General features: G+C 32.3%; 1 protein-coding gene across 5 annotated transcripts; it reads left to right on the plus strand.

Annotated features, from left to right (window-relative positions):
• Positions 1-31567: 31567 nt before the first annotated feature.
• Positions 31568-111840, plus strand: Oxr1 (oxidation resistance 1). Of its 5 annotated transcripts, none has more exons than XM_076836359.2 (15): positions 31568-31779; positions 45464-45546; positions 50155-50262; positions 51225-51338; positions 55956-56108; positions 67622-67806; positions 70693-71459; positions 74495-74663; positions 77743-77905; positions 94439-94519; positions 96356-96481; positions 97229-97381; positions 104166-104261; positions 105294-105367; positions 109929-111840. In XM_076836359.2, the coding sequence occupies exons 2-15, from the start codon at positions 45508-45510 to the stop codon at positions 110062-110064; spliced, it is 2364 nt and encodes a 787-aa protein (XP_076692474.1). In that variant the 5' UTR covers positions 31568-31779; positions 45464-45507; the 3' UTR covers positions 110065-111840. The 5 variants fall into 5 exon arrangements, with proteins under 5 accessions (XP_076692474.1, XP_076692472.1, XP_076692473.1 ...); XM_076836357.2 differs by having other exon boundaries at positions 31598-31879; XM_076836358.2 differs by lacking the exon at positions 94439-94519 and having other exon boundaries at positions 31598-31879.
• The last annotated feature ends 5535 nt before the right edge of the window (positions 111841-117375 follow it).

Genomic DNA, 117375 nt, shown 5'->3' on the forward strand with positions numbered 1-117375 from the left:
TAATTCTAGACTTTTCTTTTGCTCTCTTATCCTGCATCAAGGATTCTATTCTGTTGATGCTATTCTCAGAATAAATCCAGAATCTGTCAGTTCTTCTCACCTGCACTGCTCCCTCCTAGGTCCAAACACCATCATCTTTCAACTGCACTGTAGCAATAATCTCCCAGCTGTTTTCTCTGCCCCTGCTCTTGTTCCATATGCCTGAGGCCAAAGAGTTTTCAGTAAGGCAGTTCCAGGAATATGGTTAAAACATGGTTCTCATTGTGTCACTCCTTTGCACCAAGTCTTTAAGGGCCCCTGTGTTTCTCAGAGTAAAAGCCAATTGAGAGTCCTAATTTATGGCCCACCATGTCCTAGCTGATCACCCTAGCATACCTACACACAAGTGCATGTGTGCACACACACAAGCACACACACATAAACACCTTATTTCCTATAATCTCCCCCTCATCACTCCACCTCTGCTGGCCTCAATGCTATTCCTTGAGACACCAGGCATGCTGCTTTCTCAAGGTCTTTGTACCCCCTGTTCCTTCTGTCTGAAAATTCCTCCCCTATAGTTGGCCGTGACATGGCTCCCTCTCTTCCTTCAGGTCTGTATTGAGAAGTTGTCTTTTCAGTTCATCTCCCTTGACCACCTTATCTAAAACTTCAAATGCCCCAGTTCTCTCAAGCAGCTTTTATCTGTTTTTCTTTTTTTCCTTCTTCTTATCACTCATCACTAGCACAGACGTGTGTATATTTTGATCTTGCTTACTGGAATGCCACTTTATGAAGAAGAAGTTTTTGTCTTTTTTTTTTTAAATATTTTAATCCCAGAGTAGGGCCAAGTACACAGTATGTCCTTATTACGTGTTTTGTTGAGTTATCCTCAGATCAACCCTATTCATTAGGTACAATCATTACCCCTATTTTATAGAAGAAGAAGGTAAGAAACATCAAGATTAAGAAATTTATTTAAGGTCAAACAAGCTAAGCAACTGTGAGATACAGGATTCAAACCCAAGACTTCAGAGTTTGTGCTCAAATTTTCTTATAGCATAGTTTACCTTTTTAGGTAACTGAATAAATTAATTGGAAGAAAAGAGCAACATCTAGATTCATTTATTTTCTGCAATATTCTTCCTTCCTGTTAAGTGGAAAACATGAATGTTGTCTGACTTAGCAGTCAGATGCAACACAGCTTTCTTACCTATGGCTTTTTATTTTTATTTTTTTCTCAAAAGAAGATATGATTTTTTATATATAAAATAATACATAGGTACATGGGTAAAATAGTTAACACTAAGGAAAATATAAAATGAAAATATTTATTCCATACCTACTCTGTTCTATAATAAGTAGTCACTAGGACTACATATTTGATAATACAAATAGAGTCTGATTGAGAGACAGCTATTCAATCAATTACCTGTCACAGAAGGGTTATAAAAAAAATTCTCAATTGGAATTGAGTAGAAACACCAAAGAGAGATTGGCTGATAGCCAAAAGCAGGACCTTAGAGAGTGAATTGGGGCAGATAAATAACATTCGTTAAAAGGAGTTAAAGGACTCAAAGAGTAAAGGAACAGTTTTTGAAAGAAGCGGTGGGAGAATGCTAAAGATAAATGTGACATACCTCACAATTTCGTTTTAGAGGATGGAACTAACTAAGGGAGAGGATTTTTTAAAATAACATTTCCTGTGCTATAGAGCAGAATTATAGGCAAATCAGTTATCAGAAGGATGTGTTGGATTTAACTCATAAAAGGATAGCATTACCCAAATGCATGATACAGAAAATTGTCAAGTTTATTTCTCTTAGACTACCTCAATCTGTTCTTTCCCAGGATTTAGGATACAGGAAATTCTGTTTTCCAAATTGTTACTTTTGCTAACATTATTAGGCCAACTTCCTACATGTGATAGAATAAAAAAAAATGTATGATTTTTATCCTCATGTGCATTTCCTTACCCTACCTAGTTCCACTGGAAAGTTAATTTTTTGACTGATAATTTCCCTGATTTGACAGGATCACTCTGCACTTTTGTCACCCAAACTCTTGTTGTTCTGATCTAAGTTAGGGACAGACTACTTGTTTTGAGATCCTGTGTTTTTTTTTGAGATCCTGTGAAATCAGCAGCTGTAACTAAAAGAAATATCAATTAAGAATTTAAGTGTAGAATTTGGAATTAGATTTTTTTTTAAAATATACTTAATGCCACTTAAAACCTCAGGAAGCAAAAGCAATGTGTTTATCAAACTTCATAGCTCTGATTTTGAAACTGTATCTGCTGTAGTTTGTAGTGCTCAGTTCTGTTCCCCCAATGATGAATTTGAGAGTATTGCTACTTCTGTTAATGTTAGCTTAGAGGAAACCTACTCAGGATCCTGTAAGTTTGTCTTGCTCTAGGGCCAATAGATGACAGAGAGCATGTTGGGAAAGCAAAGAGGGAAGTGTGTGAATAGAGAGGCAAATTTCTAGAGGCCCTTTGAGAAGGCTTATCCCCAATCCTTTGAGGCCTGATACTACCTTGGAGACATTCTGTTGAAATAATTGGACTGTATAAAAATTTAATAAATGTTTGGCAAATACTTAAAAAAAAAAAAAGAGATCCTGTGTTAAGAGGGCATTGATAGTCATTACATAAATAAGCAGGTGGAAATAAAATAGGATGTTTAGATAAGTGCTAAAAAAGAAAATAGTAGGGTACCCCAATCACCTGAGGGTGGAGTAGGTAGAGAGTGGTGCAATTTGCATGGATAATGATGGGGGCATCTCTTAGAAGGTATCATTTGAAACCCAAATGATGCAAAGAAGGAAGCCAAAGAAGAACCGCAGAAAAGTGCTCTCCAGTTAGGGAGAAAGGCCTGGAGGTAAAAAATGAATTTGCTTTGTTCAAGGAACAGAATGAATTCTAGTATGACCAGTCAGAGTGGTTGAATTACAGAATGAGATCTCACAAAGCTGAGGGCTGGGTATATATTCAAGCCTGACCTTCACTTAATGCCTACAAGCATTGAAATTGTTGTTCTTCAGGTGTGTCCAAATAATAAACCTACTATTACTTATAATATCTTGAATTTTCTATAAACTAAATAATTTATACAAACCTTTAACATACATTCTTATTTTGCTTAACATTTTCTAACATCCCTAAGAAGTGTGCAGGACTAACATTATTTCCTTTACAGAGTAGGGAACTACAGTACATAAATATTATGTGATTTCCTTAAAATGGCCTTAAAGAGGGGTGAAACCCCATTCGCCTTTCCACATCACTCATATGTTCTGACTGAGCCAGATGTTAACTCAGTTGACTTCTGAGACAAGGATAACTCCATGTCTCCTAGATCAACCACCTTAGTTACTAAAGGCTTTCTGCACTATTGGATCAATAATGTTTCCCTATTTTGTTGAAATAATATCACATGTGATAGCACTTAAAGATTCAAAGAAGTAAGCTATAGTTAATATTTTTTTCAGATGTTTATTTTATTAAAAAGGGATATCTTTAGATTATCTGTAAAATTTTGTAGGAATTCCAACTGTATTTAATGCATACTTTTTTATTGTAGATCCTTAAAATTTTTTCTTTAACTTATTATCTTTTCAAATACTAATCTATCCATAATTTTAAAAATTAATTTATTTTTATAAAGGAGTATTATGATGCTCTTTTTGGATTTCATTTTGTGTGTGCATGCATATGTTTGTTTAGTTGCATAAATTCTTATAAGAAAAAAAGGAACAATTTTAAAAGTTGAAAACAATCTAGACATGTTAGATATGTTGCAATGTTGATGCTACCAAACTACTTTTTAGAGGCAAGTCAGGATTACAGAGCTAATCACAAGTTCTTTTTTTATTTTAATTTCTTAAAATAAGATGTGTTCAACTATATTATTTAATGTCTTAAACCTAATGACTAAGAAAACCTTTTCATTTTTTTAAATGTTGAAATCAAGATATTTTTGGAATTTTTTAAAAACCTTTTCTTTTCTATTTCTTGTTATTTTTATAATTTCAGTTGTATTTCTACAAATGTCATCCTCTGTATAACAAGACCTTGGCTGAAGTTTTGTGGTTTTTCCCCTTTTAATTCAGTCCTTTTCATATTTTTACATTAATTGGCTTATTTTTCCTTTGATTTTCCTTTGATCTTCCTTTCTCAATCTGGATGATGAAATCTTTGTTGTAATTTTTAAAAATTTTAAGTAGCTTATTAGTTTGTTTTCTTACTTTCACATATTTATTAAGGTTGAAATAAATGTTTAAGAATGTCTTTTTAAAAAGTTCTCCACTTTTCTTACAAGTCTCAATGCTGGTTTCCTGGTTTAATACTGTTGATCCTTCTAACAATTTTTTTTTAAAAACCACCATCATCAGGTCTTAAACTTGAAGAAAAATATCTTGTGGTTATTATTCACTAGTGTTATGATGTTTTTTCTCAGTTTCAAACACATTGTACAAATTTAATATTGCATAAATTTCAAAAATTAAGTAAATTAAATTACAAGTTTAATATTGCATAAATTTCAAAAATTACTCAGTGTACTTACAGTAATTCTCATTATGAAAATATATAAATATATATGATAGTTAACATTTTAAATAAATCATGATTTTAAGTGCTCAAGTACTTTTCAAAGAGCTAACACAATTTTTGTTGTTATTTAAAAATTAAAAATTTTGAGAAGTATAAAATTCTTAAACTCCCTTTCTCTTCTATGTTTTGACACTTTTGTCCAAATACTTGCCTCTCATATCAGCAGAGACATGCATCTCAAAGTACATTTACATGTCATACAAACTGAAATCAAGGCAATAAAGCATGTATTATTAAGAAAAATTGGATTGGGATAAAAATGGTGGTTTTTCAAAGGAAATTTGGTTTTTCATTGATTTCTCATGGCATATATTCAGATGTTGTCACACAGCAATAGAGACCAGTTCTGAATTACCTAGTTGCTGGTTCTTGAGGAAAAAAAAAAAACGTGGCTTTCAATAATATGCTTTAAATTTCACTTGCATTTCTTCTCTTCTAAACTATACATTTTACTACTGAAACTCTCCAATAAAAGTAATGAAAAGGGTCTACTGACTCCTAAACATAGATTATGTGGTTTTGAAGCAATGGTGAGATGGTCTGTATTTGTATGTATTGACTGTACTATTACATGTGATTTACTGCTGTTGAAGAAGTGTGAAAGATCAATGATGATAACATTTTCAGTGCACAAAGCAGACAAAAATGATTAAGCCACCAAACTACTTATGTGCTTTTAGGGCATATATTTCTTTCTCCTTCTCCACTGCAACCTAGAAAAAAAATCATACTGACTCAGTTCTTCTGTTTCCAGATGATGAAAACTTCATACCACTTAGTAATAAGGAAAATCAATTTAAAAAGACCACCATTGCTGGTGGGATTCATGATTAAAAGAATTAAGCATTTTGGAGGAGAATCCTAAAGCTTTTGCTGTGACAAGATAAAATCATAGGAAGAGTGAATATTTGAGGCACAGAGGATGCTCTGGACATCTCTTCTAAAGGTCTGCATTATTGCCTTTAGGAGATTTCCTATACCTACAACTATACAATATTATTCACCATAAAGAATTCCTAACTGGACTTCAAATCTGTCATCTTTCTCCTTGCCTTCTAGTCTATTACCCACACTTCCATCTTAATGATCTTTTTAAAACATAGAATTTATTGGTTCTCTTCTAAAAAATCCTGCAAGATTTCCCAGTGTCTGCTTCATATACTCCAAACTCCATGTCATGGTGCACATAATCTTTCATGCTTTATGATCTATCTTGCTAGCATCTCTTTGCTATCTTCACATAGAGATGATGTTAGGGAATCCTGTCCATTGAATTGTCACAAGGGTTTGATGAGAAAATGCTTATAGAGCATTTGATAGTAACTAGCATCTTTTGAGCTCTTATCATCTTGCCAGGAGCCAAGGCCTGTTCTGGCTTCTTGTATGTATTCTCTCACTAATCTTCAACCAACCCCAGGAGAGTTGCTTTTATAAACTCCATTTTATAAATGAAAAGATAAAAAAATTTAAAAAAATTTTCGAGAAGTCAGGCAACTTGCCCAAGGTCACATCTATAGATAGAAATGGAGTTGTAATTTTATCTATCCAACTCCAAAGCTGAAGCTTTTATAGATTTTACTGCTGCCTGGCACATTGCCTGATATACAATTCCACTTGATTAAATATTCATTTATAAAAACCATTACTATAGTACCTGAAAAATGTCATTTTTTTTTCTTGCTTCTCTCACACTACAAGGTTAGGTGACATCCCACTTCTTTGACTCCTTCTAGAAACCAAGATCTTTAATCTGCTGTCTTCTTCCATGTTCTCACTCACCACACTGTAGTAGAATCATTTACTTAGATACCTACGGCCTCTAATCTGCTAGTAGTTCCTAGACTGCTGGCAGTACATGCCCTTTGCCTTTGTGTGCTCAGAGCCCAGCATCATGTGTTCCACTCCACAATTGTTGAACAATTTAACCTTTGACTCTAAGCAGAATTTTCAAGTATGTACGGGGCTTTCCACTTTCTCAAAAATGCTGAATTTATGCTTCCACTTAATGGGCACTAACCCTTCAACTAACATAAAGGAGGTCATTATGAAAGAGCACAGTCAGACTTAAAAAGGCAAGAGTAGATGAGAGAAGACAAATGTACCTCTTTTACTTCATTCCTCTTTTTTTTTCATTAAATTGAAGAATCTTCTTGCTGCATGAGAAACTGACAAGGTTGAAGGAGAAAAGAGACATTTAAAATTAGTGAAATAAGATTTGAATCCTTTCTCAAAAAAAAAAAATAGTAGTTATGCCTTGTGCTAAGTCTGTTAAGATTCAAGTGTGTTTTATTTATCCCTTGATCCTTTTTACAATATTTTGCAGACACAGTCATACCTACATTCACAGCATTTCTGAGGAAATTAATGAGGAAACACTACTAAATTCTACCATCTGAGAACTTGAGGGAGATCAACTGATAAGCACATGGGCACTCACTGACTCAGTGAGAATTCTAGAAATAGAGCTTGATCTTCTGACTGCTAGACCAGGGTCCTAGTCCTCCAACTTCTATCATATTCTCTGCACAGTTTGGTGAAAAATAGAAGCCCACACAATTGATAAGGAAATCCTTCCCATCGCAGTTCTTCATATTCTATTTTTCCATGTTTAACAGTGTAATTTTAAAACTCATGAATGCATCTGTGCTTTGGGTTGTTATGTAATATTATGTCAAAAATACTAGTATAGAAATACTTCTGTAGTTTACATTAGCCCCTAAAATATAAAGAGCCCACATGTATCCCTGCAAAGCATTTTATAGATTACATGAATATTCATACTTCATTGCTATTCTACTGAAGAACAAACATTATTTTTAATAAGCTGCTTTAAAAAAAAAAAACTTGCAGCAGGATCCTCCCATCCCTGAGTGAGCGTCAACAACTATAAGTTCTGAAGCTGATATAACCCTCTGGGGGCAAATAGTTACAGTGTGAAATAAAATAATAGTCAATGTGACCTAAATATCATATGGCATATATAAAAATTATAGTCCCATTCTTAAGAGAAATCACTGCTTCTGTGAACTCACAGATGAGCCTTAAAATCTCATCCATTTTGCCTTCTTTGTCTCTTCTTTATATAGAGAGATGGTGGCTTAGCTGAGATAAACAGTGTGCAAAACTAGCAAGTCATCAAACCTCCTTTAGCTTTCATCTCTTTATCTGCAACATGGGAAAAATGTTGCCCTCCTTCCCTACAAAGTTGTTGCAGACATTAATGACATGTGCAAATATGGGCTAAGTCATACAATCGTGAAAGTGAAAAAGACTTTGAAAATATGGACTCTAATGTCCCCATTTTCAGCTAAGAAAAATGAGGCACAATAACAATAAAATGCTATGCCCGTGGTCATTGGACTGCCAGTGAGTCACATATCTGAGACCAGAAAGCAAGTCTTGGCCCCGTGTGCTTTGCTATTATTTTGTTGGGCCCTTTGTGGGGTGTTAATTGTTTTTTCACTTGATAGCAACAACTTGATATAAAGAAAATAAAATGATCTGAAACAGGAAGTAACATGACAGCAGATGAGAACAGAGGAAGGTACAGGAAGATTATTTTTTAGAAGTTTTAGAGAATGCCAAATACAGACTTTAAAGTGAAGAACTTCAAATTAACTAAATTTGTATTACATTGTTAAATATCTACTATGATATCTATGTGATTATATATATTTTTGGGTGGGATACTGGGGATTGAACTCAGAGGCACTCAATCAATAAGCCACCTCCCAGCCATATTTTTAATTTTTTTTATTTAGAGACAGGGCCTCACCGAGTTGCTTAGCACCTTGCTTTTGCTGAGGTTGGCTTTGAACTTGCGATCCTACTGCCTCAGCCTCAGGAGCTGCTAAGATTACAGGCGAGTGCCACCATACCCTGCTCTTGTTATGAATACATTTTAATATACAGAATTACTTTAAAAAAACACATTCTTTGTTTTTCCTGTTTCTGACACTCTTCTAATTCCAGGACTCAGCAGATCTTAATGTTAAGAGCCAAAATTCTGCTTTATGCTGCATTGCTTCCTGTGCCGGTTGGGAGCAGAGGGTTCAGGATGCTCAAGGGACTGATTGGGTGGGGTTGGAAAGAGGTGGGGAATAATTACTTGGTGTGAAAATAATTGGAGGAGGAGAAAATATTTATTGAATATGTCAAAAAGCCGTTCAGTAATGAGAGGTAAGGAAGATCGATAGTGGTGAGAGATAAAGGCAGAATAAACTGGAAGATTGTGGAGGTGCCTAAAGATTTTAGATTTGAAATAACAGCTGACTTAACACTGTGTGTTTTGGAACTTGCCAAAACTTCTTATGTTCCAGTTCTTTTTATTCATTTCCTTAATTTCCACATCTACATAAATGAAATACAAATTAATATAAACATAAGCATATAAACATATAGTGATATGAATATCACAGGTGAAATTACAAATATAACCTGTGTTTTTTTGTTAAATCTCACAACTTTTTATAGTGACTCCATACCATTAGGTCATACAGGACAAAGAAACTCTTCCTGGGAGCCCTTGATAGCCATCTTGGGATCTAAGGGGGATGCACATGGATGGAACACCAAATTTAAGTCTACAGAAATATTCACCCTTGAACTGTTTATGCATTTCACTTTTCATTTATCAATTAGAGAAGGGGGGTTGGCAAGAAAATAAAAGTTTTCAAAATATTTTTGTATTTTTATATTTTAAATCATTATAAATGAGTTGTAAAGGTAAAAGAGTCCCTGAATGTCAAGTCTAGATTGAGAGCAGTCAGTGAATTTGTAATATATTTTCATTGCAGTGTCAGTGTTAATGATACAAACCATTCAATGTATGTATTGAATAGCTGCTGTGTGCCAGTAATGAGCTAAATCATGCCATAAGATAAGATATCATGATCACTCTACTAAGAAAGGTTTGATTCTAATAACATATAAATTTGATTCTAATATCATATAAATATTCAATACTTTACAACACAAATTTATTTGGGGCAAATGTTACTTACATAATCATTTAATTGCCAAATGAAAACTCCAATTAATGAAGCTTTAGTCTTATCTTCTGAAGAAACTGCTATGTTTGTTATTTATTGTAACATGTGCTATACTACTGTGACCCTCTTTAGGGTACAGTACCCAAAATATGCTGAATATTTAGTTTGGAAATTAAAATAAAATCATAGGTCCTGGGAACATTAGCTTATATCCTAGACAAGAATAGAAAAATGTATGACTTTATTATTGAGAAAAGGTTATTGATATGTTCCCTAAACTTAAATAAAATTAGGAAGATAGTTTTCCTAAAAATAAAACTTAGAATAGAGAAAGATACCACATGTTCCTATTAGATATATTCTTCAGATTTAATAAAAGATCTGGGGAGAAAAAATAGTATCCTTCATAGTGTAGAAGCAGACTTTTTACCTCCAAGTGGTAGTACATACCTAACTTTGGAATGTCATCCATCCTTTGGTTAGTTTTTAAATTTTTTTTTTTGTCTTTTGTCTTTATATGGATAAGGTTTGGAAAACTGTTTTGGCCCAAAATCTGAACATGTTTTTATAGTGCTATTTTGTGTGCTTTTGAGAAATAATATTCCCTCTAGTTCCTGTTTATGTTTGGCCTTTAATCAATAATTTCAGGCTAAATGCAACAAAATATCTATAAATAGAACAAGTTGCCAAATAAAATATTCTGTTATCTAATGACAGAAGGATTGTCTTTGTTGGCTACTGCTTATTCTGAATTGATCTTGATTCTGGATCAGGCACAACAGGTGGATGAATAGATGAATGGTTGGTAGACAGGTAGGTAGGTAGATAGAACATTTTAATATATCACTCTTGATTTCATTTAAAATTTTTCTGCCTTTTGTCAAGTTTAATGTAATTATGTAGTTTATCATACAATTTCTACTTATTCTTTTCCTCACAGCCTGTATAAATATTGTGATTCCATAAAAGAAAGACACCTAATATTGAACACTAAAATATTATGGTAACAGCACTCTTCTATTCTTCGGTTACATATGGCTGTTTTGCAAATAACTCTTCAAAAGTCATTGACTTCCAAACTGTTCTTTCAAGTATTTTGCCTTGGTCTTAGTACTCTGCTAACTTCACTTTCTTACATTTTTCTCCATATATCATTAAACTAAGACAATCATCTCTGGCGCACATAAATACATTGTAGTTCTATAAGAAAGACATCTGAGAAAATTGAACCCAATTGAAAAAAAAAAGAACAGTGTCGAACAATGTTGGACTCATCACCTAAATTATTTTGGGCACTGATCATCTGGGTCAGCACTTGCTTGTTATGAAAATTGACTCAAAGTTACTCTTGGCTGATGGAATTCATTATAAAGAAAGGAATCATTTACAAGTCATGCCTTCAATGTATAATTACAGTCTTCACATCTATGTAAATCACATGCTGTGTTCATAAGTCAGTCACAAGAAAATTCAGAATGTACTGTGCTGTTTTTGGTTGTCCTAGGCTTCCTACTCTAGTTTCTTAGATTTCCCAAAGTATCAAGTTTAAATTGGGGATTCTCTCCAAACTGCAGAGGCCTGTTATAGAAAGATTAGGAAAAAAACAGAGGCTGATAAACTCAATTTCAATAATCTCTTGGAGGTTTTCTTTCTGACTGTACCCCAGTCTTCATATCAAAAAGTGTTTGAAAAAAAAAACAACTATGGGAGCTTATTGTTCATTCATATAAATCATATTTAGATTGTATGATTTCTTTGTGTCATCCAAGTAAACAATCTATATATGATTTATATGAATGAACAATAAGCTCCCATAGTTGGTTTTTTTTTCAGGAAGCAGGGCTTTATTATGCAATATGGAGGAAACATGCTTTGCCCACCTGCCCCAGACATAAATCATTACCACTCAGGAACTAGCCAGCAATGCCCCTTGTGGACCCCTTGGAGTCTTATAAAGACAAACCAGAGCTGGAAAATTCTCTCTTCCCTTAAACACACCCATATCATTATTTACAGAATTTTTAACAACTATTCAATATGGTTAACTTTGAACCAATTAAATTTATACAATGTTATTATTTAAATTTCTATGATAAACTACCAAGATCTAATGCTCTTGGAAGTATTTAATTGGAATAGTCTTTATTTGTAGGCTTTAAAAACCATCATAACCTGAAAGAGAAGATAAAACATAAAAAAGAAATCCTCCAAAAACTTATAACATGCTTGCTGTTAGAGCCCTTCCTAATTCTGAGGTAGGACTGTATAAAAGAAGAGAAAAATTATACTTGATTTTGAGGAGAACCCAGAATGGACAGAGGGCTGAAAGGCTGAAAAGCTAGTTTTACAAAAAAGGTTTTAGCAACTAAAATATTTCAGTGTGGAACAACAACAACAAAAAACCTCACAGGAGGCTGACACAGGAGGATCATAAGTTCAAAGCCAGCCTCAGCATTTTAACGAGGGCTTAAGCACCTTAGTGAGAACCTTTCTCAAAATAAAAAATAAAAAGGGCTAGAGATGTGGCTCAGTGGTTAAGCACCCCTAGGTTCAATCCCTGATACAAAAAAAAAAAAAAAGAATCAACAATAAAAATATATGTATTACATATTTTCCATATGACAGTCTTCACAGCAACTATATAGATTAGGTATGATTATTAAACTTTTTTACATATGAGGAAACTGAGGCTTAAAGAAATATAGGTAACTAGTTTAAGATTGTATCAGTAGTAAGTGGTAGAGGTATAAGTTGAATCATAGAAATGTCACTCTTGAGCCCACCCTCAAACACCACAGTTACCATAAAAAGTGTAAGTATAATATTTATACAGATTGAATAGTTAATTGAATCACACAATCTCTTAAAATACTCACACAAAAGAAGGTGAGATTGTATCTGTTCTAGTCTTTAGAGGTAACATCATTGATAAAAGGGTAATGGAGGAGGAATAACTTTACTTGCACCTGGAAGTAAACATGCAAATCCAGCTCACAGAAAATAGCCCAGGAGAACTGATCTGTTTCTGCAACAAGTCAATGGCATGCCACAAACAAACAAGTAAACCAATGAGCCTTGCTAGGACCTTGCTGCTGAAAATGTGGTTCACTTAGGAGATTTAAAAAATGCATTCTTTTAGGTTGATGTTACTAAATCTTAGGATCCCAAAGTGATTCATTTGCATATTAAAGTTAATATTAAAGTTGATAAACCTTAGTCTCAAGAACTACAGACTTAACCAATTATATAGAGAAGCTGTTTGAATCCTGATTAAATAAACCGACTACAAAAGGATAGTTTGACCAATTGGAGAAATGTAGATTCTACCAAGGGATGAGTGCAGATTTCATTAAGCATGATAGTGGTCCCAAGTGATTATGGGTGAATTTCCAAATCCTTAAAATTTAGGCATGCATACAGATGCATAAATGTCTGGAATTTGCTTTCAAATGCTGCAGCAAAGAAAATAGCAATACGTGATGCAAATGTAACAAAGTTTTGAAAATTACTGAATATGTGTCATTGGCCATTCTGTTCTTCTACTTTGGAGGATGTTAGAATTTTTCATAAAATTCTTTTAAATGCAAAAAGAAATGGGCTTATGCCTAAGGAATTATAATGGTAGCAATAAGAAAGAAATTTCTTATACTAAGAGTGTTTAATCCTTTAATGATATGCCAGAAAATTCTTTCTTCAAAGGATTTTAAAAATAGGACAAATTCCTTGGTCTGGAGCAATTTTAGATGTAGTCCTGGGGAAAACTAGGAAACTTCAAAATCTGCCAGGCTCTCTCAAAAACAGCTTCTATTGTAGGTGTTGTACTTCGTGAATATTCTGAACCATCGATCTCAAATTTAATGCCTTCGTTATGGTTTAAACATAACTAATGTTATGTTTGATAATGCCTGTTTTAGTGCTCTATTTCCTTTCATGGCGTTCTTCACAGGCAGTTCACTGTAGTGGTTGACTGATGGAATGTTGAGATACCTACTCATCCGAATCAAGCATTTAATAGCGTCCTATACTAATCTCATTCTATTGGAGTTCTATGCTTCTAAGTGCAGACTTATGCCTTTTGATGTACATAATCAATAAGAAACCCTTTGAGCTGGTATGCTTGTCATATAGAAAGGCATTCCTTTCAACATTGTATAACCCCTTAATGTTCTCACCACTGTAAAGCATATTATTTTTTGTTTATAGGAAAGAGGGGACAAAATAGAACTATAAGCTATTAAAAACCAGCCCCTTTTACAAAGTATTCAGTGGCTGTGTTTGTGGTAATATGTTTTATAAATTTTCTGATTTCATTCTATAGGAAGCTGAGATTAGTTCTCAAAGACAAAAAGTAAATAAGTAAATTCAACCAACATCCCCAGAAGTAGACACCATTCTGTTTGTAGAACCACTGACGCCTGACTGGTTTAGTAGATGCCTCATGTTTATAGAATGAGTCAATTTTCCAGCATAAATTTGCTTCCACCAAACTTCCATTTCAAGTACAAGGAGTTTTCCCAATATTGAACTATATTTCGGTCTGCTTGTTTGGAATAATTCTAGAGGATCTAAGTTCTTCTTTAGACAATTGTAGATGAGGAGGAACAAATCAGTAAATTAATAGACTAGAGGAGGGAATGTTGGTTGCAGCTTCAGACAGAATTGATAACACTTTAGAACTGTCCCCTAAATCCATCTAATCTAGGCAAGCCTATATCAAGAGGCTCCACACTTAGACATGTATGATTTTCAAGTGTTTATACACTTCAATTGTATTGTACTGGACAACTTCTTATTCTCATAAATGCTCAGTCACCTAGTCTCTCTCTGATCTCTCCACAAGCGGATCCTCTGCATAAAATTCTCTCTGTTGCTCCATAACCTTCCCTCAGTCAGTGCAAACAAAACCTAGTAGTTTGAATTGTAATCATTCCTTTGGCATTCTGCAAACACATTCCACCCATCCCTCTGTCCCTGGGCTTGTACAATTTTATAATTGTACTTTGCTACAGTACAATTTCATAATTTTGACTACAGAATGATAAGTAGAAAAAATGTGTTACCTTTCCTAACCTTGTTCCTACTGTTAAAGTCATTACCAAATTATTATATTATTATTAAAATATAATAATGTTGCAAGAGATCTAAAATGCCTCTGCTACTGCAGGTGGATTTGAGAAGAAACAGAGTACAAAATTTCCCAGTTCAAAGAATTAATGAATACCATATAGCAACAATCATTTCTTTTTCCCATTTTAAAAGTATGTCATTAGGGTTAAAGAAAGAACTCTAATGTGGGTGTGTGCACTGTACATGCACATGTGTGAACCTGTATGTATATGACTGAATATACATACAGGTTCACACATGTGCATGTGTGAACAATTTTAAGAATGACAATTTTAAGAATCATTTCCTTCCCCTAAAAAGATAAGCTCATGATCAAGATAGATATAGAAATGAACATGTGTTAAGTATTTTATTTTCCTTTTTATTGAAGGAACCTATTAAGATCTTAATAGGCAGTTCGAAGGAGAATCTATATTTATAGGTAAAGATTATTTAAATGAATGTGTGAATGGAAGCACATTCTTCCACTATTGGAGAAAAAGTCAATTCAAAGTCTATTAGACATATTTTGGACACACAAGAATATCTTAGTTTATAGAATTATTTAAGATTGCTATCAGCTTTTACAACTTACAGAGCTGTAAATTACCTCCCCTAGATTGAGAATCATATAACCTAGAAAAGTATATTCTCTTCACTACATAGTTTTCCATTCAAGTTCACTTATTCAACCAACTATACTGCATCCCTGAGCACAATACACACTTAATGACTCTCTACTGCTAACAGAAAGTCTAGACTCCCTAGGCAGACATTCAGAAGTCAGCTGAACCTCTTCCCAAAATTTTCTGTTATCTACCCCAGTGCTTCTGCATTTTACTTAATTCGGCCAATCTAACTTTATATTCCCAAATCCTACTAATCTATCAAATCCCAACCACTTACCTTCTCTATGAAGCAATGTTGTGCTATATCCACTCTAAGTAGGAATTGCTATCCTATTAGAGAGTAATTCTTCTCTTGGATAGTCCTTAGCATTCCTTCTTGTTTACTATCTACCATTCTCTACAGTTTCCATACCGGAAATATATCTTAAGAATTAGAGAATTTGTTAAAATACAGATTGATGAGCCCCACCCACACAAATATCAGAGGTCATTATTAAATTAAATTTGTGATAAGTCAGAAGCTCCTGTATAGGAGGAGCTATATCAAAAAACAAAATTTCAACAAATTAAAAATCTAATCAGTTTTCTGTTTTTAGTGATTTGTGAATCAAGCAGCATCCCAGCTATAAAACAGAAAGATGCTCCAACGAGCTGAGTAGAGGAGGTGAGCTTTATAAACATAAAGGGGCTAAAAGAGAAACAGGGAACAAATAGGGGAATGGTCCATTTCAAAGTAACAATCCTTATAGAATTAAGATAGAGAGGCAGAGAGGGCGTGGTTATCATGCCAGGTCAGATTGACTGGGCCTCCTCTGATTGATGGTTGCAAATCAATCTCTCTCTCTCTCTCTCTCTCTCTCTCTCTCTCTAACTGATGCATTTAAAGTTCATTTGGATTATGTGGCCCAGATGACTCTGTTCTGGTTTGGTCTTACTAGGGCCTAGTACAGGAGCTTCTGACTTATCACAAATTTATTTTAATAATGACCTCTGATAAATTTAATTTAACATAGAGATACTCATGTGAAAAACTTCAGATAAGAAAATGATTGAAGTATAGACTCAACTTTTTAGGAGTTTAAAATCTAGTGGGAGTATTGAGAGCTGGCACCCCAAAATATCACCTTTTGGTAGAGCAAAGTTTTAGTTTATTAAGGTAAGGGAGGTATTACCTCTACAGAGAATCCCTTGTGCCTGGGAGGAAGGGGCAGAGGGGCATAGGTGTGATATTTAGGATTTTCAAGTGTGATTTAAGGAAGATCTTTAAATATGACTTGGTTAGTGCTGAGTAAGGATCATAATATGATAGTTCAGGATTGATCAAATAAGATGAGGATTTTGAAGCAAGGTGTTCAAAGACTTCTATTGTATACATTGATCAATGCTTTCTACAGAAGAGTTGACAACATCATTCAGGATGCTGGTTTCCATGCTCAGAGACAGGCTTGCCACAAAAACAACTAAGTTAGTATGAGAAGTATTGTTGAAGTAGTCACAGAGCTTTTTGGAAGTAAGCGTGTACTAGAACCTCCCTGCCATCTGCCACTGCCAGGAATTTCAAGATTGTGAATATCTTACTTTGGTTTATTTCTATATATCAAGGAAATGGAATTTTATTTTATTTTTTATTTGTTCTTTTTAGATATACATGATGGTAGAATGTATTTGACATATGTATATAACTTCCCATTCTTGTGGTTGTACATGATGTGAAGTTACATTGGTCATGTATTCATATACGAATGTAGGAAAGTTATGTCCAATTTATTCTACTGTCTTATTCCCATCCCTTTTTCCTTCCCTTCATTCCCCTTTGTCTAATCCAATGAACTTCTGTTCTCTCCCTGCCTTATTGTGTGTTAGCACCTGCATATCAGAAAGAACACTGAGCCTTTGGTTTTGGGGGATTGGCTTATTTCACTTAGCACGATAGTCTCCAGTTCCATCCATTTACTTGCATATGCCATAATTTCAGTCTTCTTTATGGCTAACTAATATTCCATTGTGTATATACACCACGTTTTATTTATCCTTTCCTCTGTTGAAGGACAGCTAGGTTGGTTCCATAGCTCAGCTATCATGAATTGAGCTGCTTTAAGCATTGATGTGCTGCATCACTACAGTATGTGATTTTAAGTCCTTTGGGTATACACCAAGGAGTGGGATAACTGGGCCAAATGTGGTTCCATTCTAAGTTTTCTGAGGAATCTCCATACTGCTTTCCAGAATGGTTGCACCAATTTGCAGTACCATCATCAATGTATGAGTGTACCTTTTCCCCACATCCTCACCAACCTTTACCATTACTAGAGAAGTTGAACATATTTTCATATATTTGTTCACCTTTGTATTCTTTTGAGAAGTGCTGATTCAGTTCCTTTGCCCATTTATTGATATGGTTATTTGTGGTTTTGCTGTTAACTTTTTCGAGTTATTTACATATCCTGGAGATGAATGCTCTACCTGAGGAGCAGGTGGAAAAGATTTTCTCCCATTCTGTAGGCCCTCTCGTCATATCCTTGATTGTTTCCTTTGCTGTAAAGAAGCTTTTTAGTTTAATTTATTGATTCTTGATTTTCTTCTTGTGCTTTAGGAGTCTTGTTGAGGAATTTGGTTCATACACTAAAATGAACTGATATGGGCCTACTTTTTTTTTCTAGTAGGTGCAGGGTCTCTGGTCTAATGCCTAGGTCCTTGATCCACTTTGAGTTGAGTTTTGTTCAAGGTGAGAGATACAGTTTCAATTTCATTCTGCTACATATGGATTTCCAGTGGAAAAGGCATTTAATTTAATTAGGTAACTGTTATGATTTAGATAAAAGGTTTTTCCCAAAACAATGCAAGATAGTTTAGAGGTGAAATGATTGGGTTATGAGTTTTAACCCAATCATTGTATTAATCCTTTGACAGGGATTAACTGGGTGGTAAACTATAGGCAGGTAGGGTGTGGCTGGAGGAGACAGGTCATTGAGGGCGTGCCTTTGGGGTTTATATTTTGTCCCTAGTAAACAGAACTCTCTCTGCTTCCTGATTGCCATGTCCTGATCTTCTTTCCTCCTTTATACTCTTCTGCCTTAATGTTCTGCCTCTTGTCTGAGCCAGTGAAATGGAGTTGGCTGTCTAAGGGCTGAGATCTCTTAAACCTTGATCACAAAATAAAATTTCCCTCCTTTAAAACTGTTCTTGTCAGTTCTTTTGGTCAATACAGTTAAAAAATAGACTAAAACAGTAACATTCCTCCTTACTTGTTTTATTTCTTTTTCTATGGTATTAACATCCCTGAAATTGACACATATGCTTTCACAATATATAGCTTATAAATGATCAATATTAAATGGGGGGGAGTAGAAATAATTCATACCATTATTGTATATGATACATATAATACATATATATTTCAAATTACTATATTTTGGGTTTTCACGATTGTTGTAATATTGCCCTTGCAAATTCATGTAATCCTCATTGGGATCTTAAGGACAATTGGACTTAGGTATAGAGATCCTTTTTATCCAAAATTCATGGCCTCTTGTTTGTGGGAGTAAGTAGTTAGTATAATAGTTTTGCAGTACAGTAATCCTCTATTTAAGAAATATACATATATATATATATGTAATATATATTTTACATATATAATTAAATATATATTTATATATAGGTGTGTGTATATATGTATGTGTTGTGTGTGTGTGTATGTGTGTATAAAAGGCTGAATAGTAAGTAATCATTACTTCAGGAAGTAATTCAAATTATAACATTTGATGGCATAAAATAATGCCTCTTGTTTTGCAAATTTACTTTTAAAAACACCCTAAAGTGAGTATATTATAAAGTATATCTGAGAGAAGAAGTCAGTTTTGAAATTCAAATTCTGCCAGTGATTCAATGCTTAAAACTCAAATTCTTGAATAGTTAAAATTGTGTTTACACAAATATACCCTATGTTTAATCATATTACTTAAAAGAATACCTAGCATGTTTTCTATAGGTTTCAAAATCAAAGCAGAAAGTTAAAAGTTTGTCATGACTTATTCATGACAAAATAATACACATTTTCTATAAAATCCTTGAGGTAAAATTCATTTAAATATTCATTCACTAAAATCTTAAGGAAACATCTGCATTGATGGTAGTATAATTTTAGAAGTTGTCAATTAAGCTGGATATGGTGTTGCACACCTGTAATCCCAAAAACTCTGAAGGCCGAGGGAAAAGGATTGCAAATGCAAGACCAGCCTTGGCAATTTAGTGAGATCCTCAGCAACTTATCAAGACACTGTCACAGAATAAAATATTTAAAAAGGAATGGGTATGTAGCTCAGGGGTAAAGTGCTCCATTCCCCAGGATCTATACACATATGTATTTGAGTGTGTGTGTGTGTGTTTGTGCGTGCACGCGCGCACACACATGCTATCATTAATGGCATTCACAATATACAATTTTTCTAGCTATAGAAGCATCATTCTGTTAGCAATAAACTATTTTGCATAGAGCTATCTTCTCCCTTTGCCATATGGACTATATCACACCTTTCTTTCAGTCCCAGATTTCTCTGTGCTAATTGCAGCTAAGTCAAATTGGTGCAAAGAGGACTTCAGAGAGAGGGTGTCTTAAATGGAACCACACAGCTTTTGAAGCTATTAAGTGAAAATTTGGGGCTGAAAGAGCAAGCCCAGGAAGACATGCTGGAAAGCAACAACAGCCTGCCCACATCTCTGTAAATGAGATGGAGGCGTATGGGGATCAATAGAAGCATAAGATCTCGACGCAGAACATACAAAGGTTCAAAAATAAAAGAATATTAAATATTTTAATCAGTTATGGAATTAAATAAGCCTTTATAAAAACAGACTATAAAAGTTTCCAGAGGCATGGTTTGGTTATGACATTTCTTAATCTTTCCCAATATCTGCATCTTTTACACCAAGGTTTTTCATTATTGGCACTATTGACATTTGAAGCTGTGTATCTTTGTTTGGGGGTTGTATATTCATTACAGGATCTTTGGCAGCATTCTTGGCCTCAGCCTACTAGACAGTACTAGCAAACTGTCAGCTGGAAAATCAAAATATCTCTAGACATTCACAAATAGTTCCTAAGAGTAGGGTTGTCAGATTTAGGAAAAAGAGAGACACCCACATAAATTAGAATTTCAGATAACAAAACAAATAACTTTTTGCTATAAATATATCCCATGCAACGTCTGGTATTAACTTATACTAAAAAAGTATTGTTTATCTGAAATTCAAATTTAATTAGGATCCCTGTTTATCTGTCTTCCCTACTAGGGTGGGGAGTGCAGATTAGCCCTGACTGAAAATCCCTGTGCTCTATATAATAGTAAGTTAAGAGCAAGACATCTAGGAGTCTCTTTACTGAGCTAGTAGATATCCTTCCTGAACCCCTCTAACTCCAGTAACCTGGTCTGCAAAAGGGAGGTCCTCAACTTCATTCAGAGGGCAGATATGAGATTTAAATGAAATAACATGAAAAACCCTTAGTCCAATATCTGGTACAGTAACCAATTGATATGTGATGTTTATATCTATCTAATGATCTTTCTTAGGATATAGTCATAATATATACTGGTCTCTGGACTTTATTTTCATTATTAAAATGGAACCATTATGGAAATAACAGGATCCTTGCTATAATTCTCAATCGTGGATGCACAATGAAGCCACCTGAGGAAGATCTGCCAGATATCTGTGTACTACACCAGAGAGATCTAAATTTCATGGTTTTAAGTGTGGCCTGAACATTAGGATTTACTGAAGCTCAACAGTTGTCCTAAAATATGTGGCCAAGGCAGAGAACCATTCTTGGAGAAAAACATATCAGATAATATCAGGTAATAATGAAAAGAGAGGGAGAAAATGCAACTAAACTCCATCTCCATCCTGGGTTGCAGAAAAGTGGGTTAATATAGAATTTAGAGAAAAACAGATGTGATTTCTTTCATTCACTCAACAAATGTAATACCTTTGTGCCTACTATGTGCCAGGACATGTTCTCAAAAGTGGTGAGACTCCTGTCCTTAATGGATGCTACTAGGGAGAAAAAGAAAATAACACATAAGTTGTTTTAATCTAATTCCAAGGACTAGACCTAAGGCCTATATATAAGAGAGGGTAGCACCCAAAATATCAAACTCTGGCAAAAAAAAAAAAAAAAGCCATGAATAATTTTAATGGGAAAGCAAAATAGGGAGAAGCCCAATGTGATTGAAAAGATATTTTCTGAGCTTATCTCTTAAAAAAATAACAGTAGGAAGGGCATGATACCAAAAACTAAAAGAGAAAAAGGGCACAAATGTATGAAAAGAGTGTCTTAAAAGTTGTGAACACCGTGACTCAGAGTGAGTTTTTAGGTACCTAGAAGAAACTTCGCTAACTAGAATTAGTCTATGAAAAGGGAAGTAGTCCTGGGATGAAGGAGAAACAGAAGTTTGAGTGAGGCTCTCTTTTGAGGAAGTTGTACACTGTTTAATATTATTAAAAGACACAGCAAGTTAATGCCTATTGCTTTATTTTTCTCAAGAAGAATGAACTCTTAAGAAGTACACAAGTACTATGAAATGGAAATTTGTAGTCTAGGGTAGATGAGGATATACTGAAAGAACACCCACCTCTACTTTACTTGAACTGAAACCTCTTGGTTCAGAGAAAATTGAGTTATCACCTATATTCATATGTGACTACAAAACCTTTAGTAGTAATCTTAGAGGAACTGTAGTGCATTTGTGAAAATATACTCTGCTCTGTGGTGAAAAACTCTAAAATATATGAAAGGGTCTGAATACAATTTTAAATGAGTTTATGTGTCTTGTTCGAATCTAAAATTAGAGTTCTAAATGGTGAGTGGTTCTCCTCCAAGGGTGGATTCAGGAATCCATGTCCTTTCCATCTTGTATCCCTGCCATCTTTAAATAAGTGGCTTTTCAGGTCACCATGCTCATTTGTAACAAGGCCATACGAAGGACAAAAGCATGGAGGGTCAGCAATTGGAGCTTTTTAGGATTGAGCTTAGAAATAACACATACCACTTTTGTCACCCTTCCATTGGGAAGAAATCAGTTTATTGAGCACCCCTGACCCAAAAGGAAGCTGAGAAAGTGTTGCTGTGTAATCAGGAAGAAGAAACAGGTTAAGTAATAACTGGCTATTCTCTAGTTGGAAAATGGAAGATCTTCCAGAAAATTGTTGAAAAATCCAAGTTTCAAAAATGGAGTTAAGAAATACAAAAGTATTGCAGGCTTGAAAACACTTGGGAAGGAAAAAATCATGGCCACTGGAGTTTGTACCTTATCTTCTTCTGCATACTAGAAAGACATTTAATGAATATGTGACAATGCTAATAAATAAGAGCTGAGTGATCATATCATTTGGTGAATTTCTACTTTTTAAAATCCTTAATGAATAAAAATCATTGTCAATCTTGAAGACAGTTTTGCACTGTGCCTTGCAACTTTCCTACCTATGTCACGAACATTTTTATAAGCATCTTGAATAAAGGCATCTTGAATAAATGTGTGGCTATCTTAATAAAAAAGGATATTGAATTATATGGATAGAAAATTCAAGAGTAGTTTCAAAATGCTCTCCATGGTCTAGAAAAGGTCAGCAGATTTTTCCTGAAATATTTCAGGAAGTAAATATTTTAGACTTTTCAGGCCATCAGGTCTCTGCTACAACTAGTCATCTCTGCTGCTGTAGCTCAAAAGCTGCCATAGATAGCATGTAATATACATGAATTAAATATGCAAAATCATTTGGAAGAAATATAAAGCCCCAGATCTCAAACTCGGCTCCTAAATGGAAAATGCAGGGGCCAGTGATGTAACTCAGTGGTAGAGAACTTGCCTGGAATGTGGGAGGCCCTGGGTTCGATCTTAGAACCACAAAAATATAAACAAACACACAAACATGCAGTTTCCTGAGTTTTTACCCTACAACCCTGGAATAAGGATCTCAGCATAGAGTTTAGGAATTTGCATTTTAAAAAAAGTTCCACAGCTGATTCTCATTGTCAACAGGAAGCAATGCTGTGAACACAATATATTTTTCAAGCAAAGGAAAACCAATAGATTTTTTTCAGTATTGGGGTTCAAACCCAGGGCCTTATGCATGCTAGGCAAGTGTTCTGTTACTGAGCTACATCCCCAGCCCAAGAGGCAATAATTAGGCCAGTGAATTTAAGCTTATCTGGTCTGCAGTGTTGGGATGGATTAAAGAGGAGAGAAACTAGATATGGGGATTTCACTTCATCTCATAATGTATAGCATTTAATGAGCAAACATAAATGCATGTCCTTAAAAATCTTGCAATGTGTTAGCAAGACCAACTCAGTATGAGGACCTGACAATGTTGTTATTAAGTTCTCTGAATATTTTAAGAATCTCATCCCCACCCCTTCCTTCCTGGCTCCTAGAAACTTAGAAGGATAGGTATGAAGTGGCTGCCAGATGGTCCTTATTCAGTTTTATTCAATAAAGGCTGTTGATTCTGTTGGTTGTACAGCCCACTCAGAACCCATATGAGTCCTAGGATAGGGCATAGGAAGGGGAGTGGGTGCACATGGCTGAGAGGTGATGGTTAGGGCCAAAAAGACTGTTAGGTCAGCACAGATTGGAGTTTAACATATGGTTATATTGCTGTGCCTGCTGCCTTCTGGGAAGACAAAATTAAAAGTATACATACCTACAACAGGAAAAAGTGAGTTATGAATGATTCTTTTTGAAAACCAAAGTTATCTAGTTAGTGCTAGATCATTTAAGGATTGCCTGTCCAGTTTCATTCTTCTATATGCTGATTGCCTTTTGGCTGATTCATCTGATATTGTTAGCATTTCTGACTAAATGGTGAAGAGACAGGGTATCAGGGAATCACCGAAAACGTTGGGGAAAGGAATGTGTTCTCATCCCTTCAGATATTAGGCTTAGCAACTTCTCAGTTTACTGCTCATGTACCACTAAAACAAGTTGAATACTGATAAAAAGCACTCAAAGAGAGATGGATGGACTTGTAGGCAGGCTTTCTTTTTTATTGCCAGACTTAATTTATTTAGTATTGATACAATCCAACAGTTCATATTTTCCCCCCACAGGAGAAAAAAAATCAAATAGCCCAATTAAGAGTTGCAGTCTGGAACTGGAAAATGGTATTTTGGCACAAAAGCATCTAAAAACTAGCAACAGAGTTAGGAGCTCCCCAAATTATTTTGTCCTTTCTTTTCTGTTTTCCCTTTCCATTTTGAATGGAATCAAATCCAATATGTATCAAAAAGGGGAAATCATTCTTTATAATTTTAACCTAAAAACTCTAAATTTTAAGTATATACTATATAACTTGCAAATACCTGAAATTAAGACCTGTTAATATCCAATATTAATTAATATATTATTTAAGTCATTTAATATAATATAAATGTTTATTTTACATCTTTTTAGATGGGAAAACAATAAATACTGGGCTGGAGTTGTGGCTCAGTGGTAGAATACTTGTCTAGCATGCATGACATCCAAGGCTACAAAAACAAGCCAACAAACAATCTAAATAATCAGTATCAAAATTCTATTAAATAAACACAAGAAGTTGAAGCAATATATTATAGAGTTAAGAGAGGAAAGAACAAGGATGGAAAGCAAGCCCAGAAAGAAGAGGAGGTCATGAGAGGGTATGACCACCCTATGGCTATGAATGTAGTCTCATCTGCAGACACTCTCCTCTATAACCCTACAGGAAACACAGGCAGAAAAGGAAACTGAGATAGAAAGAGAATGACACTGTTCATCTTCACCCTCTAACATTCCTCTTGGTGGTTCTGATTAGCTATTGTTCCTAGAGACTTCTAAAGCTTTGTGGAGTTTTCATGACTTAAGGCATACATGGTAATACCCCTTGGCACTTGCTCAATGAGCTGAGTGAAATTGATCCAAAAGCCCCAGAAGCTGCCACATTCCAGGTAGGGAGTACTTGGGCTATAATTATATAATTGTAATTACAATCTTCAATAGGATATAAAAATAGTACTGAAATAATTCTATGGTTAGTTGATGTGAGTTATTGTGAACTGAGTTTTAATTATAATTCTTAATGATGGTATTGCTGGGTCCCTGTTTGGCTTCACTGACATGCAATGTTTTCCTGACAAGTGTGGGAGTTAACACTTTTCAGACAATTTTCAGAATTGGGAAAAGGTTTCTTGGTGTTTAGTAGGGTTTGTAAATGATTAGATCCAGGATTGGTATCAACCAGCAGGGATTTTTTAAAAAATCAATATTAGGTTCTTTCCCATAATTGAAAGGCCATATTAAATATTTATCATATAGTGTTCAATACTGTAATCATGATTGTACCCAATGTCTCTTCTTCCTCTCTGGGCTAGTGCTGCACAAGCAAGAGTCTCATATTAGATAAGAAATTTGAATATAAGCCTTTTAGTAGAGAAAGAAGTCCTATGGCTTTAAGTAAAGTAAGTGTTAAAGTCAAGGGTAAAAAGTTTGGCTCTCTACCAAGAGAGGCTTTAAGTTTACTGACAGATCTAGATGTGCAGATTGTGTAAGAGCCATCCGTTGTTTCTTAACACTTACAAAACCCCTTTGCTCAGTATCTGCTCTATTGATTCTATCAATGTTTCCACTTAGCACACCAGGAATTTGAGTGCTCATATTTCTGTCCCATAGAATAGTTGCCAGGTAGATATAACATGATTACTTTGACTTGACAAAATCATCTTTTTCATTTCACTCTTCCACAATCCACTTGTTTTTCTGGGTTTATTACTATAGCTAGCCTTTTAATGAGATCATGGATGTTACTTTTACCATTTTGCTTAAAGATCTGAAGATGCTTGGTACTCAGATAGCTCATTGTCTCTGTATTAGAATATTATAGTTCTACTTCCAATTTGAATCTTATTTTCTCCCTATGATCCAATAATTTTATCTGCATTGAAAGGTATTTTCAAAAAGTACTGACTACAATGTTGCAGTTACTCTTAATAATTTCAGGGGCCAGGAAGTATGCCAGGAAATGGTTATTAAAAGCGAAGTCATTTGATGCCATCTTTACAAAAAAGAAAGAAGTGAGCTTAAATTTGGAGAACTTGGCATATAGTGTGACTGCTAGAGATAGGAGTTGAGGAATGAACAAAAAGTCAATATTAAGCTGTATTTCAGCGTTAGCCAGTGCAAATTAACAAATCAGAGAATAACTCTTTTAAAATATGAATAATTTAATTCATCTGTTTGGAAATCTAGTTCTGATTCTTTTTAGGTAGCTGTGTATATCATTCTTCTACTAGAAGAATGATATACACAGCTACCTAGTAGAAGAATAAAGTGAGAACCGTTTTGCTAGTTTCCGTGACATTGTTTATCTTCAGTTCAAATCTCTAGCAATGAATGTCTTGTTTGAAAGTGTCATATTTAAAAATAAGTTATTGATATTACTTTAAATAATAAGTACTAAAATTGTCATAATTTATTCCCACAAACAAAATAACAAGGTTTCCTTTAAGAAATGAAGTCAGAAAAGCAAGATGTCTTAAATCACGTTGGGGAGCTTTTTTGTAAGTAAATAAATAAATTCAGCATACTAGTGCACTAGATTCCAACTAAATAACAGGTGCTTTCCAGCGAATTATTACTTTCTACAATTTGAGGGTAGTAAATATGATGTAATTGAATTTAAAAGTTAAGTAATCTAGCAACTGACATTACAGCCTTGTTCAATAGATAACAATAAATTCAACTCTGAAACTACAAAAAGAATGAAGTGGATCTGATATGAATTCTATGGAAATGTGTCTGAAATAAAAAATTGGAGTTAAAAAAATTTTTACCAAATATTGTAAATATTATTGTAAATATATCTTGCTACATATTGTCCTTTTTACTAAAAAGTCTAGTAAAAATGAAATTAGAAATTTTTGAATTAATGAAACTAGAAATTTTTGAGCAAAAGAAAAAAGTCACTTCTACTTTTCTGAAATAAAAGGTGGTCATTGTATTTGAAACTTAAGGCAAGATGATAACATATATTGTCTGATTAATGAAGGTCTGTGCTAGCTTTTCACAAGGATTTTCCTGGACAGGGAATTCTTAATCTCTCTCAAAACTGTTTTAAACTTAGGTATATTAAATAATAGCACAATGAGTAATGTCTTCAATATCAGTTCATTTCACAATTATTTCTGGCATTGAGCTTCAATAAAAGTCAGAATATAACACTAAAGGCATAATTCAATAAGGTATTTTAATAGAAAGCATTACAGCTCACCTTATGAAGGACTTAATGCATTCTTTTAGGTACATTGATTGCACTTTCTTATTAAATCTTCTCAGCATCTCTCTTTGTAATTCACAAGTGAAGAGCCTGAGGAACAAGGACTAAGTTGTTTCCCATCACACTTCTAGTAAGATGGGTAGCCAGAACCTAAAGTTCAACTCAGCTCATGTGCTTAAAGATAAGGCAACACTGCATTCTAGGTCATGTAAACTACCTTCAAGTGAACTAACCTGATATGAGGATGACTCTCAGAGAAAAAGGCAAAATGGACTGCAAGTTTCCTACTGATGATTTCTTAATGCAGTCTATCTCAAAAAAAAAAAATTTTTTTTTTGTGATACTGGGTATTGAGCCCAGGGTTGCTTAACCACTGAGCAACACTCCAGGCCATTATATATTTTATTTAGAGACAGTGTCTCTCTAAGTTGATTAAGGCCTCCCTGAATTGCTGAGGCTAGTTTTGAACTCAGGATCCTCTTGCCTTGACCTCCTGAACCACTGGGATTATAGGCATGCTCCACTGTTCCCAGCCTCAAATGTTTTCTGATTGCTAAATAATAGTCAAATCAAAATTGGATAGTCTAGCAACTTTCTACAGATAGAATGGGCTCACTGAAATAAGGTCCCCTTATTTAACTAATAGAAGACCATTTGTGACTAGATGATTCATGCACATTATACACATGATGAAAACTAAGGCTCCTTATCCCTAAGTTACTTCTTCTCTCATAAAGCAACCATTGTAACTGGCTTCTGTTTTTGTTTGTTTATTTGCAGCACTAGGGATTGAATCCAGGAGCATTCTACCTCTGAGCTATATCCCCAGCCCTCTTTAATTTTTTTCTTTTTTCTTTTTCTTTTCTTTTCTTTTTTTTTTTTTTTTGAGACAGGATCTTTGCTAAATTCCTGAGTCTGACTGTGAACTAAGAATCCTTTTGTCTCAGCCTCCCGAGTTACTGAGATTACATGTGTGTGCCACAGTGCCCAGCCCTGGTTTTCTATGTGTGTGTGTGTTTGTGTGTGTATAAATATTCTTTTATATATGTGGATTTTTAAAATATATGTCTTACAAAATGGTAGCATACCACATGCAGTTCTGAATCTTACTTTCCCCCTGAAAATATTTTCTAGATTCTTCTCTAAGCAGTTACATCAAGGACCGATTATTTTTAATGATTGAATAATGTTCCATTATATAGACATGTCATATTTTAATCATTTCTTTGTTAGTTACCATTTAAAGCATTTTCAATATTTTGCCACTGTAAGTAGAAAAGGGGAGTAGATTCTGTCACTAACACTTTCACACAATGTGGGGGGGGGATGTAAAGAGAAGTACATCCTAGAGAGGGCTATTTGACAGAATCTAGTTGCTTTTTTGAAGTATGTAGTCTTTGACCCAGCTACCTCACTTCTTGTGGTATGTCCTACTGATATGAAATGATGCATTTTTCTACTTACAGTGACAAAATATTGAAAAAAAATCTCTCTCTCTCTCTCTCTCTCTCTCTCTCTCTCTCTATATATATATATATATATATATATATCCAAGTGAAATAAAACATATGCCAACATAAACTTAGACACATAGATGTTCATAACAATATTCTTCATAATATCCATAAATAGGAGCAATCCAAATGTCCAACAATTGATGAACAGATAAATGAAACATGATACATCCATATGGTGGGATATATTACTTGGCAATAAGAAGTAGTGAATTTCTAATACATGATACAACACAGATACTACTCAGAAACATTAAATGAAAAAAGGCAAACTTCAAAGATCTTATATGATTCTATTTATGTGAAATGTTCATAAAAAGGCAAATGCATAGACAGAAAACAGGATCAGTAGTTGCCTAGGGCAAATAGATAAGAGGTTTATTTTTAAGGTGATGGACATGTTCAGAGATTAGGTTTTTGATACTTAAGGTTAACTGTACACTTTCAACAGGTGAATTTTATGGTATGCAAATTATTTATCAATAAAACTTTTTAAAATGAGGCAAAGGGTAGTTTACCAAAGTAGGTATGATACATAAGGAATTTTTTATAGATGAAAGGAATTTATGTGGCTGATATAAGCTGCATAAAATAGAATCTACAGTGGAGGGAGAGAGAAATAATATAACAAAGGGGACTAATAAGGTTGGCAAATCACAGATGATGTAAACTAGACTAAGAGCAAAAGTAAATTTGGAAGAGAGACAGATGATGTAAACTAGACTAAGAGCAAAAGTAAATTTGGAAGAGAGACATGGATAGGAGTCTAGAAATGAGATCAGGGTGCCAGAAAAGTCAGGTTGTGGTGAAGAACCTCTCAGGATTATAGTCTGCTGTCTTTTCTTTGTATCTTCACATGGTGGAAAAGTGAGTGACTTTCCTGGGGACCTTTTATATATATATACTTATCATCGCATTCATGAAGTAATCACCTTCTTGACCTAATTACCTCTCAAAGACTCCACCTTCAAGTTGAGGTGTTAGGATATCAAATTACAAATTGCAGGGAGGGGCACAAACTTTCTATCCTTGGTGCCATCTAAAAGATAAGTCCTTAAGAGGAACAGAAGGAAGCTTGGAACAAGAATTCTTCCCCAAGTAACACTTCTGAACCTATGGGTGATTGCTAGATATGCAAATACCTGGGTCCCTTTCTCATAAGCACTGTGAATTAGTACTCTATGGCTGCAACCCAAACATTTTATATTTTTAACTAGTTATAATGCAGATGCTAATGTTAGAATGAGGAACTTTTCCAACCTAATAAGAATTTAAAGGGAAAATGGTGAGGGGTGGAAAAGATCAGAAAAAAATGATTTAAAAAATCTACCAGAGGGTAGAGGCCTCGGGTGGGTGTAAAGCTTCAATTCCAGAATTTCTGGACTTCATTTATTAGAATATTTAGCTCTTCAACTTCCTAAGTAATTCAAACATTTTCTTCAAATACTTTAATATATTGGTGATTCCAAGAAAGAGGGTTTATTTAATGCGTGGGAAAATTAAAAGGGCTATAAACAGACATGAGAGTAAGAAAATAACCAGATCTCACAGGAAATAATAAGAAAATCTTATAGTAAATATCTGTCAAATGTGATATATTCTCATTCTCTCCCTCCCTCCCTCCCTCCCCTCCCCTTCTTCTTCTTCTTCTTTCTCTCTCTCTCTCTCCCTCCCTCCCCCCCTCTCTCTCCTCTCCTCTTCTCTCTCTCTCTCTCTCTCTCTCTCTCTCTCTCTCTCTCTCTCTCTCGCCCTATAAGTCAGATGTGCTCACTACAGCACTCCATTACCTTGCCTTACAGGACTGCACTCACGGAAAGCAAATTCCAATGTCAGTTCGTTTGTTATGATGAAATTTAAATGTGATTATTAATGCTTTATTTTCATGACGACTTTACTCTTATTATTAAAGTATCTCTTCGCTCCTAAAACAAACAAAACTGTGAGCTGCATAAGTTTTATGTGGATTGTGCCCCTCCTCTCAACATACACATACAAACTTTTTGACACTATTTGCAAAACCCTTCTAGTCTCGCGAACTCTGTGTAACTCGTCTGGGTCATTTGTCTCCCCGTTCGTCCTCGGGCAGAAGGCCAGGCGTCCTTCCCTCTCCCTAGCAGTCCTGAAAGTCCGGTCCGGTCCGGGACAGGGCGGGGCGGGAAGGGTAGGCTTGCTCCACTGGAGCGGAAGGGTGGGGGAACAGCAGATGGGACCTGTCCAGCTTCCCTAAAAGCCACCAGATTTCTGACCTTAATATGTTCCATTAAGAATGTACTCAATTTGTAAGCTAGTTGTGTTTAGCTCGGCCTTTATAAACCTCAATAAGAACTTTCTAAAAACTTTTGTTTATCTCTGTTCCCCCGATTCGCAGTTTCCCGATGGTCCGCTCCCGGGCCCGAGGCGGGACGCCCCCTCCCCCGCCCCGCCCCGCCCCCTGAGAGGCGCGCGGAGTCGCCGCGCCCGGGTCGGGTCGGCAGGGCAGGCACGCCGGTGGTGGCTGCTACTGCTGCCGCAGGAGTCGTCCACCTCCGCGGTCCCTGCCCCGCGGCCTGCCCCGCGACGGCATGGACTACCTGACCACGTTCACGGGGAAGAGCGGGCGCCTTCTGCGGGGCACGGCCAACCGCCTGTGGGGGTTCGGGGGTGGCGGCGAAGCCCGGCAGGTGCGCTTCGAGGATTACCTGAGGGAGCCCGCCCAGGGGGACCCGGGTTGCGGGCCCCCGCCGCACCGGCCCCCGGCGCCGTCCAGCCCGGAGGGACCTGGTGAGCCCACCTTCCTTCGCCTCCCGCATGGCCGACGCGGGCTGAGGGCTGGGGGAGGCAGCGGTAGCGGCGGGGTACACGGCCTGGCGACCGCAGGTGTGCCGGGACCCGGGGCCGGCGACGCGGCGGGGCTAGCTGCGGGTGGGGTGAGGAAAGAAGGACTGGTTCAGTCTGGGGACTGAAGACTTTCGACTGCGTAGCTCTTCCTGCCCGGCTCTTCCTGCTTTCCTCACCTAGTCTGGACTGACTTTACCCCGCCAAGTATTTCAAGGGTCTGATCCATTTTACCTCCCAGTGGGACGTGAATATTGAACCAATTATGACCGTCGTGGTTTTAGAGACATAGAACGCCGGTTCTGCTTTTGTTTTGGCTTGGGTCTCTCCTTTTATTTGATATTTGCCAACTGTTAGCATTCACTTCCTGACATAAAATAAGAAGCAAATACTACTTCGTGATAGAAAATGCTTCACTTGCACTGGAGCCTGATTGATTTTTGCATCTCGTACTTTGAAAGACTGCGTGTTTTCTTGGGGTGGTAGAACTTTGAAACTTTTTCCCAGTTGAGCATTGTGTTAGTGTTCTTTCATCATAGTGGCCTTGTCCTATTCTTTAAAAATATCAATAGCATGATATTGACATCTTACAGAATTTTTTAAAGTGCTGCTAAAGGGGTATTAGGAAAATACTCATGATCATATCTTTTCACTGTCATTCGCTTCCTTTAAAGGTGTCAGACCTCCTAGTCATTTATATTTTATTTTTGTTACTTGTTTTAATATGTATTTAGGGGTTATGAGAGTAAATATATGAGCATTAGAGAGTTTAGAAAAAAAATACAGAAAAGCACAAAATATATAAAATCATCCCTTCTCCTGACAGTCATTTCAAAATAGTGAAACACTGAGAATATCCATTGATCTGTGTGTGTTGGTATGTAATTTAAGCTTTGGAGTTAGTGCAGTATTCAAATCTATTTTAGCATGGCTCCTTTAAATAATTTTCCTTCACTTTACATACAATATTTTCTTTATAGAATTCCTGCTTGTGGAATTAGAAAGCAAAAATAGGGGAAAATATTGTCTGCTTCTAAGGGCTTTGGACAGATGCAGAATCCTTTCAAAGGTGAGAACAGGGATGAGGTACAGAAATTTTTTTTTTTATCTTTAGTTTTTATTCTTTAGGTACTGGGCTTTGAGCCCAGGGGCCCTTTACCACTGAGTTACATCCCCAGCCTTTTTTATTTTTTATTTAGAGACAGGATTTCACTAAATTATTTAGGGCCTTGCTAAATAACTGAGACTGGCCTCAAACTTATGATCCTCCTGTCTCAGCCTCTCTAGTATCTGGAATTACAGGCTTGCAGCATCAGGCCCTGTGAAGTTACAGAAATTTCAAGTGTTCAAATAAAGAATATTTTTAAAAAGTTTTCAGTTGCCTAACAGTTGATGTATAAGCAGCTTCTAGGTGGATGGAGAATTCAGAAATATGTAAGGTAACTTAACTAGAAAGCAGTAAAATTAATATATTAATAAATATGCTCAAATATCTAATCTACATCCAGATCTTTTGTTCATAAACATGTATTGAGCATGTCTCTATGTCTGATATTTTTCTTGATTGCAACTTTAAAAGCCAAAATTATTCTATTGAAGCTGCTTTATGAATTCATTGTACATTTAAAAAAAACTCTTGGTGCCTCCAAATGTCTAATAGGTTAGAGAGGCCTTATGATGTCACAGAAGTATGACCACAGTCAACTGGGCAGGTAAGCTAGTATTAACTTCTTGAAAGAATTTGGCAAGTTACTTATTCCTTTTGGGTCTATATTTTCTTGTTTCCTGTAAACAGGTTGGATTGGATGATCTGAATTTCCAGTTCTAGAACTTTTTTATTTGGAGTGGAACTAGTGAAGATGATGGGTGATAAAGCTGGAAAATAGCATTTAGTGGTAAAAACTAAAATTAAGATACTGCCTTCTGAAGACAGTTCAAAGAATAAGTGTTCTAGCAATCACTTGACCATCCTTTGCAGTGTTTAGACTAAGTTTGGCTTCCCTAAGTTTCTCTGACTTTAGAGAAGCAGCATGAATATATACAAGTAAAAAATAAACGGTTCTTTTTAAATTTCTAGCCACCCTTTGCTTAAATGAGAATTCTATTCTTTGGAGCTGCATGCCAGATGGGTTGTGGCTCTTGGGTTGATTTTTGCATTTGTGTCCTTTTGAGTATGGGTCAGTTTATTTGAAGGATATCCTTTTGCCCTATATTTTATGGCTACCTTTATTTCTGTGTGTGTGTGTGTGTGTGTGTGTGTGTATAGATATATATTTAACAACTGCTTAAATTACCTGCTGTCATTCTTCCTTAAATTCTTGAAAAAGTTCTTAGTATTTCTTTTACAAAAACTTTCTCACTTGTAGTTTGGCTGCATTCCAAGGCCCCATTTTTGTTGCTCATGATCTTGTCCCTCACCATTTAATCTTCAGTAATGATGTTAATATAATAGTTTTCACATTGACAGACTAAGGGGAGAGCAGATAAAACTGGTTAGTGCTTCTGAAATTCTATAAGCAGCCTACATACTGGACTATTAGTATTATTGCCACCTTACTCCTGTCCATGATGGCTGCTTTTGCTTTTAGTGTTTGTTCACTCCAACATTATAGCCCCCTTAGGAAAACCATAACTGAGACTTGGACATATTAAGGAGATTGTCACACCATTGGTCTTATTAACAATTGCAAAGAAAACATTTAAAAATGCTTCTTCCTGCTTATATTAGTATTTGATTTAAAAAATTGTTTTAGTTCTGTAGTATTCTTGTTTGGGATGGGACCATAGCACACATTGTGTATTCTTTAAAGGTATTCACTTTACTAGATCATATTTTAATAAATAAATAAAGATCAATAGATTAATTTAGAATTTTATTATAATATGAACATGAAACAGCTTTTATCAAAACTGTTGTTATGTCAACCTATTTTCTCAGTTGGTGACAGAATCGTTTAAACATAGTTCAGCCCTGTTTAAATTTTCTTTTGATTTATATTTAGCAGTTTAAACAGCTCCTTTCAGTCATTTCTTAGTCACTTTATTTTAAAAATTAAGTCTCATGTTCAATTTAAAACCTATCTCCCTACTAATTTCCATTCCTGTTTAGGTCTGAAGTAGAGGAGAGGTGTGGTCTAACTCTTAAAAATTTCTGCCCACCCTGTCCTAATGAATAACTCCTTTGATGTTGGGATGTGAGAAGGGAAGGAGTCTGTTTTTCCATCCTAGTCTTCCTTTGCCCCTTGGTGGGAAAGTATAGTAGTGTGGGTAGCATCATGGAAGAAGTAATGAGACCAATTCTGCTAAGATTGCTATTCTGTGTACAAGTGCTGACCTTAGTAGTCAGCAGTTGTTTTAACTTTGAATGTAGGCCTTAAGCATTTTTATTACCAACCACAAGATTTTAGTTGCAAATTGTTGATTAAACTGGTCATCTAAACCTGCTGCTACATAACACATTGATTAGTGTTGTGTGTCTATGTGTATAAATAGAGTTTATGAAGAATGAAGTAAAATAGGGACATTAAAATTTTATCACTTGAATTATTTTACATCTCAGGGAAAAGCTTTAATACTTTTTCTTAAATCAGTTATCCCGGATGCTTCTATTTTGTGAGTTTGAATTTTAAGTAGGTTTCTTTTTACCTGGGTATTTTCCCTGCCTCTTACTTTGCTAAAATATATATTTTTTAAAATTATTTGGTATTTGTGACTGTAAAGGTATATAGAGCTGAATTTAAAAGGTAGCCTTCAAGAAGCTTAATCTAGGAACAAAACAAATTATATTTTATTGACTTTAAATTTCAAACTCATTAAGAAATTATGTAAATGGGTTCTTTTTTTCATATTATAGCACAAAAGTTCTATATACTGAATGTGTATATTCCTGAAGGAGAAGCCTGAGGTTGATATTCTTCTTAACAATTCACTTTTGATAATAATGGACAATAAGTAAACCAAGACATGGACTTCTGATAATAGTCAACATTCTCTTTGGCTGCTCTTGAACTTTGGAGCCTTTATTAAATAAAATAAAGGTTACTTAAACACAGAACTGCAGTACCATGACAATTGAGATGATGACTTAAGTGACTACTAAGTGATCAGTGGATGAGTAATGTATAGAGTAGATACATAGGATAAAGGGAATATATCTGTTGCAAAGGGAATATATCTGTTGCGGGATAGAACAGGATGACATGAGTTTTATCATGCTGCTTGGAACAAAGTGAAGTTTTAACACTTTTTATTTCTCAAATTTTTCATTTAATATTGTTTGAAATGTAATTAACTGGGGGAGTAGCTGAAGCTATGGAAAGTGAAACTGTCTATAAGGTAGAGAAGGGGCTACTCTGAAAGGTCCTTTCATAGTCACCTGTTAACTTATATTAAGAAAATCTTAATAAATTTTATTCAATGAGTGGTACTAGTACAAAAAAGGAATATGTTTTTAAGTGCAGATAAATGTTGGAGAAAGCCCCAAAATTTACTCTTGTTTTCTTGCAATCAGTAAAAGAGGGAAATGTGACTAGACATAAATAACATTGGCCCTAATATAAAGATAAACTTTTTACTTAGGCAGGCAGGAGAAACACAGCTATTCACAAACTAAGAATAAAGAGAAAAATTTTCTCATGGTACTCTATAATATAGCAAAAAACAAATATAAAATCTTATCACTTTAGTATGTGCAGATTGCAATTTCAGAAATCTATTTTTTAAACACTATTCTTAAATTTAGGTTAGTGGTATAACTCCAAAATAATAGTTAGTAATGGCAGTTTTGTATGGGGACAATATCATCCAAATGTGCATTAATTTCATAGTCTGAACTGAGGGATAGGGTTTTAATTTAAGTGTAAGTTTTCAATTATATAGTCAAGGCTCTGGAGTTTGTATTTTCTGAAATAGTACTAAAAATTTTCAATGATGGAAATGTTTTGTATCTGTGATATTTAGTAGTATATGACATCAAATGTGGCTAATGAGTACTTGAATGTGGCTAGTACAAATAAGGAACTGAATTGAGGAATTTGGATTCTGGATTCAAAGGAAAAGTTATTCAATAACATTTATTAAAGCTTGATAAGAGATTTTAGGACTGTTGCCATAGGTATATGGGCTGTGGTAGTAGAATTTCACAATGGGGGAGAGAAATTGGACCTAATTTCAAATATAGTATGGGCAAGAAGGAATTTATAACCAAGAGGTAAGGTGGGAGTAGATGGATGGAAAATTACGAAGAGGTAAGTAATAACAGGAGTAAAGGGAATTCTTGTTGAAAAAAAATCCAGGGTAATCAGACTTCACCTCTGGGGTACACCTCTGAGAAGGATGAGATTCCTGATCTTCTGTGGAAGGTGATCAGATATCTGGAGGTAGAGGGTATTCCAGTTAAGCTGATTTAGAAGGTTCTTGCTAAAATTGGATTTTACATGGAAGTGTACAGACAAAAAAGCCTTTTTCTTTTTTTTCTTTTGTGTAGTAAAATGGATGCATGCTATCTATAAAGGAATTCTTGTAAAGATTAAACTATAAATCACCTTAAATTTAGTCATCCAGAGAAATAATTGATATTAGGGTAGCTATTACTACTGGGATCCCCTCTATGTGTACATAACTACAGCATGGATGAATGAATACAAGGAGGAAGTAACAGAATGAAAGATCATACTTAATTATCATGAGAAATTAATTTCTCAAAGTACATCTATGAAGTTAGGTTGATTCTCAGAAAAAAAACATTAACAGGTTGGTAACCTGTTAAAAACATCAACAGATCTTTTTTTTTTTTTTTTTTTTTTTTTTTTTTAGTTTTAGGTGGGCTGTAGTAATCTCATATGTAATCTCATATCATGCTTTGATATGAGATTAGCAATTTCATCTCCCATTTTTTTCCTCACATCCTGATCATTATATTATGTTTACATTTTAATGTTTGTAAAAAATTTTTTCAACTTTATTTTTATAATTAAATTTTTCTGTTCAGTATTTCTTAATGGCACTTTTAGCATCTTGAGCCCATATTTTGATACAATTGACATACTTTAACTCTTGTGGTTTCAGTAAAGTGTTCTCATTCAAGAAAGACTGTTTTCTTTTTCCCTCTGGAAAGTAATTTGTTTTTTATATACGAATTATTGAAATAATTCTTATATATTCAAAGAACAATAATTTAACCAGGAACAGAAATGGGAATAGTCAGACTTGTGTGCCTACCACATATGTGTATATGGGCAATAATCTTTTAGGAATTACATCTTTCCTCTAGATTTCATGTTGATGGAGCAACCGCTTTGTAGAACATCTCTGGTCTTGAGATAAGAATGAAAAGAAAACAAATTTATTGTCAACTCTATACAGTTCTCCTTGGGACACTTATACCATTTCTGTTCTTATTCCATTGGCAAAGCAAGTCATACAGCTATGTGTAAAATCAGTGGAATGATTTTATATTTCTCCACAGTGAGAAATACAACATAACTATAAAATATAATCTATCACAATGACTAATTTAGAAAATTTGTTTAGAAACAATTATATTAGTTTGACAGAGATTTGAAAACTGTTAGTATTAGCTGTCATTAAGTAGGAAGTTATTAGTAAATAACATTTATTTTGTCAGTTATCTAATCAACAGTTTGATTCCTTCAAAATCTCTTTTACATTATTTCTCAAATTCATTGTGCATACAAATCAATCATGAATCAGCTGGTCTGATAAAGAACCTGAGATCCTGCATTCACAGCAGGCTCCTAGCTGATGCAATGCTGCTGGTTCCTGGAATATACTTTTAAGTAGTAAGGCTTTATATAGACTTTTATATCATGGCACTTTCACTTAGATTAAGGCTGCCAAAAAGCCCTTGGTGGCCCTTAAATGTTAATTTAAGAGTTAGATGGAGGAAAGGGATGCTGAAGGAGCGGGGACATTAGTAAGTAGGAGACAAAGAGGTATAATGTTTCCAAATAAAGGTGTAGAGATGCATGCAGAAGGAATTGGTTGGAAGCTTCACAGAGTTTAAGTAAAATGAAATTAGAAGAAGAAAATAAATCCATCAGGCGGGCCACAATGGTGCACACCTATAATTCCAGCCAATCAGGAGACTGAGGCAGGAGGATTACAAGTTCAAAGCTAGCCTCAACTACTTAGGGAGGCTCCAGGTGATTTAGTGAGACTCCCTCTCAAAATAAGAGAGATGTTGCTCCATTCAACCCCAGCATCCCCTTCTCCAAAAGAAAAAAAAAAAAAAATCAAATAACTTATTTGTTCCAAAGCACACGTAGTGAACTCTGGGGAACAGAGAAGTGATTTCAGCGCATTGTGGAATCAGTAAAAGATGGAGCAAGGACAGTGAAAGATTCATACTTTCAAAAGTTCAACTATTAAAAGAAACAGATGGGGTAACATTTTAGAGAGGATGGGTACAGATTTGAAAGAAAATTGAAGGCTTTTGTTTTGTTTCCTTTATGGATAAGGAGTCATTAGAGAGTGAAGAGTCCAAAATACAGACATTTTTCCTCCAGTACCTCATGATAGAGAGGATCAGTTAATCAGAAAATCTATAATCAGTATATCTTTTTTAGTTCATAATATAGTTTTAAAGTATTTTTATTATTTGAAATGATTCTATATTATAAAATATAGAATCCATATTTTTTAAAAAATCATCAAACTTTTTTTCAGTAGCTACTACCGAAATTATAATGTTCAGTTATAATAAGAATTTTTAAGTACATGGAAACTAGATCTCATATTAATTTAATTGTTGATTTCCAGGCTTGCTCTCATCCTCCAGTTTTACTTTCCCATTCTATTAACAAAATGATCTTTTTAAAGGTCAGATACTGCTTTGTTAATTTTCTGCTTTAAAATTTTTGAGTACTTCTAAGCTTGGTAATAGCACGCTAGATAATTCAGACAACCCCCCTGAGAACAAAACATTGGGCCAAAATAAAGCAAATTCTATGAAGGATATTATCAGAATGTTAACTGGTATGACTAGGTTAGGGTCGGAATGAAGACACAGCGGTCTAAAGAGAAGGCACCTATCTTTGAGGTTTTCTTTTTTCTTTCTTTCAAAAGCATTGATTCCAGAAAAGAGTTTTAGTGCAAGGCCCACTATAGGGAAGAGGGAAGAATCTCTTGTACTTTGAACCCCAAATCTTTTAGCATTTGGTGAAAGATTTTTAAATCAGAGTAAAGTCTGGAGATACACTGGTAGAATTATGTTCCTAGAACACAAAAGGCCCTTGGTTTGATCCCCAGCACCAAAAAAAAAAAAAAAAAAAAAAAAAAGATTGTAACCAAAGTAGATAGGCTCTTGTGGTGGGATAATATTTAGCTTCATCAAAATTTTTACAATTTCATTAACAAAATCTGGTATTGCTAATATCCTCGAGTACTTGACAGACACAAACATTAATACTCTGTAAAAATTTAGCTCTGTATATCAAATTATTTCTGTAGAAAGTTTTGCAGATTTAGTATTCAGCACACAAACTCTAATTAGGTACATGATGAAACAAGATATAAGAAACAGCAGAGACTAGAATCACACCTATAGGAACTTTAGATATAGTTATTGGATTTATTATGGCTCTGTTGAGAATTTTCAGCTAATTGAGAATATTATAAACTATAAAAAAAGAAAAATGCCTATTTTATAATTGAAAAATATAATTCCCCAAATTAGGACTTTTGTGGATGGATTTAAGAGCAATGTAGACAACACAGAAGAATTAATGAATTAGAAGATAAGTTGGAGGAAAATATCCAGAATAAACAGAGGACAAAAGAATGGAAAATAGAGGAGAGGGTAAGCTCAATAAAAGATTTAATGAGGACTTCTAACATAGGAGTTTTGAATCCCTGAAGGAGAAGAAAGAATGGTATAGAAACATTAACAAGAGAATGACTGAAAACTCCAACGGAAGAAGGACTTTATTTCACAGATTCAAAAATCCCTATGAGCCCCTGGTAGAAACCACACTAAAGACCAACAACAACAACAACAAAATCTTAAAGTCAATTCACATAAATAATCCCAAACCTTTAATGATTTAGTATTAAGATTGATATTGATTTTTCCACCAGAAATAGTCGCAACTGATTTTTATCTTTAAAGTCTTAAAAGTACTTGCCATCCTAGAATAATATGACCTATGAAATTACCGAGAGATGCAATAAAGGTGATAGCTATGAGGATAAAACTAAATGTTGAATGTTTAAAAATGTTATAATTTCTTATGATTTTTATATACACATGTAATAAAGGTACATAACAAAATATTGCATGTAAATCTTGGTAGTAACACAGTGAAAGGAAAACAAAATTACTACTTAATATTAAGCTCTAATTTATATGTTAGTAATTCAAGCTGTAATCTCTGGAATGACCACTAAAAGAATTATTTAATTGTTGATTTCCAGGCTTGGAAATATGTAACTTCCAGATTAATGGTAGGAAAATGAAAAATTAACAAATGCTAATCCAGTGAATACAAGAAAGGAGAAAAAATAGAACAAATAGAAATAAAAAGAACCCACTTAGAGATATATCAAAAGCATACAGATTCAGAAAGATTGAGATTGGAAAATAAAGGCAAAAGCTAATGAAAAGAAAGTTGTTATATTAACATTAGACAAATCCAGCCTTAAGTTAAAAATTCTGAGAAAATATTCAATTTTCCAGAAAGATATAATCTCATGAACCCAATAATATGGTCTCAAAATACACAAAGCAATGTAGAAGAGACATGAAGAATTAAAGAACTCATAGTCATAGTGGGAGATTTTAACAGTATCCATCAGAAAAAGCACACAAAAATAACTCAATGCAGATATTGAGGTTTTGAACAGCAGAGTAGCAAACTTGACCTTCTGCACAGGGACATTGACAAAAAAACACTATATCCAACAGGGTAGTATATGGTTTTTTGAAACTTTTGCTAAATTTACATATAGTCATAAAGCAAGTTACGTTTTTTCAAAAGTTTGAATTTCTTTTGAATATTTTATTTTGCCAAAAAGATAAAATTTTAAAATTATCATTGGCAAATTAATCAGTACTATCTAAATAGCACTTGGGTAAATGAAAATTAGAGTAGAAGTCAGAAAATATTTAGAGTTCACATGTTAGAAGACCATGTCAAAACTTGTAGTATTCATTGTAGAGGAGAACATATGCATAACATAATTAAGGTTTTGGCTTTTGGTAACACTGATAAAATCTAACTCCCTTTATCTTTCCACTATATCAAGATGATGATATCTCAGGGAAAGTCTTATTTATTCATTTTATCAAATATTTATTGAACACCAGTAGTATGCCATGCCTAATACTATGTGCTGGGTATGCAACAGGCTTTCTCAGCCTCTGTAGTATTTACATTTTGTGACTGATAAATCTTTGTTGTGGGAGATTGTCCTGTGCATTACAAAATTTTTAGCATAGCCATAACTTCTCTACATTAGGTAACAGTAATATGCCCACAATTTGAGTAAGCAGAAGTCTCCAAGCTTTGCCTGCTGTTTCTGGGGGTCAGGGAAGGCAAACATCTGTGGTTGAGAACCACTTGTCTGTATTGGTGTAACTAACAAGTGTGTCTTCTGCCCTCATGAAGCTGATAATCTAATGAGTATAGTTTTAAATAGAACAGTTATTTCAGACTGAATTGACTTGAGTTTGAATTCCATCACTATTTTTTGTTATTGCTGTTGTTGTATAGTTGCTGTTAATTTCTCTGTCTCAATTTCCCCAGTTATAAAATGGAGATAATAATGATACATATTTCATAGGGTCAATGAATTAGAGATAATATATGTGAAGTACTACAAAAGTGCTTGGCGTGTAGACAGTTGGTAGACATCATCTGCATTTTATTATTAAATAGACCACGGTGAGTATGTATTTCTAAACTGCAATAAATTTTGTGAGGAAGAATAGGGCTCCTCCTCTCCATGCTCCCAACCAGATTCATATTTGCTGACAGTTGTCTTTAAAGGATACTTTGAAGTTACTCAGGAAGAGACTGTACTTAACAATGGTGATCACTTTGAACTCTCAGATACTGTGATTCTGATTGTATTGTTTTTTGATAGACAAAGGTGAACAGTTAATTTTGTTCTGGCATTTATGTTTATTAAAAACCTAATATTAATAATTAATACTTGGAACTATTTTTATAATAGATAAAATTGTTACAAAATGTTTTATAGTTTTAAATTATGAAATATTTCAGTTTGTTTTCAAACTTTAAACTCTGAGATTATTATATTAATTAATTTTCTTTCCCTGAATGGCATTCCATGGTGAGATCTTGAAAATTAGAGTAATTGCAATTTTCTTGTGATTAAATGTATAATTAACCTTGGAGATTATGAAACACAGGTTCAAAAGCTTCTAAAGTTGGAGTGTTCCTGATCCAAAAAACCAAAGTCTGAATTGCTCCAAAATTTGAAACTTTTTAATCTTCTACATAAATATCCCTAAATCCAGTATAATTCAAAATCTGATTTTTGAATTAATTTCTGGTCTGAATAATTTCAAATAAGGGTTATTCAAAGTAAATGTAGACTATTGATAATTTCTAAAAATGAGATAAGGAGAGATACATTATTAGTGAAAAGTCATCTATAATTGTATTTTGCATTGCTAAGAGAAGCTTAAATTGCAAAATAAAATGGTTTTGACTCCTCTGCCATTTTTGAAAATACAGTAATAAATTACTGTTTAAACTTAATTTAAAATAGTTTTATTTTCCCAGAGAAGCAAATTTAAGTATAAGCTATTCAACATAGAAAAGATTTAAATATTCTGATGAGCAAAAGTAACATTCTCCTTCATTACAATTGTAGCATTTTGCATTAAAATTAGAAATATGGAAGAATTAATGTTTTTTTACAGCCAAGTAGTGTGTGGGCAAGTTTTTGAATTTTTACCATACTGATAGGGGAGAAATATCTTGCAATTTAAATTTGAATTTCTCAAATTATGAGTGAAATTAAATATCTTTTAAGTTTAAGGGCCATTTTTGTGACCTTTTGTGAATTCTCTGACTATATATTTGGCCCCATTTTTTTTTTCACCTAAGTTCTTATCTTTTTTTCTCTTCAAATTTTAAGAATACATTTATAGAATATAAAAATTGGATTTGTATATGTGTGTATATAAACACACTTTCACTGCAGTTGTGATATATGAACTGTAATTGTCTACTTTTATTTATGGGAAATGTAATCAATTTTTTTAAAACAATAATTCTTATAATTCTAGGTACAGATCAAGTTGTTGCTTCAGTTCATCCAAATTAGATGTTTGCCATGTTAGGCTCATTGTTAAGCACTGAGGAGGAAATGTAGAACAAAGGCAGTGTTTTGAAGGTTACAGTTTAGTGGAAGAGATTAAAAACAGATAATAATTTCAAAAACTGTTCCAGATGTTGTGTAGGGTGTAAATATACCGAGTAAATAATAATGAGACTTGGATTATCCTGAGTGATTTGGAAGGTTTTAGGACAGTATTCTTAAGCGTTAAAGAGCTAACTGGGTTTTGTGGGGTTCAGACTTTGTTGTTCTTATTAATATGCTTCATTAAAACTATTCACTCAGCAACTGGGCTACTTAGATACATGTAAATAAACTAGTATGGTTCAAATATCAGTCAAGTTTGGATAGAGGGAGAACTGTAAAACATATATTTCTCTAGATTAGAACTAGCTCAGGTGGAACTAATTTGTCTTTGAAAACTCTAGTTTTTAATCTTAGGTAAATGTAGCATTCTTTTCTGTTTACTATTTTGAGTTTTCAAATTAGCATTTTAGAAATTTCCATTTTATTCATTTTTCAATGTTTAGTTGAGAGTAGAATTTAATAAATCATTGTACTAATTGCATTGAAGTATAGATAAGGTTAAGCCTAGTGTAAAGTTTAAACTGAAACAAGTTAGTTTAATGTTAATGATAAGGAAATATTCAAATGAAATGTCATGATAAGCAAATGAAAAATAATTGATACATAAACTGAAATTAAATACGTGAAATGTTCATATATGAAAGCAAACCTTAATTTACTTCACTGTGTAAGTAAGGAAGATAACAATATTATTGTATTTTAGAGAGGATTCTATGAGACTTGTATATATACACATACACACACATACACAAATACATAAGCATATACATGTATATATCTTCAAATATATTTTTAAAATATCTTTCAAATTATCTTATTATAATGTAGAAATAATGACCCATAATCTAGTGTTTAATAACTTAATAAATTTTTCTGTTGACAGTTATTTATGTTTTGAATTGACTTCTAATTACTATAGTGGTTTGTATTGGTCAGTTCCTTTTTTTAAATTTTTTTTTGTCCAGGGCAGGGAGTCCCAGGGAGCAAGCTGTATTATTTGTGAATTAGATATCTGCCCAGTGAATTCTGTTCAGCACTTCTATACATTACTCTGAAAGGAAAATGAACTTAATAGGACTTTTGCCTCATTTTTTTTTTTTTTTTTTTTTTTTACAGACACTGGCCAAAAAAAGACCCTAGACAAGAAAGATGGGAGAAGGATGTCTTTTCAGAAACCTAAAGGGACTATTGAGTATACTGTAAGTTGTTTGCTTTTAAAAAAGGAACTTAACTTTGTAATTATGTTATTTAAGACAGTTTCTGTTCATACTACACATATGGCAAGGATTGTTAATTGCCTTATTTAAAAAAAAATCTGTACTTCCCTCTGGATAACTTTTATTAATAATAACAGTTAAGTTTTTTAGGATTATTTTTCCTTAATAAGGAATTTTACTATGAGCTATGAAATGTTTTTCCACCAAATTAAATTTAATATTAATGATAATTTAACTGTGAATCAAAGTTCTTATGCTTTAATAATTCTATTAGGTTAGACTTTTAGGAAAATATTTGCTTTTTCTAGAAATGTGACTATCATTATGTTTCCAGTAGTGCTAATGATAATGTTAATGACAGATAAAATGCTTTAAAAGACCTGAGTGGTGTGGTACATGCCTGTAATCCCAGCTGCTCAAGAGGCTGAGACAAGAATATCGAGAGTTCAAAGCCAGCCTCAGCAACATTGAGGCACTAAGAAACTCAGTGAGACGCTGTCTCTAAATAAATAAAATACAAAATAGGGCTGGAGATGTGGCTCAGTGGCCAAGTGCCCCTGAGTTCAATCCCTGTTTACTTACCCCACTAAAAAAAAAATACTTAAAAGATTAGTTGATAGATTTAGTTTGATTTTTTAGCTATGCAAGTGGAGGGTTTTTGTTGTTTTTTTCTGTTATTGAAGTGACAATCAAATCTTCCTGTTGTCATTTTTTTTTTCCATTTCTGATTCAATTATAGAAAACTGAAGTGAGAGATTGACTTTGGTGTTTGGTGTGCAGCTTATTTGGTGGAGTGTAAATAATTGTTTATTTAGATATCTTGACACATTATAAAGAAATTATTTTAGCTGAGTTTAATTTTTAATTTTTTTTTTTTTACTTCTTGATAGACCTTTATTTTGTTTATTTATATGTGGTGCTGAGAATCGAACCCAGTGCCTCACACATGCCGGACAAGTGTGCTTATGCTGAGCCCCAGCCCCAGCTCCCTGAGCTTAATTTTATTTTATGCTTTTCTAATACATTATGAAGAAAATAGTGATTTAAAATGTTAATATAGCATTTGTTTCTTCATGAAACTTGACAGTATGACTCTTGGTTATTTTCCATGAATCCATAAAGTTAAACAAATTGTCAAAATTTTGAGTTATATTCAATTTTCATGTAATATATAATTGACAATATCAAATATATTAGATTACTTTTTAAAGGTTACAAACCAGTTAATTTAAGGTAGAATTAATTACTACTTTCAAAAGGAATCTAGTAAAGCATTTTATAAAACTTAAAATTGTGTATGCTTGAACCTGCATGTTGGAAAAGAGAGTAAGTTTAAATAGTAAGAGTGAATAAAATAATTTGATGTATTCCTTATGTTAAGACATCAAATTATTTTTATACGGTATAAAAAATCTATACATGTAATCATGACTGTGAAGAATTGTAAAATTTTTGTTAATTTTGAACAAAATAAACAAATTACTTTGTAATCAAAGTAATTGAGTATCTGTGGTAAAATTAAAACTAAAATTAAGACCATTATTTAATTAGAGAAGGTTAATTGAAACCTAAAATTCTCTCCTCTAACATTATAAATTGCCTTTGGAAAATCAAGTATTTGCTGGAAATCATATTAAACAGCTAACAGGTGTATTTGTTTAGAGTTTTATTTTTTTTTCATTTTATGTGTTCCATATTCCAGATTCTAAAAGAATCATATATTTCTAACACTAAGAAAGAGATTATTGTTTTATACTCTCCTACTTTTATGATCTACCTTAAATATATTTACAAACCTTTTGTATATAGTGTAAATAAAATTAATCTGTACTTTATGTAACCTTAGAGTTAAAATCATGTATGTCTACATATATGTGTGTGTATATGTACATATATGTGTGTGTATATATACGTGCATACATATATATATATATATATATAATTTGTACACATATGCATGTCAGTTTAGTTATAAAATTAGAATAAAATCACTGTCAGTGGGAATTATAAGTAGAACTTAAAAATGATATACATATTTTTTCCTTTAATAACTTAATATTTCTATATTTTTCTACTGAAATACCTTTCCAATTATCAAACACAGTGACCTTTTTTTCTTGTTGCTTCCTGTTCATCATTCTTTCTACTTTCACTTTTCTTTCTGAGGGTCTATAAAAGTGCTTTCAGTGAGAACTTGAAGCTGTAAAATCAGTTTATATACCAAAAAATCTTTATTGTACTCTCATTCCTCATAGTTTAGCTGTCTGTAGATTTGTAAGTTGATAGTTATTTTTCTGCCAGTCTTTGGACAATGAGTATTAATTGATTGTCCTGTGTACTCTGTTGTTATTTTGTTTTTTAAGCAATCTTTTTGTTTATAGGTTACTTTTAAAGTTTTGTCTTTGTCTTTGTAGTTCTGTAATGGCATCAATAATTTTAGATATGGCATATTTTATTTGTCTTTTGTTTATTGTATCTCTTCAGTCTAAGGAATCATCATTCTTACATTCCAAAAAAATTGTCAGTCGTTAGTTATCTACAGCTATATCCGCTCCTTCTGTCTCTATTTTCTCTTCCTAGAACCCTACTTTATTCTTGAAACTAATTGTACTACATTTTACTATCATTATCCTTTATTGCCCTTGTATTTTTCCTATCTTTTGATTATATATTCCATCTACATCACTGACTGTTCGTCTCTTCTTGATTCCAAATATGAGTGGTCCCTTGTTTTTTCTCATTTTTTCTAATGTTTATTTTGTTACTTGCAGAGTTTAATAACTTTACTATATGAGCTACTTAGAGTAAGGTCAGAATTTTTCTATTCCTGATTTTTGGGGTGCTTACATTTCCTAGTATCATGTCATATTTAAAAAGTATAGCAAACCTTTTTTTCTTCCATCCTTGAATAATGTCAGATTTTCTTATTTCTGTTCAGTCTGTTATTTATCTAGTTTGGAATTTTTAGAGTCAATATTGGTTGCTTATTCACATTTGCTTTCTTGACCTACTATTACTATAAAAACTCCATTTAATCTATAAATTAAAAACTCGTTAATCTTAGTTGAAAATTATGTACCTTGATCTATTTCTTTACATTTTGTTACCTTAAACCTAATCTGCAATAGTGTTATATTGATTTTTCTGTATTCATTCTCTTGTCCCATTAATCCTAGGTTGTTGCCATAATATCATAAGGTGCCACATAAGCAAATTCCTTTGCTTTATAACCAAGAGTTATGATTATATGAGAGTCCTATGTAAACTTATAGATGTTACTACAAAATAACTTTGTTGCAGAGATCTTATATTATTTCAATAAAAGTAGTTCATTGTGTAGATGAGATGGAAGATGCAGAGATAGATCATTAGCTCAAGTATTTTGCATAAATTTCATTTAATAAATCAAGTAAAGAAAATATTATGTTTATTATTTAAAACACAGTCTTTTTTTTCTGACTTTCCAACTTTTCTTCAACCTAATTCTAAATGCCTTTTCAATCCTGTGCTTTTTAAGAGTTTTAATTCTAATTAATAACCTTTTTAAAAATCTGTGCTTCATGAAGATTCTCTGGATGGTTTAGGAGGAAGAGGAGATATCTCTCAAATGTGCTTTATATTTTTATACCTCCTAACCATGTCTGTTACCTTCACTTTAAAAATTTTTTTTCTCTTCTCTTATTCTTTCCCCTTCTTCAAGAATCAATTTACACATCTTCACTTTGAAAGTTCTATTACTTCTCTCAATTTCTCACAGTGTATCCCTTTCTTTAAGTGTTTGTTTTAAAACTTTCCTACACCCTTTCCTGGACAATTTTGGAGTACATGGTACACTGTCTGTACTCAAAACTTCAGTTGCATTTGCTGTTCTATTGTAAATTGTTCTCCATCTTTTAACATAACCATTTTTATCTATCTTGTTTTCCAACCAGATTATAAATCCCTTTTAGACTAAAACCACTTAGTTGCACTTAGTTGTGTTCTCTTCAAATGCCTTACACAAGGAGGACTTCAATAGAATATATTGACAGATCAGTTGAGTTTTTTAAGTCTGATTGGTAAAATTCCATTGTTTATAATTTCTCTAAATATGTTTATGAAATTATATTAATTCAAAAGAAGATGATCAAGTTTGATTTAAACATTGTACTTTTACATATAAATGGCAGAATATATACAGAAAAATCATTAGAAATGGCATTTTTATTTTAATATAGGTAGGTATACTTTGCTAAAATAAATGATTATATTTTTAGAAGTTCCATAGATTTTAGAAATTATGTAAATGAATAGTATAGTATTTTAATGACTTTGTAAAGTACATATTATGTTTTAAATTGTATTTGATATTTTGAAAAAGCTTGAATTAGAGACCCATATGTATTATGATAAGCATATACTCTATATTATAAGTTGAGATTATTTGTTAACAAAACATAATATTTCTTGACAGCTGTCTCCAAAGATAAAAATTCTTTTTATTAATCAAATTTAAGATTGCTTTATAGATATGTTAATACTCATTAAATATTATAATGTAGTTTTTGTTCTAACAGATTAAAATAATTCATTATATTTTTTCTTAAACAGGTTGAATCAAGGGATTCTTTGAATAGTATAGCCCTGAAATTTGATACAACGCCCAACGAGCTTGTTCAGTTAAATAAATTATTCTCCCGAGCAGTTGTTACTGGACAGGTATTACCTTCTTTTAAAAGTGTTGATATTTAGAATCATTAAGTAGAAAGTATTTATTGCTTGTAGTGTATAATGTAGAAAATGTAATAAGAATAATTTTATGAATGCTTTGAACAAATCATATATGATACTATGGATGGTTTATGATTGGAACAGATCTCATCAGATTTGTTCAATTTTCTATAAAATTGTCATTTATGTCTGAGTTTTTTTTAATATATACTAAAAATAATTCTAAATAATCTTTTCAAATATAATTTTAAAGAGCTTTCAAAAGTATTTAAGTAGTACATGGATTAGATTAAAAAATTTCAACATTTTTAAAGGTACTGTATGCTTCCTTCTCATTAATTTCCTTTTCAAAAGCAGCCAGTTCCAGTTACAGGTCACGTATACTTTTAGAAATATTCTTTTTTTTTTTTAATTTTTAGGGCTTTTGTTTTTCATTTTAAATTTAATTATTGTTGATTGGAAAATGTTCTATTTAAGCACAGCAGATTTTTTCATGTGTGCATACTGATGTATATCAGTTCAGTCACAGTATGCTTTATCTTGCTGATGTTAATATGGCTACAATGAATACTCTTATACATATTTAATTTTATTCATGTTTCTGTAGGGTAAATTCTGGAAGTAGAATGGCTATGTCAAAGAGATATGTGCAGTTTTAATTTTGATTTTGATTTTATACTATTGCCAGATTGCCTTTAAGATGAATACCTATAGTATTTGAAAATTATTGTTTCCCCACCATGTGTCAGTACTATGCTTATCAAATGTGTTTAAATTGATTTTTAAATATCTTTTACTTTTACTCCATAGACCTGTTATGGTAAAAAAATATTCTTATAATCTGAAAGTTTTATTTTTTCCCTATTTTGATAATTGTATTTACTTATACAACATCATCTGATTGTTAACTTTTCAGTTTGACTCATCTCTATGTGATTGCTTTCTTACAGGTTTTATATGTTCCTGATCCTGAATATGTGTCCAGTGTTGAGAGTTCGCCATCTCTAAGCCCCATAAGTCCTCTGTCACCAACATCATCTGAAGCCGAATTTGAAAAGACCACTGTAAGTATCTCTGCTTTTTCATGATGGTTATGAAGAAATATTACTGTGTATACATTTATCATGTTTTTTCATTCTACTTTGACTATGTTTAAAACAAGAGTGTACCTTTTGTTAATTAAAGTGGCAAGTTTTAATTTTTAAGTAAATATTCTTATTAAATTTGATTTACTTTTGGTGGTGATCATCCAAAGGTGCTCATCAACTCCATGTAATTTAATATAGAAAGGAATTTTACATAATACATGAGAGTATCACAATGAGAAGTCCATATCCAATTTGAATTTTATTTGTTTCTGTGAATATGCATATACTAGTACTTGGAAAACTTACATTTTTTGATAACACTCCCTTTTAAAAACAACTTATCAACTTAATCATTCTTTTGAGTATAACATTATGGATTAATTTATCTTGCATATCTAAGGAATGAGTGTTGTATGTAAGTTACATTTTCAAACAAATTTCCAGGAAGAGACTTTATGTAATAATTTTGATTAAACTCTCTGAAAGGAACTATATGTTTCTTTGCCTTTCCTATATAAGTTAATACCAATCATACTTTTTCATTTTCATAGTGACCTAGTATTTGCATATGATACTTTCTCCATTAAATAGCTAGATTGTTGTGTGGAAATCTTCCTTGCTGCTCTGTTATCTTTCTGTGGCTTATTTTTCTTCTCTGCTTCAATTTGCATGCAAATAAAGTTTAGGATACCAAGTACCAAACTGGTAACAAAGCACAAATTATTAATTTGCCTACATTTATTCATTTCTAAGTTTTTTGAGTTTTTTGATCCGTATTATTTCATCATATTCCTCTTTTTTTATAGAGTAAATTAAATGTTATTATTGATAACTATTTTATCAAGGACTTTTTCCCTTGTGCATGTATATAAGAGAGAAAGAGACAGATGTGAGGTCTTTTTCCAGTGCTTATCTGTTGTATCTTATTTGTGTCAGTATGGAAACCTTGTACTTTAGAATGCAGTCACCCAAAAGGAATGTATAGGTTGAGCCATCTCTGCTTTTGACCAGGTTTCTGATTTTGGAATATTTCCATATATGTATTGAGATATCTAAGTCTAAACAAAATTCACTTGTGTTTCATATACACCTTAGGACATGTAACCTGAGGGTAATTTTATACAGTATTTTCAGTGTGCCATAGTTTTTACTGCATCTAAGATCAGGTGCTGAATTTGCCATTTGTGGCCTCATGGAAGTACTCAGAAAAGTTTGGATTTTAAGAGCATTTCAGATTTCAGATTGGGAATATTTCCATATCAAGTCCCATTCTGAGAATTGCTCTCACATATGCCATACTTAAATAAGTTATAACCTCTCATCTTTCTCTTTGTATTTCTATGTATTTTTAAACTTATAATTTCTAAACAGTAATATCTACTATTTTAAGACTATATAAAAATGTGTTATACCTGTTTTTTTTACTATGTAAATTAGAATTTTAACTTTAATTTTAAATTTAAATCCTAATATCTAAATATCTGCAACTTATATGTACTTTATTAAGTGTAAAGCTTACATATTATAATAAAGTTATGTGAATATAAGTACCAAACAAATATATGATTAATAAATAAACTATATAATACTTATATGTTATATATAGTTTAACTTTGAAATTCTAGCTTATTTTAAATTCAACAACTTATTTGGGAATTATATTTTATTATGTGCTTTTAATATATTATGCCCAAATTATGGCTTGGTCTTAAATATTTAGAACAGAATTTTATGTTTAATATGTGATAAAATAGAACTTTAAAATATGGCTTTTTATTTATTTAGATTTTAAGAAATTAATTCTTTTATATACAAGAAATTTCTGTATTTTCAATATCATAAGAAATGGTTGAAGTACGGAGCAACAGTTTTTTTCTAGATTCTAAATGGATGTATCACTTCCATAATTAGAATAAAAAATTGATCTTGCTTTGCATTTAATCTGGTTGTTAGAAAACTGAAAGCCAGATCCAAAGCCCCTTGTATAGCACTAATGGTGTTGTTACAGTTACATTTATTTTTCTTTTTTTTTTTGTATTTTATTTTGGATTTTGATTTTTAGCATTCTCAACCTCTTGATTCTAAGAAATTGAATGTAATAAATTCTGAAAGGTATAGGAAGTAAATGGTACTCATTATATATCATATTAAACAAAGAAATTAACATACATTGCTTTAATATTAAACATTTTCTCTTAAGTTATTTACCATATATATGTTGTATGAAAACTGTTGGTATTTCTGCCTCTATGGCTTTTCCTCCACAAACTTCCTGTGTGTTACCTCTGTGTTACTAGATAACATTTCTACAAATTTTCAACCACAAAGGGGCAAAAACACAATAAAGCCAAGGCAAGAAGGCAAGTGAAGAATTTGGAGTTATTAGTTTATGGTAGTGACTTATGGTAATATTATATAAATTATATTTTTAGTAATGTGTAGTTATCGCATGAAAAATGACTCTGATTCAGCTTTTTCAACAATTTGTCCTGGTAATACTTCGCTTTTTCACACTTGAATATATGGGGCAATATTGGGGCTAGATAAATATTTATATGTCTGGATTTCTAAGGACCTTTCCTTCTCTGTTGGCTAAAACAAAATTACACAGAGAAATATAAGAAAGTCCTCAAATGAGCTTCAAACAATTGTATTAAGAATCACATCTCTAAGTATCAGTCAAAACTAGCTACTTTGAGATACTTATACACTGCATAATGTAAATTTATGTAAGTTGTAATACTGTCTGATAATAATTCCTCTGAACAACTTTGACCTTTCTGAAAGAAATTATCTCTTTTGTGCTATATTTTGAGCATTTGCAAGCTAACTCATGTAATAGGATTACACTGAAAAATCAGAATTGTTGTAGATACTGAGTTATAGAATTATATCCTTTTAGGGAACCTTGGAGATCATGTTGTTCAACGTGGTTTATTTTCATTTAAGGAAGCATTTGATAATGTACCTTCTTGTTAGTGGGGTTGCATATTACATAATGATATTATTGTTAATTTGGAAGTTATTGAGCAGTCATAAAATTTGTTGATAGCTTTTTGCCAGCTTGCATTGGTCCTTTCTGGTGGTTCAACATCAGCTATTTTTCTCTTGGCATATTTGCAGTCATTTGATGGAAGGGAAGGGAAGGTTTATAGTGTAACAGTTAAACTTACTGGCAACATGTGTTGGTAACATGGATTTGCATCTCAGCTTCATCTTACTCATTTGTCAATTTACAGAATTTAGCTGAGAGTAAATTTCCTTTAAAAAGTCTGCCCTATATGGGTTGAAGAAGTTACATTTCTTCATTAGGTTAGAAAAAGTTTTGTAAGGTTTGCAGTCTTTTCCAATATCTCAGTTATGAGACAGAAGAGAAGGCAGTCTTGTTTATTATTTCTAAAACCCAAATTAAAACTATTAGTTAGAAGTTACAAAGTGACAGATTTTAACTCAAATCTCAGAAGTATTTCTACTATGAAAACTGTTCATAAAGCAGTTACATTTATTCATAAAGTATGAAATAAATGCCTCTGTGGACATATTTTTTAAAAAGGTTAAAGAGAATCCATCTAGCCTTCTTAAAGTGTTCAAGTGAAAAATGAATTTCTGTGGGAAGATATTGTGTGTAGTAATTTAAAGGGTCTGAGAACTTGGATATAAAAATTTTAAGTGCAGTCAGATATTTTTAAAATTAAGATTATTAATAAATAAGAATTTAAATGGCAAATATATAATAATAGGCATACCTGTGGCATTCTCTTCAATATAATGCATAGATATTTTGAGATCACTTTATTCCTGTTGTAAACATCACAAAATGTGGTTTTCAGTAATTGAACAACAATTATATTCAACATTATAATTACACATTATATTATTTATAATTAGATCTTGTTAGTATATTAAGAAACGTATGCACTAATTTTCAGTTTGTTTTTAAAAATGTTTTGATAATTGTATATCAATAATGGTTTTTTCTTTTACTTTTTATTTGAACCATTCAATTACATTGTGAGAACACATTTATAGGCTGTTCTGCAAAAGGTTCATGGCACCAAAAGTTTTAAACTATAATCTAACTAAACTTTGTAGTTTGAAATTTAATGGTATTCCAATGAATGGGTTTTACGGTATATTTAGGCAACAAATACAAGCTTTTCACCTCTTCTCTACTCCCAAAACCTGATGGGTATTGTACAATCTTGTGAAGAACAGTATTTTAATAAACGCTTCACTGTGGGTGCTGGTGGGGATTAGAGTACAAGTAATGTAGTTTTTAATGTTTTCCTGATGATTATGCATGTTTTCATTTACATATTTTGTATGTGTGCCTGTGTGGGTATAGACATACACCCACACAAATATTTCCCTTTTAAGAAATCACTAGAAGTGTATGTTTAAGTTGTAATTTGAGATCTTTACTATTGTTTTCATAAACAACACTATTATTATATTTTTTTTTATATAAGAACATTTTGGGCTAATCTCCAGAATGTAGTAGGAAAGAATAGTACATTGGGAAGAACTTCGTTTGACTTTCATAATGTGTTTATTATTTAGTTTTCTAAAGTGCCTTTTTTTTCTTTTTTAAAGAATACTGATGTAATCCATCCAAAAGAAGCAACTCCTTCATCAAATTTTACTGGTATTCGACCTGCCCGAGTGGTATCTTCAACTTCTGAGGAAGAAGAAGCATTTACTGAGAAATTTCTTAAAATCAATTGCAAATATATCACCAGTGGCAAGGTAATGGATGACATTTTAGAGAAAACTTTTAATCATGCCTAATTTAATAACTAAAACATGACAGTTTGCCATTTACATTTTTTCTCACCAACATTAGCCTGAATATTTTTTTAAATATATTTTTAGTTTTAAGGTGGACACAATGTCTTTATTTTACTTTTACATTTTGCTGAGGATCAAACCCAGTGCCTCATGCATGCTAGGCAAGCACTCTACCACTGAGCCACAACCCCAGCCCCAAATACCTGAATATTTTAAAAAGCATTTGTGTGCGAGACCCTGGGTTAGATCCTCAGCACCACATAAAAATAAAATGAATAAAATAAAGGTATTGTGTCCAATTACAACTAAAAATAAATTTTTTTTTAAAGGCATTTGAGATAATTCCTAGCTTGAGTCAGCATGGTCCTTTCACATAACCTAAAGTCTGGTGGTCTGTTACAATTGTTAAAGGTAATGGAGTACAAATAAATTCACTATAAAATGCAGTTAATTACTATTTCTAGAATGTTTCAAGAAGCATGTAAGAAAAGAGAGATCATTAATAGGTACTATTTGAAATACTACTTTTGTAAAGTTATTATAACACATAAATGGGAAGAAAATTATTTATTGAGTACCTACTATATGTCAGAATGACTTGAGGTATACTAATTAATTTATCAATTCAGAATAATTTGTGAAATAGGAGGTCCTATTTCTTCTTCATAGGAAAAAAATCAGAAAAGATTAACATATCCAAGGTTTCTCCATTATGCAGAATTCATAGTTTGAATCTGTTTTATCTACCATACCTGGCTGCTTTTTCAAGGAAAAACTTCCAATTTTCAAAGGAATTATTGTAAATTAATACAGAATTGAAAAATAACTTCCAGGTTTTACTTGGAAAATGACTATAACTTGATACTGACTTTGCAGGCATACATGAGAACCATTACTTAGAGTCAGAATTCATGAACTGTTTGAAATAACAAACATTTAGTGCATAAATTCCTCCTGAGCAGTCTTTTAGCTGCATCCCAGAATCTGGATAATGTAGTATTTTCATTCATTTAAAAATATTTTATCTTGATTTCTTCTTTGCCCCATTGAATATTTCAGATTGTTTTAATTTCCAAATATTTGAGAACTTTCTAGATACTTTTTAAAAAATATTTTTTAATTATACATGAATATAATGTCTTCATTTTGTTTATTTATTTTTATGTGGTGCTGAGGATCAAACCGAGTGCCTCACATATGAGAGACAAGGTCTCTGCCACTGAGCTACAACCCCAGCCCTTCTAGTTATCTTCTTTTACTAATTTCCAACTTCATTCTATGCCATCGGAGAGTATACCACTGATAAGACCTGTTTTAAAGTCTAGAATACAGTATATCTTGAGAAATGTTCAATGTACACTTGAAAAAATGTGTATTCTGCTGTAGGTAGAATATTTTATAAATCATGTAAGTCAAGTTGGGTGATAGTGTTGTTCTTAAGGATTCCTGCTGATTTTCTATTTGTTCTATTTCTTCTTAACAGAAAGATGTAGAAATATATCACTGTAATTGTATAATTGTCTATTCTTCTTGCAGTTCAGTTTTCTTCTGGGGTGTGTGTGTGTTTTGAAACTCTGCTATTAGGTGCAAAAATGTTTAGGAATTTATATTGACTTGATGAATTGAATTGTTTGTCATTATGAAAGGCCTTCTTTATTCTTGGTAATATTCTTGGCTTTGAAACCCACTCTGCGAATAGTATTATATCTACTTCATCTTTCTTTCAATAAGTGTTAATGTGTTTTGTCTTTTTCCTTTTTTTTACATTGAGCCTAAATATGTATGTATGTATGTACGTATTTTAGTTTTTGGTACTAGGGACTGAACCCAGGGGCACTTAACTGTTAAGCCAAATCCCCAGCCCTTTTTTGGGTCTCCCCAAGTTGCTTAGTGCCTTACTTTTGCTGAGGCTGGCTTTGAACTCCTGATTCTCCTGCCTCAGCCTCCCCAGCTGCCAGAATCACAGGTGTGCACCACTGCACCCTGCTGCATTGAGTACTTTATAATTTCATGTTATCTCCTTTGCTGGCTTCTTACCTATAGCACTTTATTAGTGACTCATTTAGAATTTACAGTATATATTTTTAATATGTCATAATCTAATTTAAATAATATTAAATTAGTTAACATATTGTGTAAGAAAGTTATAAAAATATGCAGTTCACCTTTGAACAACATAGGGATTAGTTAAAACTGCCCCTCCCCATGCGGTTGAAAATCCACTATAACTTTTGACTCCTCAGAAACTTAACTAATAGCCTTTTATTGACTGGAAGCCTTACCAAAATAACACAAGCAGTTGATTAACACATATTTTGTGTGTTATATATATTATATATTGTGAGACAAGTGAAGGGAACTGCAAGAAATTACTTTTTAGTGGCACGTATAATTTATTGGAGAGACAACTACTCAAGTAGAGATGATTAATGTAACACAGCGTTTTTTTATTGGTTCTTTTTAGTTATACATAACAATAGAATCTATTTTGATATATTTATACAAGAATGGAATATATCTTATTGTAATAATGGATCTCAGTCTTGTGGATGTACACAATGGTAAAATTCACTTAGGTGTATTCATATATGTACATAGGAAAGTTACATGGATTAATTCTACTATCTTTCCTATTTTCATCCCCCTTTCCTTCCTTTCATTTCCCTTTGTCTAATCTAATGAACTTCTGTTCTTCCTCCCCCATTTATTGTGTGTTAGTATCCATCTATCAGAGAGAACATTAGACCTCTTATTTTTTTGGAGTTGACTTATTTTACTTAGCATGATAGTCTCCAGTTACATCCATTTACCAGAAAATGCCATAATTTTGTTCTTTTTATGGCTGAGTAATAGTCCATTGTGTATATAAACCACATTTCTTTACCCATTTATCTGTTGAAGTGTGCATCTAGGTTGGTTCTGTAGCTTAACTGTTGGAATTGTGCTGCTATATACATTGATGTGACTGTATCACTGTAGTATGCTGATTATAACTCTTTTGAATATATATATCAAGGAGTGGGATAACTGAGTCAAATGGTGGTTCCATTCCTATTTTTTTTGAGGAATCTCCATACTGCTTTCCATAGTGATTGCACCAATTTGTGGCCCCACCAACAATGTATGAGTGTTACCCTTTCCCCACATCTTGCCAACATGTTAACTTATGTTCTTGATAATTGCCATTATGGTTGGAGTGAGATGAAATCTCAGTGTAGTTTTAATTTGCATTTCTCTAATTGCTAGAGATGTTGAAGAGTTTTTTTATACATTTGTTGACCATTCATATTTCTTCTTTTGCAGAGTGTCTCTTTAGTTCCTTTGCTCATTTATTGATTGAGTTATTTGTGGGGGGCTTTTGTTTGTTTGTTTTGTTTTGGTGTTAAAGTTTTTTAATTCTTTGTGTATCCTAGAAACTAACACCCAACTGAGGGATGGATGGCAGAGATTTTCTCCATTCTGCAGGCTCTCTTTTCATGTTCTTGATTGTATCTTTTGCTGTGAAGAAGCTTTTTAGTTTGATACCATCCCATTTATTGATTTTTTTTCTTTTACTTCTTGTGCTTTAGAAGTTTTGTTAAGGAAGTCCATTACTAAGTCTACATGTTCAAGTGTTGGGCCTATACTTTTTATTCTAGTAGGAGCAGGGTTTCGGTCTAATACCTAGGTCTTTGATCCATTTCGAGTTGAATTATTGAATTTTGTGTAAGGTGAGAGATAGGAGTTAAATTTCATTCTACTACATGTGGATTTCAAGTTTTCCCAGCACCATATGTTGAAAAGTCTCTCTCCTCTGATGTATACTTTTTGTTTCTTTGTCTAGTATGAGATTAACTGTATTTATGTGGGTTTGTTCTGTGTCTTTTATTCTGTTGGTCTTATGCCTGTTTTGATGCTGGTTTTGTTACTATAGTTCTGTAATATAATTTAAGGTCTGGTATTTGATGCCTCCTGTTCTGCTTTTCTAGCTAAGGATTGCTTTGAGTATTCTAGGCCTCTTATTTTTCCAATGAATTTCATGATTGCTTTGTCTATTTCTATGAAAAATGTCATTGCACTTTTAATGGGAATTGCTTTAAATCCTCATAGTGCTTTTGGTAGTATGGTCAATTTGACAATATTAATTCTGCCTATTCAATAACATGGGAAATCTTTTCATCTTCTAAGGTCTTCAATTTTTTTCTTAAGTGTTTTGTAGTTTTATTTGTAGAACTCTTTTACCTCTTTTGTTAGATTTTCAGTGTTTGAAGCAGATAACCTCAACACTTAAGCCCACCATAATACCAATGGGAGAGATGGCTACAAAATTATTAGGGTAATACATATATACTGTAATTAGTTTTATATTCTATGACTTAATGCTGCATCTTTCCTTTTTTTTTTTTTACATTTTTCTTTAGTGCATATGGTGCTGTAATTGTCTATTAAGTGTTTATTTAAATTTTGGTAAAATTTTAACTTACAAGATTCCTATATATTGTGGTAATTAATAATAGACTATTATATACAAATATTTTATGCATTCATGGCACAGTTGTTAATTTTTTTAGTTCAGTTGCCAGTTTTTAAAAATTTTTATGAATCACATGCAAAAAAATTCTGCTCATAAGAGAATTCATGAAGTTCAAACTCTTTATGTCAAGGGTCAACTGTTTTGTCACACCTTCCCCCACAACATTTGTACTCTTATTGTTCTACCTTTTTATTTCTACATGTTTTAAACTCCAAATGCAATGTTATTTTTGCTTTTAAAAGTAAGGAAAAACTATTATATCTATCCACTTCTTTTTCATTCTCTCTGCTTTCCATTTTTTTAAAAAATAGATCCAGATTTCAGGCTTGTATCATTTTTCTTTCTACTTGAAGATTTTTAAAAATGTTTATAGTGCAATTCAACTGGTGATAAATTTTTTTGGTGTTTAAATATCTAAAAAAGTGTTTTCCCTTCTTTTTAAAATAATACTGTCATATTTATGTGTCTTTTTAAAATTGTGTATATATGAACTTTTTAAAAAAGAATCCTTAATCCCTTTATTTTCTGCCACTGTATCCTTTTTTATCCTCAGTTGATTTTTTAAAAAAATAATAGATTTTATTTTGTAGAGCAATTTTAAATTGATAGAAGAATTTTATAGAAAAAGTTCACATATACTTTTTCCTTCTTACCCCATTACTTCTATTAGTAACATCTTGTATTTGTGTGCTATATTTGTTATAAATGAGGAACTAGTATTTATTAAGTCCATGGTCTACAGAACTGAGTCTTGTGTTCTACTGAACATTCTATAGGTTTTGACAAATGTATAATGACATGTATCCATCCTTGCCTTATTATACAGAATAGTTTCATTGCCCTAAAAATCCCCTGTGTGTCACCTACTTATCCCTTCTCTATTCCTCATGAACTAATTATCTTTTTACCATCTCCATACTTTTATCTTTTCCAGGGTGCCATGTATTTGAAATCAGATAATATTTTTGTAGGATTTCAGATTGACTTCTTTCACTTAGCAATATGCATTTAAGATTCTTCCACGACTTTTCTGGCTTTACATTTCATTTCTTTTTATTGCTGAATAACATTCCATTGTGCTGTTATATTACAATTTATTTAACAATTTTCCCTATTAAAGAACATCCTAGTCTCTTCCAAATTTTATATTTATGAATAACGCCATGCTAATTGTCATGTGTGGATTGCTGTGGATGTAAAATTTGACCTGATTTGGGTTAATGCCAGGGAACATGACTGTAGGATGGTATGATAAGATTATGTTTAGCTTATTAGAAATTGCTGAACTGTCTCCCACTGGGCCTATAACATTCTGTGTCCTGTTGTTATACATCTTTTCCAATATCCAGTGAGTTATAATTCTGCTATTTTTCTGGCTTTTATTTTTCCAAAGAGAAGTCTTCTGTTGTTTCTATATTTGGTATTTTGTGATAGAAATTTTGTGATAGTTTTTCTTTTATTCTCTTTGTTACTAATTTTGAACAATTTGATTATGGTATGCCTTTTTCATATTTAATTTGCTTTGGCTTTATTTAACTTATAATATCTGTGGGTTTGTAGCTTATGTCAAATTTGGAAATATTTTTGGCTATATTTCTTCAGATATCTTTTCTCTTCCATCTTTTATCTTCTTTAAAAACTCCAATTAGGCACACAGGTTGTTTAACATTATCTCAGAGGTCCCTGAAACTCTTTTCACATATTTCCTGTCTTTTCATTTATATAATTTTAATTGCTATACTTTTTTTCCACATATAGTACTGGGGATTAAACTCAAGGGTGATGATTGGCTCACAGTGACCCCAGCAACATCTAGCTGATTGGCTCCTCTGCGGTGATGCTCATTGGGCTGTTTCCCTGTGGAAACACATAAACAGACCCCCAACTCCAGGCAATCACTGGGTCAGGACCTTAGTTAATCTCTCTGGAATCCAAATTGGCTGCTGTTCTCCCTGTGGAAACACACAGACAGACCCCCGACTCCAGACAATTACTGGGTCAGGACCTTTCCATTGTCCTGTTAGAATATCCTTCCAAAGTACCTTGGGCTTATGTACATTTTTTGGACACATATGCCTTTCCGCAGCACTAAGCCCTGATGAATCCAAATTTAAAAAGTTTAGAGTAAAAAGGGTTATTTTAAGTTTATCTTTGGGGCATTTCGCCTAGCCTTCTCCTTGCAAAATTCCTCATTGGCAACCTTCCATAACAGGAACGTTGATAACGCCAAGGTCGTGGGTTCGTTCCCTGTACGGGCCACCAAATGCCGCAGTCTGGCTGGGCACAATTCAGGAGCCACTTGTCAAAAGAAACTAACTTTATTTTTAGAACCACACACGCCAAACAAAACAGCTCCTCAGGAAAAACCCTCAGAGCCCACCTGCCACCACCGGCTTCCCACAAGCCACTCCCTCAACCACCAGCATCTCCACCTCCCACAATCCTCCTCCTCTTGAGGCCGATTGGCTGGGTCGCATGGGCGGAGCCAAAAAAGTCCCCCAATGCGCAGCTCCGTGGCCTGAAAGGGCAGGGAAACAGCCCAATGAGCATCACCGCAGAGGAGCCAATCAGCTAGATGTTGCTGGGGCCGCTGTGAGCCAATCATCAGCTGGTAGTCTGAAAGGGCGGGGAAACAGCTCAATGAGCATCTCCAATGAGCATCACCACAGAGGAGCCAATCAGCTAGATGTTGCTGGGGCCGCTGTGAGCCAATCATCAGCTGGCAGTCTGAAAGTTTGCTGGGGCCCCTTCTGCTGTGGCTCTCAACACAAGGGCACTTCATATCTCCCATCCTTTTATTTTATTTTGAGGCAGGATGTCAATAAATGGCTTGCTTCCAATTTGGGATCTGCCTCCTTAGCGTCCTCAGTTGCTGGTATTATAATCATATACCGCTCTCCCCAGCTTAATTATTATATATCTTAAAATTAACTATTGTTTTTCTTCCCATGTATGATCTATTGTTATTTCTTTCCAGAGTAATTTTCATCTCAATTTTGAAAGTCTCATCTTTGTAAGACTAAAGTAGGTCTCATATTTTTCATATCTCCACCTGTATGCACTATCATTTTTCACTATTTTAGAATATCATTATAATAATTATTTTAATAGTTTTTCTACTATTTTTTTTCTTTTGTCTCACTTCAGGATCTTTTGTTAATTGAATTTTTTCTTTGTTGTGGGTCATTTTTTTTCTGTTTCTTTCCATGACTAGTGTATGATTTTTGGATACAGTTGTATTCCTGTAAATATTTTTATAGTTTTTTCTTGGTTAAATTTCTTATAAACAATTTAATCCTGTTGTGTTCTGTTTTAAAGTTTTGTTGTTGTTAGTTTTTTTAGGCAAGACTACTGCAGTCTTTAATCTGTGACTAATTTACCCCTTTATTGAGAAAATACTCTTCAAAATATTCTGAGGCCCTCTACATACAAGGCTTTTCTCTCTGATTAATGAGCATATAAAATATTCCTGACTCTGTGGCCTCTGGGGGTTGCTTTTGTTTCTTTTGTGTGCTCCTTTCTCATCCTTGGATAGTTGTTCTATGCATAGTTAGTAATATGTACTTGTTCAAAATCTTGAAGGAAACCCTTTTTAGATGTCCAGAAATCTCATACTGAGAATTAGTTCTTGGCTTGAAGCAGAAATGTATTTGCAAATATACAAATAAAAATTTTGTTTAAGGATCAAAGTAAAGATAAAGTCATTGGCAGGATTAAGAATAGCCAGAATACTCTGCTCCCTGATGTTATTGCAATATAATCTCTTATGGAGTTTGGCTCTCTTTATTATAATGCACAGAAGAAAGTAAGCAGGATATTGTTATTTCTTTTGCAATTTGTCTTTTCTTCTTTCATCTTCCTACATATTGATTATAGTAAAGTTATTCACATAAAATAATAGAAATTTTTCAAAACTATAATGATTAAATTATTGTGGACTTAAAAAATAAAAATAAAAATCATTGTATACTTTTCTATTAACTGAGATGGGTTCCTAAATCATAGTCTTTTTTATCTTTTAGTATTTATTTAATTATTATAAATGATGACTTTTCTCTTGGAGATAGACTTTATATTAGAATATAAATAATTTCTCCTTAAAAGATTCCAGGAAATTATACATAAGAAAGCGAAAATGTTAATACTAAAGAATAATTTGTGTCTGAAGTTTCTAAAAGTCATGGATTAAGAAGATACTTAATTGGAAATCTTTTGCTCACAATAGTCTTAATATAATGATGATATGTCAATATTTTAGAATAATCAAAAAGGAATGCATTAGTGTGAGTTTATGATTTTAGATTGGATCTTGGTCAAATGAATTTTATGTTACTTTCTCAAGATATTTTCATGAATTGTATGCTGAAGAAACATTTCTCATGGTCAACTCTTGATTTATAGAGAATGCATGTGACCGATTGCCTCAAAAAGTGCCAAGTATGGAACCCTTGATTATGCTGCAGAGGAAAGAAAGCTTGAAGAATTCACCTTTTAGTAATAGCATATAAGCATAATTCCTGGAAATTAGCTTCAGCAGATCCATCTAGTAAGAAGGGGTTTCAAGTTTGCCGCAGTCTGGCTGGGCACAATTCAGGAGCCACTTGTCAAAAGAAACTAACTTTATTTTTAGAACCACACACGCCAAACAAAACAGCTCCTCAGGAAAAAACCCTCAGAGCCCAACTGCCACCACTGGCTTCCCACTAGCCACTCTCACACCCACCAGCCTCTTCACCTCCCACAATCCTCCTGCTCTTTAGGCCGAAAGAAAGCTTGAAGAATTCACCTTTTAGTAAATAGCATATAAGCATGGATTCCTGGAAATTAGCTTCAGCAGATTGATCCATCTAGTAAGAAGGGGTTTCAAGTCCCTTCTAATCTAAAAAGTAGTAGCACAGTTTTTGATAGAGTTTTCAATAGTATTAATGTGCATGGACAATTAAAAGTGTTATCATTACATTTGACCTTTTATTGCAGTGTAGCTAGTTAGCATTATCTTTGTAAAAGTACTCTTAAGATGAAAGATAAAATTTATGTTATGCTAGTGAACCAAATAATCTGGTTAAAATTAATGAACATAAAATTAAGAGTGATCTAAAGTTTTTGAGAGAACCTGAAATTTGCTCCTTTTTTAAAAAAATTTCTGGCTGATTGCTTGGTTTAATTTCTGAAATAATTTAATCTACAGGAAAGAGAAGATATGAGATACTGGAAACCTTTAAGGTTTTTTACATTTTACCGTAGTCTTGATTATATGTTTTTTGGATGTACCTTGCAATACAACCCTAACCCTAACCCTACAACATACTTTACTGTCTCATTGACTTGAGTCAGCATGTACTCCGGAAATACAAATTAATATATATTAATCTAATTAAAATATTAATCAAAATATAAATAAGCTGCTATTTTACATAGTTACTGATTACTTAGTTGTTTCATGGTCTGGACCAAAAGAAGTGCTGCTTAGTTTCAGATTGATTCCCTTTAATCCACCAAAATGTATCTGCACATTCTCTTCTCTCCAATTACATGCATTTACTATAAATAATAAATGAAAATATTTAACTATCTGTAACACATGTAGTCACTTTTTTCCCACTTGTTCTTGGTTGCCATATTCAGCATTAGATTTTTTTTTAATTTGGCATTGGTCATTCTTAATGATAGTGTTTTCCATAATTTAGTTGTTTATGTTCTTAAAGTTGAGCTAGGTAACTCACAGAACTGAATATGAACTTGGAAGAAGGGTATGATACTAAATCAAGCAAGATTTATGATTTTCTTTCCCTTAATAGCTTCAGGAAAAGGAAGACAACTTTGAAGTAACCGTAGGATTTTTAGAATTCTTTTTGCTCTTCATTTTTGCATATATAGAACACAGTGGAATAAGAGTTAAAAAATATACTAGTTAAAGAATATTCCATACTTGATTTGGAGTGATTGTAGTTTTTAACCCATATGCCAAAAGAATATAGTAAAGAATTCAGACTATCTGGATTTTTAATCCTGCTTGTTTAGGTCAACATGTCTTCTTTTTCTCAGTCTTAGGCTTCCCATCTACAAAACAGAAACAATTCTACCATCTCAGAGATACGATTATGAAGATCAAATGAACAAGTATATAAAAGTGTGATACAAATGAAGTAATCAATAAATATTAATTAACATTAATGGTATCAGCGGCCTGTGAAATTTAGTTTATAAAAATAGGTTAGAAAGCAAATTTGTATCAGATTTATATAAATGTGTTTAAAATTTTATATCTTTTCATGGTGAAATTAAAAATAATTGTTATATACTTTAGAGGTCATCTAATCTAATTTTGTGAATAAAAAATTAGACCCAAAGGCATTGCTTCCCAAAGTTACATAACTTGGAAGTAGCAGAATCAAGAGAAAAGCAGTCATTAAAAAAAAAAGTTATTTTAAAGAAATTTTGCTCTTTTCCTTTTATAATGGATTAAATTGTCACATGATTTGATAGCGTCTGCACTGTATACATTAAACTATATTTGGTACTTGCAGTGAGGGAATAGCACAGGAAGAAGGATGCAAATTAAGGTTAAACATAGCTTTGTGCTTTTGCAGTACTTTACAGTCCCTTCTACATTACTGAAATTATTTTTCTGATACATGATAATATAGTATTTTGCTGAGTTTGCAGAATTAATTCCTGGCTTGATTATTTTAGGTGGAGTATGATATTTTTTGTATTCTACCTCTCCTAAATGGCAGAATTCACTGGGAAAATGGATTGTCATTTGAAACATTTTCATGAGAATGTCCTAGTTATTGAGTCATATATATGATTTAGTGTGTGTGTGTGTGTGTGTGTATGTGTGTGTGTTTGTGTGTATGATAGCTGAATATCATAAGATCGTTAGTAAACCTTGCTAGAATTCTTTTTGAAATTTTAAACTTTGAAGATTAAATATTATTTTCTTTTTTCATCTTAGGGCACAGTCAGTGGTGTGCTGCTAGTTACTCCAAATAATATAATGTTTGATCCACATAAAAATGACCCGTTGGTTCAAGAGAATGGCTGTGAGGAATATGGCATCATGTGTCCAATGGAAGAGGTGATGTCAGCTGCAATGTACAAAGAAATTTTGGATAGCAAAATAAAGGAATCCTTACCCATGTAAGAGTGAAATTTTTGCTCCTTTGCAATTTGTTTACATCTAGAAAGTGAATTCTATTCTAATGCTCTTAAAAATATTTAATAGTTTTTATACGTACTTTTCACCTTATTAATAATGAAACAAAAATATGTGCAGTATTAAAACTATTATTCTTAACAGATACAAACATAAACCTAACATAATTGCTAACTACTTTTGGTTGTGTTAAGTAGTTAGCAATTATGTTAGGTTTATGTTTGTATCTTTGGTCAAGAACCAGATATTTGAGAAGTAACCTATAATACTGATTAATTCAATGTTTATCAGTTTTCTTTTTTTAATTTAGATACAGTATCTAGAATTCTGACTTACCTCTGTGAGTAATCATTGTCAGAGATAGTTTTTAAATTTTCCTCAAAAGGCCTAAAGAATGAGTGAGGTGCAGGATGTGGGACAGGCCACAAAAATAAATACTTGATACTGCTGTAACCAGAATAGTTTTATTTTTTAACTTATTGATTTTTACTTTTGCACTCTTCACAAAAGTACAGAATGTGAAGGAGAAAACTTAAAAGTTGTATTATTAGGAAGCGTTAACCTTGTAATACACTGTTCAGGGGATTTATATATTTCAATAACATAGGGATGTGTCATAGACTTTGAAAGCTGACTAAATTAGTGACCAGAGAGAAAAAGAGGAATGAGAAATAAAAGGAGAAAATGATAAAATATAGGTCTACAGACAATGAAAAATGGAAAGAAAGAAAACTAATATGTAGTAGAAAAGAACCTCCCTATCCTTCTGTGTTTTACTTTGGCAACAGTTTAAAAACTGGCTTCACTTTGACTAATACTGATATTTCCATCCCTTTATGAACTCATAGGTGTGATGATGGCTGTTTCAAAATTGGCTCTTGGGCAGAAAATTTATAAAGGAGAAAGGAGCAATTGTTTTGTCTCTGATTAAGAATAGATGAGTTGTTAGGATATGTGTAATAGAATAAAAAATCTCTTGGAAAATTCACCAGTATACCTTCCAAACCACACATATTATTTTGGCATGATAAATTAATCTTTATAGACACAGTTAATTAGAACGTGTCATCATCTTCTTCTGTTGGTTATGTTTGTAGATCATTATTCAGAGTCACATTCAGCAATTAAGTATTATTGAGGGTGGGTGGCGGGATGAGACAGGAGAAAACCTAAAGAATATGATTCAGATAGAAAGAGGAAGGTTATATTTGGGAATATATAATCATTGGTGAGATTTTTTTTGTTGTCCTACTTTTCTATTTGTTTTATGATACTTTGGGGTTATCTTATTCTGAACAATATGTCTGTTCTACTAGGATGTTCTCTTTTTTTCTTTCAGTTCACTGTTTTATCATTTAGAGTATCATGTGGAAAGACTATGCACTAAATTCAAACTTTAAAAAAAAAGAAAAATATCTTTAAATCTTGCCATATAGATTAATGAAAAAGAATATTCGGCACCAAATTAGATAAACAAAGCATGAAATTATTTGCAGAATAATGCCATATGTAGCAAAAAATGCGTTGAAAATTTTGATTTGTCTTTTTATACTTTCTAGAAAGTTGATTTCAGAGATACTGTCTGGAACTATATTGAAACAGTAGCAGCTTCATTGGCATAAATGTTTAGTCTTTAAACATATTAACTCTGAAGAGTTTAGCACTTACCTAAATATATTTCCTATTAGGCTCTTATTTTTATCTCTTATCCTAAGGGTCTTATAATTCTAATGTACAGGTAAGATTTTTCAAAATTAGTGTACAATTCCAAGAACTCATAGATGCAGTTTAAATGAAATACCAGTAGATGACACTATTGTATATTAAATAACACAAGTTAGATGCTTGTGTTAATTAAAAGATGAATCCAGTACATTAGAGGCAGAGATATAAATTGAACTTCAACTGAATAATATTTTAAAATTTTTACTTAGTCTAGTTATAAAAATTATGCATATTTATTACAGATAATTTGATAAATGCAAGAAAGAGAATGAGATAAAAAGATGTACAACTTTTCCATACAGAGAAGTAACTATTTTTATGTTACCTTACTTTCCATTTATAGTGTTTTTAGGTTGTCCTCCAACTGTATATGTATAAATATTAATACTGTATCTACTAAGAATTCATGTAGTTTCTATTTGCCACAAGATACTTATAACCATCACTGTAAATTGCTGACTTATATTTCATGAAAAAAGATGTGTACTTATTTTTTTCCAGAACTTAAACTATGGCCTTTGAACATGAGTGTTTGTCCAGACAAATGGCAATAAAGAAGTAAAGCTGAACCCAATTATGAATCATTCATTCCAATGTCTAAATTCTTTACCTGAATAAATTCTCTTACAACTTTTATTTAGGATTATTAGCTTAAAGATTTCCTGAAAATAGTTTTGCCTCAGTTCTGTTGATTGTTTTTAAGCCTTCTATTTAAACCTTATATTTTAATTCAACCTCTATTTGAATGTAAATGAATGCTGTGTGTGTATATAACAAATTGATGTATTCTTACTTTATTAAAAGATACAACATTTTAATTGAAATTTTCTTTAAGCTATTTTCTATATTCCATCAATGAGTAAATATTAGTTTAAAATTCTAGCTTCAGCTAGAATTATGTTATCAAACTTTCTTTGATTCCTTTCAAGGAAATCTTATATTGTTGTTTTCCAGATCTTAAGCAGTTACTGAAAAATTGAATGTGATTACTTTCTCCTTGTGAATAAATCAAAATTTTTATATTCTATTGAGACATATACTTTATCTTCTTTGAAAAACCTCTCCAGTGATATTAATTATTCAGTTGGTGGAATATAAAAGACAATTTTTAAAGTCTAATAATATTTAACTTTGTTTAATGACAGAGAACTAGATCAGTTATCAGGAAAGGACTTCTGCCATTCAAAGAAAATAACAGGAATTAATACTGAGGAAATGGACTCAAGAATCCGTGATGCAGGTAATGATAGTGCCAGCACTGCTCCTAGGAGTACTGAGGAGTCTCTTTCTGAAGATGTGTTCACAGAATCAGAACTCTCTCCAGTAGGAGAGGAGCTTATCTCTTCAGATCAGCTACGACAAGATAAGTCATCTGGTGCATCATCAGAATCTGTGCAAACTGTCAATCAGATTGAAGTAGAATGTTCAATGGCCAAATCAGAGTCTACTAGTACTCTTGATCATTCAAAATCCAATACTGAACATTCTACAAATGAAGTTGGGGCTTTATCTCATGCAGCTGATTTAAATAATCTGGAAATGTCCACTAAGGGAGGAGATACAGTTACAGATAACCTTCAAGAATTATCAGCCCCTAAAGAACAAAGCATAAGTATAAAAGGTCATGTAATCCAAGATGGTTTTCGTCATGAGGATTCATTGCACCAAGAAGAGAGTGGAAAAGAAAATATGCCTTATGGAGAAACGACAGAATTTAAACAAAAGCAAACTGTTGACAAAGGCAAACAAGGAAAGGAACAAAATCGGGACTCGGAGACAGAGGTAGAAGAGTTACGTAAACTCTGGAAAACTCATACCATGCAACAAACTAAAGAGCAAAGGGAAAATATTCAGCAAGTGTCACAGAAAGAAATCAAACATAAAATTATATCTGCTGATGGGCATGTAGAAGGTAAGCTTCAAGGAACTTATGAAGTTAGTTTATTTTATTGCATGTTGTCTCTTCTAACTGACTCAAAAACTGCTGTATCTTAGATCAGTCTGAAAGATAATCAAGTAGCCCTTGTTTGAAGTTACTCTGGGGACAACTCTTTGATACCTGCTGTCTTTCGTATCCCAAAGATACAGGTTCACAAAATGAGAATCTTTTGTATCATTTTTTAACATTCTTGACTGAATGCATTCTTTCTTAAATAGCAGTTTGTTTCTTGGAAATGCACAGAAGTTTTGTAATAACTTGTTTATTCCATTGTGTCTCTTAGTTCTTAATATGCCTTTATCATTGCACATACATTTTAGTTGAAATTTATACTTACCGAAGTTGTGATTTCATCTTTCTTTTAGAAAGTACAATTGGATATAAAAATCTATTCCTAAAATACTTCCAAATATCCAGAAGTTTCATCATCATCATATTATATGTTTTCCTTTAAAAAAAAAAACAGGATAAATTAAAATATCATATTCTCTTTTAGTTTTGTTTTTGGTAATATTATTTATGAAAATTATAAAACAGTTTCCTTCTAATATACTGTAATTATACTTAGTGCATTATGGGTTAAATGGGCTCATATAACAGCAAACACGTCTAGAATTAAGTAATTCCATAGAAATACTGATCCCAATTTACATATGAACTAAAAATTGTACTAAAATATACATGAAATAAATTTACCATTTTAACTGTTTTTTTAAATTGTGGTAAAATATACTTAAGATTTACTGTTTTAACCATTTTTTAGTCTGCAGTCTAGTGATATTAGGTACTGTGACATCCATGACCAACATCCATCTCCAGAACATTTCATCTTCCCAGACTGAAACTACATACTAATAGTAAATGGCCATTTTCCCTTTTTCATAGCTGTTGCTGTTGGCTACCATCATTCTACTTTCTTCTTCTTTTGACTACTTTAGGTACTTTGTTTAAGTGAAATCATGCAGGGTTTTTTTTTTTTTTTTGTGTGTGTGTGTGTGTGTGTGTGTTGGTGTGGATCATTTTACTTAACATAATGCCTTTAAGGTTCATGTATGTTATAGCATAGTTAGAACTCTCTACCTTTTTAAAGCTTAGTAATTAATATTCAATTGTATGTTTGTCACATTCTGTTTATTCACTCTGTTATATCTTTCTTTTTGCTATTGTGAATAATACTTCTGTGAACATTGGCATACAAATATCTGTTTGAGTCTCCTTTTGGTCTTTTAGAGCACATATGAAACTACTGGATCATATGATAACTCCATGTTTAATTCTTTGTGAAACCATCTATTTTTCATAGTGGCTGCACCATTTTACATTCCCATTAGCAATGCGTAATGATTTGTTTTAATTTTTAAAATACTAAATAGTCCTTGTATCATCCAATTGACATACCCTGAAGACCTAAGGATTATATTTATTAGAATATTAAAAAATACATTTAGTTGAAGCATGTTTTATAAAAGATTAATTAAAATCAAGGACTATTTCCTCTATAATATTTTTATTTAGAAGTAATATTTATTAAGGAATATATGAAAAATATAGGAGGCTATTAGACAATTTATAAAAATTACTTGGGATTTATCACCCAGAGGCAGTCATTATTAACATTTGGAATATTTGTTGTTATAGGGTCTATGTGTTTATATGCATGTGTGTGTGTGTGTGTGTGTGCGCGCATAACTTTGATATTTACATGTACTATACTTATAGATTTCTTTATCTGAAATCAGGTTTACACTATATATAATATTTTATCCTGCTTTTTTTCCACTTAACACTTTTGTCATGAATATTTCTATGTTATAATTCTTTGAAAACATGGTTTTAATAGCCATATGATTTATTCAATCATTTTCATATTGTTAAGACTCTCGGTTGTTATTAGCAATTTATATTATTAAGACATTTACTTTCTTTGGTATAAATCATACTTATGTGAATATCTTTATTTGAAGACCTTTACATCTGATTTTTGCCTTATATTTTGAAGCCTTTGAAAAAGATAAAATTATGGATTCTGTTGAATAACAATAATCTGTTAATGGGATTGTTGTGGGGGTTAGGTGAGATCCTTTTATAACCAGATAGATACTAAAAGGAGAAAAATTGGTAGGTATTCATAGAGTCTGTATTCATATAGTCTATAGATTGCTATTTGGTTTCTTTTTTTATATATCATGAAATTAATTTTAAGTATTTTTTAAGTAACCTGATACTCTACAACAGGGAAATATTAAAACTTTCTGATCTTTATGACTTTGTAATAAAACTGTATAATAAATATAAAGCTGAGAAATACAGCTATGGGAAGAATGCTTATAGTTCCTCCTTTTGACCAGATGTAAATACTGAGGCTAAAATAGATTATGTACTTCCCACAGTATTACACAGAAGAAAAGCCATGTGCTTTGTATAGTTTTACACAGAAAAAATGCCAAAAGGTACCCAGATCTCTGTAAGCACACTTCCTTTCATAATTAATATGCTGCTTTTGCAAGCTAATTAATGTCCGGATTTCATGAACTCAACTATATTATCAAACACTCAGTATACTTCATATCTGTATCTTTGGTAGGGAGAGTTAAAGATTATTCAGGCTTAATTAACTGTCCAAATAAGTGAATGAATCTAGATTTATCACACTTTGTGTGTATGTAAAAATTCAGAAACTTACTCAACTTTTGTCTATAATTACTATATTAAAGTAAGCCTTACAAAATCCTGCAAACTTACTTAGATGCCATTCTAAAGACTGATAGAGAATATGCAGAAAATTATAAATGTATATGTAATTACTTTTGCATAGTATTTGGTCTTGCTGTGTTTATGACTTCAGCTTTGTTGGGAGAAAAATACAGGTTACTTAAGATAATTCATCTGAGTAGCAGTGAAATGAGTTTTTATTCTGTAATTAGTCTGAAGTTGAAAGGTAAGATTACTTAATCTAAATTATGTGATGCATGAGGATTGTATAAATACTGTTTGGCTCTCACTTCTAGGTTCTGCACTTTTAAAGGAAAAGAGAAGAAATAGATTACATAAGTTTTTGTGTCTCAGAGTTGGAAAACCAATGAGGAAAACATTTGTATCCCAAGCAAGTGCTACAATGCAACAGTATGCACAAAGAGATAAGAAACATGAATATTGGTTTGCAGTGCCACAAGAAAGGTAAAGTAGAATAACATAAAAACAAAACCTTGAAAACATTAAGATTCCATGAATTAAATTTATTTTGTATACCTGCATACCAGTGACAAAGTACTGTAAAAAGTAGTTTCTAATTAAAATTGTACTTTAAATCTATTTAAAATCATTTAACTCCTGCTTTGTACACTTAACTTTATCCCATTTTTAATTATATCTTTGGAGTTTATTGTTAAAAAATGTGACTATGTATCCAGTTTTAGTGGCAAAAAATGTTCTTTAAGATATCTTAGCTATGAACGTTCATCAAAATATTAAATGAGGGGCTGAGGTTGTGACTCAGCTGTAGAGTGCTCGCCTAGCACATGTGAGGTGCTGGGTTCAATCCTCAGCACCACATAAAAATAAAAACAAATAAAAATAAAGGTATTATGTCCAACTACAACTAAAAAAAGTATTTAAAAGAAATATTAAATGATATGGCCTTTGCCTGAAGGCAGGTAATAAGCTAGAATTATAATCTCTTTATTTCAATTGCCGCAAATATATTGAATGCATTCTATATACATGACACTAAATTAGCTACTAAAAGGATGTAGTATTTTCAAGCTGTTTTTGTGTACATTAGAGCACAGTAAATTTCTTCATTATAAGTTTAATCAATTAAAAGTATGTCTATTGTTAATAAATTATAAATATTGATATTTTAAGTTAAATTATTAAGTTGATCTTTTAAATACTATATATCCAATAGAAACTAAACAGCCTAACAATTTGCCATCTACCATAATCCACTTAAAAACTCATATGTTCTCTTTTTTTTATTTTTATTTTTTAATGGGTATTAGGATTGAACTCAGGGTCACTAGACCACTGAGCCATATCCCCAGCCCTATTTTGTATTTACTTAAAGGCAAGGTCTCACTGAGTTGCTTAGCACCTCAATTTTGCTGAGGCCAGCTTTGAACTTGTAATCTTCCTGCCTCGAACTCCCTCCCGAGCTGCTGGGATTACAGGTGTGTACCATCACGCCCAGCCTATATTCTCCTTTAATAGTTAAAAATTGCATCATTACATTTTTAGCTTTGTATTTCTATTTTCCATTGTGCCTCCTCACAGAATTTTATATAAGGTATTTTTATCTTTTATTATTCTTTGCAACAAACTACACATAACATAGGCATTTACATATCTGCATATATGTATACTGAAATTCCATTTATTTCATAACTTTCCATTACTGTTGTCAAAATAATAAAAAGCCTAAGATTTTACCCACTTGGAAGCTTATAAGTCAGCCTGCCTTGGTTTGATACATGGTGGCTGAAAAGTCACAACAATAGCAGTAATCAGATATGGATTGATGAAGGCTGTTCATTGAAAGGATGAGGAAGGATTCAGCATCACTTTTTCCCTTTTTTATTTTCTTTCTAAATACTGAGAGGCTTTGTTTATATAAAAGTCACTAATACTCAAATATTTTTATTTATGTCATTCAGTTCTTTCAAGTTGTTTTATTATGTTCCAAAACTTCATTATCTTTCATCAAAATTGGTTTTAGTGATCAACAGTAAGCAACTCCATTGAAAATTCCTTTAGTTTTGCGGAAATCAATGGATTAGAAACAACTGAGTTTTACAAAAGAAATTATTACCCAGTTTTATAATTCTCCATGTTTCAATACCAGTCTTGGGCAACCTAGAAGTAGTTATACTTTAAGGAATGTACCATTGTAAAAATCTGAATGGAAGATGATACACCTTTCTTTTACAAATTAGTAAAGGTATTTTTAGCAGAAGCAGAGAAGGAGTAAATCTGCACACCATCATTATTGTATAATTCTTAGGGAGATTAGTATGAGAAGAGAAAAATATAGAAATTATAGAGAAATTGATTGATTCCCTTAGAACGATCTTAAGAGTCCATATACCTCTTAGAAAAGATTTCTGTGTTGCTTTGAGTACTACTGCTTTAGGGGGTTATAATGATAAAGTTATCCCTGTTTCCCTTAACCCATCAGACAATGAGTATGCCTTCAACAAAATGTGGTTACAGTAAATAAAGTTTATGGTATGTTTGTATAGTTCATAAATAATTAAAAGGGATAGAGCCAGATAATTAAATTCATCAGTCATGTTGAAATGACTCCAATGAAAATTTTAACTGAATTTAGTTTTTCTGTTTACTCTTGGTTATATTTTCATTTTTACATGAAAGTTTGTTTTAATAATTTCCTTTCATGTTGGCTTATGTTCATTTAAAAATAATTTTACTAGGATTCTAAGCTTTATTTTTAAACATGACTTAATTTATATTGCTTTTGATAGGGACAAATTATCTGAAAGATAAAACAGTACACTTTATGTTGGCTGTCACATAAGGAATTACAGGCTTTTTAAAAAAATTATTAGATTGAATCTATAATTTCCATAGTTGTTGTTATTGTTATATATGAACAGAAGGTTTTATAATCAGTTTTCAGTTATTCATGCTAATTGAAGCCAATAAAGTACAGATATTTAAAACATGTGTTTGGCCTTTAAATGTGTTTCTTAAGAAATTCAACAGCCTGCTTTACTATAGGTAATAAAACATTGGAAAGAGGAACCAGAGATTTTAAACTCTAGATCATCTATCCCTGAGTCAATAATTAAGTATGTATTACTGGTATCATTTAAAATTTAAGGAAATTAATTTCTGTTAAATTGGAAAACTTCTGTACAATGTCCAGGTTTCAAAATAGGTAGCTAATAAATTGTTATATTTAATCATTAGATCATTGTGTGAATGAGGACAAGTTACAGATTCAATTTTCTTTTCCATCACTAATATCTTTAAAGAGGAAAAATATTAGCTATATATCACATTTGAACTAGTCCAAGCATGCCAAAGAAATTCTCAATATGTTTTTTCAAAACAACAGAGTATAGCCAAATAAATTGTTTTTAAGTTAATGTTTTTCCAATGGGCTTTTTATATAAAGTGCATTATATTTTGTGTACATTTTGTCTATAAATTTTACCAAGATATCTCGCATATGATTTTATAAATGTAGTTAATAGCACAGAATACTAGTTATAGTAATACTCCCTTGTTCTAATAGGACGGACCACTTATATGCCTTCTTCATTCAGTGGAGTCCAGAAATATATGCAGAAGATACTGGTGAATATACTAGAGAACCTGGGTTTATAGTAGTAAAAAAGATTGAAGAGTCTGAAACAAATGAGGATTCTACTAATCAAGCAGCAGCCAGAGAATGGGAGGTAAGAAGAAAAATATGAAGATTTCATTTATTTTTTTTTACTTTGTATGAATTTATAATTTTATGGTAGTATTAAATACAAGTTATCTTTGTACAAAGGAGTTAGTTTTTAAAGGTCCAGAATGAATCTGGCAGTAGCTTTAATACCATTTGTTACTCTGCTTTTGATTTAAAATACTAGAACAACCCAGCAGCTTCTAGATGACTTTTATTCAGTGTATTTTAGAATCTTTATTTTCAGAAGGAGTAACACTGTGGCAAAGATGGAAATAATATTAACTGCTGTTCTATTAATTTTATTAAAACTTTTATTTCATATTTGATTCATTTTAATTTCTTCTCCTGCATGGAGGAGGTGTAATACTTATTGAACACGTGGAGGCAAATAGCAGTTCTTTCAGACCGAAGCATTATATTGACATGAGTTTAGCAATAGTAATGTTAGGGAATGTTAGCTTGTGCTAATGTAATAAAGTTATAATTTTTATGTGCTCAAAGTTAATGAACTTATTTAATTGTCCAAATAAATATTGATAGGCTTTATTGAACTCCATTTAGATCAATCTGTTGAGATTAAATGATCTCATTTCACATGCCTTGAGTTGTATGGTTGATAGGTTGACAATACAGTTTTTCTTATTGCCTGAATTAATCTATTCTTGATGTACTAGAAAATATAGAGCAGATGCTAAAATGTGATTATCAAAGAAATCAGTTTTTGTTAATCATTTGGTTAATGTTTGTGGTTGTTTATGTTATATGAATTTATTATGCATGAACATAACATGTATAGTGATTAGCAGTATACATGGCATGTCTTGTTTAAAAGGTGAACTTGATTGTGAATGTGTCTACTTTCGTTCTGTGTAGTATATACAGCATCCATTTCCACTGTAACTTCAATTTAATGGAAGGAAAGAAGTGACAGTTATTGAGCATTTATATTGGAATTTTTTAAAGCTTAAACCAACATTATTAATCTTCATACCAGCTTTATTCATATTCAAAATGGAAATGACTTGAATGCCCATCTGCAGGAGAATAAGGATAAATTTGTGAATATTAATAAAATTTCCAGTAATATAGAGCTAAAAAAGAAAGATCAGAAACAGGCAACAACATTGGATGAATCTCTTAGGCATTCAAATAAAAGAGGCTAGGCACAAAAGCGTATATACTATGTAATTCCATTTACATCAAGTTCAAAAGAGCAAAATGAGCTTAATAGTCATCAGACTGCTGGGGGTTGAGAAGATGGCTAAGGGACAGGAGGGAACTTTATTTTAATCAAACACAAGTAATGAAAAAATCTACACTTATACTAAGTAACAGTTAAAGGTAAAGTAGAATAGGATGAAATAAAATAGAAAAATATATTACCTAGCTAATTAGGATGTAGTGACAACTGGGATATGAAATAGTTTCTAACTTGGAAGGTGAAGTGGTGGACAGTAATTTTTCCAAACCAGTAGGACCTTTCCCTCAATTAGGTTGGAGCACTTAACTTTGGAAACAACAGACTTCTGATATTTTGATTCAAAGGCTTGCTTATGAAGTAAAAATGATGCTACAGTAAGATATATCCGGAGGTACTATGGCACATTACTGTATCCCTGAGCTATATATGTCACCATCCACGTTCAAGAGGCTCTGTTCTTGAATTCTCTGAGAGTCTTGGATTTCATACTGTCACATGTTTGGGGTATACCCATCTTGCTGCGTGAGACCTCAAAGATAGAGCTTTTTAAGCTAAAATTGCTTGTTCACATCCTTTGGGTGACTTTTTATTCTTTTGGGAATTAAGATCTGGACCAAAAAAATGTCTTGCAAAATTCATTATTATAAAATTAATTTTAGTTCAGTTTTCCCATATTCCAAACTTATTAATTAAAACATCAAATCCTCCTAGTATGATAAGTAAAAATAGCTAATGACCTGGCTTTTTTGGATCAGCTTTAATTGATTTATTTAGAAATTCATTTCTTTGGCTTAAGCTTTTTGATTAATTTTTTAAAAATTAGTCTATTTATTAACTTCAGTAGGTTACATAACATAGTAGTGTCTTTCATTTTAAAAATGATTGGTATGAGCTGGGCATGGTGATGTACTCCAATGATCCCAGTAGCTCAGGAGACTGAGGCAGGAGGATGGTGAGCTCAAAGCCAGCCTCAGCCACTTAGCAAGGCCCTTAAGCAATTTAGCAAGACCCTGTCTCTAAATAAAATATAAAAAAAGGCATGGGGATGTGACTTAGGGTTCATTGTCCCATACAAAAAAAAAAAAAACCCACAATATTAGAAGAAAGTTGTTTTGATATATTTTCTACCTCTCACTTTTGCCAAAGTATTGATAAAACAATGTTCCATTCTTGCACTATTTTTGGTGTTTGACACTGTTTTCTCAGTCAAAGCTCAAGTGATTGGGTATAAATGTAAACACGTACTGCTTATTTCTTGAACCTGTATGCCATTATTCTAAAGGTTTTAAAATCTGCCTTCTGGTTAGCTAGTTTTTAAAATCATTTATATAATCTGCAGTTTTATTTTAATTTCTAGTATTCTCTCTTAATTTTATAAATGCCAAATATTTAAAATTAATATAAGCCATAAAATCCATCATATTATATAATTATAATTATTGGATTTTTTTTAACCCTTGTGTGGTTGTTGTTTTATGTTCTCAGATTTGCTTGCAGAGCTGCTATTAGGTATTGCCATAGTTCTTGGGTTTCTCAGAGAATACCTCAAAAGAGATACTACTTCAGCTTCTAGGAAGCATGATATCAAAGGGCTTCAATAATATGCTTAGTATTTTATTTACTAAATGTCCAGGTAGGAATTATTCTGGTGTTCATTTTAATAAACCAATATTTTATTGCTATTAAAGTACAATAATAGCAAAATTAAAATTAAGTCATATAGCAAATAAACAACAAATAATAAACTCTCCTGATCTCTTCTCAGCCTTGCCAGAAAATCCACATAGAATTGATTTTGTCAAAAAAATGAAGGAAGCCTTTGTGTCTAAATTCGCTATATAGAGACTCATTTTTTCAGATATAGGTGTTGAATAGATAACCAACAGAATATGCTATACCTGATGGCTTTTTCTTTGTTTTATTTTTAATATCATACTTTTTGGAACACATTTAGTATTTTTCATTTTAGAAAAATCTAGCTGGAAGTTATGACAGGTTTTAAAAATGCCCTCCCCCAATTTTATAATATTGCTGATGGTTGTGTAGGGAGAATTCGTGTTAAGAAGATGGTGTGTGACCAGTATGCACTGTAAGTTTGAGGACATTCTAAGGCCTGTGTGAAGTTGATGATGGTGTACCAATGTGGGGGAGAGTCTTAGAATGCTTATGGTGGGGCTGATTGACAGGAATGAGGGGATGGCTAGTATATGGGATGGGAGAGTATTCACTGTAGAGTATACCATGTCCCATGTATGCTAGACTGAAGTGTGGGCATTATTGTGGGTGTTCAAAAAGTGATGTGCATTTGAAGACATGATGCTTGTGTAAAAAATGACAAGATTACAGGGGAGGAACAGGTTTACCTTAAAATTGAAAAATATATTCAGATATACAATTACAGTGTTGATATTATAGTTAAAATTGAGTTCTATGATTTTTGTCAATGTATAGTTTAAATATATTTCTAATTTAATCTTTTAAAAGTTCAGTTATATGCAGAATACTACTGCTTATTGAAGTATAGTATATGTAAGCATATTATATATAAATACCTTTTCAATAAACAAGATATTAGGAAATGTAGTTTAATATGGACATCTTATTTTTAAAAAATCACATAAAAGATGAACTTTTATACAATTCATAGCTGTAAAGCACAGGATTTTATTACTGTATGAGCAAATAAAAGGATGTTAATAGAAATCATTTATAAAATTTGGGAGGGAATCTGGAAATTGTGCTTAATACATTATTGTGACAAAGAAACTTGTAGTATATTTGTTTACTGTACTGGTGTTTGGAAATATATGCTCTGTATCTTTAAAGTGTTGAGCCCTTTCTCTGTACATTTGGGTACAGTGCAACCAAACTTTAGTATGGGAAACCTTCTTTTCCCTCCCCAGCTTTACAGTCTCCACTCAGGACTATCTTTGCAATGGATACTACTTAGTGATTAGCTCTCTGTCTTGTCAATCAAATCTTTGTCTCTAGCATACTATTTTGTCACTGTAGTAAGGCTCTGGTGCTGGAAATTTATCTTTGACAGAGGAAGAATGCTTTTGAAAACAGTTCTTACGTGATTTGATGTAACTTAAATTTGCTCTGGGAAGGAAATGTCTCGACTCTGGTATGGGAAAAAAGTGAGAAGACATCAACCAGTTAATCATAAATATACTCTGGTAAATCTTAGTCAGTTATTTCAGTCTATATATACTAGTCTTTTTCTGATGACATGATCCAAAATTATGCAGTTTCTGAAAGTATTAACAGAATCTTTATAGAATTCAAAATTATATGATTACAGAAAATAACTTTGATTGTAAATATTTCAAAACAGAAAATTAGTAAGGGACTGTAATTTTGTTTTTAAAGGTGTTTTGATTCTACTATTGTCACTAAAAAGAAGAAAGATATCCAATCTTAATTGCTACCTTAATGCTTTTATTTAAATTTAACTTTGAAGGGAAATATTCATATATTTTTCTTGCTTAAAAATAAGAGTAGGACAGAATAAAATAATTTGTATTGAGTAGATTGGAGATTAAATTCTGTTATAATGTTTGTTTAAGTAATCTGATAAAATGCTTTTTTAAAGGTATTCAAAAGTTTTTAGGCAATACTACCTAATACAAAACTTTAAAAAATATTCTAGTAAAGGAAAACTTATGTTAACTGTACTATTTTGAGAATTCTACTTATTATTTTTTCTAGTTACTATTTAGTATAAATGTGTATTATTTGTTAATGATGATTTTTTTTTTTTTTTTGCTATAATTATTGGTTAAATAAGGACAGATACATACTTAAGACCTGAGGTGACTTTGAAAAATGCCCCCAAAGCATCTCTCCTCTCTTAAATGTTTTATATTTCAAAAATAACAAAATGATCTCAATTAGTGTTATTTTTTAGTTATAATTTCAAATTTATGTTATATATCAATCCAGAAGGTTTTAGGCACCTGAAATAATTGAATTTGCATTTGTGATCAGAGTTGCCAGATTAGCTAAAGCTATTAATATATTTTTGACTAGTAGATTGAATAAACATCATTAATTTATTACAGATACAGCAAAATAAATCGTGGATATTTTAATTTTAAAGTTCAGTATAATGTATATCGTAAACTTATACTCACCAGTTCCTGTTCATTTTATAGGAAGCTACTATGTAATTTTATCAGGTGTTTTACCATTTTTCTGAGCAATTATGCTCATCAGCTCTTTCTATACATATAGTAAATTATGGGCCAAACTGATTTATATGGATATTATATATATTTTTCCCTATATATTTTTAATTTATTTATTTTAATTAGGTATATATGACAGCAGAATGCATTGTGATTCATTGTGTACAGTTGCAAAACAACTTTTCATTTCATTTAACTTTCACAGTAACTTTGAAAGTACAGTAATATTACTTCTCATTTTAAAGATAACAAAACTAGAGCATGGAATGGTTACTGAACTGAGGTGTCCTGGAGTACAGAGACAGCTTGACCCTAGCACAAATTTTTTCCTTTCTCAGAATGCCTAGAAGTCACTCTAAAATTATATAGTGTTAAGACTAGAAGACAAGCTCCACTCTTACTTTTCTAGGTGTTTTTTCTTGCTTTATAAAGTGGATTTCCTATGGAGCTGTAGAGCCAGGGGAAAGATGTAAGAAAATTGGGTTAAAAAGGGGTAGTAATTCTTTCATTTGTTTATAGATTGAGACTCCTTATATAAGATTTTGCAGAAGACAAGGGCTCTTCTGTATTAAAACTGATAATAGAAATTGTTTCTTCTGGAGGAGTAGCCATACTTTAAAACAAATGAAATTTATTATTCTGGGACTGTTTTTTGTAGCTTTTTAGGATTATTCACATATTTCACTAAACAGATTAGTAGTAGTATTTATAGACTTTAGAGATAAACTGCCAAATAGAGCTAGTAATAAAGTGGCCATATATCTCTTTTAACCTTGACAGTTTTTTAAATGCTGATCTATAGTATAACAGTTGACCCTTTACAGTAACTTTGTGTGACAGATTATTTTCACTTTATAAATTAACTAATTTAAGTCTCATAGAAATTAAGTTTATTCCGATGAACAACTTAAACTTTAACCTTCAATTATTCATTTACTTGAAGCTGTTCATATATTTTGTATACTCCTCTCCTACACCCTACCATTGTGGTGTCTGTCAATAATTTATATTCTCTTGCAAGTTATAAATTCACTTATAATAGGATTTAGGCTAATCAGATTCAGTTCATAAATTATTAGATATCAACATTTTTTATTGTCGCTATTAATAATTTACTGATTTTGTCACCAGATTTTTGTTTGTTTTATACCCTCATATCTAAAAAAGACAGATTTTTAAAAATTTTCTTTCAAGTATGAAAACATAGGAGAAAAAGCTCCTGGTGATTTATTTACATCTGTTTAAGAATTCTCTCACATGTAGAATTGTAGGAAAAAATTGACCTCAACTTGAGATAATAATGATAAAGATGATAAAAATAATTACTTCTTTTGATTCTATATTGTTCTAGACACTTAACATGAGTTAACTTATTTCTTACAACCCTGTAGAAGTGTTTCACTTTATCATCTCCATTTCATAAATGAAGAAACAGGTATATAGCAATCATGTAACCAATAAGAGTCAGAGCTGAGGTTTAAATCTAGGTTTTCTGACTCTAGTTCATGCCTTTAAAGCCATTTTCACTCTTAAAATCTTCGATATATAAGAAAAAGGTTGTTTTTTTAAAAAATCTCATGTATTTAATGTATCAGGATATATTTTATATGTACCTTATTCTTATTTATTCCTCATGAAATGTGGATTAATGTGGATGTTATTTCCATTTGAAAAACCAGAAATTAATTAAATGAGGTTGTTTCAATTCACAAAACTACTAAAAACTGAATCAAAAGTAAGGTAGAGTTATAAACACAAAGCCATATTCTTTCCACTATATTATGCTGCCTACCTGTAGTACACATTCACAGGAAATTAACAAGTATTTATATCTGCCTTATTATAAGGAAAACATTTTTTTCCTCTTTATCAATTACAACTTAATGGAGAAGATCTACACATGTGTTCAATATAGAATTTTTTTGTTTTTGTATTTGAGTCAATAGTCAATAAGTATCAGATATAAAGTTATAAGACATAATAATAAAATTAACATTTGTGAATACACTAACCAGCATAAAAACTAGAACATTACTAGTGTACTTGCATCTGCCTATGTGTTTTTTTGTCTTATCTACTCTCTCCCCCCAGTTGATAATCACCTCCCTCAATTTTGTATTGCCTATTTTCCCCCTACCTTTAAATTACTAGATTTTAAGTTTTAGAAAAAATTCAGATTTAAAGAAAAATAAAATGGAAATTGTAGGGAGTTTCCATATACTGTCTTTTCCCTAAACACAATTTACTGTATTATTAATATGTGGCATTGTGAAGTACATTTTTTCAATTTATGAACTAATATTAATACATTATTTTCACCCAGAGTCTTTAGTTAACATTGGTGTTCATTCTTTGATGTTCTATAATCTGTGGGCTTGACAAATGTATAATGATATGTATCTACAGTTATAGAATCAAAAGAGTATATTTTGACTGCCATAAAAATTCTCTGTGTTACACTTATTTTTCCCTTCATTTGTCCTGTGATCACCTGGTACCAGCTGATATTTTTATTGTTTCTATAATTTTGCCTTTTCATAAGTGTCATATAGTTCAAATCATACAGTTTGTAGCCTTTTCAGATTGGGGTCTTTCACTTCATATTGTGCACTTAAGATTCTTCCAGGTCTTCTTGGCTCTTCAAGTAATTTCTTTTTATTGCTGAATAATATACCATAGTATAAGCTATATCAGTTCATCTATTCACCTACTGAAGGACATCTTGCTTGTGCTTCCATATTTTGGCACTAATGAAAAAAACTGTTGCAAACTTTCATATGCAGATTTTGTGTGAACATAAGTTTGAACTCATTTAAGTCAATACCAAGAAGTACAATTGCTGAATCATATAGTCAGAATATAAGAATCTGCCAAACTGTCTTCCTAAGTGGCTACACACTTCCTACGTGCTCTAACAAAGAATGGACAATTCCTATCAGGACTTTGAATTTTGGTCATACTCATAGGTGTGTACTGGTATTTCATTGTTTTAATGTGCATTCCCCTGGTGAAATATGATAGTTTCATCTGCATATCTTCAGTGAGATTTTTATTTTGGATCTTTTGCCCATGATTTAATTGGGTGATCTGATTTCTTACTATTGTTGAGTTTTAAGAATTCTTCATATATTTTGGACAGTAGTCCTTTATCAGATATATATGTTGCAAAGATTTTCTCTGAGTCTGTGACTTTTCATTCTTTTTAGTGTCTTTCACTTGGCAGAAGGTTTTACTTTTTAAAAAAAAAATTTGTTATACAGACAATAGAATGAATTTTAACATACATACATGGAGTATAACTTCTCATTTTTGTGGTTGTACACTGGTGGTGTATTCGTGTAAGGTCATAGGAAAGTCATGTCCAATTCATTCCACTACCTTTCTTATTCCCCATCTCCCCTCCCTTCTCTTCATTCTCTTTTGTGTAATCTGGTGAACTTCTGCTCCCCCAACCTGCTTATTATGAGTTAGTTTTAATGAAATCAAACTTCTTAATTTTTATAATTGTACTTTTATTGTTCCAACTAAAAATGTATCAACAAATTTTAGATTTTTAAAATATATTATCTTCAAAGAGTTATATAGTTTTGTGTTTTCTATTTGGGTGTGTGATCCATTTTTAGTTGATTTTTGTGAAAAACATAAGGACTTTGTCTTAGTCAACTTTTTTTACATGCTCCAGTTATTGGACCTTTCCTTTCTTCATTGATTCGTCTTTGCTTCTTTGTCAAAGATCATTGGATTGTATTTTTATGGATCTATTTCTATGTGCTCCTTTCTATTCTATGTATTCTTATTCCACTATGTTGTTTTGATTACTGGAGCTTTATAATGAATCTTGAAGTTGAGTAGTGTCAGATCTCCAACTTTGTTTTTTTCATTATTAACTTGGCTATTCTGGGTCTTTCTGCATGCTTCTCATATAAACTTAGGCATTTCTTTGCCTAAAGACAAAATAACTTGGTGATCTGTTAATTGGAATTCTGTTGGATCTATATATCAAGTTGGGAAGAGCTTATACCTTGATAATATTGATTCTTCCACTCCCTAAACACACAGTCTATTCATTTAAATCTTGTTTTTATCATCAGAATTTTTTAGTTTTCTTCCTATAGATCTTCTATGTATTTTTTAGATTTATATCTGACTATTCCATGTGTTGGTGCTAATATTAATGGTATTTTTAAGTGAAAATTCCATTTTTATGCTGTTTTAATTTAAAATTCTTGTTTTTTATTGGAAAGTAATTGCCATTTTTACATTAATCTTATACCATGCAAACTGGTGTCACCATTTAACTGCAGTAGTATTTTGATTGATTTGGGTGGTTTTCTATTTATTTTCACAGTCATGTCATCTATTAACAAAGACAGTTTTATTTCTTCCTCCCTATCTGTATACTTTTTGTTTCCTTTCCTTGACTGACTTAATTATATGGACTTCCTGTATGATGTTGAATTGAAGTGGTAAGGAGGGATATCCTAGCCTTGCTCCCAATTTAGTTGGAAAGAATCTTGTTTCTCACCATTGTTTGTGATGTTTACTATAGGAATTTTTTTTTGGCTGGGTGATGCATGTTCTTTACCAAGTTGGGGGAATTCCCCTCTATTCCTTGGTTGTTGAATTAACACTTAACATACATGAGTATTGGAGTTCTTTTCTGCATCTCTTGTTATGATCACATGATTTTCTTCTTTTGCCTGTTCATATACATCAGTTGACTTTTAAATGTTGAACCAACCAGCCTTTGTATATCTGGAATAAATCCCAATTGGTCATTGTATAATTCATTTCACATATAGTTTTATTTGATCTGCTAGTATTCAATAAAGGGTTTGAACATGTATTTTCATAACAGATGATGGTCTGTAGTTTTTCTTTCTTGTAATGTCTTTATTTGTTTTTTTATTAGGGTAATGCTGGCCTCACAGAATGAGTTAGTAAGTATTTCCTCTGCTTTTATTTTCTACAAGAGATGTGGAGAATTAGTATAATTTCTTCCTAAATGTTTGTAGTTATTTACCAGTTAATCCATCTGGTCCTTGTGCTTTCTAATTTGTAAGATTATTAAGTATTGATTCAATTTATTCAATAGAGACAGGCCTAATGAGATGATTTGTTTCTTCTTATGTGACTTTTCATGGTTTCTGTTTTTCAGGGAAAAACATTTTTTTTTTCCCCTCTCTACTTTTAGTTGAACATCTTACATGATTCCACAGTCATCTATTGGCATACCTATTACACTTAATTATTTAAAATTTTTTGTAGTGGTTGCCACAGTTTTTTCATTGCACGTTTTTGTTTTGTTTTGTTTTGTTTTGTTTTATTTTGTATTTTAAGGTAGTATTCTTCTTTCCATACTTTTCAATATAAAAAATAGTTTTCAATTTTGAAAATCATTTATTCAAATACTTCTTATTTGATATATCTACTTTCCTAAGGACATGCTGTGCCACATCATATACATCAAGTTTACTCCTTTCCCCATCCAGTGAGGAAGGCATTGATATTGAGGTATTTTTGGTTATTGTTCTTAAAAAAAAAAAAGATTTGCATGAGCTTGTATTTCTATACTTTGATTGAAATTCCCTGAAATTTTGTTTCTTAAAAAGTCAAGTTAATGAATATCTTCATCTTGCTTACTGAACAGTAATAAAAAAAAGAATCTTTGATGTCCCTAATGCCATTCGTCTTCTTTCCAGTTGCATGATTTTGTGGCCTGTATTTCTTCTATTCTTTTATCAAATCACAAATTAGACTTTATTATTTTATTCAGACAATGTTTGCTCAGATTTATATACACATTTGTCATTTTAGTTGTTTTCCCTTCCTCCTTGTATCTCAAATCATTCTTTGGGGATTATTTTTCTTCATCCTGACAAATATTCTTAGATATTTCTTCTGTGAAGATTTATTCATGGTTAACACACTTAGTTTCTGTGTATCTGAAAATGCAGCAAGCCCTTCTTATCCTTGAGTTCCACATCTGCAGATTCAACCAACCATGGATTGAAATTAGAAAAAAAAAAAAATTGCATCTGTACTGAACATATACAGACTTGTCACTATTGCCAGATAATAGAGTATATAACAACTATTTTTTTTTAAAGAAAGAGTGAGAGAGAGAGGGAGAGAGAGAGAGAGAATTTTTTAATATTTATTTTTAAGTACTTGGCGGACACAACATCTTTGTTTTTACGTGGTGCTGAGGATCGAACCCGGACCGCACGCATGCAAGGCGAGCGCACTACCACTTGAGCCACATCCCCAGCCCCTATAACAACTATTTACATAGCATTTACATTGTATTAAGTAATATAAATAATCTAGAGGTGATTTAAAGTACATCAGGATGTGAATAGTTTATATGCAAATGCTTTTTGTACCAGTTTGTATGAAAGACTGAAACATCTGAAAGTTTTTGGTGTCTGTGTACAGTCCTACACCCAAATCTTCACAGATAGTAAGGAACAACTGTATCTTTATCTCATCTTGGAAAATATTTTTGCTTGTAGGAACAATCCAGGTTTACCATCTTCCACTATAGGATATACAGTGTGTTTTGTGATTTTTCACTGCAACAATCCTTCATCCTAAATTTATATTTGCTTAATTAATAAGTTTGAAGGTCTGAATTCTAAGATGATTTGCATTTGCTCCTGGAAAGTCCACTGTCAAGTTAACTGAGTATGTCAATTTTCTCACTGGTTATTTTTAAAGGCTTCTCTTTATGTATTATAAAGTTTTACTTAGTATATTATGTTTCAAATTCTTATTTAGGGTATGGAATGCTCCTTGAATCTATTCTTTAGTCAGTTCATCCCAGAACTGACTAAAGAATAACTCAGGTTATTATGTCTTCAAATGTTTTGTTTTTGCTGGGACCTGATTGTAACAGAGTATATCTTTTTTTAGTATTTCACACACAGTTTATGTCTGATAGTTATGTTGGTTGAGTGTTTCAGTTTACTTATGTTGTTTCAGTTTACTTAGGTTATCTTTCATTATGATTTTATATTTGCTTTATCTTAGTTTGTGTGAATCTTGAATACCTGAACTAAGTGTCTCCCCTGCAGGAGACTCAGTTTAGTATCCATTTTTTGCTGATTATAGACTTAGTGCCTTCATCACAACACAGTATATTAACAGTAGTCTTCAGGAGGTGAATGTCTTTGTCTTTGGCATTCACAGCTACCAGCTATGTTTTTAACCTTTTTTTTTTTTTTTTGAATGATAATTAAAGTAGTGGTAGAAGAAACTTTATCAGTGAAAAAGTTGATAATTTAAAACCATATTTAATAAAAGAATCTTATGATATTTTTATTTAAATTTTAACTAATATGTGTCTCAAAAGTAACCTTATGTTTAACTCAGAATTTTATTCTTGTTTTGTAGATCATACAGAACATTCAATATTATGTAAATGTTCTCTTTCCATGATATGCTATATAGTAAACAAGTATATCGCTTTTTTATGAGATTCACCTTTTGTATTTATTGTTTCCAAAAGTTAATATAATATAGGCATATTGTGATTACATAGTTTTGAATAAGTACAGGTTTCCTTTTGACTAGAAGAACAATGGCTATCTGCTTTCTCATGAAAACCTTTGAGTTATCTACAAATATAATTAGAAAGTAATTTTTAAATGCAGAAGAGTTGTTCAACATTACTGTTATATTTTTTATTCATTCTGTATTCTCTCTCTCTCCTCTCTCTCTCTCTCTCTCTCTCTCTCTCTCTCTCTCTCTCTCTCTCTCTCTCAATTCTTCCAGTTATTGAATTTACACTGCTCCATTTTTCCTTTTACATCTCTATTATTGTAGTTCCATGAGTGTTATTTTGAAAACAATAGTTTTAATTAGGTAGAATGAAGCAAAGTTTTTAACAATCTGTTTTATTTTGTAATAAAGACTTCTGTATGATGAAATGTAGTAGAACACATTATGTGACTTCAAGGTTATGTGACTTCAAGGATGCTGTTGTATGTCCTTTTGGTAAGCCATAACAGCTCAGGCTTATAGTTCCTTTTTCTTTAACATTTTTGAATACCAAAGTGTTTATAAGTGGCATTAGTTCTATGGCATTTTTCTTTTCTACCCCCTCTCCTTTTACTAAGAAAGTAATAAATATAGTACAGTTACCAACATCTGCCAGACTTTTGTTAGTTTTTATGGCAGTTGGAGTAAAGGGAGGGCTTAGCTTTGAGGGTAATCTCAGTAGGAATCACTAAAATATCTTGGAAGGAGGACTATTAGGCCAAGGTGATATTTTCCTTTATGAGATTCTGATAAATATCATAAATCTCATATGTCTAATAGGTGATGACAATTTCGAATTTTCTTGACTCTTTGTTGTTGCTTGTTCATTTATAATACAGATGAGTGAATTTTCATCTTATTTGTACATTGGTAATTTTGTGGGAAAAAAAATGCTTTAGGAGGAATATACTTTCATGTGTACGGTTCCTTTGTCAATGACTGAAAAGACTATAGAAAGTAACCCCTTTTCTGCAGAGTGGAGTCATGATGTTTCATGGGACTTAGTTACTTTATTACTCAAGAAATGGATTTTTTAGCCAGACAATGAATATGCTTTTGATTGAAGATATTGGTTTCCTCAGCTGTATAGCCCTAATAATTAGGAATGAGATATGGGGTATTCTATAGAAATGTTTCGATTTTCTATTAGGTTCCATCTTTTTGGCAAAGTAATAAATACTAATATGGAGTATAATGATCTACCAAGGGTATAAAAATTAATATGACTAAATCAAATTCAGTCATATATACTAGAAATCTACATCCTTTTATCCTTTTGCTTTGAAAGGAGGAAGTATTATTTAAAGACTTTCTTTTAGATAGTTTTCTGTATTTTTACTTATCAGGACATGAGTGATTATTAGAGTTAAAGAAGCAGTGAATTTATAAGTCTTATGAAGGAATACAGTTTTAAAAAATATAGAAAAAAGGCAGATTTGTGACATTAAGGAAACCATGGTTTTACTACATCATAAGCTTAGACTTATGATGTCAGTGTATTGGTCTCTTATTAAATTCTCAGTGACACTGATACAATTAAACTAAAATTGATCCCTTTTGTGGGCATAATTCAACTTCACTTTGTTTCAGGAAGTATTTTTAATATGGTACATTAAATAGTTTTTTTAAAAAAAATAGTTATTATACAAACAGAGATTTGATAAATTGTGGTATAAAGGTATTAAGAATTGCAATGCAAAACAATTATGACTGTAATGCACTCCTCTATTGTGATGTATGTAAGAAATAATAAAATAAATAAATTTTAAAAAATTGTGATCCATATGAAAAAAAATAGTTATTAGAATAGTTAACTGGAGGGATAGAAGGATTGCAGAGAAATACATAAGTCTTATTATTTGAGAATTCTTGTCTAGGAAACTCTTGGATTGAATACCATGGAACAAAAATAAAGACACAGGTATAATTTGCCATTAAATACTTTATAGAAACCTTTTTCTGGTCATAAAAAAACAAGGCCATAATTTTTCATTTTTTTGTATCTAATTTTTCTTTTATATTTATTGATAATTCTGTTGTTCTAATTGAAAGTTCTTTATTTTATCTACTACTAAAATTTTAAATTAATTTCAGAATATTCAAAGTGTACAAAATAGTTGAGATCTCAAACTTGAAATATTTTAATGCCAAAAATAAATAAGGAGGCTCTTTAGCTATTCTTAGTTAGTATTTAGGGTAATAGGTAAAAGTGATCAAATAAAAATAGTGTTAACCCAAATAACTTCTAGTAGTTCTCATTAGAAAGTACTAGGCGCTTATACTCATTCCTTTATACGCATTTCTTCATTTCATTTGCATAAAATCTCTATTTGTTACATAAAACCCCTATTTGGTACATACTCTTATTGTTTCCTTTATTTAATAAAGTAAAAGACTAAACCAGGGACTGTCTGACTCCTCTCCCCCAAACTGGAAGACATAATCACTTTGAGTTGCCTTTTAAGTAAGAAGTCAGCTCCCATATTGCATCCATTGTGGCTTAGCAAAAGTTAACCTAACAACGACCAGAATGGGATCTGTCCAGTTTCTTTTTCTTTTCTCATGTCTTTTAGAGCGATTGACAAATTTTTTCATAGAATTTATCTTGATGTTTACTGGCACCCAATTTATTTCAGTCAGTTAGACCAAGAACCCTTAAAAATAGGTTAGAAGTACAAACTTTTTATAGACCACATTTCAAAGCCACAGCCTCTATACATAATCTCTTCTGATTGATAACAGGAGCTCTGGAGAAGCAGTCATATTTAGTATAGTAGTAGTTCACTATATTATGGTAACAGTTTGTGTGATTATGTCATTATCTGAAAAAGCTGTATCTGTTGTGTCAACCTGACAAAGCTTGTATATTTTGTGGGTTTTCTGTAATTGTTTATTTGTCCTATTTGGTTTTCAGACTTGGTACTAACCAAGAGAGTAGTCTAGATAATTAAGAAAGATATAGTATTTCCCTTGGGAAGTTAGAATGTACAAAGTAGTCACAAATAACTGTTACAGTACAAACCATAATCAGTGAATAAAAGGAAAAGGCAACAACTTGAAAGAAGATACTGTTAATTAGCCATCCTTTTGAAAATTTAATTTTCTTTCTTGAGCTTTTTCTTTCTATTGTCTTGGATTTTAAAGTGCATTTCATATGTTTTTCTTGTCCTTCTCTCCTTTTTTTTTTTTTAATATGGGTATTATTGACACCTGTGCCTAGAAAAATTACTCCATCATAGCCATTAAGATGTAATGTTTTGATTCCAATGATTTGAGGGGATACTTTACACTTTCTTTGTGCAAGATCATTTAGATTTTACCATTGATGTTAGCAAAGTGTGTTATATTTTACATAGTGTTTCCTGTATAAAATCTACTCAGTTAAGTAGTCTGATGTAGTGGTAAAACTCATTCATGTATGTTTTTACTCTAGTTTGATATGTAAATTTCATGGATTTTTCAGCGTGGAGTTGGGAAAGAAATCCTGATTACAGTTCTCTTTCCCCATTTAAGTTTCTCTTTTTTCTTTTCTTTCTTTCTTTTTTTTTTTTTTTAATTTTCTCAACTGTCAGTGGAATTATTGTCTTCCTGTCTCCATATTCAGGTAGTGTCAGTGGCTGAGTATCACCGCAGGATCGATGCTCTAAATACTGAGGAACTGCGCACACTCTGCAGACGTCTCCAGGTGCCCCCTTCAGTAGTTTAAATCCCTCTGGAGATTGAATACTACCTGTTTTAGTGTCTTTTGTCAGGGCAAATCTCACATTTGAAGGATTTGTTTTGACTGGAGCACTAAAATATCCCACCACAAAATTCCTTTTGTGTTAAAGAATACAGTATTGCCTTGAAGAGAAATAGGATTAACTTTTCTGTTATCTTTTCATTTGAAACGTGTTCAGAATTTTCTATCATGGTAGAACTTTCCTTAGTACTCTGTTCTTTGAGCAATGAGTTTTCATTTACTTTTAACATTGGAAGAATGTCTTGTGTTTTGTGATTAAATCCTTACTGAACAGAATCTGAAAGATGTGAGATGATGGGAAAATTTAAAAATGTTAATGGATATCAAGGCTAAGATATTTTCTCTTCTTTAATGCTATTTCAGTTGTATCAACTCCACATCAAATATCTTAATGGGACCAATTGGTTTTTGTTCTTGATGAATTCATTCCTCGTTAATTTTGGAAATATTTTGGAATAATATAGGGTAGGCAGTAGAAGTATATAAATTATTTAAAATTCTGTGAAATGATCTCTTGTGATTTTTTTAACAAGAAAGAGATATAATTGAAAACTCATTTTTAGTTTTGTTCTTATTAGTTGTATGCTTCTTTCTTTTTAATAAGATTCTTTCATATAATTTATGGCTTTGCTGGACCTACTGAATTTTTTTCTTTTCTTTTAATGCTTCCTATTGCTTTCTTGGATATCTTTTTGTCGTCTTTTTTAAACTTTTCACATCATTAAAATAAGGGTATAACATTATAATGATGTGAAAGAAATAATATTTAGCTTCTCATTAAAGTAATATGGTTATAGAATATGTATGGTTTGAAAGTATATTCTGTTTAGGTTTGGTAAGAAATCTGTTAAAGAAATAAAATCATTTATCAAGATTTTATTTGCACATAGAATCAGCTGCTGAGCTTTGCCGCATTTTAGTTATCTGCTCCAATAGAATACTATATATTTCCCAATTTTAAAGTTTTGTCAGTAACAGTTATTCATCATATGTTTTATTCTCTAATGTTGTGTTTTACTTACATAAGTTAATATAAATTAAGTACCAACAAAATGATATATAGTTCTAAGGTTTGCAAAATTAACACTTTTATCATTTTAAGAACACTAGTCACATCATTTCCATCAAGCAAAGCATTAAGTTGATCTAGTATTTAAAAAGATTTGCAAATAAATTAACTTTTAAATTTATTGTTTGGTTCAACTTAGATTAAAAAATCAGTGTTTAAATGTTAAAAAAATGATGGCATTAAAAATGGTTAATTTTTCAATGAAAAAACTAAATACACATACATACCAATGAAAATCAAGTTGTACTTTTAAATTACTATCCCTTACCTTAAAATTTTGATACCAGAAGTTTTCTTAATTGGTTTTTAAAACTTTTATGTTTCACATCAAAAACAATAATTTTATGTATTTTAAGTAGCATTTAATTAATTAAAAGCAAGCTAGCTGGCTCACTTTTGCACTTTAAGGACTAAAGTTTGCGTGCAACTCTCTTCTATTACACAAAAATATGGGCACTTATTATTCATTACCAGTTTTTCCTTGTATAGTAAATGAGAAAGATGTCTTTTTTTGTTTGTTTGTTGGAAATCTTTTTCTGCATTGAATGTCACTAATAATAGACGGGGCATCTTTTACCTTATAAAATCTTAAGTTGAAACTTTAGCTACCTACTCTGAGGTATAAAGTTTTATTTAACTCAAAAGACATGAAATGTTTAAAGGTATGTCACAATTTTATATTAATGTACTATTGGTATTTACTCTTTTAGATTACTACAAGAGAAGACTTAAATTCAAAGCAGGTTGCTCCGGTGAAAGCAGACCTGGAGTCTGAATCTTTTCGACCAAATCTAAGTGATCCCAGTGAACTCTTACTGCCAGATCAAATTGAAAAGGTATGATGTGTCCACATATGTACATTACTTGAGGTATGCCTATGAGACTAAAACACAGCTATTCAGTTGTGTTTGCAGTGGCAGGATTACTGCTAATACTATTCCTTTTCCATGAAGAGGAAGTAAGCATAATAAATACATTAACCAGTGTTAATGGAAGGTGTTAGTAGATTTAAATAAACAGGCACTAGAATAAATAACGATAGCAATTTAGATGCAACACCAGCCTAGCCAATTTTGGTTTATTATTGTGCTGTTTATGCTTAATAATTATTATCTCATGCACTTGTTACAACCACTGTAAGAATTGGATGCTACTATTTTGTAGTCTTATATAAGTAGAGAAATTATTGACATACTTGTTCAAGTTCAGCTATGAAGAATTGAAGTTTAATATCTGTTAATCTGGCTCCCATGAGAGATGTTTGAATAATCAAAATGACAGTCCATCTGTTATTTATGTTAACTCAATACAGAGGACATAAACAACAAATAATCCATATTTCTTGCCTCTAATCTGTCTGATTCAGAATGATTCTTCATTTTCTTAGTTTATAATTAATATTTTATGCTAAGAAATGTGTAATTGCTTTTCAAGCATCTCAGAATCTTTGAGAATGATAAAAATTTCTGTTGTTTTTTCTTTGTAGCCTACATTTATAAGAATGATTAAATTCCAGTTGCTATTAGTATCCTGAATATTGACAATAAGCTATCAAGTAAATGCTGACATTTTGTTTTTCTAAGCTTACCAAGCATCTTCCACCCAGAACAATTGGCTATCCATGGACTCTTGTTTATGGTACTGGGAAGCATGGCACAAGCTTGAAGACTCTTTATCGAACAATGTCAGGTTTAGATACCCCAGTACTGATGGTGATTAAAGACAGTGATGGACAGGTATGAAAAATTAACTGCAATACCTTATCCTTTAAGTGACTACAGAGATTATAGTAACAATAACTTTTTATAAATTTAGTTTTTTAATTTTATTTTTTCAATTCTTTTAGTCAACAAATCATTTATAAAGGAGCAATCCACACACTGAAAAAACATTTGCAATACACCTACTTGTTTACAAAATACACAAAGACTGGAAAACTCAACAATTAGCCAATAATGCAATTAAAAATTAACAAAAATACATAAAGAGGTATTTCATAGAAGAGGAAAATCAAATGGCCAATAAGCATATGAAAAAATACTCAGCATTATTTGTTGTTAGAGAATTTCGTGTTAAAACCATAATGGGGGACCTCAGAGATTGCCTGTGCTATTTTATATATATATATATATATATATATATATATATATATATATATATATATATTTGTGTGTGTGTGTGTATACATGTAGATGTATATATGTATGTGTAATTTTTTATTTGAAAATAAAAGTTTTAACAGATAATAAAATAAATCAGTTACTGTGTACCGTATGATAAATGAGAGAATGAACAATTACAACAAAAGCATTCCAACAATCTTCTCTCTGAGCCCGACAATAGGACTAGTCAACCTGTTTTCCAAAATATTACATCATCCAACCTATTATTGACCCAATTTTCCTCTGACCTTCATGTCAGGTGTTCTTTTTTTTAATAATAATTATTTTAAATATATATGGTATAGATATTATAATTAAAAGGCATAAATGTTAAACATGTGTAAAAAGTAAACAATAACTATATTCTCTATACATGTATCACACTTTAAATTTCAATGTAGTTTTTAATTTGAACCAATAGGTTAAAAGCAAAAGAAGGGGGAAATAAGCATGAGAAATCTGAAGTAGAGCTATTAACATAAAATATATTTCAAGAAAAAGTATTTTCAGAGATTAAGAGAAACATTCCATAACCATAATAGAGTAACTTCTTAAAGTATTAACAATCCTAAATGTTTATGGACCTTAAAACAAAATTTCAAAATACATGAAGTAAAAATTAATAAAACTGGAAAGACAAATCCACAATTATATTTGGAGGTTTTAAGCCCCCTCACTTTGCTGGAAGGAGTAGTGATATAGAAGGCTTAACAATATTATCAGCCTCCTTGACCTATTTGTTATTTATAGAGAACTATACACAAAAATAACAAGTAGAAAATTAGTAAGGATAGACTATATTCTGTCATAAAATAGGCTTTGAGACATTTAAAAAATTTGAAATCATGCAGACTGTTTCCTGCATCCATTTATTACATTAGAAATCAATCACCTTAACCTATATAGAACCCCACCCCCACGTCTCAACTACTTCAAAATTAAATGGCCCATTTATAAATAATTCACAGATCAAAGAAGAAAGCACAAGAAAAGTAAATTAAAAAGTGCTTTGAACTAAGTGGTAATAAATGCTTAATATCTGGGACAAAATAATACTCAGATGCACACTTATAACTTAAAGATACTTTGTGTCAGAAAGAAGCTCAATTGATAAATTATTTTCAAATTAGGTAGAAGGAAGGAACAAATAGCAGAAATATGTTAAATAGAAAAGAAATAATACAGCTAAAAGTTGATAAAAATATAACAAATCTAATCAAGAAAAAATATCAATGGAAAGAGCTATCAAAACAACCCTACAGATGCTAAAAATGTATTAAGGTAATATTACAATTGAATATTTACAATTATATAGCTTACATAACTCAGTCTATTTTAAAGGATAGAAACCCCTGCTTGTTTATGTGATCCATGTGAGTGATGTTTTTTCCCATCCTTTTGCCTTCAGTCTATGTATGTCTTTGCCTATGAGGTGAGTCTCTTGGAGACAACATATTGTTCATTCTTGTTTTTTAATCCAATCCTGCAGTCTATATTCTTTTGATTGATGAGTTTAGGCTAATATTGTTCAAGGCTATTATTGAAATATGATTTGTGTTCCTGGTCATTTTGGTTTGTTTGTAGTTTTTAATTTGAATTAGTTTCTCCTTTGATTGATTATTCCTTTAGTGTAGTTCCTCCCTTTGCTGGTTTTCATTTTTTTTTCATCTTCAGGGAATAATTTTGTTGAGAATTTTCTGAATGCAGGCTTTCTGGTTGCAAATTCTTTTAATTTTTGTTTATCATGGAAGGTCTTTATTTCGTCTTCAAATCTGAAGCTTAATTTTGTTGGATATAAGATTCTAGGTTGGCAACCATTTTAGTATATGTTATTCTCGGACCTCCTACCTTTGAGGGTTTGGGTTGAGAAATCATTTGAGACCTGAATTGGTTTCCCACTATATGTAATCTGATTTTTTCTCTTGGCAGACTTTACAATTTTACCCTTATTCTGTGTGCTAGGCATTTTCATTATAATGTGCCTTGATGTGGGTCTGTTGTAATTTTGCCCATTTGGGGTCCTGTTGTAAGCCTCTTGTGTTTGATTTTCCATTTTATTCTTTAACTTTGGGAAATTTCTGATATTATTTCATTGAAAAGATTGTGCATTCCTTTGGTTTGGATCTCTATGCCTTCATCTGTCACTATCCCGATAAATCTTAAATTTGGTCTTTTCATGTTATCCCATAATTCTTGGTAGTTCTGTTCATGTTTTCTTAACATCTTCTTTGTATGGTCAAGTCTATTTTAAGATTATGGATTTTGTCTTCATTGCCTGAGGTTCTGTCTTCTAAGTGGTCTAGTCTGGTGGTGATTCTTCCTATTAAATTTTTAATTTGGTCTATTGTTTCCTTCATTTCAAGGATTTATGTTTGGTTTTTATTTAGAAATCTTTATCTCTTTATTAAAGTAATCTTTTTGCTACCTGTATTTGCTCTCTTACATCCTTTACAGATCAGTTAAACTATGTAAATTCTAAACTCCTTCTCTGCTATTTCTCCCACTGTGATATCAATAGATTCTGTTATTGGAGGATATTGGTTTGTTTACGCCGATTTGTTCCCTTGCTTTTTTATGTTGTTTGTGTGTCTACCCATCTAACAGTATGGGTCTGAGGCAATAGAGCTTCTACCCTGTGGACTTACAGTGTCCCTGACAGTTTCTAGTACCTTGCTGTTTAGGGGGAGACAAATAACAAACAATACGAACAATTTACATTATTAAACCCAATAGTTCTTACTATGAGGTATACAATGTTAATTATTATCACAATAAACAGAAATGATATGATCAGTTATGCCTCTAATAAAAATAGCAAGTTTGCAAAAGAGTTTGCATTTTCAAGAAATAATATAGGATGTTATTATTATGAGGGAGAAGAGGAGAAGATAGAAGTAAAATGTTAAAACATGAAAGAACAATAGGGATTGGCTGATACCAGAAGAAAGGAGAGAATCAAAGGAAACAGGTAGGAGAAAAAGATACACATAAGCAAAAATTTAAATAAAAATAGAATACAAAATAAAACTAAATTATACTAATCAACCTAGTTCACAAAATACTAATCCGTGAAAAATAACTGTTTTCAAAAATGATAGAGGTGAGAAGAAAAAAACATAGTAAACTGTATAGATGTCCATGTACCATTAAGGTCACAATTAAACAGTAAAAAATAATTTTTAAAATATCTTGATGAAATGTTAAAGAATTATTTTCCATTGGAGTTCAACATATTCTCACCTTTTTGTCTCAGCAGTTTTAGGTGGGGTCTTCTGGAGTGTGATGCTCCCATAGGCAGAATTCCTAGAGTCCAGGTTTAGGCTTAGTCAAGTTCCAGGTTCTTCATTAAATGCCAGTTGGTCTGAATATTTTAAAATAGCACACCTCCTATGCCCAGTACTTGCTGGTCCATGCTGGAGGACTTTACCCCAGGGCTTCCCCGAGTTCCACTTGTGTGGTAGGGGAGCTAATTCTTAGTCCCCTAAGACACCTGCAGACCCCACATTTCTTGGTCTCAGGTTCAGTTTCCAAATAATTTCTCCTGACCCTTCCTTGACCCTGCCCTTCAGAGCCAGATACCTCTTTCCCAGCCAGTCTTGCAAGCAGTAGGATTGGAGGTAGAAGAGTAGAGAGCCGGGTGGGTTCCTGTGACCAGTTGTCCCTTATGTAAACCCCTCTCCACTTTTTATTTTCTTCTGGTCACTTAGGCACACTCTAAGTCATGTAGCATGTGTTCACTGGGCCTATATTTTGGGCAAAACTTGGGTTTGAAAGGAATCGGCTTCCTCAGTTGCCAGCCCCCTGCACCACAGCTACAAAATGGTTCCTTCCTTTGCCCTGTCCACACCACCTGGAACATGGCAGCTTCCTTCCCCATACTTGGATATCCTGTCATGGCCTTCAGGTTTGTTGGACAATGCCCTTGGTCTCTAAACTCTTTGTACCCAGACACACCTCGGGCCTCCCCAAAATCCAGGTTCCTTTAATTCCCTTATCCATCTAGTATGCTCACCATAGGATCTCTATGGCTGGAGCTTCTAGCCCAGCTGTGGCAGCCACTGTGCTGCTGAGGATTTTTTTCTTTATTTTATTATATCCAACCTCCTGTGCCCACTGTCTGCTTTTAGTGTCCAGGTTCCAATAAAATATCCACCCCCCACCTTTTTTTTTTTTTCCTTCACCCACCTTGTGGAGAAGTTGCCTGTCTGCTTTCTTGGCTTCCCACCATGGAACAGCTCTCCTCTATTCTGCCATCTTGGATCTCTCCAACAGTAACTTTTAATATAGTCCTTTGATAAAAATTTTATTGAGTAACAAATAATTATCAGGTTTTTTTGTTTTGTTTGTTTGTTTGTTTGTTGGTAGTGGGGATTGAACCCAGGGATGCTTTACTACTGAACTATATCCCTAAGTCATTTCTGTTTTTTATTTTGAGACAGGATCTTGCTAAGTTACTTAGGTCCTCCCTAAGTTGCTGAGGATGGCCTCAAACTTGCAATGCTCCTACCTCAGCCTTCCAAGTCAGTGGGATTACAGGCATGTACACAGTTATCAGGTACTTTAAAACACACATAGCAATATCAAATATTACATAGATGTATATGAGTGGGAAGTTTGTTTTTCAAAGAGATTGAGATGTGGTATAAAAGAACATTTAATCATACCAATATCACTAATGCTGAGCAAAATATAAGTATAATAAGAACCCAAGAAAGGTGTAAAGTGTTTACAATAAGAGTTGTTCATATTTGGGAAGGAGCTAAGAATGAGGTTCATGCAAAGAGTATGAATTGACAAAGTCCTAAAGCAAGGGTAGAGTTTTTAAGAGTTTAGGATAATTTTGTGAGAGTAATAGTAAAAACAAAATCACAGATAAAAGAGAGAAACATTGCTTTATTCCTAAGTTCATTAGTTTTTTAACTCAGGAAAGCCCTGGGGTAAACATTTGTTTATTCCTGATATAGTAAGTTCAGTCTTTTTACCAGCATTGGAAAATAATGAAAAGGTGAAATGCAATATTAATTAAAACAAAACACTGGTACTACTAAAATCTTTCCTACATTTATTCCGTGCCAGATACTTGTCTGATCATACATTATGTTGTTTAATCGTCAAAGTCCTATGAGATTAATACTGTTATCCTTTTCTAGTGTTAGCTTGTGTCCATCTTAGTCCATATACATGAACTACATGCATTGGTTGCACACATAATATTAAATTTAAAAACATACTTAGTATAAGAGTAACTCATGCCAGGTACAGAGGTACATGCATGTAATCCCAGTGATTTATGTTGCTGAGGCAGGAGGATTGCAAGTCCAAGGCTATCCTGGGCAATTTAGGACGCACTCTCAAAACAAAACAAGGGAGGGTGCTGGGAATGTGGCTTATTTGGTGGCATATGCCTGGGTTCAATCTCCAGTAAAATGCACACACACACTTACACAGTAACTTTCTCATGATTCCAATTATAGAAAGTTCATAAATGAGCAAAATGAATCTGTGGTGGTGTCAGGCTAGCGTCATCCTTCATGAAGGTGGAGCTGGTAATGAGAAGGCAAAGGAAAGCTTCTAAAGTACCTTTCATATTCTGTGTCTTGGTTTGAATGAACGCGATATGGTACTTTGCCTTGTAATAATTCTAAATTGGGCTGCACATTTTTATATCTGCATGTAAAATAACCTTTCAATCAGGGAGTCTTAAAAATTAAGATTGACAATAAAGATAAAATATCAAGAGAGACGATAATTCTAGAGTTTATCTGTCAGACATTCTACACTTCCATTTTATGTTGTGGATTCTTAAACCTAGAGCACTGAAATTACTTATCCCAGTATATATGTGTGTATTCTTTTATTAAGGCATCTACTGTGTATCTTATACTTTGCAAGGCCATAGGTTAAAGGGCCAAACTGTTCAGATCAAAGCCTGCCTTTATGGAGTTTTCTAATACTTCTTTAGTTGTAGAATGTTTACCTATACTGAAGAATTTTTTCTTTCCTAAGTACTGTGATCCTACAGCAACTTATTGTCCTTATTACATATGTTGTTCTTAGAAGTCCTCCTGAAATTTATTAATCCTTTTTAACATTGCTTGTTTAAAATAAATACCATTTGAGATTTCAAAACAAGAAGGGAACTTTTCTTCATAAGAAAGCCAATAAATTTTTGTACTTGATGAGAATGTGAATTATATAATAACTGATCCTTTTTCCTTTCTTAAGTACAAGGAGATAAAAACTATTCCAGATTCCAGTTTTATTTTTATGTTTTAGTTGAACATTTATGATAAAGGGTAATCCTTAATGAAACAAACTAATAGTCATATCATTGAACATGTCGTTTTTTTATCCTTAGGTTTTTGGTGCATTAGCATCTGAGCCATTTAAAGTAAGTGATGGTTTTTATGGTACTGGAGAGACCTTTGTTTTTACATTCTGTCCAGAGTTTGAGGTAAGGACAATTTCTCCCATATTCTGTTTATATAAAAATATGACATAATGGGGAAAATCATACTCACTAACATTCAGGTTCAACATATCAAATCTTCCCTAAGAGATGAAATTATATTTAATATTGAGGAAAGGAATCTACATAATTGATTTTTTAAAAGGGTGGTATTTAAGAATTGTAATGAACAAAAGAGGAAGGATTTGATAATACAACAGAAGTTCTCCAAAAACTCTTGTACTTGCCTCACTAGATTAATCAGTGCTTTCCATTCTTTCCACAAAATATATCAATTAATGTAATTAACTGAAAGCCTGTAGTTGTACAAATGTTCTAAGCTTCAGTTGTGCTTAGTTTCAGATCCTTTTATGCTATTGTTACCTGATAACTACAGTAATGTGATTAATTAAATAATATGTAACTGAAAATATGAGTGTTAAAAGTTTTATTGAAAACTATAATGAATACTTTGGAAAAATATAGTAAGGGTAAAGTACTAGAAATTGATGTTATTAGGTTTAGGTAAAACAGCCATAAAAGAAGAAAGTACTTAAGAATATTAATGTCTAGTTTTCCCCTCAGGTTTCTCAAATGTTTTTAAGTTCTCACTGCTCTTTAGAGAAATAGAAACTCAAAATCAGGAATATACATCATGACTATGCTTAATAAAAGAAGGATGAACAGCAACCTATACCCAAAGAAAAAACCTTAGTCCTGCATCAATTAGTATACTTATGTTTAATGTAATAAGTTAATATTAGAGAGAGAAGTAGGTGAAGGGATGAAATTATATTTAATATTGAGGAAAGGAATCTATCTACATAATTGGTTTTTTAAAAGGGTAAAATTATGTAATTTGAAATTATGTTGTAAACACTGAAAGTACCAGACCCTTTTTTTGCCAAGCTTTTTGTGTTGCTGTTGTTTCTGTTACTATTAGTTCAGACTTTGTCAACTCTTTTTGAATTTTAAAGAATTGTTTATTTATCATTTTTATCTACATATTCAAAGCTTTTTTTTTTCTTGTTTGTGTAGGTCTTTAAGTGGACAGGAGATAATATGTTTTTTATCAAAGGAGACATGGATTCACTAGCTTTTGGTGGTGGAGGGTAAGCCTCTTGAACTTTTCACCATAAGATTTTGGAAGAAAGCTTTAAAATGCATTTGGATTGATTTTTAAAAAAACAGTTATCTTTGGAAAATCTTAATATTAGAATCCAAACATGTGTTATGGCAAAGAAAGTATATTTATAAAAAAAGGCACTCAAGTATAGTATTTGAAACTTTGTTAGCTTGTTTCTTTATTTTACAATGCAGTTTAGCTGATTCTCTGTGAATTTAAACTTCTGTTTTTCTTTTTTTTGAGTATAGTGACTCTTTGATATTTAAAAGGCGCCTATCTATCTCAATAACTTAGAAGTTATCAATTATTCAAATAAACATGTTGGTATGTTTCTCCCAATGTATAGAGCAAGCTCAATAGTTTTTTTGTTATGTTTTTTCTGGAGACTATTTGGATTCATGTTTTAGACAATAATAGAAATGTTTTTTCCTGCAAAAAAATTTTAGTGACTCGCCTGAGTTCTCACCATTTTGCTTATTCTTTAATAGTCTGAGTCAGTCTTTTTGATTATTTTTGACGTAACAAGCATTGTAAGGAACTTTTGTTTTCTTATTCTAATATCCCAACATCATTCAGTCATTTATGTATTATTTAGAATTATCCTCCTCTGCTACCTCATAGCCTAAACTCACATCATGCTTAACAAGCATCACTTTCTTCCATTGTTATTTCTTTTTATCCTTCAGCCTCTGACATAAGTCTTGCTAAATAATTCCTAGATTTGTAAAAGTGTTACATGATTATAGCTCACAATTAAGGACATGTAGTAATAACTCATTCAGGCCACGGAATCTTATTAGCCTTCAAAATATTCATCATCCTTGTGATTTTAACAAATTTTCTTACAACTTCTTTCTATAAACAGATTTTTTAGAAGACATAATTACAGTGATTAAAAAGTAACCATGGTTATTGTAGCTTTCTCAGTTATTTTCAGTTGTTAGACTCAACTTATGTTTACTCAGCCCAATTACACATTTTTGGTATGGGGAAAGTGTCATTTCAGCCTTCCCCCAAATGGTTATCTTAACATGTGATTCTTTTAGCTCTGTAAGAAGTTATCACAATCAAGTATTACAATTTCAAGTTGTTATATTTGAAAATAATATATGCGGTGTCATTAGGTGTCTGCTGGAACAAGATCTTGATTAGGAAACATGATTTGACCAAACTAACCATCAGATCATTTGATAATGAGCCAACCTTCCCATCTTATGTTCAGAAAACAGAAACTACAGGGACTTAGTATTCTAGAATTCAAAGCAGGCATCGCCCATCTTAATCCATTTGCTATTCCAAAATACCTGAAGCTGGTATTTGTAAGAGGTTTATTTATCTCAAAGATGTGGAGTCTGAAGTTTGAGATTTGAACAACTCATTGGTTGGCCTTTGGTGAGTGTTCTCTTAGCTGCATCACATCTAGTAGTGATGTCACTAGAGGTATTCAGGGACTAGGCTTGCTCTAACAACTTGTTTTCATAGGAACTGAGGTCCATGAAAACTGCTTAGGGTAGTACCCCCCGCCACAAGGACTTGGCCACCTTCTGCTGGGTCCCACCTGTTAAATGTTTCATTACTCTCAACATGACCATGCTGAGGAATAGGCATCTGGTACATGGATATTTGGGGAACAGTCTCAAACTGTATCATTTTCAAAAAATTGAAATCATGATGATGTGGACTTAATGTAGATTTTAGCATCAGATCCGATTCAGATAGAGTTTCAGCATATACTTTATGTGAGACATTGAGCAAACTCCTTAACATTCTAAACTTTCCTCAGTTGTAAATTAGAGGTTAAATCAACTTTATAAGGGATTGTGAGGAAAAGATATTCTATAATTTTAGCATAGTCTCTACCACATAATAGGTCCTTAACAAATGATAGACACCTTTACTCATTTCCTTCTGCCAATAACCACCTTTTCCCATCTGGTACCAAGGCAAGAGTTCTTCCTGGGTTCTTGTAATATCATCGTATACGTAAGTTACATGACATTAGTTAAGGATTTAGAAAACTTTTTTGTTCCTTCCACTTTCTTAGCCACTCTCTTTTCAGAAAGTCATGGATCATCGTTGAAAGCATTGCTAATATAAAAACACACTTTCTATGTGTTTCACCTAGAATAGATCTATAACCCTTTTGAATACATTTACCTAAATATTTAGAAGTGAATACATTTACCTAAATATTTAGAAGTCACAGATATATTTGAAATGCTGATGAAAGCCATGGAACTGGTAGTCCTTAAATAATTATACAAATCATGTTTTTCATCTCATTGAAAATAATCGACAAAATCTTAAAACTTCTAGTTAGAAGCTTCAGAAAATTCATGCTACCTTGGGATAGATAATAAAGCTTGTTGCAGAAGTAATGCCACTTATGAGTGGCTATGAGTGGCTTTGAAGTCACTTTTGAGGTAGTTCTTAGATCCAGTCAACTGAAATTTCAGCTAAATGTCTAATCTTTGTGTAAAAAAACACAAACAACACCAAAAAAAAGAAAGAAAAAAAAAACACATACTGTGTGCCATGACACATACCTATAAATGACTGATAATACTGATGCAGGGGTATCACAAGTTTGAGTTCAGCCTGTGCAACTTAGGAGATCCTCTGTCAAAAATAAATAAATAAATAAAAGTCTAGGGATGTAGCTCAGTGGTAGAGCAATCCCTACTACTGTACATTAATACTAATGATGGTAATAATAAAAGATCCTTTTATATTTAACAAGTTTAACAAGGAAATATGGAGCTTTTATATTCTCCTAACAGATTGGTTATGGTTAGCTATCCCTACTTAGAAGACATATGGATTCAGATATCACTTAAAGTATATTAATACTTTTAGTGACTCTAGAATAGACTATTGCTATAAGACAGTGAATTTTTTTTATTCAAATAGTTTCGAATTTATCTTCATTTTTTACAGTCATTTTCTGTGACTCATAATATGTGCACATAGAAAGTTGCAAATATATATCAAAGAAGAATTCAGATTTGACCTTAAGAATCATGGTTTTCTCGTGGAGCATCCATTTAGGGGACCATCTATTTTTATAATGCTTTCAAATCATGGACTTCTCCAGACTGGCATGATTTCAGGGACATGTGTCATAGCAAAGTATTGTTTTTATTTGTAGAGAAGGTTCATTAAGTCATTACTGTTTATGCCGTTGCAGTTTTTTTTTTTTTTTTTTTTTCTGTACTGTCAGCTATCCTTTTGAATGATAACGGATGATCTCCTAGTGGCCACATTGTTGAGTCTTTTCTGTTTGGTTCTGAAAAGAGTTGGTAGATTACATTCTACATGGTCAGTGTAGCCACTCTTCTTTGCTTATTCAGAAATATATCTCTATGCCTAGAATATCTGATTCATAATGTTAACTTTCTGATATTTTTGATTACAGAGTATAAATAAATAAATCTTTTTGTCTTCCAAAATAGTGTTAAAAGTAGATTTCTTTTTCACACAAATCACTTATGTATGATGCTGTATAACTTCTGTTGGCAATCCTAAAGGTTAGAAATTATATCTATTAAACTTGTAGACCTTAGTGGGTCTTTAGAAATTATCTAATCTGCTTTTTTAATGGTTTTTATATAATTGTCAAATTTTATCCCAGAGAAGTAACTGAAACCCAATTTCACATAGATAGTAGCCCATAAGTCTACAGACTACTTTTTTTTTCTTTTTTCACTGAAATATAATTACCCATATTTTTAAAACTCTTATTCTCCTCTGGCTCAGTTCTACTAGCTTAATATCTGAGGTAAATTTTATTATGTTAATAATTACTCTTTGTCCCCCTCTCCTCTTCTGTTAAGTAGAAAAAAGTTCTCTATAGGGTAGAAAGTAGTCTTTTTATAACCTGTTTTTTCTCCTTCTTGGAGATATACTATAATTAGATAAATTGGATCATATCTATATTTTAGTTCCTATTATATCTGATTCTGACTTGGTCCCTTTACTTAATAAAGAATCTCAGCATCCTATCTTTATCCATTTAAAGTCTTTTCAAACTGAGCCCTTTAGCTAACTACTTCCTACCCAAACAATCAAAATTTATTTCATGGAGTTTAGCATGTTAGGCAAAAATACTGATTTCTCTTACTGATAATCTACTTTTGACAGCAATTCTTCTGACTTACATCAAAGAAATATAAGCTTTATTCACCAGTTCTTTAACATTAACACTATCTTTTATATTAGATGATACAGAGTTTCATAACTTTTTGTATTGTAAAAAATATTGAAACCATATAACAAAGAGAAACTAGTAATACTAAGTGGAGAATGACAGAGTGACACCTGTCTGAAATATAATTCTATAGGAGTTAATTTTAGGGGACTCATTTCATTGATCTAGATAATAATAAATGTTATAGTGGCACATGAACAAAAAGTTTCCTGTGTCAGTATTATAAAGGATAGGATAGGGTTTGGAAAAACTAATAATTTTAGAATTGTTGGATATTGAATTGAATTATTTTAAAATCTAGTGCATGAATATTAAAATTTTTTATCTTTATATATTGCAGAGGAGAATTTGCCCTTTGGCTTGATGGAGATCTCTACCATGGAAGAAGCCATTCTTGTAAAACATTTGGGAATCATACACTTTCTAAGAAGGAAGATTTCTTTATCCAAGACATTGAAATCTGGGCTTTTGAATAAATACAGTGCTGTCTGTCTTAGCAGGATAATGGCCCAAACCTGTCATGGACAAGCATTATTTGGAATGTTCAAGAAGCAATACAATGTAACATGTCACTCATGCTTTAAAATTAGTCTCTATCACCATTTATAACAGCTATAAGTTTAGAGTTGATTTTTCAAATCATGTTTCTGTCCCAGAGTTCCCTAAGTTTAGACAATGGCCTGGGTCCATGTTGTATAATAACCTGAGTTTGTCAGAATTTTGCCAGCATTTAGATCATAGTCACTACCTTATTTTCAGGTCATGTTATCTCAGTCTTCAAATAGGATGGTGCTCTTTTGTTGAATCTTTTTTTTTTTTTTTTTAACTGTATTGTTTCTTTTACTAGAGCAGTCAAATTGGGACATTGAGGAAATGAAGTCTAAATACTTTTGTATCTATGAGTTTGGAAAAAGTGATATTTGGATCTGCTCATATTATTTTTATGGAGGAGAAACCACAAGCCAATACAATACATACTTCACAGGCCACTGAGTTCTAGTTTAGATGCACACTACAATATTCTCTTTATTAATTTTTCAAGTATTCTCAATTTCATTTTAAGGAAATGAAATTTGAGGAGAATTCTGATTGTAATAGAATCACAGTGCACATGATCTGCAGGTTTGGGCACATAGTTTCCTCATTGAATTGAATTATCAGATACAGAGTTATACATTGACAAAGGAGAATGAGAACTTATTGTTTCTATTGGATTTACTATATTAGGCAAGAAATTATACTCTTTACATATTTGTAGCTTAAATAGGGCATTATAAGTACAAAAACTATGAAACAATTGCATATTTCTTCAACATATTGTGTCAGTTATTATACTGTTTTATAATTCTGTTGTTTTAGCCTTGTTGCATACCAACTCCAAAAACATTTTTCTGTTCCAAAGGAAAAACAATCTTGTAGTTTTTTTATTTTTTGTGACATATGTTATTAATTACCATTAGCATTTGCTCTTATAAAAGGGCATTGATTATAGTAGACACCATTGTAACTCAGTAGACTTGGTGAATATGCAAACTTACTGTCAAGTGACCTCAAAAAAGAAAAAAAAAAGAAAGAATAGAATACACTAGTAGTTCTTATCCTCTTTTGTAGGAAACCAATAATAAGCCATTGTGGCAATAATTCATCAGCTAATTTTCAAAGCTTCATGTTATGCAAAAAAAAAAAAAAAAATCCTGCAGTTATTCATGTGACAGTGACTTTGTGCTGAAATTTCAGCTATTCCAGATAAACATTGTATATCTTGTAAATTAATGTTTAAAGGTAGTTTTGTTCATATAGAAAGTGTTGATTGCCAGATTGCTTCTAGCACTTTAAATTATTCTAAAAATGAATTATAAGCCAAATATGGTGGCTTAAGTAGTTTTAGTTGTATAACAATTATATTTAGTTCTTTAAAAGTTTATTATATAAAGAAAGCATAATGCTAATCAAAAAGAAAATCTGGTGTTCTATCATAATATGCTATTGACAAATATTAATAGAAACACAGGGCATCATTTCCTTGTCTATATAAAGCTCTATCATTATAAGTTAGTATCAGTATATAGATTAAATGTTTACAAAGTAGGGAATTGTAAATAAATATATCAGTTTTTTTCCCCCTTTTGGTCTTCCACAGCAGTATTATTGTCTTTGTGGAGTTGACTACTCATAAAATAAATCCTGTAATGGATTTCAAGTACAAGTTCATAGTGGCGTATACCAAATAAAATTAAATATATAAATACAAACTTGAGTTTGGATTTATTGAATAATCAAGTTACTTTCACATCTGAGAAATCTTTTAATTAAGCATATTTTATTTATCTTTTATTTTTAAAAAGATGCTTCTAATAATTTTATTGATGTTGCTGGTGGTAGTGGTGGTAATAGTGTTGGAAAGATATAGTCAACTAGATGTAGCACTACAGTTTTAGAAAATGGAGATAGAAGGCATTTGACACATGGAAAAGTATGTCATTTGATATTTTTGAGATATGTTTTCATTTTTTTTGATGGAGAAACATAACAAAAATAAGCCTGTCATGTTATAAAGAGCTATGTTGTCCACAACACCAAAAAATTTCATTCTTTTTTCATATCTCACAGGAACAACTAAGAACATGAGTAGAGGAATGAATGACATGGTTACATGTTTAAATTTGTACTTTAGGAATAATCTCTGTGAAAAATAGATTCATAGAGGGAAGAAATAGGAAGCAAACAATAATGAGTTTGTTGTAAAATTCAGAGAAAAATGATGATGTCAGAATAAGAATAATAGTATAATAGTGATAAAGGAGGCATGGATTTGAAAGAGATTTGGGAATTAGGATTATCAAGAGTTAGATATTGATTTCATGTCAGAGAAAATGAGAATAAGGGTAGTTCTCTGGATTTTGACACAGGAACTCAAGTGCATTATTCATCTTGTTATGGTCAGTGTACATAGGAGAAATAATCTGCTACAAAATTACATTAGTTATGGACTCTCACATGGAGAGTCAATTTGCAGATGGCATTTAATATTCCATTCTAAGAGACAAAACATTATACAAATGAACAACATACAAGTAGATGTGAACTTATATCTATGTATGAAATGCCTTGGCAGATTATAGGTCACATCAAAAAGAGGGTCCTTGAAATAAATTTTGGTACTATAGTAAGTGACAGGCAGAAGAGAAGTCTCTGAACTCAAGAAGTTAAAAGAACAACAAATTTAACATAAAGAAAATAGAGCGTGAGCCAAAATAAAAATATAAGCAGAAATCTAAAAATTAAAAGCAAATGTCAGGTTTTGTTTTATTTTCATATAATTCAGTTGATTTAAAAGTTCATTTCTCATAGTGTACATTAAAATTTTGAATAATTTTTAAAAATTTACAAATCTTCAAGAAAATAATAAAATTTTACATATCAAAAGTGACAGTAAGGAAGAAAAACCAAAATAAATGGTTCTTGTGAAGAAATTAAAAGGAGACATCACTACAGACCTTAAGATATAGTATAAACATTTCTTGTGTCATTAAACTTGGCAATGTAGGGAACATTTAGAAAATGTAGAAAAGAGATATTATGATACCTGATCCAAGAAGAAATAAATTTTTAATTAAAGAATTTAAATCTGCTAATTTTTTAAAAAATCACCTTCTTAACAAAAATCCCAGCCCCAGATAGTTCCACTGGGTAATTTTTCTAGATAATCAAAGAAAAAATAGTGTCATAGATTTTCCAACATATTGAGGAAACACCATTTCTCAAATTGCTTTTTGAGGTTAGCATGACCTCAAAGTCAAAACCCTGCAACGTTCACAAAAAAATTATAGGAGGATCTGTTAAGAGCATACATGCAAATTTTTAAATAATCATGTCAAGTCCAGCAATATATAAAAAAGCAATACTTAATAACCAAATTATTCTAGAAAAGAGTAGTTAACATTTTTTCATTTGGGACCATTTACCACATTACAAAAAAAAAAAAAAATCCATAATATCCTTGTAAAGTCCAGAAAAAGCATTTGATTAAGTTCAATACTTACCTGTTTCTATGATTTAAAAAAAAAAAAAATTGCCAACAAGCGAAGAAGGGAATTTTGCTCAATCTGCTTAAAACAACAAAACAGAAAATACCTTTGAAAAATGTACAGGAAGTATACTTAATGATGAATTATTGAAACATTCCTCTCTTGAGATGGGAAACCAGACAATAACAACCACTACATGGCTTCTATTCAGCATTGTTCTAGAAATTCTAACTGGTGCAATAGATCAAGAAAGAAAAAAATAATAATACATAGGACAGGAAAAAAGACATTTAAATGTCATTGAATAAGGTATGGTTATTGACCCAAAGTTCTAAAGAGATCAAACTATTGAAATTAGTTGATTTATCAATGGCACTGATTATAAGCTTGATACTCAAAAATTGGAATGAAAAAAATCCATTTTTATGTACAAAGAAGTAGAAAATCTAAAGTATTGCTATTTTGTAATAACACTGAAAATATCAGCTAAATATCCAAAAAAATGAACATCTGTGTAGGAAGGATAATACCATATTTATGATGACAGAGAACACTGAAAGATGTCAGTTCTGTAAAAATCAATATTGATAAGTGAAAAATCTCAACCTTATTTTTGTGAAAATTAAGCTATACTAGAATGTATGTGGAAATGTAAAGGCTAAGAGTAAGGCAACATTGAAGAACAAGCGTGTGACATTTGCATACAGCTATCTATTAAAAAGCTTGAGTAAGACAGGTACTATTAGAAGTCTGATTTTTTTTTTAAGCTAATAATACTACTGCCCAGTAAAGGAAATATTTTTTTCTTTTCTTAGAGAGTGAGAGAGAGAGAGAGAGATTTATAATATTTATTTTTTAGTTTTTGGTGGACACAACATCTTTGTATGTGGTGTTGAGGATCGAACCCAGGCCGCATGTATGCCAGGCGAGCGCACTACCGCCTGAGCCACATCCCCAGCCCCGGAAATATTTTTTTCAGTAAATGGTGCTACATTAATTGGATATCTGTTTGGAATAGAAAAACTTAATTCACCACAAACAATAATTACAGATTGTATGTTTAATTGTAAAAAGTAAATCAATAAAGCTGTTTTAAAAAGAGGAAAATATCTTCATAACCTTAGGATAGGCTTAAATTTCTTAAGTGGGATGCAAAAAGCACTAAGGATCAGAGGAGAAGAAAAGATGGTATAAAGGAGAAAACATGGTATAACGTTAAAATTTTTAAGCACTTTATCAAAAGGCATTGTTTAAAGTGAAAAGACAAGTATAAGGTTTTTGTAATAAGTCTAATAACTCATTCACATTATAGAAATGACTACAAATCAAAAGACCTGCTCAGCAAAGGAAGTCACAGGACTTTAAACATTGTGTCCTATTATCCTACGTGGAATTGGACACTTGGGACTTAGTGGGTTAACCCAAGACTATTAAAACAGTCAATAAAATCTTTATTAAAGGAGAATGTGAGATCACATTTAGAAAACTTTTTGTGCTACATTTACTAAAACTAAGCATGTTCATACCTTTGACTAGAAAATTTTAATTCCTGAATAGTATGCACCCATAGTAATGTATATATTTGTTTACCCAGATATATGTAAAATATTTAGAAGCTCCCAAATAAAGCTCTACAAACAGATGTGTTCTGAGAAGTGTATCTCTCCTCTCAATTATACCCATTCCTTCAGGAAATTGATTTATTTCTGCTTATACTGTTTTCAAACTATATAAACATTTATAAATATATAATCCAGTGTGCATATATTTTTATAACTTTATTATTTTTTTATGTGGAGCTGAGGATTCAATCCAGTGCCTCACACGTGCTAGGCAAGTGCTCTACCACTGAGCAACAACCCCAGCCCTGTGTGCATATATTTGTTTACAAATACATATACACTATTCCTGTTTCTAATAAGGAAAAGAAGGAACTCAGGTTCAGAAATGAAAAAGCAGAAGGCAAACCAAGAGAATAGATATGGCCTCATTTTGTCAGTGGTAGGAAGAAAAAAACCTCTAAGCTCTGAACTTCCTTGTGTTCTAAGTGGGCAGAGTCACAAGAAGGTGAACTTTGAAATCAGGAGTCAGAAAACTTTCAAGTTATGAAAGTTTAGAGCAATAAAATATTTGGATGGAGGTCCAAACAGGGTGAAGAAGTATGTATCAACAGTACAAAATCCTTTGACCATTGGAAAGTTTTGAAAAAGGAAATCCTGAAGATTGCTAAATTAATTAAACTATTATTGGGAATTTAGAAATATCTGTGATAATTATTTTGTGTGTTTGGGTGACTGTAAAAAATACTCATAAGAATTTCCATTAGCATGTGTGATTAGTTTTGGTCTTTTTGTGTTTGTTTTTTGTAGAGAATGGGGAAAACTAAAATTTTTTAAACTGATTATTAATTCACCAATGAGACTATGAGATTCTTCTACACTGAACATTCTACTTCATAGAATGTCCTGTATTTTACTTCATTGTACTTTGACATAAATGACACCTTCTTTATCAGATCTGAGACCACCAGCCACCATGATTTTTGTTTTTATTTGATGTTTTACTCAGCTTTTTCATTGCTTCCAAAAAACATCACAAGAGAAATTTTAGAGGAGGGAAATTTTATTTCAAAGGTCTCAGTCCATAGACAGTGGACTTCGTTGCTCTGGGACCCAGGTAAGGCAGGATGTCACGGTGTGGGGGAAGCATCCTCATCTCGGCATGGTAGCCTGGGAGATACGGGCCAGGCATTGGGAACTTTCTGTGGCTCTCCCACAGCAATAGATTGCCCAATGCACGTGACCTTTTCCTCTGCTAGGAAGGTTCACATAGTAGCTCCAGAGATGGGCATAACCTGCTTGGAACTGAACAGCCCACTTTTAACCTTTTTTTGGAGAACATTCTATAGAATCTCATGTTTCCCTATATAAATAAAGCAGGCGGGGACTTCATTTGGTTCAGAAGCTCAATCTGTCTGTACAGTTTGTCCATCTGCCCCCCACTTTTGAAACTACTTTCTGTATTCTGTGGTTTTTACGCAGTTCAATTTTTCCTAGCTTTTATTTCTCAGCCAGCCCATTCCACCAAGGGGAACCCCATTCCCACCACTGGGGTGAGATGTGGGCAGGAATGGTGGAAAGGTACGGAGGAAAGCAGCTCAGTTGGAAAAGCAGGGGAGTGCTCTGCTCACCAGGGACAAAATATATACCCAAAGTCATGCCCCTACCCCCAGTGCTTGTCTCCTCTAGCCACACCCTACCTGCCTACACTTACCACACAGTTAATCCATTCAAATGGAATAGTGCACTTATTAGGGTAAAGCTCTTGTATCTAGTTGTTTCACCTCAACTTTTTTGCATTGTTTCATACCTGAGCTTTTGGGGGACATCTTCATAGCTAAACCATAACATGCAAATTGCATGTCACACAGAAGGAAAAAGAAGCCTATTAGAATCTCGGCCCTCAGAGGAACTTAAACATCTAATTGACAACAACTTGTACCCATTTCATAAGTGATGCTATGATTAAAAACAAAATAAGTCTAGTTTCTTGGAAAATTTTAGTTTAACACAATGGAATTTTTTCTTGAAAATTGACATTGACATTGTAGTATGTTCTGCTGATGTTTTCCTGAAGTGGGGATTCTTCCTAGAGCTAATATTTAAAAATCTATAAATAATATCTGCAGTGAATAGCCTAATATTTTTGCCTTAAAAGATAGAGGGGCTGGGGTTGTGGCTCAGAATTGAAACACTTTCC

Source organism: Callospermophilus lateralis, chromosome 16, assembly GCF_048772815.1.
Source record: "Callospermophilus lateralis isolate mCalLat2 chromosome 16, mCalLat2.hap1, whole genome shotgun sequence".
NCBI lineage: Eukaryota > Metazoa > Chordata > Mammalia > Rodentia > Sciuridae > Callospermophilus > Callospermophilus lateralis.

What these genes read in the sequence shown, in the direction of transcription:
- Oxr1 (XM_076836357.2), top strand. Translation starts at nt 31,681, where the DNA reads ATGGACTACCTGACCACGTTCACGGGGAAGAGCGGGCGCCTTCTGCGG. An exon ending in GAGCAGTTGTTACTGGACAG is followed by an intron (nt 50,263 to 51,224) that starts GTATTACCTTCT and finishes GCTTTCTTACAG; the next exon opens with GTTTTATATGTTCCTGATCC. An exon ending in AATATATCACCAGTGGCAAG is followed by an intron (nt 56,109 to 67,621) that starts GTAATGGATGAC and finishes TTTTCATCTTAG; the next exon opens with GGCACAGTCAGTGGTGTGCT.